This window comes from Rosa rugosa, chromosome 7 (assembly GCF_958449725.1).
Source record: "Rosa rugosa chromosome 7, drRosRugo1.1, whole genome shotgun sequence".
Taxonomy (NCBI): domain Eukaryota; kingdom Viridiplantae; phylum Streptophyta; class Magnoliopsida; order Rosales; family Rosaceae; genus Rosa; species Rosa rugosa.
Window position 1 is genome coordinate 1,878,606 of NC_084826.1, and position 129,262 is coordinate 2,007,867.

At 38.4% G+C, this 129,262-nt stretch overlaps 16 protein-coding genes, 3 long non-coding RNA genes, 1 other non-coding gene and 2 pseudogenes across 27 annotated transcripts; 9 read left to right on the plus strand and 13 right to left on the minus strand.

Annotated features, from left to right (window-relative positions):
- Positions 1-1,854: 1,854 nt before the first annotated feature.
- TRNAS-UGA (transfer RNA serine (anticodon UGA)) lies at positions 1,855-1,936 on the minus strand. The gene has a single exon. It is a non-coding gene; the product is annotated as a tRNA-Ser (tRNA).
- A 10,323-nt stretch (positions 1,937-12,259) lies between these two features.
- Positions 12,260-13,249, minus strand: LOC133721959 (ethylene-response factor C3-like). The gene has a single exon (XM_062148737.1). It carries the CDS (start codon positions 13,142-13,144, stop codon positions 12,440-12,442), a length of 705 nt encoding a protein of 234 aa, XP_062004721.1. The 5' UTR covers positions 13,145-13,249; the 3' UTR covers positions 12,260-12,439.
- Positions 13,250-22,081: 8,832 nt separating this feature from the next.
- LOC133720540 (rubisco accumulation factor 1.1, chloroplastic-like) lies at positions 22,082-23,801 on the plus strand. Its single transcript, XM_062146892.1, has one exon. It carries the CDS (start codon positions 22,157-22,159, stop codon positions 23,495-23,497), a length of 1,341 nt encoding a protein of 446 aa, XP_062002876.1. The 5' UTR covers positions 22,082-22,156; the 3' UTR covers positions 23,498-23,801.
- Positions 23,802-24,556: 755 nt separating this feature from the next.
- Positions 24,557-25,886, minus strand: LOC133720541 (peptidyl-prolyl cis-trans isomerase CYP19-3). Its single transcript, XM_062146893.1, has 2 exons — positions 25,770-25,886; positions 24,557-25,200 (listed from the first exon to the last, which is right to left on the minus strand). The coding sequence occupies exon 2, from the start codon at positions 25,179-25,181 to the stop codon at positions 24,657-24,659; it is 525 nt and encodes a 174-aa protein (XP_062002877.1). The 5' UTR covers positions 25,182-25,200; positions 25,770-25,886; the 3' UTR covers positions 24,557-24,656.
- LOC133720539 (pentatricopeptide repeat-containing protein At2g02980, chloroplastic-like) lies at positions 25,864-28,527 on the plus strand. The gene has a single exon (XM_062146891.1). It carries the CDS (start codon positions 25,984-25,986, stop codon positions 28,408-28,410), a length of 2,427 nt encoding a protein of 808 aa, XP_062002875.1. The 5' UTR covers positions 25,864-25,983; the 3' UTR covers positions 28,411-28,527.
- A 263-nt stretch (positions 28,528-28,790) lies between these two features.
- Positions 28,791-33,551, minus strand: LOC133720745 (uncharacterized). The gene is made up of 5 exons (XM_062147207.1): positions 33,072-33,551; positions 30,788-31,077; positions 30,619-30,708; positions 29,424-29,791; positions 28,791-29,296 (listed from the first exon to the last, which is right to left on the minus strand). The coding sequence occupies exons 1-5, from the start codon at positions 33,400-33,402 to the stop codon at positions 29,032-29,034; spliced, it is 1,344 nt and encodes a 447-aa protein (XP_062003191.1). The 5' UTR covers positions 33,403-33,551; the 3' UTR covers positions 28,791-29,031.
- Positions 33,552-33,844: 293 nt separating this feature from the next.
- On the plus strand, positions 33,845-37,423 carry LOC133721591 (uncharacterized). Of its 2 annotated transcripts, XR_009852236.1 has the most exons (4): positions 33,845-34,292; positions 34,427-34,902; positions 34,992-35,859; positions 37,194-37,423. It is a non-coding gene; the product is annotated as an uncharacterized LOC133721591 (long non-coding RNA). The 2 variants fall into 2 exon arrangements; XR_009852235.1 differs by lacking the exon at positions 33,845-34,292 and having other exon boundaries at positions 34,299-34,902.
- A 4,821-nt stretch (positions 37,424-42,244) lies between these two features.
- On the plus strand, positions 42,245-43,707 carry LOC133721487 (AT-hook motif nuclear-localized protein 20-like). Its single transcript, XM_062148116.1, has one exon. The coding sequence runs from the start codon at positions 42,548-42,550 to the stop codon at positions 43,460-43,462; it is 915 nt and encodes a 304-aa protein (XP_062004100.1). The 5' UTR covers positions 42,245-42,547; the 3' UTR covers positions 43,463-43,707.
- Positions 43,708-49,483: 5,776 nt separating this feature from the next.
- Positions 49,484-52,885, minus strand: LOC133719760 (uncharacterized). 2 transcript variants are annotated; one of them, XM_062145933.1, is made up of 7 exons: positions 52,386-52,885; positions 51,960-52,069; positions 51,616-51,812; positions 51,428-51,519; positions 50,471-50,543; positions 50,163-50,305; positions 49,484-49,940 (listed from the first exon to the last, which is right to left on the minus strand). In XM_062145933.1, the coding sequence occupies exons 1-7, from the start codon at positions 52,569-52,571 to the stop codon at positions 49,842-49,844; spliced, it is 900 nt and encodes a 299-aa protein (XP_062001917.1). In that variant the 5' UTR covers positions 52,572-52,885; the 3' UTR covers positions 49,484-49,841. The 2 variants fall into 2 exon arrangements, with proteins under 2 accessions (XP_062001917.1, XP_062001916.1); XM_062145932.1 differs by having other exon boundaries at positions 50,471-50,573.
- A 143-nt stretch (positions 52,886-53,028) lies between these two features.
- LOC133719758 (protein EIN4) lies at positions 53,029-57,381 on the minus strand. The gene is made up of 2 exons (XM_062145930.1): positions 54,880-57,381; positions 53,029-53,854 (listed from the first exon to the last, which is right to left on the minus strand). The coding sequence occupies exons 1-2, from the start codon at positions 56,656-56,658 to the stop codon at positions 53,312-53,314; spliced, it is 2,322 nt and encodes a 773-aa protein (XP_062001914.1). The 5' UTR covers positions 56,659-57,381; the 3' UTR covers positions 53,029-53,311.
- Positions 57,382-60,447: 3,066 nt separating this feature from the next.
- LOC133719759 (probable pectate lyase 8) lies at positions 60,448-61,910 on the plus strand. Its single transcript, XM_062145931.1, has one exon. It carries the CDS (start codon positions 60,459-60,461, stop codon positions 61,746-61,748), a length of 1,290 nt encoding a protein of 429 aa, XP_062001915.1. The 5' UTR covers positions 60,448-60,458; the 3' UTR covers positions 61,749-61,910.
- Positions 61,911-62,164: 254 nt separating this feature from the next.
- Positions 62,165-68,306, minus strand: LOC133722179 (AT-hook motif nuclear-localized protein 14). The gene is made up of 6 exons (XM_062149000.1): positions 67,810-68,306; positions 65,461-65,513; positions 64,169-64,300; positions 63,058-63,207; positions 62,532-62,799; positions 62,165-62,431 (listed from the first exon to the last, which is right to left on the minus strand). The coding sequence occupies exons 1-6, from the start codon at positions 68,231-68,233 to the stop codon at positions 62,367-62,369; spliced, it is 1,092 nt and encodes a 363-aa protein (XP_062004984.1). The 5' UTR covers positions 68,234-68,306; the 3' UTR covers positions 62,165-62,366.
- Positions 68,307-69,516: 1,210 nt separating this feature from the next.
- On the plus strand, positions 69,517-70,821 carry LOC133721624 (large ribosomal subunit protein eL20z-like). The gene is made up of 4 exons (XM_062148294.1): positions 69,517-69,758; positions 70,181-70,319; positions 70,418-70,532; positions 70,620-70,821. The coding sequence occupies exons 1-4, from the start codon at positions 69,683-69,685 to the stop codon at positions 70,671-70,673; spliced, it is 384 nt and encodes a 127-aa protein (XP_062004278.1). The 5' UTR covers positions 69,517-69,682; the 3' UTR covers positions 70,674-70,821.
- Positions 70,822-70,923: 102 nt separating this feature from the next.
- On the minus strand, positions 70,924-73,137 carry LOC133721625 (uncharacterized). Its single transcript, XM_062148295.1, has 5 exons — positions 72,978-73,137; positions 72,787-72,859; positions 72,578-72,626; positions 72,188-72,311; positions 70,924-71,315 (listed from the first exon to the last, which is right to left on the minus strand). Exons 1-5 carry the CDS (start codon positions 72,993-72,995, stop codon positions 71,214-71,216), a joined length of 366 nt encoding a protein of 121 aa, XP_062004279.1. The 5' UTR covers positions 72,996-73,137; the 3' UTR covers positions 70,924-71,213.
- Positions 73,138-73,440: 303 nt separating this feature from the next.
- LOC133721034 (uncharacterized) lies at positions 73,441-77,667 on the minus strand. 2 transcript variants are annotated; one of them, XM_062147542.1, is made up of 10 exons: positions 77,260-77,667; positions 76,554-76,595; positions 76,324-76,415; positions 75,987-76,216; positions 75,717-75,774; positions 75,344-75,421; positions 75,112-75,200; positions 74,585-74,666; positions 73,938-74,126; positions 73,441-73,848 (listed from the first exon to the last, which is right to left on the minus strand). In XM_062147542.1, the coding sequence occupies exons 1-10, from the start codon at positions 77,351-77,353 to the stop codon at positions 73,708-73,710; spliced, it is 1,095 nt and encodes a 364-aa protein (XP_062003526.1). In that variant the 5' UTR covers positions 77,354-77,667; the 3' UTR covers positions 73,441-73,707. The 2 variants fall into 2 exon arrangements, with proteins under 2 accessions (XP_062003526.1, XP_062003525.1); XM_062147541.1 differs by having other exon boundaries at positions 73,443-73,848; positions 76,324-76,468; positions 77,260-77,661.
- Positions 77,668-78,266: 599 nt separating this feature from the next.
- Positions 78,267-80,870, minus strand: LOC133719806 (PHD finger protein MALE MEIOCYTE DEATH 1-like). Its single transcript, XM_062145981.1, has 3 exons — positions 80,527-80,870; positions 79,513-79,756; positions 78,267-79,422 (listed from the first exon to the last, which is right to left on the minus strand). The coding sequence occupies exons 1-3, from the start codon at positions 80,855-80,857 to the stop codon at positions 78,426-78,428; spliced, it is 1,572 nt and encodes a 523-aa protein (XP_062001965.1). The 5' UTR covers positions 80,858-80,870; the 3' UTR covers positions 78,267-78,425.
- A 6,027-nt stretch (positions 80,871-86,897) lies between these two features.
- On the plus strand, positions 86,898-89,511 carry LOC133723552 (F-box protein At5g03970-like). 4 transcript variants are annotated; one of them, XM_062150403.1, is made up of 2 exons: positions 86,898-87,037; positions 87,838-89,511. In XM_062150403.1, the coding sequence occupies exon 2, from the start codon at positions 87,847-87,849 to the stop codon at positions 89,164-89,166; it is 1,320 nt and encodes a 439-aa protein (XP_062006387.1). In that variant the 5' UTR covers positions 86,898-87,037; positions 87,838-87,846; the 3' UTR covers positions 89,167-89,511. The 4 variants fall into 4 exon arrangements, with proteins under 4 accessions (XP_062006387.1, XP_062006388.1, XP_062006385.1 ...); XM_062150404.1 differs by having other exon boundaries at positions 86,904-87,037; positions 87,841-89,511; XM_062150401.1 differs by having other exon boundaries at positions 86,913-87,037; positions 87,803-89,511.
- A 506-nt stretch (positions 89,512-90,017) lies between these two features.
- On the plus strand, positions 90,018-101,521 carry LOC133723551 (myosin-11). 2 transcript variants are annotated; one of them, XR_009853107.1, is made up of 38 exons: positions 90,018-90,286; positions 91,030-91,158; positions 91,298-91,441; positions 91,519-91,664; positions 91,752-91,908; positions 92,040-92,098; positions 92,370-92,529; positions 92,630-92,779; positions 92,873-93,009; positions 93,104-93,250; positions 93,406-93,507; positions 93,627-93,684; positions 93,788-93,889; positions 94,135-94,172; positions 94,400-94,526; positions 94,613-94,783; positions 94,934-95,065; positions 95,198-95,307; positions 95,432-95,492; positions 95,727-95,904; positions 96,090-96,295; positions 96,430-96,549; positions 97,011-97,109; positions 97,249-97,473; positions 97,952-98,091; positions 98,386-98,497; positions 98,574-98,618; positions 98,721-98,972; positions 99,054-99,209; positions 99,337-99,543; positions 99,657-99,800; positions 100,043-100,113; positions 100,219-100,318; positions 100,385-100,441; positions 100,549-100,605; positions 100,699-100,811; positions 100,918-101,000; positions 101,127-101,521. XR_009853107.1 is itself a non-coding variant. In XM_062150400.1 (38 exons), the coding sequence occupies exons 1-38, from the start codon at positions 90,284-90,286 to the stop codon at positions 101,248-101,250; spliced, it is 4,590 nt and encodes a 1,529-aa protein (XP_062006384.1). In that variant the 5' UTR covers positions 90,018-90,283; the 3' UTR covers positions 101,251-101,521. The 2 variants fall into 2 exon arrangements, 1 of the variants encoding a protein (XP_062006384.1); XM_062150400.1 differs by having other exon boundaries at positions 100,699-100,779.
- Positions 101,522-101,700: 179 nt separating this feature from the next.
- On the minus strand, positions 101,701-102,545 carry LOC133723554 (uncharacterized). The gene is made up of 2 exons (XR_009853109.1): positions 102,198-102,545; positions 101,701-102,124 (listed from the first exon to the last, which is right to left on the minus strand). It is a non-coding gene; the product is annotated as an uncharacterized LOC133723554 (long non-coding RNA).
- Positions 102,546-105,622: 3,077 nt separating this feature from the next.
- Positions 105,623-107,572, plus strand: LOC133723553 (F-box protein At2g02240-like; annotated as a pseudogene).
- Positions 107,573-107,943: 371 nt separating this feature from the next.
- LOC133723958 (uncharacterized) lies at positions 107,944-109,969 on the minus strand. Its single transcript, XR_009853363.1, has 3 exons — positions 109,861-109,969; positions 109,111-109,186; positions 107,944-108,152 (listed from the first exon to the last, which is right to left on the minus strand). It is a non-coding gene; the product is annotated as an uncharacterized LOC133723958 (long non-coding RNA).
- Positions 109,970-124,116: 14,147 nt separating this feature from the next.
- LOC133720897 (aluminum-activated malate transporter 10-like) lies at positions 124,117-126,620 on the minus strand (annotated as a pseudogene).
- Between the last annotated feature and the right edge of the window lie 2,642 nt (positions 126,621-129,262).

Genomic DNA, 129,262 nt, shown 5'->3' on the forward strand with positions numbered 1-129,262 from the left:
GCCCTCCTGTGGGTTGGTTGAAGGTGAATTTTGATGGAGATTTTAGTCCGAGCTCTAGCAAAGCAGCAATTGGTTTCTTAGTCCGTGACTCTCAAGGGACTTTTTTGGGAGCAGTGGGGAAGGTAGTTACTCGAGTTCAGTCTGCTGAACATGTCGAGCTCTTGGCTTGTAAGGAAGCATTTGGTTATGTGATGGAACATGGTCTATGTCCAGTAATTTTGGAGACTGATTGTTTGGTTTTGAAGCAACAAGTGTGTCAGGAGGAGCTGCAAAATTATTCTATTCTTGGAAGGTTATATGAGGACCTCAGACAAGATTTGAAAGAGGTGAACCAAGTTAGAATTATTCATGCTAGAAGAGAGGCAAATATGGCTGCGCACAAATTGGCAGCTCATGCTGCATATTTTGATCAAGCTTTCTTTTAGTCTAATATTCCTTCATTCATTCAAGATGTAATAGAATCTGAGAAATGTATTCCTTAATCTGTTTATTAGTTATCAATAAAATCTAACACCATTCAACTCAAAAAAAAAAAAAAAACTACAGAGTTAATCGCCGTAATTGCAGGCCCAACAAAATTTGACCACTCCCACACGCGATCAAACGAGGCATTGTAGTAATATACCATGATCACCAGGCTGTTGTCATCCTTTGATTTAATTATTTTGGTAATATTTTTTTTTTTTTTTTTTTTTTGAAACAAAGGACGATTATTTTGGTAATGTTGATAATGAGTAGATGCTCTAGATTATAAAACAAAAGGAAAGTGCTAATCCAAAGCTGGACTTTATGCATCGGCACCGAACAAACATGATACCTTCTATAATTAATTACAATAAAGCTGTAGAACATTGGATTAAGAATTTTTTTAGTCAGTGGTCAACTTGTTAGTTTAAAAATAGAAGAAAAAGAATATTTATTGGCTATAAAACCGGCAATAGGATCTGATCTGATCATCGCTCACTCAAACTGAATCTCAGTACGTACCAAAACGATGAAGGCGTATCCAACTTTGCTATCTGTCTTGTTGATTTGTGGAATACTGCTACCGCAGTACTCTATTAATTACAAGGTTGAAGCGGCATCTGAAGGTTTTTCCGGCCATTCCATGAGTAAATTAAGAGTGGTGTCGAACAGGGTCAGCCGCAGGTCTCCACCACCGCCTCCGAAACCCAATCCTCCAGTTCACTTCTCTCCACCGCCGCCACGGTCGCCACCACCGGAGTAGCCACCACATCTATATGTTGTTATACGACCTTGGATATGTAGTATCATATCCCATCTCTGGTTCATGATATGTGTTATATATGGTCCATATAGTTCCCCATATTTCATCTCTATATGCTCGGATGTACTTTTCATTTAAGCTTCTTATAAGTTGAACAAGAAATAATCGGGCAATGTTGAAGATTTCAGATATATAATGTTAAACTTGATGGATATATGTGAGATTTTCTATGTGATTTGAAAGAGTTATCTGGGTTAATTGGCAACCACTGTTGACTTTCTTTAAAATCGAATGAACATGTCTTTATCGATCAACACCACACCCCTTTCGTCATTCAATGAATGAGTGCCAGAAACACACATTTGGTTCTATACAAGGATTGTTGTACCAACAACTTCGATGTACATACATGAACGAAAAAACAAAAATATAATTTCTTTTATCTTTCCTAAATTTCCCGTCATTCCATGACTATTCTCAGTTTCTTATGAATGCAAACCGCAAATTCGAGTGTGTTTAAGCACAAATGTTCCTCCTCTTCCTCTTCCTCATCGCCTTCTCTGCGCGCAATTCTTCTTCAACTAGAGAGAGACCCAAAAAGAAAAAAAGAAAAAGACTAAAAGGATCGTCGACAGCAGGGATCGAACCTGCGCGGGCGAAGCCCAACAGATTTCAAGTCTGTCTCCTTAACCACTCGGACATATCGACATCTTTGTTCTGCCTTCTCATCGACGCATATAAATTACTTAATATAAATGCATCAACAGCTCTCTCTCTCTCTCTTTTTTTTTTTTGAGAATATCAACGGCTGTTTATAATAGGTGCAGGTTGTGAAAAACATTTACTACATGTATTTGAATTTTTAAAGAGAAAGTTCACTTATTTATTTACTCAAGAACAATTCTTAAGTTCACCCCTAAGGTGAATGAGCATATTCATCATCTCTTGCAATTAACGCATAATAACTTTATAATTTTCTAATCCAACCATTCATGTTGTATAATGTAATACAAAGATTAGCTCTGTAAAAAATCAATCAAATTGAAGACCTTTTAGTTATTCATTTCTATGAAATACATGAACGGTTCATCATAGTAGTAGTAAGTGTTGTTAGAACCATCCATTTGTTTGATTCAATTTCCGATTCGATTGATTTTTTACAGAGATGATCTTTAAAGGATAATTTAGGATATAGACAATTGAATTATAAATTTATTAAGTAAAAATATGTTAATCGACAACGGGGGTGAACTTAAAAATTGTCCTTTACTCATCGTGTTATACATATTTATCAATTTATGGTATAATTTGAGCAATCAAAAGGAAAAATCAATTAGCAAGAAGTAGAATCGTAGAAGTTTAGAGGTTTTATATCTTAGATTTCGAATGTAGACCATTTATATTAATACACTCCCAATGAGGTGGGTTCTAAAGAGCTAAACTAAATGCATGGACATTTTATAGCAGTTGGTGAGGGAGCATGCGTTGCTAAGGTCTAACTTTAACATCAGAACACTTTAGCATTGAATTTACGAATCCATTCCAAAAAAATGAAAAATAAACTAAATAAATCGTAGAGAGATTTAATATCTTATGAGCTTTTCTCTGCAAATAAGTCTTTCAAATTTGATATGAAACGCTATTGTCAACAACATATTCAATAGCTAACACATTCAATCTAAAGTTAATTTTTGTGTAAAAATTATGGCTAAACGATAGAGTTCGATAAATAATCTAACATTACTCAATATCCCATCTTTCTATCCAAACTTGAGCTACTCGCGTCGTAAAGTTTATGTCTCTCCTTAAAGTACCCTCTAGTTCTTTAGTACAAGTAGCTAAGGAGGTACAATTTGCTTCAAACTTGTATCAGTTACTCAATATTACATCGAGAAAGAAAACAAAATATGTGTTACCAACTACTTATTACTCTAATAATGGAATAGGAGCCCAAAGGAACCAAGTCATCTATTACAAGACAATTAACAGCTAATTAACTTAGCCGGTGTGCTATAGAGTGAATTTACATATTCGATTCATTAATACTAAGGTTCCTCCCAAGTTAATATTTTATGTAGATATTCCGAGACAAATGAGAACAATTTGAAATCGTTCATCTATACATTTCATACCTGGCTAATTCAAAGCACTATATATAGAGATTAATAGAACTTCAACGATGAGCTGAGTTCAAGTAGTTGCTGCAAGTTATGGCTCCTTCATGCTTGTTTCTGATACTAATTGTTGGCCTACTTTGTATGTTACAAAATACGAGTCAAATAGTATTGGGCAAAAGCTATGTGTTAATACAAGATCTACATGATATCCATGACCTAGATACGGTTGAAGTTGAAACTGCTCATCATCAGATACAGGTAATGAAGTTAAGCCGGAGAATTAGAACTCCAACAAGACCCGCTCCGGCAGGCAACCGATCCACTCGTATGGGTTCCCCTCCTGCGCCTGAAAAACCTCGTGTTAGGCTTTTGCCCCGGCCACTACCACCGCTATCTAGCTAGCTAGCTAGTGGTTGATGTCTTATCTATTTCCATACTTCTGTGCTATCATGAGATATATATGTCATTTGTGGGTCTCATATATTTAATCCCACATGTCGGTCGGTACATTATGTTGAGAATGCGAATTGTATCAATATTAAAAAAATAATAATAATCACATTACCCAATTTTTTTTAAGAATTTAGGTCTCTCTACCGTAGAGAGAGTCTCTACCTATTAATTGTCAATAAATTTTTATTTTTTATTGATCGAGATACTCAAAGTCGTCATCAGTTATAAACATGATGGATCCATGTCTTTCTCAATTGTGAATGGATATAAATACATCGACTCCACTTTGTGGTATACACAAAAAAACTAATTTATAACATCTTTATCAACGCTAATCTTTTTCTCAAATTTAGCCAAAATAACTGCACCGTAGACTGAGGGTAGGGGAGGCACAAAGGTTAAAGCATCCTCTACTTTCAGTCGAGTAAGCAGAAGCTTATGTTCAGTGCTAAGAACGGTGGGCGACTGGGCGGTGGATGTGTGGGTAGTTAGTTCGAACTTTCCGCCTTTAAAATACCTTGCTTCGAGGAGCAGGCCGAATAGCTAGTACATTCTTTTTAAAATAACTAAGCAGCGAAAATAATAAGTTATCTATTTCAATATAGGGTGGGCATAAAGTTTGTAATTTGACTTCCCCTGTTCCATTGAAAAGAAAAGAAAGAAAAACATGGAATAGCAAAGGCCGAGTACATGAAAGTGCAAGGCCATGCACAAACAAGAACGAAGGGCGTAATCCCATACTCAAAATTAAGGAAACACATGCCTAATGATAGTTTAAATCATCAACCAACAACACTATATTATATGTTTCAGAAGCTCAAACAAAGATAACCCCTAAACTGCTCCTCATTGTGCAGAACCCAAATAAAGCCGTAGCTGCGCTGCTCGATCTCGACGACGATCTTCGCTAATCCACATATCCCTCTTTGCTTCTTTTCTCCAAGGACCTGTATCAAGGATGTCACCGCGAGTTTTGCAGCTTCTCTGGCCTTGGCCAGAGAGAACGACGTGGTGGACGTTTAGTGCTATTTCTGGTGGCGCGGTCATGCGTGTGAGGCTAGCAATTCTTCCTTCTAGGAATGAAGGATTCTGAGTCACGAAAAGGTTGAGGTGAGGGAACTGCAACGTCATTTTCGTCGGATTTGGATCTTGGAAAAAAAAAAAAAAAAAAAAAGCTTCCGGCTTCGAGAGAAGCCATGCCAAATGATATGCTAATGTTCTCATTTGATGAGCGTGGAGACAGGAACAACGTGGAGGACCATTATGCTAGGGTTCCAACGATGCTTCAGGAGTGTGATGGATGGACATCGATGGACAAGATTCCGCTCTTTGATCGATCTCTTTCATTGGGTAAGAAATACAAACATTCCTCCTGCATGCCTTTGAAGTCAAGCATACAATTTTCAATGTAGCTACTGTTTGCATGCAGGCCACTAGAATGAGATGAGAAACTCTTCAACAATAAGACGGAGATTATGATTAGGGTTGCCCATGCATGATTGCTAAACTAATTTTTAAGGGGAATGCTACATACACACGCAGCTGAGTGTGTGTTAGCCACACTCAGCCATCTGTCACTTTTTCATTTGATAAAGGAATAACTCAGTCAACACACTTCTCTCTCCTCATGTGCATTTTTTTGGGTCAGTTTTACCCTGCGTCTCACAGCCAACTCTGCCTCCTCCACCACTCCCTCCGACTTCCATTTTTTATCCAAAGAATTCCACCATGAATTCCGATCTGGGTATTGGATCTAACCACCCCAGATAACTCAACGACGAAAAGCACAAAACCTCCTCCTTCTCCACCGTCTCGCAGCCATCCAAACCCGCCTGGCAACCCAACAATATCTCATGGACCCACCATCCCGCTTCGGCGCCCCAGAAGCCTCTCAACGGCCCAACTTCCATGGTCGGAGAAGGGAGATGACCTCCGTGAGCGCCGTCGTCACCACCTGTATAGGGATCTGAAAATTCAAAGAGAGCATTGCAAAAACTGAAATTTGGGATTTAGGAAAGATGAAATACGATTGGGTTGTTCTTGCTTAAAGAGAAGGCACAAAATTAGAAGAGAGAAAGCAAGGAAAGATGAAACACAAATTGAAAATTTGCTGAGAATTTTGGTCTGGGTAGGAAGAGAGAGAGAGAAGAGGGAGGAATAGGCCGAAGAAATTTCAGCACATGAGGAGAGACAAAAGGGTAAAATTGACCCAAAACATATGGCACATGAGGAGAAAGAAATCTGTTGCCGCTTTATTTCTTTGACAAATGAAAATGTGACAGATGGCTGAGTGTGGCTAACACACACTCAGCTGCGTGTGTATATAGCATTCCCCAATTTTTAAAAGAAGGTACTGAAGATTGCTTCAAGAGTGGTGGAAGAGATCTTCTAATTTTTTGAAAACCTGGCAAGACGTTGCATGAACTATGGTATATATGGTATTACATGCATCTGGCTCCTGTACCTTGACCCTAGGGTTGAGAAGCCAACAATTTGGAAGATCAATTTTGCTGAAGGGCGCTTTGGCAGGCCTCCTTGCTCAACCTGAAAGGGTAAGGAGAAATTTATTGGCTAATTTAGGTTGTGTCTTGCCTACATAGTATAGGATTATTTTTTACACCTAATTAATGAAATTTGTGGAGCACGGCCGCAATTGAGCTCATTGGTGAAGGGAGTTTCAATCTATATTATCTTTGTATAAGGTGATTGTTATAGTTTGTAGGCTCATTGAATAAGTGAGTTTTGATGTACAAGTGAATTGCGCTATGATTTTCTAATTTTTGAGATGGTTATATGTGCCGTTCTGGCTTGAATCCTAATGAATTGTTATATTTTAATCAAAAAAAAATTTATGTACTGAAGAAAAATAAACCAGTTAATTCTTCTGATACGACATAGAATTTGTCAATGATGATGTCTCTGTATTTGTTTTGTCTGGAAGGTCCACACAAATACTAATGGAATGTGATTCAACTACGTATCGTTTTTCCCTTGATTTTGATCCTCTCTGTATATAAATGTAATGGGATCCAAAAGTTTCTCTTCTTTTATATATAGTTACTGGACCTCTCCCTACCCTAAACTTTGTCCATGATCAGTACTTTACTGTCTAAATTAGGTATACGTACGCGTAATAGTTGCCTTCATTATTCCAAACTGGCAAACTCCAAGAGGATATGCCATGAGTTACAAGACATGAAGACAAACAGCTTACCTGCGATATACTCGAAGGGATGACCATTGACCACTAGAGCTACTAATTATAAGACATGAGTACAGAATTAACATCCCCTCATCTATATATATTTCAAGCAGCAAGAGATCGAATACTTCAACTGATCAAGCTAGTTATATAGCACGCAGTGTCAGCAAGAGATCGAAAAATTATGGCTCCTTCTCCTTCTTGCTTGATTTTGATGATAATGCTGACTGTTGGCTTACTGTGTCTGTCACAAAGTAGCCATACGCTGATGCTGGGCAATAACAATATGTCATCATCACAAGCTTTACCTGATATGCATGATTCAGCTTTACCTGATATCCATGATTCAGATACGGTTTAAGTTGCAACTGCTCATCATCGGATACAAGACCAGAGAGTTGGAACAGGTACTCCAATAATTCCTTCTCCGATGCGCAACAGACCGGGGCATATGGTTGCCCCTCTCGCGCCTGAGAAACCTCGTGTTAAGCTTTATCCCCGGCCGCCACCGCCACCACCATCTAGCTAGCAGTAGACGGCATAATTAATTATCTGTCATCTATTTGGTGTAATTTTGGTGCAACTATCTGTCGTCTTCGGTCATTATGTATCTTATATATATTCCATGCCAACATCAAAACGTCCTATCTTTCTGTGCCTATAAATAATCACAAGTGATCTAACTGGTAATAGATTTAATTCACTGATTGGTACAATGGTACTGATCATATGAGGATTAGAGAATGAGAAGATCTGGACGATTTTTGAAAGACTACCCCATCATTTTGGTTTTTTATTCGGCATTCCAACAACACTTGTAGTCTAGATGTTGTACTAGCACCACATCGTCAATGGGCGTGTTGGCTTAGCGGCCTATGTGAGCAAATAGTAAATTCAGCTAGCACTTTTGAATGACATACTAGGCAGTCAACATGGTAATTTAAACTAGCGTCACTCACTGCGTTTTAGGATATGCTCAAGATGATAACTCAATATCAATAAGAAAACTTAAAGGGCTTCGCTTGTAATCCTATGGGGTAACAAGGATTTTTAGACGAATGAATTGTTCTTCCGCCCATGGAAAAATCGACAACAGCAGAAATATGTAGGACTTGAGCAAAATCTTAGCGTCCAACACTAACTTAAATTTAATTACTTTTCGATGAATATATCTTTCACTCATTACAAATAGAAAAGGGGAGTGAAATTTGCACCCAGCCTATTACAATCTGCACCCCTTGCCTAATTTTTTAATATTTTCTGATGCCCTCTTACATGTGTTTCCCATATTACCCTTCTTCTCCAACCATTTTTCTTCAGTCTCTCCTCTCTCTCTATCTCAAAACTCTCACTCCTCACTCCCTCTGTCCCTCTCTCTCTCTCTCTTACTCTAGTCTCCGGCGATGGACACCAAACCGAGTCTCTAAAGCTGGCCTGCGACAGAGAGATTCCTGCTCAGCTGCAGAAGACGGACGCTGCCGCGGCGGATCGTTGACCCGAGTGCTCCTACCGGCGACCCGATTCCATCTTCGCCATCCGGCCACGACACGACAGCGGACCACCATCAATCGAAGCGTCTCTTCATTGTCGACCTGTTGGTGGTCAATACTTCAATGCTGCTAGTAAACTAAAGGAAGCTCATAAATAGAGAAAATCATCTAAACAAGAAGAAGAAGAGGAAACAGAGCCTCTCTGTCCACAAATGGCCAAGTCAAAAAGCAACAAGAACAAGGTCTCTTACATTTCAGTCCCTTCTCAGATAATCAATTCTTTGTCTGCATCTTCTCTTCAATCCCTCCTTATCTCACCCAAGAAATCATGTTCAAGGAGCAAAGCAAGGTACTTGAGCTTGCTGACCAAGTACAGGAGCCCAAGTTTCTAGGTTTTCTTCCTCTTGCTCTTTGGAATTCTTGGTATGCTCAAGTTGGGAATTAATTTAAACACTCTGATCCCTTATTCTCCTTACCCATGCGCTACAAGCCAGTTCCACGCCTTAGTCTCCTCAAATGGGTATTTGAAATCACACATGAGTATTGCCTCAAACGAAAATGGTCAGAAAGCTGAGGTCTTTTATAGTTTCAGTCATTCGCTTCCCTTGATTCTAAAGGAGGAGGAGGAGGAGGAGGAGGAGGAGCCCAAATCAAAATCAAACAGTGACAAATCAGAATCAAACAGTGACCAGGCAATAACGAGGAAGGGTAATATGGGAAATAAATGTAAGAGGACATCAGAAAATATTAAAAAATTAGAAAAGGGGTGCAGATTGTAATATTGGGAGTGCAAATTTCACTCCCCATAGAAAAAACCCAAAATGGAGCAAAAAATAAGCAAAATGGTCAGAAGTACAAGTGTACAACTAGCTAGCAATCCACCCGAGGTAGTAGTAGTACGGAACCCCAACCTCCCAAATTGGGGCTTTGAGACAGTAAATCACTAAATTGGGAGGAAGGGAGGGACGGGGAAGTAATTTGATGAGCTATCAATACTTATTTAAGGTTGGATAATTCATGTATGGTGTTGCTTCAATCCAATTATCCAATATGGTTATGTTCACTGATTACACGGATTTATATACGTGTAATTATATATAAAACACTATAAATAAGCAAATGCTCATATAAATTACTATGTAATTAATTCATTTTTATTTATTTTGTAGGAAATAAACGGAATTGCGAAAACGAGAGAAAATTATGCGAAATTGGAGCAAATTGAAATTTCCAATAAAAAAGACGAAATAATCAATGCAAGTCAACCGTGGTCAACACCATCAAGGGAGCGGAATCCAATCACTTCTGATAATATGTGTGCAAGTGCATTGAGAAGAAAGAAGACGGAGAAGAAGAAAGATTAAAAGAAAAATGGAGAAGAAGAAAGAAAAAGGAAAAAAAAAGAAAAAGAAAATTAAAGTTTGCCGACGTCATGATAACATCAGCATGGCTGATCCCTCCTCTTCCCACGTGCAGCTTTCTTTCTTTTATTTTTCCTTCTCTTTTTCTTCCTTCCTCCCAGACCACGTGCCACCCTCATAGACCATTTCTTTTCTTCTTCAATCTCAGCCGTTCGTTTCTGATCCATCTCTATCTTCATGACCAGCCACCTCCTTTAATTAATCAATTCAATCATTCTCTCTTCTTGAATTCCGCCGCACTCACCTTTTATCAAATTGTGAGGCTAGCTTGTGTTCCATCTCTCATATATCATTTCTCTTAATTTTTTATGTATTTGATTATATATTTGATAATGGGTTGTGAGTAGTTCAATTTTGGGAGCTAGAGTTGTGAAACTCTAACTCATTGTATAAATATTGATGTTTTACTTTTAATAAATGCAATTTCTATTGTGTATGCTTTAAATCCGAATTTATTGGTCCTTAAAAGCATGTTTCTAGGCTTTGTCAACCTTTGAAATTATGTTATGGGCAATTGTGATGAATAGATTGATAAATTGACAACTTATTAGTCTTGTGGCATCTAGGATTTAAGTGTGGTGACCATTAGCTAGCTTAATTGTAGCTAAGCTTGCTTGAGTCTCTATTATCTTGCTATCTAGGCCTCTAATTTTAGATATTGTGGTCTTAACCGGCGTAATGCCCAAATAAGAGAGTTCATTGTGGCCTTAACAGGCATAGTCAATACACCGAAAGGATAATTAGTTTAGTAGCCTTGACCGGTACTAGATACGGGACTTGACACACATATAGGAAATGCATGCATTTGTAAAATTAGCATCGATGTTTACAAGATAATTAGTGTGAATCACCCGCACTCCCATGTTTCCATTAATTTGAAATCCGAATTTAATTTCTTGCTTGATAATTAGTTGTTTGCTTTTATTTTAGTTTGCATTTAATTTAGTTAATTCTCAATTCAAAACTCCCGAACAAAATTCTACCTTCCATTGTGCATAACTCATTTGGGCTACGAGTTAGTGGCTTTGATTAGGCTTAGTGTGAGCTAAGCCGAGCATTGCCGAGGCTTGGTGCCTTGTGAATATTATTTTACTTTATTTTATTTTTACTTTTCATTGTATGCATTTGAGTTGTCCTAGCGGCAATTATCTCGGTTAGGTCCAATACTTAATCCCCGAGGTACGATAAACTAAGGTCCAAATATTTCCCTTACTTGACACGATTCGTACGCTTGCGAGAGTATATGCATCAAGTCATCCACTTAACAGAAGCGATGGAAAATTTACCGATTTCCCTAATTACATTGCTTAATTAGGTTAGTTAGGTTAATTAGTTAATTAATTAGGTTTGGGTTGCATGATTAATTAGATAATGCCCTGCAGCTGTTTTACACTTGTCATTCATACGTGCAATCTAAAGCTGTGCTGCTCTCGTGTGTGTGACAGAATTCGCAAGCTGTTGTAATAGAAATCTTCCTTTCCTTCTCTAATTCTTAAGCCTTCATACTTTGATGCCCGACAATTAAAACAAGGCTTTGGTTTGGATTCAGAAAGACAAAAACAAAGCACTGTTTGCCTCCTGATTGAGATTGAATACGATGCACACACATCACTGTTTTCATGTTATTCGCTTTCCCATCCAACATCTTATTACCAGATCGTGTACAATAAGTCAATGACTATTAATTTCTTCACTATCTTCACGTAAAAGCACATTATCTTTTAGGCCATGTTTGGTTGGTGGAATCTGGACATTGGGAAAGGAAACTGGAATCTGGGCATTGGGAAATGAAACACTTTCCTTTTCTGTGTTTGGGACAGCCAAGGAAGGGAAAGTGGTTCCCAAAGAAAATGAAAAAGTGGAGGAAATTGGTTCCTCCCCCCTCAAGAATCACTTTCCCAAAGGAAATTTTCCACCAACCAAACATGGCCTTACTCTTTTAGACAAAAGACCCTCATCCAATCATCCAATTTAGTGACTCGGTCAACTTGGTACTAGTCATTTTTCCTTCTGACCACATAAATGCTATTATATAGAGATCAAAATAGATGTTCTGGCAACTATTGGCTTGTCTTTTGACTCTCTTTTCAAGAAGAAGGTATCAAGAGGAAGAAGATCGACCAACAACATCATGCACCAAATAAACTATGATTCATACGTATACGTATATCACAATTCACCTCTAAATTTATAGTTAGTTTGTGAGATATTTTGGATAATTTATGAGCTTTTAGACTGTAGCTCAAATTGGTTGCGATCAGTTACTAGCTACTACCCTATTAGCATAAAGAAAGAACTATACATACGTAATCCGATCTTGTCCTAGACTCCTAGCTAGAAGTTGACGAACTCATATTATTGATAAAGCTTAATCAATCCTTGTCTTGATAATAATTTACAGACAATTACAAAAGAGAGATCGATGAATATCTATGAAAAGCAAAACTAGTGGCCCTCGTAAACGTACCCAAAAATAGAAAAGAAAATAGAAAAACAAGGTCCAAAAGTGGATGGAGCAGTTCAGATATTTAAGAAGATATACTGAGAAGCTCTTCCAAATAGTCAGCACCAAGATCCTCAAAAACCACCACATTTTCCAACCTCAACTCCTCAACATCATCATCACACTTCTGAACGTCCTTCTTCTTTTTGTTCATCGATGACTTCCTCTTGATGGAGTGCCTTTTCTTCAAGGCCAAAACCGGAGATGAGCCCTCTTCGAACCCGTACTGCATGTCGACGAGCGACTGGTAAACAACGTCAGCCGGAAAATTAAGTACCGCCAGAGTCCCCCGCATTGCAAATGCTGCTTGGTCGTAAGCTAGAGCTGCATCCTCCGCCGTGTCAAAAGTTCCCAACCAAACCCGCACCCCATTTCGGGTTGAATCCCTTATCTCCGCCGCGTACTTCCCCCATGGCCGCCGGCGGACCCCTCTATATGCTATCTCGTCCTTCACAGGCTCCTCGTATTCCACGGCGGCGTTGGAGTTCACCTCTTCATGATCTTTAGAATGATGAGCAGTACTGGTTGCGTCGGAGGAGTCTCCGGCACCAGCCTGAGCAAGAACTCCGTAAAGAACCATTTCTTCAGAGTCGTTTTCGTTGAATGGTAGCTGAGCGGGTACTTGTACTTGATTGTAACTGTGATCAAAATTGAACATGTCCCAGGAAAGATCAGAACCCAGAGAGCTGAAGGAAGAACAAGACTCAAAAGAGAACTCCGAAGAGTCCATCTAGAAACTTGAACAGATGAACTTGTTCTTCTCTGGTAATTCGAAGTTGCTGGCTTGTGAGTGGTGTGGCCTGGTTTGGTATGTCTTATGGAAATGATCGTTTGAGACCATTAGGACTTTATATAGGCATATAAAGGAGGGAAGGACCCAGCAGGACCCATGTTTACACAAATATAAGGCTAAAGAAGTGAAAATAATGGTGAAAGGGATGGAAAGAAGGTTGGATTAGATGAATATATATTGAAGGGGGGGCGATGCAGAACTCTATGGTCGTTAATGGGTCCAAGAAGGAAGTCGATCCACGTGGGTCAAAGATGTCGTGGACATGGCGGCCTGGTCAGGTCAGGTCAGGTTTATAAAGAATTCAATTCAATGTCTGTGACATCAGCTTGATGATGGAGTTCATTAGGGCAACCCACTTGGTACATACCCAGAGTTGAGCCCCATTGTTGTGTCTTATATATATATATATATAGTTCATCGCCCATTGCTATGTCTTTTTCACACAACCTTTTTTTTTTTTTTGGTGGGTCGAGGACCAGCCAAAACTATATCCATCCACAATTAGATGGCATCCTCCTCCTCCAAATTTTGTCAAAATTAACTTTGATGGTTCTAAACTGCAGAGTTCCGCAGCAGGGGGATTCGTTATTAGAGATTGTACCGGGAGACCTCTTGTTGCAGCAGCTAAGGGATTTGGAACAACCAGTGTACCTTTAGCTGAAGCAATGGCTTTGAGAAACAGCTGGGATTCACACAAATTCAGGCTGAAGGATACTCAAAATTAGTTATTGATGCTGTGAAGGGCAGAAGCAGTCCCCCTTGGAGAATCAGCAAGATTATTAGGATATTTGGCAATTAGCTTCTAGTTTTACTTCTATTACTTTTGTTCATGTACTACGTGAAGCAAATTTTGTTGCTGATGCTCTAGCAAATCTATGTCATGTATAGCTCCTCAGATGGTCTTCAATGGACCACTTCTTTACCAAGAAGTGCCTCTTACGTACACACTTCACTTTGATGTTGTAAACTCTTGATGCCCTAAAGGCTTCTACTTTTAATCATAGTCTTTTCGCATAAAAAAGGAAGAAGATTTATTAGAAAAAAAAAAACAACAAAATTAAAAGGCAACAAAAAATATAATTAAGCAAGACTAAGCAGAGTTGATTGAATAAAATATCAAAACACACAATGGGCCCGATTGCGGGTTGGGTAAGAGTTTCGGAATCTCTTTTAGTTTTCAATTTTTATTATGAGATTTTGGGAGAGATTAAGAAGATTATCATATTCCAAAGTTGCTTCACCCTCATCAAATTAGGAAAACATATGACTTATCTCAGCTTGAGCATATGTATGATGACCAAGGGATTCTTCATTTTCCAAATCACCCCAACAGAACTTAGCTTGATGAACACTAAACTCTACCAAAGCAGAATCTATATTATTAGTACCAACCTAAGCGTCAATGCGCACTCACTTACCCGAAGATTGCAAGGAGTTCTAATATTATATCTGATTTTGAGCAAATACTTGAGTATGCTAATTTTCAGAGCCAAAATTGGATTTCAAGTTTTTAGAAATGTATTATAGCTAGGCTCTTTCATAATATATTTCCTCATTGTAGTCGTATTGGGATTTAGGATTAGGGTTTGCCACCTATATATATATATATAAATATATGTATATTCAGTTCTTTCTATCATTAATAAGATTTTAGAGACCTCTTCTTATTCTTTCGGTGAACTTAGTAGCATTAGTGAACTCCAACAAATCTTTAAGGTTTTTGCCAATTGTTAAATGCTCCTATCTATGCTTCTCGCAGTGCCATGTACTACTGCAACGTACAAATATAGACAGATCGATAAGTTGCTTGAATTCCACTTGATTTTCCACATAATTCGAGAACTAATTGTTTCTGGAGTTCTGGACGATACGTGCATCACTCGACATGCTCGAGTGGTCAATTAATTTTGTTAATGTTTGTCATTATTGAGACGTAGCAGGAGAGTTTGTCATGTAATTGATGTATGTTTCTAATAATAGTGTAGCATTCGATTTTGCATGGCGGGGGCATAATTAGTCCAATTTTTGACATTGTTCATGAAAGAGACGTTGCATGGAAAATAAGATTAGTATGAAACCGTGCTCGTCTGTACGTGACTGCGGATTAAGGGAAGGTTGAAATCGTGCAACGGAGAATAAGATCGAGTCTGAGATTTTACTACAAAACTAATTGTCATAATAGACGGCTTAATAACGTACGTCCATTTATAACCATATTAAGAGCCAACTTTTCAGACGGGACGGCTAGCCAAATGAGATTTAAGATATATAACCACTTTAGATCGATTTTGGTTTCCTTATTGGTTATATAAATTATATTATCCCAGAAAAATGAAACAATTGATATCAATCTCACGTCGGGTAGCAGACAAGTGGCCATGTTGGAAGAAATAGAATTATATTTTTTTTATAAATTTTCTGCTTTTGCTGGTGTTTGATTGCTCGAGTCCAAAACGGTATTAATAATTGCATCATCAAAAAGAAAATTGAAGAACAATGTATGTCATGCCAACGTATTTGTGGCAATCCATATATTAATCAAGGAAAATCACCAACAAACTGTTACAACTGCTTTTTCTGCAACCCAGTTATGCAAGTTTATGCAAGTTGACTTCATTCTTTTTCTACCATAACAGAGCGAGAAAGAGAAATAATGCAATGAATTTTTGTAGCTGAAATACTGTACTAGGATCAGGGATAAGGTTCAAAATCAATTAGCTTGAAGATAGGTCTTTCATTACTTCAACTACAACACTGCATAAAAAGCACATGGTGTGTTCAATGAGGTCATTGCCAGGAAACAACACTTGCCAATTGCCAAAAATCTACATCAAGTCATAACCAAAATAAGTATCATATTAAACATTTTCCCACTCATATTCATACATTTTGTATTATATAGTTGATCTGGTAGACTTTGAGCAAGGCCGGATAACTTTACACACAACTAAAAGATGGGTTTTTTTTTTATTTTTATTTAACCTACTTCAAAGAAGTACAGTAAAATTTTAACAAAAATTTAAATTGCATATTTTCTCCTGTTTCCCTACTATATACTTTAGGGTATTCTAATTTATCAGACTATGCTTGATTTTCATATAAGCGAAAGCTGAAATTTGAAAATATATGAATATATTTAATACATGCATATGAGTTGCGTACAATATATAAAACAGAAAATATAAAGGTTAATGTGTAAATGTCTAGATAACGGCCCATGCATGTCTCATCAATCATCCCAATCTGATTCAACATGTTGTCATAAACTTACAGAAACATCGATTTCCAATAATTTCCTTAACTCAAATAATCAATTGTCTCCGGCCCTGCCGACAATATATGAGAAAAACAACTTGGCTAGCTATATGTTGTGTTCTTCAATATTTTTAGCTCTTTTTAATGATAATGGCATGAACTTAGTTAAGCTGTACATATCATTCAATTAAAGTTTGAATATGGATTAGACAATATTAGCTCTTTGAAGGTAAATAATGTAGGACATAAGTCTCATTCTCGATTTCAAAAGAGAATGATTTGCCACACTCTGGAAACCCACTGCCTGTCCTCCTATTTTTATTTACGGTAAAAGTTAGAAATGATCCATGTGATTTGGGTTGATACTCAATATTAACCTTGTGGTTTCAAAATGTTTAATTTTACCTTTGTGATTTGCGAAATTGATGGTCCAAAAGCTAATTTTGACAAAAACTTTGCCATGTGCAAGTCATGTGTAAGGATAAGTTTGTCATCTCAATTAAAAAAATAAAATAAAATTTTTATAGGAAATGAAATTAAAAATAAATAAAAACCAGAATTCTACAACGTCTTATTTTTTTAGTTTCATTTTCCAAATATTATTTAATTTAATTTCTTCTACTATTTTAAATTGAAATGACAAATTTATCCTTGCACGCGAGGGATTTTTGTCAAAAATAGCATTTGGCCAAAATATCTGTTAGTTTCGCAAATCACAAGGGTAAAATTAAATATTTTTAAACCACAAGGTTAATTTTAAACATCACTCCAAACTACAAGAACTATTTATAACTTTTACATGATAAGTGCATGAACCTAGCTAAGCTATACGTATCATTCAATTAATTGAAGCCTGGCTAGACCTTCACAGCGATTGGTGATCAGATTTATACTTCCATTTTCATTTTCTCATGATCGATCATTAATATTGCAGGTGGATGGTTTCAGAGAGTCAATTTAGTCGTTCCTTGTCTTTCAAAAGGTCTATGACCAGATAACAGGGTATCTAGCTATCGTGATCAGGAACTTGGTTCATTTCCCTCGTGGGCATATATATATATATATATATATATATATATATATATATATATATATATATATACACACATCATCACCTGCATCGCCACCATATATAAAGTATATGATGCATATTTTGAAGAATGATAATAAACCAAGTCTACTTTTGGAATATTTGGGCTACTCAAAACTGTGTCCAAGATATGTTTTACGCAGGGAGAAAAAGTGTATTTTCCTTCAGCTTTGTGTTTCTTTACTTCCACCTCACCTAACATATAAACCCTCCATTTGTTTTTCTAGTTACTTTCAATGAGACTAGTAATGTCACACATCTTAAATTTAAGACTTTGATGGCTTATAAAAATATTAACACCTAAGTTTTTGTTCAATACTCAAATTTTATAATAACTATTCACGTGTTAATCTTAATGATCACATTATGCTTTTACGTAATTCAATATAAATTTATTACGTTTTGTGTTTCAAAAGTGTCGCCGTAAGCAGATATGTTGAGAGTAATTTCCAAATATCAAAATTGTAAATAAGAGTAATAAGAAATTTTAGATTAGAAGCTGAAGTTTCTATCATTTTTCAATACCAATACAAAGAAGCTCATATATATTGATTTACAATCGGCTAGTTTCATAATGAAAACATATAATTGGATATCACTCTTACTGCTTATGCCCCCAATTTTCGTAACACAGTGATTGTCTGATTGACCAAGCATTATACCGACAGTAAAGCGGCCTTTATTTATCAAATTACAAATAGCCCTCGTGCATGTAGTTGCGTTTTCAGGCATCACTTCCATACTCTAGAACATCTTCAGGTAGATTTAATTTATTTATTAGTTGATTGTGAAAAAAGTAGCTCTATATATATATATGAGGCAATCAGCAGACATGAATTCTCATTGAAAAGAAATATACTAATTAACTAGTTGAATTGGTAAGGATACACTCCACAGACATTGATGAAGATAGATCAAGCATGCGGTACATTGTATCAAGCCAAAGTGTCATGTTCAATATAACTACAATGGAAGCAGAAAACAAAACCCAAAAAGAAAGAAAGAAAGGGAAAAAAAAAAAAACAGACAACGAATATCAATTCAAATAATAGAGTTGAAGTTATATCTTACTGTTTCAATGCTATGGTAGCATTCAGATCTGAATCTTCATATTTGACTGAACTATAGCAAGGGTATTATAATCAGCTAGCTTTACCTATGTATGTCCCATGCTTATTACTTAATAGTAAACTACCACCTCATTAAACTCCCATGATTATTTAATCTCACTATATGGTGACTGTGTTTTCAAAAGCTTGGTCAGGCTAATATATTTTATAGTGTTGTATTAATGGGGAAAATAGCTATGATTGCTAAGGGAGTCTCCGCCTCCTTAAAAGGTTGGTCAATATCCAAACTTCGATCAAGCAAGAACTTCCAGAAGTATTTTGAAAAGTCATCCGAAGTTCAAACCTTCACTTTCAGATATGGAATTCTGGTCAAAAGATTCAAGGTGATGAAGTGAAAGAGTAATTTGGTGATGAATGTGCATACTAAAAATCCCAAATTTTGAAGTAGTTTAGAGACGGATATACTTACTTAAATTGGTCAAAAGATTTAAGGTGGTGAAGTGAAATAGCAATTTGGTGACGAATGCGCTTATTCAAAATTTCAAATTTTGAAGTAGTTTAGAGACAGATATACTTACTCAAATTAGTCGAAAGATTCAAGGTGATGAAGTGAAAGAGTAATTTGGTGACAAATGCACTTATTCAAAATCTCAAATTTTGAAGCAGTTCAGAGACAGATATACTTACTCAAATTGGTCACAGCTAGCTGAATTTTCTTGCTTTTGTTTATCAGAAGATTTCTAATGCTTTGATATATACAAAAAATCAAAAACCCATTACCACCTTTGTCAAAACACATGCTATATTCTTGTTTGTCAATAGATGTGAAAGACATTACTTGAATTAAGCTATTATTGGAGTTAAATTTTTTAAAAAACGCCCCGCTTGTTTACTGCACAGCGATTTTTAGAACATTAACAAAAACTCAATATCACTTTTGTCAAAACACATGCTATCTGGGCGTGGGCCTGAGCCTCCCAGCTAGGCTGGGTTCCAAACCCCTTTAAAAAAAAAAAAAAAACACATGCTATATTCTCCTTTGTCACATCCACATCCAGTAGATGTGAAAAGACATTACTTGTGAGTTAAACTATTATTGGAGTTAAATTTTTTTAATAAGCTATTAAAGAGTCTAAGAGCTTCATTTTCGATAATAGTTTCCCGATTGCAGTTCAAACCTTCCAGCACTTGCGTTTGGAACTTGGTCAAAAGTTTCACAGTACTGGTGAAGTAAGATAGAGTTATTTAGCACTAGGGTTATGATTAACCTATTGATCCAATTAGTGGAACCACATAATTGACCCCAAGAAAAGATTGAGATCCAATCCAAATACATAGTGTAGTTCACTGACAAAGCAATTACGGTACATAATTTGCACAAAGTAATAATAAACAACAATGAATTAATTGTGTAGTGCCGTGATGGATGGATGTGCTTTCTCAAATTGATCATCTTTCTTATATTAAAAATAATAACGGACGTGGGGCTGAGCTTTCCAATTAGGTTAGAGGATTTCTAATAATGCTCCAATTTTACTGCTATTCTCCTTAATTTTTCATTAGTCAATAATCTGTCCTTAAACAATATATCAGATGTGAAGCATGGGCAAATCGCAACTTTAAAAGATGGGTGTACAAACTCAAATTGATCACGGGAGTAGTATTTCTCTTGCTTCTGTTCATTAGAGGATTTCTAATAATGCTCTAATTTCACTGCTATTCTCCTTAATTTTTCATTAGTCAATAATCTCTCCTTAAACAGTATATCAGATGTGAAGCATGGGCAGATCGCAACTTTAAAATATGGGTGCACAAGAGGTATGCTGGTTTCTTATTATGCTTCTAGAATATGTTCTTAGGGTACTTTGTAAAGCGACTCCTTCTGACGGCCCCGGGGTATGTTGTTTTGGTACTACTTACTGAAATACAATACTGAGATGACATAAAAATAAAAATAAAAATTAAATAAAAAGAGCTTCACATTGCAAGGGTTTTTTTCTTTTCTTTTTTTGAAAATAAGCTTGTGTAGCTGCCCTCAAGCCTTGATTAATGAAATTGCAGAATACAAGGGGGGGGAGCCTAAACCTCATATTACAATAAGCATAAAGGGAATATCCTGAAATAATACCAAGACTCTCCACAAAATCTATGTATTCTAACAAGCATCAAATAGCAAAGAGTGCACGATTGGCTACTCTATTTGCTTTGACATAGCGGTGACGTACTGGAAAGATAACTTTATCATGAAGAAGCATTATTACAAATAACACAGATTTCCCACTATGTTGCCGCACAGAAATAAATCTGGCGACACTCAATTTCATCATGCCACTAGGAGATTGCGTCCATTTGATCAAGCAAATAGCTCGCCGCCTCACTAGGCCAAACAAGGCACACTGAGTGTGCATACCGGGACAACGCCCACGTCTCCCTAACACAAATCGGCAGGGACTTATTGCCGACAAAAAGCCACGTCTAATTAAAAAAAAAAATGGCATTAAATAAAAATAAAATAGGTCTAGAGCCCAGCAGGCCCAAGCCCAGACCCAAAACACAGCAGGCCCAGGCCCAAGTAACATGTTGTAGAAGCCACCGTGTCACCAACTCACATGCGCCTCCAATTCCGTCCTGCCGCCGGCAGCAGCAGCAGCACCACCTACCTCCCACCGGCTAGAGACGCCCCTCTCCATATTGGAACCCAACCTCGCAAACCAAATCAGACCAAACCTCCCAAGATCGGATCCAATCCTGCTAAACCAGGTCAGGTCACAACCACCCAAGATTGAACCCAAACCTCCAACTCCCGATCGGATTCAAGTCTCCCCAGATCAGCGTCAAACCTCCCAACCTAGAACTAATTCATCCACCCACCACGCCGTCGAAGCTCCTCTCTAGTGTAAAGCGACCCCGGCCCCTTCCTGCCATCTAACCGCCGCCGCCGCCCACAATCGTCAACTCCTCTAAGCGCCTTGGTCAGCGACACCATAACCCTGCAAACTCTACTCTGACCGAACCATCTATCACCGGACATTACCGACTTTACGTTTGCTCTCTTCGAGGAGGTTTTTTTAGAACCACATGATGTGTTTTTTGCTCATTGCAAGTGTTTTTCCAAATATAGAATGAAAAAAATGTTGGTAGAAGTATTCACCATGCTAGGCTAGACATAAATCACATAATGCAAACTGGCAAAGAATAAAGAGACTCGAGCTATGCTAGAATAACCATTTGAGCCTTACTCTTGTCTAACACACACACAAAGAGATGGAGCTGAGCTGAACACTCAGCTCGGGTTTAGTGAAAGGGTTGAAAATGAACTGGACTATACAACAGCCCAATGTTCCATAATTGGGCTTGGCCCAAACATATAAACTGGGCTTTCCAATGTCTAATACCAAACTCTTAATCCAGTCCACTAAACTAGTTCCAAACTATCCCAACTGAAAGTGAAACTCACTCTGAACAACCATCATCATCATCATCTTGGAGAGATAAGGGACCAAAGCTTCTTCCTTTCCACTTCCATCTTGCACCATGCTTTCCTTAACATCAACCACCTTCAAACCCTTCTTCTCTCCCTTCACCTCCACCACCACCACCACCTTAAACCCTCACCCACCTCATCTCCTCTACCCAAAACCTTCCCTTAAACCCATCTCAGCCTCCATCCAACACCTCCCCTCTTCCACCCCAAAACCAAAACCAAACCAACAAGTCTACCAACCTTTCCGGCCACCCCCTTCTCCCATCCCGGAGAAATTCCGCTCCTTGGACGCCAATGGCCGTCTCGAAATCCTCGCCAACCGTCTCGGCTTATGGTACGAGCTCGCCCCATTGATCCCTTCTCTACTTCAACAGGGCTTCACCCCTCCCACCATTGAAGAAATCACAGGGATTTCCTCGGTTGAGCAGAACCGACTAGTCGTGGCAGCTAAAGTCAGGGACTCTCTGATCCATTCCAAGACGGACCCAGAAATCGTGGCGGAGTTTGACACCGGGGGGTCGGAGTTGTTGTATGAAATAAGGCTGCTCAGTGTTGAGCAGCGGGCGGCGGCGGCGAGGTTCATTGTGGAGAAGAAGCTTGATGCAAAAGGAGCTGAGGACCTCGCACGTGCCAGTAAGGACTTCGCGAGGAGGCGTGGGGATAAGGGTTGGGAGAGCTTTGATTACACACAGCCTGGAGATTGTTTGGCGTTTATGTACTATAGGCAAGCTAGGGAGCATAAGAATCCTTCTGAGCCTAGGACTTCGGCTTTGGAGGAGGCATTGAAGGTTGTGGAGAGTGAGACGGCGAGAAATGTGATTCTTAAGGAGTTGGGAGGGGAGAGTGGGGAGAGTGAGGAGGAAGGGGATGTTGTGGCGGGGGTGAAGGTTCCGGTGGTGAGGATTAAGTTCGGGGAGGTGGCGGAGTCGAGTAGGGTGGTGATATTGCCGGTTTGTAAGGCGGAGGAGAAGGATAAGGAGGTAATGGAGGCGCCGTGGGAGTGTGAGAGTGAGGGGGAGTTTGGTGTTGTGGTGGCGGAGAAGGGGTGGAAGAGGTGGGTGGTGCTGCCGGGGTGGGAGCCGGTTGTTAGGTTAGGAAAGGGGGGAGTGGTGGTGTCGTTTAGCGATGCTAGGGTGTTGCCATGGAAGGTGAATAGGTGGTATAAGGAGGAGCCTATATTGGTGGTGGCTGATAGGAGTAAGAAGGATGTGGAAGCTGATGATGGGTTTTATTTGGCAGCCATGGATGGGGGTGATTTGGGGTTTAAGGTTGAGAGGGGATCGGCATTGAAGGAAGCTGGTGTGACGGAGAGTTTGGGGACTGTGGTGTTGATAGTGAGGCCACCAAAAGATGAGACAGAAAATGAATTGGCTGACGAAGATTGGGAGTGAAGGAATGTGAGGAACTGAGGATTTTGTTGTTGTATGTGAATCTTTGTAACAACTTACAATGGAGATTTATACAATTTATACAAGAACTTTCAGTAATGTTGGACACATGAGATGAGGTTTAGATCAATGCTCTAGAAGGGTTTTTTGCTCTCCTTACTTCTTTAGCCTTGATGGCCATGTTGTTGTAATTTTCAGTTTTGTTCTTTTGTAGGAGGGTTTACCCTTTGTTTGTTGATCTTACATGTTCAATATATGTAAAATGATCTATGAGTTCATAATGTACTGTGCTTTTAATTCGTGTTCATGATCGGTATCAGGGTATGTATGCTGTCTTCAATGAGTCAGAAACTAACAGAAGAATGGGGACATGAGAATTCTAGTCACAGGATATTTTGAACAGAGTTGTGTTTTATAAGAGCTGGAATGAACCTGCTTTCATTGATTTATTATATGGTTCTATTGCAAGAGAGAATGATCTGGTATGGTTTTCTAGCATAGGTTGGCGCATTTGGCATAATAGGAATCATTTTGTTCATGGCTATACTATTTTGTGAAGTGATGATCTCGTAAGGCAGACCTGGACATGGTTTCATGACTGTTTCTGCCATATCTGTTGGTCTTGGCAATAAAGATTCTCCAGAAAGAAGGCAAGTGTAAGTGCGGGTGTGCCATTTATAAGCTTTACTGATGTGGGGAATGGGAAGCATGGCACAGGTTTGGTTGTTCGTTATTCACAGGGACTGTTTATGGGGGTTTTAGCTCTCCTTTGAGCTGGAGTCCCAAAATGTCATCCATTATGTATCAGTCCATTGCATCCAAAGCTTTGTATACTCTAACGGAGGAATAAGTACTCAGTCTGAGGATAAGTTCAAGTGTAGGTTCACGTTCACTACATATTCCACTTCAAGTGTAGGTTATATCTTTAGAGTTTCTGAACTGTAACAGATCAGTAAGAAGTGACTAAGATGTCAAATGGCAGACTGTTTTGCTATGGAGTCAACGCAAAAAATTCAAATAGGATTATAAACAACACAACATCCATTAGCAGACCACACAAGATGATCCAAACTACATGTATTTATTCAAGTTAAATCAACAGATGTTCTACTTGCTTTACAAGAGCATTCTCATTTTAAACACTGATCCTGCTATTCAAACATCAGTTCTCTGTTATCTGACCACAATCTTCAATAACCACAGGTTCTGTAGTCGTCCCTGAATCTGAACCAACCTTTTCCATCTTTTGAACAACGCTATAACCATCAACCACTTTCCCAAACACAACATGTTTTCCATCAAGCCACGGGGTCCTCTCCGTGCAAATGAAGAACTGAGAACCATTAGTGTTCGGTCCAGCATTTGCCATGGACAGAATCCCGGGTCCTGTATGCTTCAGCTTGAAGTTCTCATCTGCAAATTTTGCACCATAGATGGACTCTCCTCCAGTCCCATTACCTCTTGTGAAATCTCCACCTTGACACATGAAATTTGGGATAATGCGGTGAAATACAGAGCCCTTGTAGTGCAGTGGCTTCCCAGACATTCCAATCCCCTTATCACCAGTGCAAAGGGCACGGAAGTTCTCAGCAGTTTTTGGTGTCACATCAGCAAATAACTCCATTACAATGCGACCCGCCTTCATCCTTCCAATCAGTACATCAAAGAAAACCTTTGGATTCGACATTGTTTTCAGATATAGAAACCTGTTTACATACACAGAACGTTAGCCCTCTCAATCTACTTAGACCAACCAAGTAGTACTAACTAATCACTACCACATTGAAATCAAACATGTTGGATCATGTTAATCAACACAACACTTCAATAACATGATACTAGTCTCAGACTTTCCTTGTACTAATACGCTAATCACACACAACATAAGAACACATGAAAAAGTAACAAGAAATTAAAACGAGACAAATCCATCAAAGAAAAGATTCAAACTTTAGCAAACCAGTTTCATCAATCTTCAAAGAAAAGATTCAAACTTTAGGAAATAAGTTGGGTCATGTTCATCATTCTCGCAAAGCATCCTCAAGACTGAAAATTTACACAAAATTTACCAAGAGGACATTCAACATGAAGAATGATACACAATTTTATTTTGCACAAGCATTGAGCGCATGGGTTTTCAATAAAATCACCCACAAGCCTTCGATATGTGCTTTCTGACACCACACAACACTCCCACAAACACAGAGAGGTTCACCACAGTCTATGAAGTACTAAACTGAATAGAGAAAAGAGATGGGTCACAGAAACAGCATACCTGAGATTGGAGATGCAAACTGAACTGAGATGAGTGACCAAGGCTATGGTTATGTTTATATAGGCTCAAGGGATTGGGGTTTAGGGTTTTGGATGATTATTTACAAAACCACCCTTGTTTTCTGATCTATTCTTCAAAACACTCCCATATCTTTTGGTTTTTCCTAGATGGCACATGGGTATATCTAACTGTAGTTCCACAGTTCTATACTTCAATGGACCAAATTATGGTCACAACCAGACCTCATCTCCTATCATCTTCCCTCCTTCCTCTCACAATTCAAAATCTCCAACAACCATTTCTTCCCTCCAAATCCAAATCCAAACTCAACCAAACCCCAAACCCAAACTCAGACCCATCTAAACACCAACCAAGCATTACTTATTCTTTCACTCCCAGCCTTGAACAAACCCAGCAAATCCATGCCCACATGATCAAAACCCAATTTGACCACACCCTTCAAATCCCACTCAATTCCCTCCAAACCCACATAAGCCCTTCAGCTCAACACAACTTCCTAATAACATCTTACATTAAAAACAACCACCCCAAAATTGCACTCAAATTATACACCCAAATGAGAAGAATGGGCACCCAAGTTGACAACTTTACTATCCCATCAGTCCTCAAGGCTTGTGGTCAAGCTTCTATGGAACTGTTAGGAAGAGAGACCCATGGTTTTGCATTGAAAAGCGGATTAGATAGCGATGTTTTCGTGTGTAATGCATTGATCCAAATGTATAGTGAATGTGGGAGCTTGGTGTTGGCACGCTTAGTATTTGATGAAATGATTGAAAGAGATGTGGTTTCTTGGAGTACCATGATTAATAGCTATGTGAGGAACAGAGTGTTTGGTGAGGCATTGGAACTTATAAGGGAGATGCATTGCTTGCAAGTGAAGCCTAGTGAGGTTGCTATGATGAGCATGGTTAGTCTATTTGCTGACATTGCTGATGCGAAAATGGGGAAAGCAATGCATGCTTATGTTGTGAGGAATAGCAGTAATGAGAGAATGGTGGTTCCTGTTACTACTGCTTTCGTAGATATGTATGTCAAGTGTGGGAAATTGGCTTATGGAAGGAGGCTGTTTGATGGGTTGGCTCAGAAAAGTGTTGTTTCCTGGACCGCGATGATCGCGGGGTGCATTCGTTGCAATGAGGTAGAAGAGGGGGTGAAACTTTTTAAGAGAATGCTGGAGGAGAGGAAGTTTCCTAATGAGATTACAATGTTGAGTTTGGTTATCGAGTCGGGGTCTGTTGGAGCTCTGGAATTGGGGAAGTGGCTGCATGCCTATGTTTTGAGAAATGGGTTTATCATGTCTTTGGCTTTGGCCACTGCTTTGGTTGATATGTATGGGAAGTGTGGTGAAGCCGAATATGCAAGGGCTGTGTTTGACATCATGGAGAAGAAAGATGTCATGATTTGGAGTGCTATGATCTCGGCTTATGCACGCTCCAATTGTACTAATCAGGCTTCGGAGCTCTTTTCCCGGATGAAGGATAGTGGAATAGGGCCAAATCAAGTTACAATGGTTAGCCTCATTTCACTATGTGCAGAAGTAGGAGCCCTTGATCTGGGAAAATGGGTTCATTCTTACATAAACCAGCAACGGATAGAAGTTGATGTGATACTAAGAACAGCTCTAGTGGACATGTATGCAAAATGTGGGGAGATAGATGCGGCTCTCAGGCTGTTTAGTGAAGCCAGATATCGAGACAGTCGAATGTGGAATGCTATGATCACTGGATTTTCCATGCATGGTTGTGGGAAACAAGCTTTAGAGCTCTTTGAAGAAATGCAGAGACAAGGTGTTGAGCCTAACGACATCACATTTATAGGGCTACTTCATGCTTGCAGCCATGCTGGGTTGGTGGCAGATGGAAAGAAGGTTTTTGAGAAAATGGTACTTGACTTTGGCTTAGCCCCAAAGGTTGAGCACTATGGATGCATGGTGGATTTGCTAGGCCGAGCAGGGAAGCTCGATGAGGCTCAAGAGTTGATCAAAACCATGCCCGTGGAGCCTAACGCAATTGTTTGGGGCTCCCTGCTTGCTGCCTGCAAAATTCATAAGAGGCCCAACTTGGCTGAAGTGGCAGCAAGACAACTGCTTGAGTTGGAACCTCAAAATTGCGGTTACAACGTTCTGATGTCAAACATCTATGCAGCATCAAACAGATGGATTGATGTTGCTGGGGTTAGAAAAGCTATGAAGGATAAAGGAACCAAGAAAGAACCAGGTCTCAGCTCAATTGAAGTAAATGGTGCAGTTCATGACTTCATGATGGGTGATAAAACACACCCGCAAACAAGAAAAATTTATGAAATGCTGGCTGAGATGATCAAGAAGCTAAAAGAGGCTGGATACACTCCTAATACATCTGTGGTTTTGCAGAACATAGATGAGGAAGAGAAAGAAACTGCGGTAAACTATCATAGTGAGAAACTGGCCATGGCATTTGGTCTAATCAGTACTGCTGCAGGTACCCCAATTCGGATTGTAAAAAATCTCCGAGTTTGTGATGACTGTCACACAGCAACAAAGCTGTTATCAAAGATTTATGGCAGAGTAATGATAGTAAGGGACCGTAATCGCTTTCACCACTTCATAGAAGGATCTTGTTCTTGTGGTGACTATTGGTAGCAATCCACTAACCATCTGTAAAATGTAACATAAATTAAGGCATTTGAGATAGTTTGTTTCCAATGGATTGCTTCAGAATCGGAGTTGCATCCTGTGTTAATTACTAGCTAGTCTGCTTATCTTGTTCTATGGAATCAGATCTGTAATTGCATGAGTCATTACTAGTAGACTAGATACTACAAAGGGTATCTTAAATCTACCAACTTTTACCAACAAAATGTCATCGGCAAATTTTTTTTTTTGAGTATAACAACTTTTGCCAACGAAATTTTGTCGGTTAACCAATGGTAGCAAACATCTGTAGATTATATCATGAATTCTAAATGTAATTACTTGGTTTCCAAGTGTGTTAGTTATGAGTCTTCTTATCTAACCTCAAGGACTGAAATTTATAATCACATTGAGATAAAGGTGAAGTTTTGGCCAGATATTCATCCATAACTACAAAATACAAGTTGCATATAACACAAAGTAATGGTGAAACATTCTACACTGCAAATGATACATAACGATATCAATTACAATATTTCTCGTCCTTTCTGTTTCCTTTAGAAGAATGACCAACATCCCTACCAAAAAGAGAATGACTGAATGAGCAATATTCCTACCAAAAGGATACTATCAACCAAGCCACATTTCAGTTTTACGATCCCCACTACCGCCAACAGAATGCCGAATGCTGATCTTCTCATTAGCATATTTTTGCTGCAGCCATTCGAAACCATTCACGTCAAGTTTCCCAGTAACTGTTTTCCCTTGTTTTCTACGATTATGCTGTTCCCGTATGGAAGCCCAAAGTTTCCCAATGGCATTCCTTTGTTCAGATGTGAACCTCCTTATGTTATCAAACGCATGCTTTGCTAATATGTCTATAACTGTCTGGCACCTGAAAAGTAAACCCAAATAAAAGAGTAAGAAAGTCTAGCTCTGCAGAAGATAAAGCTCATATGCTAATACAGTATGTTGGATATCACCAGAAAGCACAGGTAAGATTGAGCTTACAAGAATCTTACCATGGAGTTTTATAACGCCGAGCAGCTATCTCTAAACAAAGGACCAAGGCTTCTCTCTGTGACTTGAGGAATCTCTTGGTCTCTTCCTCCTCCTTGACTTTGGGAGTTACATCTTTCTTTCCCTTTACTTTATCACCTTTCTTCATAGAGCTTGGAGTTAAAAATGCATCTAGCCCAAATGGATCAGACTCTTTCTCGTTATTTTCTTCATCCGGTACATCCGAAGTCATGTCCTTCTTCATTAGATCATCCTCATCAGTTGTTTTAGTTTCAACTTCCAGGGCAGCTGCTTCCTCTCTGTCATCATCCTCAGTTGCAACTGGCAGATTAGATATTGCTTCTTTTAATTGTCCAGCTGTTTTTGAAAACTTCGTACAAGTTCACATAGTGAAAGCATGAAAATGAAAAAAGGAAAAAAAAAAAGGCAAGTCAGGCATGGTGAACATATCACAAAAACAAATGGAAGTTCCAAGCCAACATAACTATACATTTGGATAAAACTAAACCAATATTGTTTTAATATAAAATAATATTAAACAACCCCCATCAAAACTCCGCAAGGAGAAAAACAGTACATTAGCAAATGACTAATTATAACAAGACAGCAATCAATTTGTTGTCATACTCATAGAAATCGAAATGCTGATGTGCATATTAATTTCAAGTAAATACACTCACAACCTAAAAAGAATGTGCATAGTAATGTCAAATAAATTATATGCTACGAAACATTTAGTTTGACTATAAAGAGTAATAACAATGATCATTTAGGTACAGTCAAAGACACATACTGAAAAGGTAAGCATTATACTAAAAAGGTACAGTCAAAGACACATACTGAAAAGGTAAGCATTACACTAAAAAGGTACAGTTAAAATGATCATGCATTGTCCATGCTTGTCATCATATCATATCCAAAAAAGGTAAGCATTACATGATTCAGGAAGTCTGCTGACAAGCTATTCCATAAGAACAGTTTTTGTTTTTGTTTTTTTCTGAGACTAGGGTATCCGAGTCTTTGACCCGACTAATCCCTAGGTCCCCCCACCTGACCCCACAACATTTGGGGAACTGGAAACTCTAGCAATTGCTAGGTGGCTTTGGAGAGGATCGAACCCCAGACCACTTGGGAGCAAACCAAAGGCCTGACCGCTAGACCAACAACTCATTGGTATTCCATAAGAAAAGTTCTTACCAGGAAGCTGTCATCAGTGAGTAAATCATTTGCCATCACAGCTCTGATTGTCCATGTTGTTAACTGATTCTTTTGCTTCTTATTGAGACACTAAACATAAAAAATAAAAGGTTCTGTCAGTCAAGTCTTTTAATTACAAATTTTATGCTATATAGACTTATGAGCTTACCTCAGAGGCATCTTGTGCTGCTGAGAAGAGTGCATGGATATCTGCTCGTATGGAAGGATCTGTGCAAGAGGTAGATGATGTCATTGCAGCCTCTAGTATGGAAAAGAAGTAATCACTGGTTTCGACCTTGACACTTCCTGCCTGAATCAGCTGGATGGCAAGCTTTGAAGCCTTCCCAAACTTTGTAGGATTCTTTATATGTGAAGCTATCTTCTGCATGGCCTCTATAACCTGTTGCTCTGAGGCATCGGTCGTGGTTTTAAACCTCAACTTCTTTCCAGGCACAGTGGCTGTGAATCATTAGCAACAATAACACTTCAGAATGTTAACAACAGTTCCAGGCATCTTATCTTCTGTTATACGAACTGCAAAAACCAATTACTCAAAATGCCAACAGAATGTTGAGACTTGAGACCCATAATCCCATATTGGCAGCTGGAATATTGAGGGGGGGTGAATAATGTGAAAAGAGAAAAAAATAAAATAAAACACGCACACGCACATCAGCATTCTACAGTTGAAAGACATACTCTTTCAGCAAACACAATTTCTCTCCCCTATTGAGGGGTAACAAAACCCATTAAAAGAAATATGTTTCCAAACTTCAAAACTGTATAGTACAATGCAAAACAGATTGATAAATTTGAAGCCTACTTTTAGGAGGATCATCAAACACTTGGAGTCTAAGTCTTTCTGTTTTCTAGCTTTGGCTTCTTAAAATTGTACAAATCAGCTACACCCAAGTTCTTGTTTCTAATTCAATCTAGTCTGTAGACGAAATTCTTCTTCTTAGCATAGCCTATACGCCAAAGATTAAAAGCTTACTTTCTTTTCGTATATATTGTTATCTCACCTAAGTGACTCATGCAAACTAAACAATACCCTAAAGTTTATCTTGTGCATGGCCTCAGAACCTGTTGCCCTGAGGCATCAGCAGTGGATTTAAAGTCACCCTTTTTTTTTTTTTTCCTCCTGTACATGACAGAGAACCATTTACAAAACGTCCGTGAGATTTCAAAACATTGATTTATTTCATAGAGGTGCAGAAACGAACAACAAGAACAAAAAATCTATGTTAATTAGATTGTCAAGAGCCATACTCCCATTGGCAGCTGTAACTTGTACGGGAAAGAAACTGCATCAAGACAACACAAAGACCACATTCTCCGAAAGCTACACAGGCAAGATTGTTTTGAAACTCTTCAAAAAGCATACTATTGTGGGAGAACAATAATGCCTGTCCCTTATTCAGGTCTAACAAAACCCAGTAAAAGCAAAATGTTTCCTAAATTCCAAGTTGTTTAGCAGAACCAAAACAGAATGACATTTTTATTGTACTTTTTGAAAGGAGCACCAAACACTTGGAGTCCTAGTGTGCTGTTTTCTAGCTTCGGCCTCTTCAGATGATACCTATATCAACCTCTTGTTTCTAATTCAATTCACTCTGAGCGGAATTTTTCTTTCTTATCATGTCCTAAAGGCTAAAGATAAGCTCACAGCTTTTCTTTTCTAATGGTTTCTCACCAACCAAACGAGACCTAACTTATCCATGCAAACTAAACACTACCCTAAAGGTTATCTTCTGTATAAATTCTATAACCAGTTGCTGAGTCATCGGCTGTGGTTTTGAACCGCACCATTTTCTCAGGCACAGTGGGTAAGAACCATTTACAACACGTCAGCTTCATTTCAATCCACTGATATATTTCATACAAGATGCAAAAACTAAGAACCAAAAAAATCTAAATTAATTAGATTGTCAAGATCCATAATTCCATATTGGCAGCCAGAATTTGAAGGGGAAACAAACAACATCAAGAAAAACACAAAGATACACATTCTCCGCAAGCTGCATTCCTAAGATTATTTCGAACTCACACTATTATAGAAGAACATAATGCATGTCCCTTATTCAGGGTAACAGAACCCACTAAAAGCAATTTCTTTCTAACATTCCAAGTTCTTTGGCAGAACCAAACACCTGGAGTCTCAATTTTCTTGCTTTGCTCTTAAGTATTAAATCATCACCTGTTACATACCTAAAGTTTATATCTTAACTGATTGAGAGCTTTGTTTCTAATGGGTTTTCACCTCAATCACTAATGCTAAACAAGCAATAACTAAACCAATGCAACTCCTAAAACTAAATGCCAAGAAAGGGGAGAACTTTATCACAAAAAAACAACAATGTACATAAAAGATTGAACATTTATACTACACTTGCTAAGAGTAATAGGGTCTTGAATCCCTAGAATCAAAACCCAGAGAAAAAAGGTAGAATTACCTTCTGGGTTTGGTTCAGAGGGCTCCTTGGGCCGCTTGAGGGCGCTTTTGAGAACTGGGTTTGGCTCAGAGGGCTCCTTAGGCTTCTTCAACGCGCTTTTCAGAGCCGGTTTTGGAGCTTGAGAAGGAGAAGGTGAAGAAGAAGAAGAGTTGGTGCTGAAAGAAGCGAACTTTGGTTTGGGTTTGGGTTCTTTGGGCTGTTCTTGAGGCTCAGAAGAGGGAAGAGGGTTTGCAGAAGAAGGTGGAGGCAGACCTTCAAACAGGTCGTCGGCCATTCTCTCTCTCTCTCTCTCTCGACGAAGAAGAAGCCTCCGACCTTGAAATTTAACCATAGTGATTCTCCATTGGTGGGCTCACATTGAGAGAATATTGTAATTGATTATTACATTAACAAATCGCGAGGACGGTCTTCGGACTTAGGGCTAGTGGGTTCGACACTTTGTCCACGAGACTTAAAACCTGTTATCGGCCTCTGATTTCCTGTCTCCAATTGTTCGTCAAAAAATGATTTGTAGCCTGTGTAATTCACATTGTAGTAATACTACAATTATTTATATTTGTTATTTACAAATACAACTATTGTACTTATGCTACATATTACATAACAACACTTAGCCATTGGTGTCATTCCTAGGCTCTAAATTTTAAACATGTTGTTTAGGCTTTAATTAGTATAAATTAAAGAATCAGTGGTGTTCAGCTGGTCAGTTGCTGACCAAAGAATTTATGCTCAATAACAAAACACCTCAACTTGAGTATATTTGGAAACCGAAAGAGTTGTAGCCCAATCTGTTTGGGTGGAGGCTGAATTGTAGCCCTAAACCTCAACTTAAGGACAGAAGTGTCAGCTTGCAAAATTGGAGTATATAAGGTTGGAGAGGTGACGTTCAGTTAGAAGAAGTACGACTTCTCGCTCCTCTTTGCGAAGCACTCCTCTGCTGCGTGAACAGTACTCTCCTCACTCTCTTCCGCCGACCCGAGCCACCGTCAAAAGCATTAGCACCACTACCGTAATCACTCTACGCTATTATCCGACGTCGTGCGAGCTATAGTACGTTGACTAAGGGTTGAAGGAAAAGCTGAGTTTTCTCTCGTCTCTTTTGTTCAAAGCTTGGTCAGGGAAATGGGGGTTTTTATTGAAATCCTTTTAATTGAGGTTCAAATTGGAGGAGTGAAAGGAGACATGGGAAGCTTCTGGGTTTAAGTTGGAACCGAGGCAAAGGTAAGAAATTGGTTCACTTTCAGTTTTATCTTATCATTAAAAGTCTCTCCATCTTATTGGAAACATTGCTGTAGTGAAATTGGAAACTATTATCGTTGGCTGATAACGTTATTTATGTCGGATTTCGGCTCCAGTTACCCGATGAATGGAAGATTTGTGATTTCAGATAACGTGAAATAGTACACTTTTGGAATCCAAGTGGGGCGATTTCAGATAACATGAACTGATGAACATAGGGACGAGTGGGGGCTACTTCCCCCAGTCAGCTTTTGACATTTGGCAACTGAGATCCTTTTTTAATATTTTATGTCAGCTATGTTTATATAATATATAATAGATAATTGATTGTTGATATGTATGGACGTATGCTGCTGTTCTGTTTCACCAAACCAGTATCATATATAATTAAATATCTGTAAAGGCTGAAGCCTTTCCCAGAAACCCATACGACCCCATTTCCCATTCTTTTTGTTCCACTGAGAATCTCCATTCCCCTAACAACAAACTCAATACTTACAGACTTTCTTCGATTGAGTCCGACTTCGACTCTTTGAGTCTTCATGCAATCTCTGCCCTTATGCAACTCAGTCTTGGATTGATGGTCTTGAAGGTTAGTTCTTCATCTTCTAGTTTACTTTCCAAATCGATGACTTTGTTGATTAGATTAAATTAAATTACTCTTTTCTATTAAAATTGCAGCTGTGAAAGATTAAAGATAGAGAGATTCTTTAAACGAGCATCAGACGAGTTATCATCACCCCTCATGGAGAGTGAAAGATCAAAACAGATTCGTGTAGAAATTGATTTGGCTAATCTTCCTCCTGCAAGCTCTTTTTTGTTAAACCTTTTGTACTATTGAACATTATTTTTCCAAGTTGAAGGGCTGAGCATCATAGTCTATTAAATTCTGTTTCTTTGATTGCACTCCTCTGCTTCCCATTTGGTGCAAATATGTTAATAAATGAGTCTATTCCACCTTGCCCCTAAAGATATATATTCCTGCGTCCGCCATTGTATGTGATGCGTGATGAAAATATTGTTAATTGAAATTTACAATTGTTTTTAAGTTAAGGTGCTTATAATTTTGTTGATAGCTGTGTGTGAGAGCGGAAAGGCGGTCGATGACTTCTTTGGGATTAGCCAGTACCCCTAAATATTTTGTGGGTAAGCTACATCGGTGGGCCTGATGCTTTTGATCGCAATGACAATCCGGTTCCGTGTGTGTAAATTGTATGTTAAGTTTGACGCTCTATAACTGGTAAGGTCGGTTATTGGTTCTACGGAACTAGGCCATCAGGTAAACTGCGCGCGCGTAGTTTTTGAATCATGCATATGATTTTAAGAAGGAAAATATTTTAAGTTTGTCGTTCTTATAAATATTCGTTTTCGAATAAGGTTTTAGTTGGTTTTCGAACCTAGCCGGGGTATGTCATACAGAGCCGTGAGGATGAAAGCTCACCCTTACAACAGTGTGTATGTGTGTGCAGGTACTGTGCACTAGTGACGAGATTGGAGGACGAAGCTGAGTGTGTGGAGACTTTTCCGACAATTTATCATTTAATGGAAGGTCAGGTTCCTAATTTCTATTTTATTTTTCCTGTTTCGAATTATTATTCGGAACTTGTTGACTCTCGGTTCGTCTTTACATCGATAAATTGTTAAGTTGATAATCATTCGAAATCGTAATCGAACCATCTTTAGATGAACAAGTGAAAATCAATTGACTTATAAAATTTTCACCTCAAAAATTTTAATATGTTACCACTGTGCATTTTCAAAAAAAATTATTTAACAAATTGCCTTGCAGGTTCTAAAAATATAAGTTGAGCCTTCGGTTTATGTTTTAGAGATTTGCTGCAATGTGACGTGCTTAAGCTGGTGGGGTGCAGTTTAAGGCGTTATAAATATAATTTTACTAATTTGTTCTTAAGGTGAGAAAGAAACCCCATAATTTTCACCCAAAAGAAAATTCCATGAAATTACCCAAAACTGTGAGCTATAAGCACATGATTTTTGGCCAAAATTGTATGTTCTTATTTTCTCATCAAAATTTTCACCCTTAAATAATGAGTTTTAAACACTTCTATAACTCACAGTACTCAAAAATCATGATCCAATTTTTTTTTTAACTACTTTCCAAAGTAAAAATAATTTTTTTTTAAAAAAAAAATTGAGATTTTGGTGTTCCGTCAATTAAATTTAATTATGCTACAAGGATAGTTGGTTTATGATAAGAAAAATAGTGTTTAACAAAGTTTAACATATTTAGATATGTTATTGTTTTTCACGGGTGTTCCCGGCCATGGTACCTCCTAACGTGCAAACCATGCAAAGCTCTACTTTTATTCCAATTGTCATGTTTCTTAATCTATTCACTGGTGAAACATGATTTTTAGAATGTCTATGTTCCGCAAGTACAAGTATATTTCAAAAGTCATTCTCTACGAATACTTAGCGTATGACACATATAAATTTCGAATGACATTAGAATTCTAGAAGGTGACCCCCGGCCCTATGGCACTTCCAAACATGTCAAACCATCTCACTTCCTATTTTTATTCAAGTTCTTCCACGCAATGAAATGACTGTTGGTGTCAAAATGGTACTCCAATTGATGCAACTCAAAAATATCAATCTTTTTCTTTCCATGATTTTCTTAGTCTTCCGCCTTTTGAAAAAATATATATATATATATATATATATATATATATATATATATATATATATATATATTCTAGTGCAGAAAAAATTCCTGATTTTTTTTTTGTATGATAGATTAGATCATTATTAATGTTCATGCAAAGGAATCTCATATATTTTTTACCCAGTAATGATTATTTTATATTCTATTATAACTGCTCGGATAATTGATGTTTCTCCTGCCAAATAACAATTTGACAGATATGCAATAGACGTAAGGACCATAAAATCAAGGCTTGAGTCACCTTGGAGTAAAATCACACACTCAATAATGTCTTTGTAATTTGAACTGTTGAATCCATAAATCAAAAGTTCGAAACATACTAGAAGAATTTTTTGGCCGAGTTTACCATACCTCAGGCCCTTTATGTTACACAACTGTAATACTTTGTTATGTTTCACCACTGTTATGTGAGAAAAAAAAAATTTCACATGAGCTCTCCTTTTGCAGTGTGGCAACAAGACCAATAAGAGATTAGCTTTGAGTGTAGATTGGATAAAATCTACATAAGTCATGCAAATACATAGGCCCCTTCCCTTCCCAAATGAATGGGGTGGTTTAGGGGTGCTTTTTGGTTGAACAATTATATATATATAGAGGGCCCTTCCACTAAGGGATCCATTTTTTTGGTTTTTCTAGGGATAGAGCATTAGATCAACTTTTCGATCACATTTCGACATCTCAACCGTTCAGTTTTTAAGTCCTAATATGTAGATCATTTCTGCAAATTTTTAGCCAAATCGGTGATCGTTAAGGTATCAAACTAGATTAAATCAATGGACGAACCAAATCTGTCAAACTTGAACCGTTCATACTTATAATCTTAAATCGCCATTTTGAATGCTTTAACAATAATCAATTTGGTTGAAAATTTGTAGAAGTGATCTATACATTTGGACCTAAAAACTGAACGGTTGATATGCAAAAATATGATCGAAAAGTTGGTCTAATGCCCTATCCCTATAAAAGACCAAAGAAAGGGATCCCTCACTAGAAGGGCCCTATATATATATATATATTACATGTGTTTTTTCAATCAAGTAAGAATATGACAAAAATGTAAAGAGAAGTGAGAATAATGATAGTTACATTATTATTAGCTTTTTATCACATCAACAACTAGACTTCAGTGAATTGAACTCGCGATCTCTCACTTATGAAGGGGAGGTTTATGCCATTAGACTAAATGATATTATGCTATCATTTTTTTTTTAATAGGAATCACTATTATTAGTAATCAAGTCATAAAATAGCCAAGAGTCTAACATGCATTTCTATAAGAAATCCGGCAAAAAAAAAAAAACTAGAAAAACCTATCTAAACCAATATTAAACTCATTAAAGTCATGAAACCCTCGCACGAAGCAAACCTAACCAAGCAAGACAACTTCGTTTTCTAATAAAAAAAAAATGTGCGGCTATTGTCACCCTACCATCTACTTAGTTCACCCTACAAGAAAAAATAAAACTAAATATTTCAATTATACCCTTTTAAATTTTTTTTGAAAAGAATAATAAATCATAAGAAAATAAAATTCAAAAACGAGAATCACTAACATCTGCCATTGTTTTGCTGTCATCACTGCCTTGTTCTTTTTTCTTTTTTATTGTTTCTTTTTGTTGTTAGATGTGGTTTTTCATTCCACAACTGATTGATCTCTAGAGCTCTTCTACCTTTCTTCAATACTAATCGATTCCTCATTAGTTATCCATACTTATTATTCCTTCAATAAATTATGAAGAACAATTTGAAAATCTGGTATCTCTTATCTCTATAAATAGGCTTTGTATCAAGAGCTAGCTAGCTAAGCCTCTAATTGAACATTAATAATTAATTGCTTGTAATGTTTTTTTTTTTTTTTAATGGTCACAAACAATTTTGCAATTGTTTGTAATGCCGACTCTTGAGTTTTGCAAACCTGCAATATTAATTATGATCTTCTTCTCCATGTTATTATCATCATTAGAATTTAGGGGCCGTGACCACTTACCCAATTTCAGCTTCAAAATTGCCCGCTTACTCCACTAAGAGTTTTTTAACTCCATTTACCTAATTCAGTGTTAAATGACAATTTCAACCTTCAATTAATTAAAAAATTACAGGTTCACTCTCTCTCTACAGCTGCTGACCGATCTCTTTCTCTCTCTCTCTCTCTCTCTCTCTCTCTCTCTCTCTCTCTCTCTCTCTCTCTCTCTCTCTCTCTCTCTCTCTCTCTCTCTCTCTCTCTCTCTCTCTCTCTCTCCGGCGAGGAACATCCCCATCAATTTTTCCTGCGTAGGTTCGGATCCTGATGGCGACGGAGACGGCGGCAACACGGTGAGGCTGAGTGACGCCGACGACGCTGCTCTCAATGTGGATATGACCCGAAACCAAATCAGAATCCGAATCGGATAAATGCAGGTGAGAGTCTTCAACGTCCTCGAAGCTATGCGAGAGTGAAATCGAAGACGACGACGAGCTTTTCCTTTCCCGGACAGAGGCGATCTGGACAGACGACGCCAGTTTTGTTTGTCAGACGTCTGGGAAGCTTCGAAGCTCACGCTCCAAGTTCGGGTCTGGGCTTCGCTCGGACGACGTCACTCTGTTGGACGGCGTCGTTCTGTTTTTTTTTTTTTTGGTATTTGGCAGAAGGCTTATACATGTCTAAGGAAAGGAGAAAGAAAAATGAAAAAAAAATTGTTATTGAGGAGTTATGCATGTCTATTGCGGGTCAATAATATGATTATTGGGGGGCAATAAAATGTTTATTGGGGCAATAATAAGATTATTTATTTGGATAAACCTACAAAAACTTTCAAAATTATAAACATTTTCATTTTTCATTAATTATTGATCCCTAATAAACTTGTTACTGGGGGGCAATAATATGTTTATTGGGGGGCAATAATATGATTACTGGACATTATTAGGGGGCAATAAAATCAGACCCCGGAATCTGGTCACCAGTCCGGTAGTCGGATTCGGGATTCCGTTGACCAGTCACTGGAGTCGGCGGCGGCCACTGGTCACCGGAGTCCGGCAAGGTCTCCGATGACTTCTCTCTCTAAGTGAGAAAGAAGGAGAGGGCAAAAAAGTCCCAAAAATAAATAAAAAAGAATAAAAAAATAATTAATTGGGTATTAGGGAAATAATCTTTTAGAGTGTTTGGGTAAGTGGGCAAACTCTTAGAGTGTTTGGGCAAGTGGGGTTAATTAACTCTAAAATTGAATAATGATCATTTCCCCTAGAATTTATGCAGGTAGCACGGATTTTTTTTTTTCTTCCCTTTTTATGTTTTTGTTTTATAGGTCTAATTGTTTTTTCATTCTTATTTAAGGGTAAAATTGAAAAATTCAGTGTAAAATATTATATGTAGGGTGAACTAAATAGATTGAGAGTGGCAATAGCCGCACCAAAAAAAAAAAAACGTTCATCCAGTCTAATATGCCAACATGCAATTGTGGTATAGATAACAACTAGAAACATCTCAGAAAAGCATGTAGAAGTCACTCGCACTTAAAAAAAAGCTTGCATCCAAATTTCTAATAGCATAAAAAATTAAATTAGGGCCATCTCCTTCCCCTTTGGGTTAGAACCAGCTCCATCTTCAGTAGCTAACAACCTCGACAACATGTTGGTCTTCTTACTCTTACTTGCGGTCTTCTTACTCTTACTTGCAGTCTTCTTACCTGATTCAGTATCACTCTTTGCATTCTTTCCTTTCCCCGCCGTATATGCCATATGGCAGTTTATTCAGGCATCCCACAGGGCATCTGCTTTTCCTCTTTCGTAGTATCACTCTTTTAGCATTCTTTTCTTTTCCTCTAGACTCTAGCGTGTCTTCCTTTTTGCATTATTTTTATTATTGGTGAACAATCTTTAATTACAATTCATATCTACATATGGATTTTTCTTTTATCATTTATTTATTATTTATTCATTATAATTCAATTTAAATTTAAATTAGAGGTATAATGTGTAAGACACGCTAAAAATTTTATACATGGATGCATCAGAGCACTGAAATCGTTCTCATTAATTAATCACATGGTAAAATTTGAGCTTTCATTGTCTTAATTAGACGAAGTGGTGTTACTCAGTGGTTAGATCGAGCACCCACTACCTAAGATCGAGGTCATGGGTTCGAGTCACCATGGGAGTAGGAGTGAAATCATTTGATCCTCTTTTAACGAAAAAAAAATTAGACTTAATCTAACTAGATATAAGTTGTGTGCAGGGCCGTCCGTTGGCCAAGGTAACCAAGGCGATCACCGTAGGCCTCAGGTTTTGAGAGGCCTCATATTTTCTTAAGGCAATAGCTTAGGCTTTTCAAGATTGACAAATCTATTTTGTTATCCTAATATGAGATAAAGAGTTTAGAAAACCATCACATAGATTTGATTATCTAAAAAAGCTTAATGCTTTATTTAACAAAACTCAATTTTTTTGCCTTTTCTTTATCGGGTTATAGAAAATAATAAAAAAATGAATAGTTTTTTCTTCATATTATCCATTTACAAAAAAAATGTGACTTTAGTTCCTGAACAACTTGAAATTCCTTACTATTCTGCTCTAATACGTCTGTGCCTATCTCTTGTCTCTCAATTGGTAATATTTATTTTTTATTTTTTATATTTGAAATACAATGAATAGATCTCTTATGAAGAGTTAAAAATATCTTTTCTATTATTTCGCCTTAGATCTCATTTTATATTGGGACGGCCCTATTTGTGCATGTGAAATCCCAATTTTTAAGTATCTTCCTTCCATATACTCAATTACATGCATGGTTTGTACATAAATATATGGAGAGTCGAGAATACAAGAAATCAAATATGTTCTGCCGGATAAAACAGCAAATTGGCCGGAAAACAACCGTAGCTAGTACTTACATATATTGATCGGAGACTACATTATATGCATGTGAAAACTGAAAAACAGAAAGGCCACATACTCCAAATACAGAGAACTTTTGTGGTAAGTAAACATAATTATCAATTGAATAGGAAGAGTAGTTGATCATTTAATTTGAGCTTTGACCAATATATGAAAGCAGATGAAAATGGAAATTCAGAAACTCTGAGATGATTTCCAGGTCACCGGGGTCTTTTTCTCTTTGCAAAGAGAACCAGTCTATGTAGTGAAGGACGTGCAGGCCACCTTCTCAGTTGTCACGCGCATGCACGTGACCCTACGCCAAAAAAACAAAAACAAAAACAAAAAAAACAAAAACCCTAATTCCGAAGACCGACACATACCACCTTAATTCCCCCATTTTCATTTCCATCGATTCTATTTCACCTATTCTCACTCAAAGGAACAAGGTCTCTCTCACTCTAGCTAGAAAGAAAGAAACATACATAGGCCTTGACCTTCAGGTGCTTCTTTTAACAAAGCACACACCCACCTCCCTAAGTTAACCCTAAAACCAGAAGTCCAGAACCAACCCTTTTTCTGATCTGCCACCTCTCTCTCTCTCTCTCTCTCTTAATTAGTTGCTCACAAAAAGAGTGCTTTCTTCTTTGTATGTCTGTTCCTTCTTCTTCGACCTCCTAACTAGAGTATAGTTAAGACCATGGCATGGTGGGCTGGGCAGGTGGGTTTACCCGGAGGACTGAAACACGAAGGCTCAGCTGGCAGCAGCACTCCGATGAAGTTAATGAAACCAGATCTGGGAATCTCCATGAACAACAGTTCCACTAGCCACCTCCTTGGTGGTGGAGGTGGATCAGGATCAGCTGGCGACGATGATGATGAAAGGGACAACGTCAGCGGCGACGACCCCAAGGAGGGCGCCGTCGAAGTCTCAGGCAGCAACAGGCGCCCGAGAGGACGCCCTCCGGGATCTAAAAACAAGCCGAAACCACCCATCTTCGTGACAAGGGATAGCCCCAACGCCCTTCGGAGCCACGTCATGGAGATCGCCAACGGCGCTGACATAGCTGAAAGCGTGGCGCAGTTCGCTAGGGCGAGGCAGAGAGGCGTCTGCGTGATGAGTGGCAGCGGGACCGTCACCAACGTCACGCTCCGGCAGCCTTCAGCTCCCGGAGCGGTCATGGCCCTCCATGGAAGGTTCGAGATTCTCTCCCTGACCGGAGCGTTTTTGCCCGGGCCAGCACCACCAGGGGCGACTGGAATGACCATATACTTGGCGGGCGGGCAGGGACAGGTCGTCGGAGGAAGCGTGGTTGGCCCTCTTATAGCTTCTGGACCGGTCATGGTAATAGCAGCCACTTTCTCTAATGCTACTTATGAAAGACTGCCCTTGGATCAAGAGGAGGATGATCAGCCGCCTGCCCCGAATTCGGGGCAGACGGCTGGAGGTGGTGGATCTCCACCCGGTATTGGGGGGAGTTTGGGCGATGCGAATTCGTCTATGCCGCCCGGGGTTTACAATTTACCGCCTAGTTTGGTTCCGAACGGTGGAGGGCAGCTGAACCATGAGGCATATTCAAATTGGGCTCATGGTGGAGGTAGACCTCCATTTTAATCGAATCAACCAGAGAGTAATATATCCTCTACGCTTTAAAATTTTAATTTTGAGAGGTGAAGCAGAAGGAAATTAATTAGGATGAGCTAGCGCGCTGCATGTATTTCTAGCTGTATTCTGTGCTTGTACTTAATTATTTAGAGGTATTGAAGAAGATTATGATGATCATCATGAGAAGTACTATCATCTGTATATTTGCAATAACTATATATCAATGCTAGAAGCTCTCACTTTGAAATCAACAATCATCATCCTTATCATAATTCTTCTTTGATCTTCTTCTATTAGTACTAACTAGTACACTACTACTACTCCTCCTTCTCCTCCACTGCTTTATATCAACTGGTAATATTTGTTAAATTAACATTACCATATAATTTATGATTTATATGGTACATCTTTTCCTTGCTTGATCTGTGTGATGCATTTTAAAACTAGTTCCTTCTCAAAATATTTTGGGTTTGTATTTTATTCTTGCATGTTAATTGATTATATATTCTGGTGGGATCTGGTATCATATAAGATTTCATATATCGATCTAATTGGTCAATTTAGTTTGATAAATGGTTAATTTAATAATAACCAGAATAAACAAAACAATTCTGGCCAAGAAGGCAAGAAGTATAAGTGAAACAATTCATACAAAATGGGTTTGGAAGTCATTGATTGCTTTTTCTTTTGCTCTTCGATCACCTTATAGATTGGTCTTTGATCATCCCCTTTGTTTCTCCAGTTCTTTATTAAGTATATAGCTATTTTTCTATATTCTAATAGCTATGCAAACAACCTCTCTGGCTTGTATTATAGAACCAATACAATATTGCTGTCCAACTTTGGCTACCGTTGTCTAAAATATATGTATACACTTACAAGCACACCATATTATATATGTAAAATCCGAATTGAAAAACTTTGCTACATGTCTAATTGAAGAGCCACGGAGAAAAGCTAGCTTGCCTTATATTATAATAATTGAGTTGCTACAAGTTCTTTCTGACATCTCTCACATTTTCTAGTTCCATGAATGTGCGTAATGAGCAATGGTCTTTTTTTTTGCTCTGTAATGAGCAATGGTCATCCAATGAAACTATTAAACAGATTCCCAATTTATGAAATTTGTACTCTTTAGTACTTCCAAATCAGTCTTCAAATGCTACAAGGTACTGATAGTTATATCACTGGAGCAACAGCCTTGTCAATTATTAATCAAGCCCTTCTAGACTTTATACTTGAGATTCACTAATATCTCTATGCAGCAAATTACTGTTTAACACTGATGTTTTATTCACACTTGAGTATGGATGGACCTTTCTAATTGTACATATACAATTAGAAAAGTTCACGATAACATCAAGTTAGAGATGGTGAAAAACTCGGTTAGAATTACGTTAAGTTAGAATTTGCAACAAAAAATTAGAAAAAGTACAATTAGAAAAGTTCACAATAGCATCAAGTTAGAGATAGTGAAAAACTTAGTTAGAATTATGTTAGGTTGGAATTCCAATGACTAATTAAAAAATAAGTACTGCAAAAAGATGAAATGAAAGTATATGAAACCCTAAAAATTGTTTAAAACAAACAAATGTCAGGACCTTTGGGTATATAAAATAATTAACAAACCCTGAGCTAAAGAGTGTGTCTTAATTTTGATGGGACATGAAAAGAAGTGAGCAGGAGCACGACGAAATTTAAGATTAGATCATATGGTTTAGTCCATGGTTTAGTAGATATGTTTAAAAATTAAGGCTCATCTTAAATCTCAATTATTAACTAGAGCTTCCACAATGGATCATCGTTCCATTTTTTTTTTTTTGAAAAGGATGGATCATCGTTCCATGCTATATATGGTACTTGGCCACTTGGGTATAACCAAGTTAAACCATAAAAAGAGGCTAAACACTAAAAGTAATTTATACCAATTAAAACCCAATTAATATAATAATGTCTCTCCAAAAGGATGTTCTCTTGGTGGCATGGAGGACCCTCTTCACATGGATTCACATGGTCTTGTTTAATCTATGAACCCTAATTTGTTAATTAGTATATCACTAGTAATTTGCACACAACATTCGTATGGTAAAGCAGCTTTGTTTATGCTAATGCGCCTATGCAGACCCCACCTGCGTCGAGTTTAATATTGATTAAGTCCCCATTACCTTCGATTAAGATAATAATTAATCTCTGGACTAAGACCAACATTAACAAATACAGCCTCCTTTTTCTGCACCAGTAGTAGTTTTGTCTTTGCTGGTGTAGTTTTACCAACATTTTAAAAGCGTCCAGTCATGTTTGAAAGTCTTGGTAAATTAAACTATAATACTTTGAATTGGAGAATCCGTAAAACCTGGTGCATTAAGGAAATGAGGACAACACAATAAAGTTGAGCATCTGATTAATTTATTAATTAAGTTGATTAAACTAAAGTGAAGTTTAATCTCAGACCGAAAAAATAATGTGAAGTTTAATCGATATTGGGGAATCATATGCATCATCATCACCAGTGGAGAAGAGCATGTGTTGGTGATCACTTTCCAACTCTGAGAGAGATGAACATGAATGTGTATATGACAATGATGATGATGCAAACAAAAAGGATTAAAATTTTATAGTTGATGAAATGGTATTGGATACATGCACCTGCCGTGGAGTGCACGTCGTTTTTGGCCGTATTTTATATATGCAGGTGGATTGTACGTTGACCTAACTTTCATATAAGTGCCTCTTGGATGCTATAGGTTAGGACATCTTCAAGTTTTATTCGTTTGAGCTAGTTAATAATTAGTACTAGGTATGCTTTCTTCTTAATTTGACGTTCTAGCTTCTGGTTAATTTCAAGCCATGATCTCTATAGCATCTAGATATGAATATTTATAAGTAGTGAGTCCAGTGACTATCTGCTTTAAGGGTTTGTCTAAATTTTTGATAGTGAGTGGCTATTAAAAAGATGAATTTAGCTAATTGAGTTGTTGCTAAAGTTATCGTTATGATCCAAGCCAATGAATATATTCGTATGGGTTAGAGATTTTAGAGGCATATTTGGTTAGAAGTGGATCTAAACTTTTCTAATTAAGAAGCATATTTGGTTAGAAGTGGATCTAAACTTTTCTAATTAAGTGTACTGGAGAAATTGTTTGCACTATATTTCTCATATGTAGTTTCACTCTTCTCATATTACTCGCAAAGGCAACGAGTTGGAGATAATTTGGCAAATCACAACATCAGTTCATCGAGTATGATATGGTGATACTTGGCACTTGATTATGTTATCTCTTTTTTTAATCGTGTTTGGTTGGATCTTCGGATATTCCCAACTTATGTTTTAATTAGTTAGTTTCTTTCTTTCGGGTTGGTTTTGAGTTTTGGTGTTTTATTTCTTGTTCTTGGGGGTCTATGCCCGGCATATTTAGTTTGGTGGATATAGTTAAAAAAAAAAAAAATTTCATTTTCTTGCCGTAAAAATAACAGTTAACACATCATTTCATGCTCTCTTTATTGTTAATTATAACTTTTAGGGAATGTGAATGACAATAGTAAACACACAAACAACAAACAGAATGGTAAGGTGGTACGTACAATAAAACTAATTAATTAATTACCACTCGAGCAAAACCGGATAAGCCGTAACTATGCCCAAAACTCAAAGAGTGGAGATGCATATTCCCTTTAATCATTTCAACCTGTTAATCTTTATATAGAAAGCTGTATGCACATATCAAAATAACATATCATCTCTATTTTCAATTCAAATTACTTCTCTTTTCTATTGCTTTTCTAAAATGTAGACACACACACAATCCTTCAAATGATATCATATGCAATCTTAACCGTATTTGCTTTTCTATTGCATTAAAGATATATTACTCGAACTCCATAAATAGAAATATAAAATGAGGAACACTGGCTACTTGAGTCACCTATGATCGATTGATATATTATATATAAACAAAAATCTTGTACCATGCCAACCTTAACTTCTTTCAGATATATATTTTGATTGCATAGGGATCTATCATTGGAAAAATGTTATAAATATTGGATACTTGAAGTGGAAGGTTATAAAACTCAAAACAGAAACAACTTAGATTTTTTTTTTTTTTTTTTGTGGTCAATAAATTGTTCTTATTGTATCTTATTCCGAGAGGCCAACTCCGTGGTAGACAAGCTAGCAAATTTTAGTCATGATAGAAGATAAGTTTCAATTTGATTCAATTGTCTTCCACTATCTGTGTTCCTAACATTCTGGTTAGATCAGTTAGGAATGGACTGTGTTTGTGATTTTATTTTATTTCTTTAGTGTATCTAAAAAGGGGAAAGAAAAAGACGTACTACAGTTCATGGCCTTCAGGTTGATACTTTGGAAAAGACATGTATTTTTATAGATGTAAGAATAGTAGGATAAGATGGGAGTATGGGACAAACAGATCGTTTCAGATAATTGGTACCATTTCCAAAGGAACTGGGTATGGGTTCTCTTTTGACCAAAGAAAATGGACGTTGCAGTACGAAACCGTAGGCAGCTCGGAACCGTACACGTGGATGATGTGAGCATTGCTTTAGTAATAGTCTTAAATGTACGAGTTCTTAGCTCTTACTATGCATTCGCATTTCTGATACAAATGATGAAGGATTAAATACTTGTTACTCCTCAAACTTTTGTCTGAAAAACAGTTTAGTTCCTCGCCTTTCAAATTAAACTGGATAGTCCTTATTCTCTCTAATTCTCACACAACAGGTCCAAAAAAGGTCTAAAATGACTATAATACCCCCAAGATCCTTTTTTTATATTTTTTTTCTCTCTTTTCTTTTTCTCTTTTTTATCTTTTTATTTTTAATCATTTTTTTAATTTTTTTTTTTTTGCTTCTCTCTCTGCTCTCTGCTCTCTCTCTCTCTCTCTCTCTCTCTCCCCCCCCCCCCCCCCCCCAATTCCAGCTCCGATCCCATTTCCAACCAGGACCGAGCTCCAGAACCAGTCCACCACTTCAACCCCCAATCTCTCACCCTCATCTGCCTCTTCTGCTCCATCGAATCCCAACCACAAATCCCAACCCCCAAATCTCGAATTCAATCGAATCAATCCCTTAGTTGAACACTCATACCCAGCCTTCAATCCCATACAAATTTCGACGTCTTCGGCAGCTCCTCAATAAACACCACCGTCTTCGGCACCATGAAATTCGGCAGCTTTCCTCTGCAGTACTCTATCATCTCCTTCTCCGTCGGCCTCCGCCCCACGTCATCTTTCAGGCTCACAAACGGAAGCGTGGGATCCCGTACGGGTAGCTCCAGCCGTTGGCGTGGAACATCGGAAGCGTCCAGAGATAGACGGGCTGTCTGGGTACGGCCCAGTCGAGGAGAGAGTTGACGGTGATGATGAAGAGCCCTCTGTGGCAGTGGACCACTCCCTTGGGCGAGGAAGTCGTGTCGGAAGTGTAGTTCAGCGTCATCGGGTCCCACTCGTTCTCCGGCAGGGCCCACTGGAAGTCCGGGTCGCCGCTCTCCACCATTTCCTCGTACGTGGCGCAGAACGGGGATGAGTCGGAGGAGTTGGGATGGGGTGCGGGTGCATCGTCGTCGGCGATGAGGACGAGGAGGGGGGTGGGGAGAGAGAGAGAGAGAGAGAGCAGAGAGCAGAGACAGAAGCAAAAAAAAAAAAATTAAAAAAATGATTAAAAATAAAAAGATAAAAAAGAGAAAAAGAAAAGAGAGAAAAAAAATATAAAAAAAGGATCTTGGGGGTATTATAGTCATTTTAGACCTTTTTTGGACCTGTTGTGTGAGAATTAGAGAGAATAAGGACTATCCAGTTTAATTTGAAAGGCGAGGGACTAAACTGTTTTTCAGGCAAAAGTTTGAGGAGTAACAAGTATTTAATCCAATGATGAAATAACAAACTGTTGCTTGACATATAAGTAGAGGATTTAAGGCTTATCTTCTAGATTAGCCGCATAGTGTTCCATGATTATTATGTTGATGGAATCATAAAATCTATATTATCATCGGTGATATGCAACTATGTGTCATTGTACACCACTTTCGTATAGGATTCTATTCATTGAGATGTTAGGTCCGACAAACGGTTCATTAGAAACCACAGCTTAAACCCTTGGAGCATTATTACAGTCCATTGTATGGACATTTAACATAGAGATCACTCAACAATGATTTCATTAGGCAAAAGATTCTGATCTTTTACATTAAATTCTAGCCTTTGATCTAACAGCTTCTGCTCAGATAATTAATCGAGAACCAAGTCTATGCGCCTTTACCAATTACCATATGCAGATCCATGAAATTGTTATCCACAGGAAAGTACATTTTAGACCAAGCATCAAGCATGCATAATTCTTCCAGGGGCATCTCAGCAATACATTTAACAGTTCACACAGGCTTTTGGAACTTTCCGTGAACCCACACCCTTCGCATGCTCTTCCCATTTCGACGATTCAGCGACTTAACACAGCAGTATTCAAGCTCAAGCTGATAAAAGCATGATGATAGAACATTAGCTAGTTGAAAAATGCAGCAATCAGGTGCATATTTATCTATCGGCTTTGCCTCCCTTAATCCTAAATTTAACCTCAACCACCAGTTGAAAATATGAAAAATTAGATTAGACGAGATATAAGAATCCTACTCCCAGTTAATTGGAGAAATAGGTGTAATGGCAATAACAGAAAACTTTTAACCCCTCTCTAGTACCTCAATAAAGCCTGCTCCCATAAATAGATCCCTTACAGTATCCAATGAGAAGAAATAAGATCGAGTTCCATCTGATCGCATATACTCCCTGAATCCCACTCTTTTGTCCATCTCAAACCGAAGCATGCTCATGTCATAAAGGCCTGAATTTCATCACACTGAACTTCTGTCAGCAGGAAAAACATTAGAAAGAAACATTTTCCAAAAAAAAAAAAGGAAAAAAAAAGAAAAGAAAAGAAAGAAGTGTAAGAGCTCTTTATGAACTTTTACAACTCCAAGTCCAAACCAGGTTTAAATTGATCAATTACCATAATCCCTAAATAGAAGCATGCCTCCAGGTCTCATAACAGAAAAACACTCCTTGATGGACTTTGGCATCCTCTGAAGTGATAATGCCGACAGTGTGAATATCTGACATTCAACATTATAAAAAGGAACTGAAATCACCAAATAATTTGATTTTTTTTATTTTTTATTACAGTATCACAACTCAAATCACAAGTCAAAACAGGGGAGCACCATGTCCATTCTGAAACAGAAAAGATTCCAAAGTCATGAGTGTACTTAAGATTTACATAGTAGTCGAAAAAGCGAAACACATAAATTTTAAAGAAGTCTAATTGGGGTCCAGCAAATTCCCAGGTCTGTTTCAATTTGATAAAGCTATGTAATTTTACCCACTAAGCTTTATCTTTAGTAACTTCAAAGGAAAACTTTATGATAGATGTAAGCATTCAAAAAGTTCTAAGGGACAACCAAGGTTATTGACCACAAAAGATGAGTGAGTTAAGAGCTGTGAGCTGTCCCAGATAAGTGGAGAATTTTCTCTACTGTCCAAACCACCAAATTTCACCACTTCAAACGATCATATCAGAAACAAAAGAAAATCTTAGAGCAAAGCAAGAGGAATATATGCGTACTTGATTTAAAAGCAAAGGAAATGATAAAGCCAATACACACGTGAAAAATGGCAATTAAAAACCTAATCCAAGTTAGAATTATGATGTAATACGCCACATATTAATATGTATAACCAATGCACCTTGTAATATATATAGCCTTCAAACACAAAAGTTGGCAGGCAGATAAATCATCAAAATTTATCAACTGAATATGGTAATGTTGAACTATGAAATGCCAAACCATCAGAGGCTACAAGTTTCAAAGGACAAGGAGACTGATATCAGATAGCATGTTGTTCTTTTAGGTTCTATATTATCAAAGGTTAATCTAAAATATCCCAGTTTAATGTAATGGATGCTTACCAAGGTAACAAAATCAACCCCACCAATGCAACATCTGCTTTCTTTCAATGAACTTGAATCATCAAGACAGGTTTCACTATTCCCTCTACCATCTGGAGAAACATACAGAAGTGTGAATTTTATACTGCATATGGGACTGATTAGACTTCACATATAAGAATATAAACAGTGAAACGATTGGAACTAACCTGAAGTTTGTTCAAAATTTGCTTGACAAGGATTGTAGGTCAACCATGTTGGAAACCCAGAGGTAGAGAAATCACAACAAAACGTATGGAAACGATGCTCAATAGAAACAATGTTAGAAGCATAAATCGTCTCCTTAGCCTTCTCAAGGGCCTCAGTGCTACAATCACATGCATAAACCGTGACTTTCTCGTTGCCCCTGCAAAGGAAATAGTACTTTCTAAAGATAAATATGTCATAAAGAAAGCTCACAGTTCACACATTCCCTTTGAATGTCCCAATTAAGCGTTTAGGCGCTTATCGATAACAACACCTGCATAATTTCGTCTCTACTTTGAAACATTACCTCAATATTGGAAGAACAGTGCTGCCATTGCCACACCCCACCTCCAAAACCCTAGAATTCTCCTCACAGCTAACTAGTTCAGGGAATTCTTGCAACAAATATCGCCTTTCCTGCATCGGAAATCACATACCCTTGAAAAAACAAAACAAGAGAACACCCAAATCGAACCCGAAAAACTATCCAAAACAAAAACTGATTCAAAGGGGTAACTTCTAAATTATATTACAACTTCAAACCCAAGTCACAAGTTACACTCACACACAAAGATGCAAACTTTACATTATTTCCTCAAACCTATAATAAATTCAAACTTCTCTATCACATTTTTGGGTATACAGAAATAGAACAACCTCATGAACTTGATCACATAAACCCTCATTACCCAAAAAGATTGAAACTTTACGAAAAGGGTAAAGAGATAGAGACCTTGAAGAACTTCCCAGATGAATGGCGGTGATGAAAGTCATTCCACGGTTGAGATTCAGCTTCTTCTGCAACTGAAAGAGAGGGCTGGAATGGGAGCAAATGGTAGCTAAACGACGGGTCGTTTTCTACCTCGACTCTCAGCTCGTCCCACTCGAAGTCCTTGCTGAAGTACTCTGCTTTCTTCATCTTCTCGTCTTCACCGATTTGAGAACACAGAGCCCGCGCTTTTGCGCCGGTAGAGGTTAGGGTTTGGCGCGAAACGGCGTCGCTTTCTCTCCCCTCACATTCTTTAACAAATTGAGGTTTAAGAGCAGAAACGGGAGAAGGGTATAAATGACCTTTCACCAACAATATAAGTTCATCGACAATGCATTAAATGTACTAAACTACCGATACATCTAAACTACCGATTGAGATCAAGTCAAGCTAGTCTTCTTACACAGAGTTAGCATACCGATTGAGATCAAGTCAAGCTAGTCTACTTATACATAGAGTTAGCATGCCTTTGTATCAGATATAGTCTACTTAATGCATTAGTACGTTAATATACAGTAAAGTTTCTTTATATAGTTGGTAATTTCAATTTCATCTGTATACAAGCTCGAGTGAACTGAATCTCATAGAGCAAGACAATCGATTTGAATCGAGCGCAAGAGTAAACATATCTCAGTAGATCAATTATAACATTGTTGTCACTTTTACATGAATATATGAGTATGCTAGCTTGGCTTTAGCATCATATAAAACTATCATATGTAAGACTATCATACTTATTTGGTATTGAAAACATGTAATATGAAGCACATGGTTAGCAAAATCTAAAGTGGAAATCAAGTTTAATATATCTAAGGTGGAGAAGTTCCTGCTCATTGGAGAACTCCAAAGAATAAGTTGAGAGGATCTGCAGTTTATGACTTGGAAACTAGTCACAGACCTTCACCGGCTCGTTGCAGTACTCTCCGAAGCTCATCCGACATCCCTTTCAAAATAACAGGTTTTCGGATCAGTCCGTTCATTCCCATCTGTAGACATTTCTCCCACACAGATTCCTCCGCACTTGCTGTCAGGGCTATGATCAGTGGCCAGTTAGGGTTGTGGAATTTCCTGATTCGCATTGCCACTTCAAACCCATCCATTTCAGGCATGTGAAGATCCAAAACAACAACCTGGAATGGATTTTCTGCACTGCCAAGGGTACTCAGGCATTCAAACCCCGAAGAAACAGTACTGACTTGACAGCCAAGTTTCTGGAGCAGTTTAGCGGTCACAGTCCTATTTACATTATCATCATCCACTACTACAACCCGGAGTCCTCTGAACTCTGAGTTGGAATTTGGTTGCTCCAAGAGATTTCCAGCGACATACATAGCTCTCCCAACAGAATGAAGGACTTGAAACCTGAGAACAAGGTTCATGCTTTCTGCAAGATTGATTGGATTCATGGACATCCAGATATTTCCTTGCATCATCTGCAGAAATTTTGTTACAAAAGCTTCATAAGTTGTCAACATACTGAGATGATATATTCTGTTCTTTCATTGTATTCTCACATCAATTCAAATTCCATAAATAAGGCACACAGGGGACAGAGTACTGGACAGATGGGGACAAACTTATCAAGTTGAAAAAAAAAAAAAAAAAGGGTATTCATCTGACAAAGATGCAGTAGGGGCTAACGTTCATATTTTCAAAAACCTTTCTGAAATTTGTTGTAGAAAGATATGATGCAATATGTTTTCCAACAGCTTCAAATGCAAAGAGCATACTGATTTATGAAATGTAATGCTCATTACACATAATAAATTAAAATAACGTCAATCGTCGATTACTAGCTCCTATGATTCGAATACACATCAATTTAATCTCTTGCCTAACTGGTAAACTGTGAGTCTAAGTATCATACTTTCCACTAGAAATGAAGTGCATATGATGTTTTACAAGCAAATAGTCAAGAATTGACTTATTTGTGCCTTAGAGATATATAACATGTCCCCCTTTCCCAGGACTTAAGATAGTATCTACTGCACATGCCTTATGCCCTTATCAGAGTTTAGACAGTTTAAGGCTTAATTGTATAAAGAAGGCAATGACGAAAGACTATATGGAAGTCTATTGAAAGTAGAACCAATTCCATGGATTTGAATTAATGTAGAAATGAATTGGATTTAATGATAATATGTAGGAAGTGTAGTAAAGCGAATGTTATTATGGTTGTAACTGTAGCTCCAATATCATTTTGCTTAGCAAAAGCAAATACATATATTTTCTTCAGACCTCTAAAAGATAGAAGCTTCTTATATGTAAAACAGTTTACTTGCACTAAAAACTGGCATTACAATGATTTCTGCTATGATGCTACCACCTAGTTCATCTAGTCATTAAGGAAAAAAAAAAAAAGGCAAATATCGTGGTCTGACTGCTGAGCAACAAATACAATACAACTCAAGATCTCACAAAAGTAAACAAACGTTAGATGTTTATCTGCAGTACTTACCTGGACAATCTTTTTGCAAATGCTGAAGCTCAGGCCCTTCTTAATTTCATTGCTGTTGTTCCTCCTACCATCATAATCAATCATCGATAATACTCCACTGGAATGAGAGGTTCCGTCACTAATCTCAAATTCGAACCTCACAGATACATACTTATCTGGCGTACCTGTTCTCCACATTTGTTGCAATTTATCATCCTGGCTCTCGGAACCACTCTCTAGAACAGCCCGAAAGATGACAGTTCCCTCTCCATTATAGGTGCTCAGAAGTGATCCAACCATATGCAAGATTACTTGGAAAGCCCTTCTTTCATCCCCCATCACCTGATTAGGCAATGAGCTCTGAACATCAACTTCAAACCTAAAGCCTTTGTACACACACAAGCACTTGGCAAGGCAAGAAGCTTCTTTGATCATAGAGTGAAGCTGAAAAGGCCTCATCTCTAGTGGGAACCTTCCATTATCTTTAGCTGACATCTCCATGACATCAGTTATCAAAGTGGAGAGAACATAGCTAGTTTTTACCATCGTGTCTACAATAATCCTTTGTTTCAAACTCATATTCTCAAATGTTGACAGCAAACCCAAAATGGAATGCATCGGCCTTCTCATTCCATTACTCATTACCTTCTGAAATGAGTACCTTGCTTGGCTGGCCATCATTGCATTCTTCTGAGCCTGTTGTAGTGCACGATTTTGTTCTCTCAGTTTCTCTCTCATTAGTTGAGACTCTTCAAGCACTGCAGCGTGGGATAGAGCCACCGCAACCTGGTCAGCCACGACTTCCACTATCTCCATTTCATGATAGCTCCAAACTCTAGATTCTGACATTGGAAGAACCAACACCAATATAGCATAAGGAGTATCAACTAACTGTGGTGTACCCCCTTTAAAATTCGAAACTCTAAGCATTGGCATCCGAATTGCTGCTACAGCACCACATTCGCTAGACTCACCACTACTTGCAGTTCCAAGTGCGGAATCAGGCCTCAGGATTCTTACCCTCTTGCTTTCTCTTATCTCCAACACATTTGGATCATTAATTGGGATAGTACGACTATAATTTCTCGAAGAACTCCCTTTCAACTCATGAGTCAGGTTCATCTCTGTCCTGTTCTCATTCGGCATCCAAACTGCACAGTTATGCAAGTCCAATGTCTTTGAAAGCTCAACGAGAGTTGTATACAATATGTTATGCTTATCAAGTGACTTTCTAATTTCCTGGGTCAGCATACGGACATGCCAACTCGCTTCCTTCTTTATCTTCATCATCCCAACCTCTTGGTCTAATTCCAACACATTCTGCCTCAAGAACAACTCTCTTACTTTAACTTTCAGAATAAGAGGGAAAAGAGTTAAAAGGGTTATTGCAGTTGCACACGAGACCAAGGCCGTGAGGAATTTGGAAATGGTGAGGGCAAGCATTAATTGGAAAGAGTGAGCACTATGAGGGCCATAATAAGTCCAAGCATTGAGCAAATGGGTCAATCCACAAAGGACTATAAACGCGATGAACTGAAGGAGGACCCATTTGAATGGAAAGTTTGAGCAGCTGACAAAATAAAGGAGCTCTATAGGGATCGAAAAATACGCTATTGCAATCAAGAAATCACTCACTCTTTGACACTCTAAAATGCTCTGAATGCTCCAAGAACCCTCATCATCACAATTACAATTCACAAAATCATTATCACTGGCTGAAACAGATACAGCCAAACAGGAAACTAACAACCCAAGAGCTACTGCTCTCAACATTGCAGCCAAGTGACTACTATTCACCATTTTTCAAAACTGATGAACTCAAATTCACTTGGAAAACAAAAACAAAAAAAGATAGAGAAAGGAACAGAAACCCACCAAGTATTTTGAAAACTCAATGCCATATTCTAAGATCTAAAAAAACCCACCTGGGTTTTCCAACAAAAACAGACATACCCACCTGCAAAAATTTCAAAATCAAACCTACCCATCTCCCACAAAGGAAAACTCCAATTTCCTATCACTTTTCTCAATCTAAATTGCTCTCTAAGCTTTCCCTACACTATTTTCCAGCTACTTTTTTTCTGGGTTCTATCAACCCTTCAACAGAAACTAAAACAAGTGAAGAAATCCCAGATGATAACTTCAACCACAAAACACAAACAACAACTGTGAAAAAACCAAAGCTTGCTTCTTTTGCTTATCAAAAACCCAAAATGATTGAACCAAAAAAAAAGAAGTAAAACAAAGTCAGAGAAAAAGTGAATAGAAGAAGAAGAAACACACCTCGTGCCTCCTGTGGCCAAAGCCCAGCTGCCCCAGCTCAAGTTTTTCAGTATCAAACAAATCAAAAACAAAACTTTAAAGTGTTTAAAGCAAAACCAGTCACTTCAAAACAAAAAAGACTCAAACTTTGAGTCCCAGACTCTCTCAATCTGAACTAGCTACCACAAACCCAAGAGACCAAATAGACCTCTTATTAGAGAAGAAAAAGCAAATCAAAACCCAACTACAGGGGAGAGCTGACTCAGAAAGAGAGGGGGGTTTAACTTTTTAAAGGGGGAGAGTGGGACCCACTCGCGTCCGTGAAGAGAACCTAGACACTTTACTGTAATCAAATAATCTTCTTTCCCAAAAGGGTTTGGGCTTTCTCCACCGTCGGATGGTTTTGTTTGATCGTGCGGCGGGAAGCATAGGACTACGTGGCAAATTTGGCCGTTATACGGCGGTTAAGTACTGAGTCAACTCGGATGGAATGGTGTGTGGTGGGAAAATAAAACTTTGGGCAGGATCTATTCTTGGTTAAGGTTCAAGATCTTCAATCTCGGTTTTTGAGGGTGGCAATGGCATGGAGTCCATGGACTTTTGTGATGCTGTTCAGGACATGTCAATATTAATCTTGGATTTTGTTTGTTCTGTACTAAATTGTCAAAATCGAACACAAAATATCAAACTTATTTTTTACATATCTCTCGTTATTTGGAATGAGACTATTCGACTCATCTTATTTTTTGGCTTCTATTAGATTGAGAAATCAATAATTGATGAATATGAATACTCTAACACTCAATCTTATTATATATATTCCATACATCGCACTGGATAGATATTATATTCATGAAATTAACTTCACTTTCAAGATGTTTTGGTTAAGTATTCTTCATATTTTCAAGTCATTAATTAACGAAGTTGGAAATCTGCTGTGATGCATGTGATCGATATTGTTCATTGGGAAGAAATCTGCTGTCCCTAATACCCTGTGCCAAACCTGTCCCCATGCATTCATTGGTCCATAAAGATTAAGAAAATATTTTCTTAATCTTTTGTTCCATATTTTATTCTTTGTGGACCAATGAATGCATGGGGACTGGTTTGGCACAGTATTTTTGGGGACAGCAGATTTCATCCCTCATTGTTCATTATTCAAAAGTACATTGTAATAGAGAATTAGGTCCAAGTGACCAATTAGCGTTAGAAATTGGTCCATTCATACAAGGACTTGACTTTTCAGGAAGGTTGTAACCATTCAACTTACCTACTGGCTACTGCCAATCATTAACCTAATTCAATTGTAGTTATTATTTATAACAAGTGGACATTAAGAAGACAACATCAGAAAACATACAAGAGGGAACTTAGAAGAAGAACACTTCTAACATGTCAAGTTGGACTGACAAAGATTATTGTACTAGCTAGATTTGTTACAATCTGTACCTATGCTTCCATAAATCTCGGACAAAGTTGGAGTTTATTGCTCAATATGCAAACACTAAAATCAATTACTTTGTTAACCTAGCTATATCTCCAGTCGAATTTAATCAAATGACTTCACAGATGTTACAGGAACAAAATTGAAATCCATGACTTGCAGACAATGTCCAGCAAATCGTGAAGGAGAATGTTATTTCTTGTTGCTCGAATGATTAAGAATTCGCGTGCTTCGTGATACTTTTGTAAGGACACATTATTGAAGAGGGGATGAACTGGTTCCAACAGATTGGTCATGGGCTTCATCTGATTAGTATAATGTTGACAACTTGACATAGAGAAAGACCACTTAGACAATAACGACTCACACTATTCATCCCGGGTTTGTCTTTAATTCCACCCTCCTTGTCCTGCAAGCACAATAGTATGTATAGCTGCAACCCAAGTCCATGACAGAGCGGCTCCATTCTCACATTCTTCTTCACAAAATTTGAGCCGATATAATTGATATTCACTTCCTGCTTGGATTCACTAGGCTCATCACTTTCGCCCACGCGAGATATACTAGACGTTGTACAACTATGTTTAATTGCTATCCATAGTGCAGTGTCTTTCAAAATCCGGGAGCACGAGTTGTTCATCAATAATTGGACTTGCTCCGAAACACCTTAAGAAGAAACCCTAATTTTTCACGTTCCAACGAAGTACCCTACTCATGGGCACCTCTCAGGAGTGCTAACAGCTACCATCTGACCCTTGATCACATCCATGCTCTCCACAAAGTCTGGAGATTCCTTGACCGCCGTATTGAACGCGCGCTTTTTTCTTGGCTTAGGCTCAACAGACATCTTGAGCTTCTTACGCTTCAAGTCTTTTGATTTGGGATTGTTCTTCCTGCCGAGGGGATGTCCAACCTTGAACTTCTTAGCTGGGGAAACCTGAATCTCCTCAATGCTAGAGAGGGTTAAGCGTTTATGGGTTTTTGAGGAGGGGTTTAATTAAGGATGAGAGAAGAGTAAAAGGAGCAGAGCATGGTTATGATTTTGGGGAGGTTTTGGAGGAAGAGTGTTACACGACAAAGATTTTGGTCTGAAAATGTTTTATCTAGTAAATTGTGTAAGTGTGCAATTGTCAAATTGCCACAAAATATAAGGAACCATTAGTTTTGGATATTTTAGATCGAAATTATATACTTTTCTTTTAATTACAGAGAGATAATATATTAAATTTCGTCCAATTAAAGTTATGTAAATCTGATGAATTAGATTTATGACTATAACTTTGACTATAAAATAGATGGTTATTGATCCGCCTCCTAGGCGAAAAAATCTCATTTGGCGTTAAGATAGCATGTAGAAAGGGGCTGCTTCTAACTGGATTTCCGTTTTGATTTACTGCACCATAAAAGAATATTTGTCGATCATGAGGAAGATCAAACTCTTCTTCGCCTGGGTGTGTGTGTTTGGTGGGGTGGTAAGGCTTTGGTCTCATATATAAGAGGTCAAGAGTTCGAGCCCCATCAAGGGTGGTGGGAATGGGGTGGGGTTTTTAAAAAAAAAAAAAAAAAACTCTTCTTCGCCTACCGAAAATAAAATAGCTTCTTCCGGGGAGTTCGTCCCCTTACTAATAAAATCAAGCTCATCTATTTGTTCGACTTTCGGAACAAGAAATAATTTCATTTCTATAGACTCACTTATGTCTTTGCATGGCTTATAAGGAAATCGAATAAGTTAAAACGTTATGGTAAATACTAATGGGATTCTAGGACTTTTGATCCAATTAGGAAAGAAACGCCCGCACTTACCTCAATTTGTTATGGTAAACTAGCCTCCATTTTAGCTGCCACGTAGAAACAAGTGCTATTGAAATTTTGAGAAAGAGAACTAGCTTTGAGAATGAGAGCAACAATGGCAGTGTTTGAGTGCATTAAGAGAATGATTTATATGTGTATATTGGTTCTCTTCCTGTTCGGCTTCATTGCCGAAACACGAACTGCCCCAACAACAGTCGATGACGACCCCGAGGAAGTTGCTTCCATGGTCTCCTTGAGCATCGAAAAAAAGCTCAGGCAACTCCAGGGATCATCCTCATTATCATGTGCTACCGGGAATTCCATCGACGACTGTTGGCGATGTGACTCCAATTGGTACAACAATCGGAAACGCCTCGCGGATTGCGCTATTGGTTTCGGCAGGAACACAATTGGAGGCCGCGACGGGCGCTTCTACATCGTCACTGACTCTAGTGACGACGATGCCGTCAACCTTAAAGTCGGGACCCTTCGCCACGCTGTTATACAATCCGAGCCTCTATGGATTGTGTTCCAGCGTGACATGGTGATCCAGCTCAAGCAGGAGCTTATCATGAACAGCTATAAAACCATTGACGGCCGCGGAGCCAATGTTCACATTGCAAATGAAGCATGCATTACAATCCAAAACGTCACGAACATCATAATACATGGCCTCCACATCCATGACTGCAAGCCTACGGGGAATGCCATGGTGAGGAGCTCACCGTCACACTTTGGTTGGAGAGGAATGGCAGACGGTGATGCTGTGTCGATTTTCGGCTCCAGCAACGTGTGGATTGATCACAACTCACTCACCAACTGCGCCGACGGCCTCGTGGATGTTGTCATGGCCTCAACTGCAGTTACAATCTCTAACAATTACTTCTCGCACCATAATGATGTCATGTTGTTTGGTCACAGCGACTCTTATACTGGAGACAAGGACATGCAAGTGACGGTTGCTTACAACCACTTTGGGGAAGGACTGATGCAAAGGTTGCCGCATTGTAGGCACGGTTATTGTCATGTGGTGAACAATGACTACAGCCACGGTTGGGGGATATACGCCATCGGTGGAGGTGCAAACCCTACCATCAACAGTGAAGGCAACCGATTTGTTGCTGATCTGAAAAGGTACCCGGATTCGAGTGAGGTTACCAAGAGGACTTCGGGGGACAAGTTGGAGTGGAAGAACTGGAATTGGATTTCTCAGGGAGATTTGTTCTTGAATGGTGCCTACTTTGTTCCGTCTGGAGCAACCGGAGCTAACTCGGAGGCCTATGCTAAGGCCTCGAGCTATGCAAAAGCTAAGAAATCTTCCATGGTTGGAGCCATAACTTCTGCTGCTGGTGCACTCACCTGCCGCAAAGACCATATGTGCACTAGTAACTAGCTAATACCTCACACTAAATGTTGCTTCTTTTCTTCTTTCTTTGTTAGGTCAGGTCATGTGTTCAATAGTTTTAGTTCTGAACTAGTATTAGGAGCAGATCAATAGAGCCTAAAATGATAGTCAAGTGTCGTCAATTATCTTTTAATGCATTTCATCTCCTGCTTTTCCAATCTGTTTTGAATTGCTTTACTCATACCATCAGAACATGAGTACGGAGTAGAAAATAACAAGCAAAAAGATCTCTCCTATTCCTTCCCCGGAGGCTCACTGGCCTACTGGGGTAGACAGCACTAGCCTCTACCAACTCCCAACACTTTTAGACGGTGTGAACCTCAACAAAAATCAGGTTATAGTAGAGTTCTAAAGCATATGCAATTCCATGATAATTTCAGAATGGACAAACTTTAACTACCACATTCAGCATAAAACACACAATGAGCAATATTGAAGGCAGAAAAATATCTCAATCACCAGTGTCACATGTATGGAACTTTTATAAGCCATCATCTCTAATGTATGGTGCACGCTACAGGCAGCATAGGCTGACAAAAAGTGCAGATATGTATTATACATCTCTCTATCTAAGACAAAACAGCTTTCAAATCTCAAAAACAATCCCTAATCTGGAATTTGATCATAGTCCCCATTTTCTGGAGATTGGTGGGCTGCACGACCACCTCTTCCTGCAAAACAGAAGCTTGTTTCAGTAAATTGGCATACATGCTTTATATGTACGAATCATTGCGAAGGTACAGAAGGACAAGTGCTCTACATGCTTTATACCTGCCAATTCATAAGCACCAGTGCTTCTGGCATCTGGACCAGTCCTCCAATCTGTGGATCCATGCATGCCCTGGATCATGAAATGACTTCCGCCAATAGCTTGCTGTTGTTCATCATTTGCCCTGACCATATTTCTTCCAGAAGAGTCCACCGTTGAGCGGAAACCTACATTCATCATAGATGCTCCACCACCTGGCGATGGCATCCTGGGCATAGAAGCCTCGACTTTTTCCTTTTTGTTATCAATCAGAAAAGTACCAACAATAACCTGTACATGGAACAAATACAGTAGAACCAACTTAAAAGAGCAGAAATTACAGTTAAGAAAAGGGTTACTAAACACGTCCCAGTGCCCACTAAAATGGAAAACAAAACAAAAAACAAAAAAAAAACAAAAAAATTTTGGACATCAGATGAAAGCACCAAGTGAACTGTGCTCTGACATAAGACTAGCACAGAAGTGACTACTCTTTTGTCATAGTTGTGCACTAGAGAATATCAGAAATTTATTCAACTATGACAGTACCTGAACAGGGCCTGCAGCCTTCAGTGGTCCACCAACTCCACCCCCAATGATTTGCCCATTTGTATTGGAGAGACACACACTGAGCCCACCAGTCTTTCCAGCTTGGTCAGTTACATAAGATCCAGACAGTGAAATGATCTCAAAGCGACCCTAACATCAGATTAAAAAATATCATTATACCTTGATGAACTGAACATGAAGCAGAGATAAGCCATAACTTAATCTGTGAATCTGTGAAATTGTCCGGCAGTATGAAGAATTCAACCAAACATAAATAGAATCTTTGGACGAAGAAATAGCTTCTTAGTAAGATATGCATATTTAAAAGCTTTTATATATGTGTATATACATATATTTGAATATATCTTTTCACACCTCTTCCACAGTTTCTGGATAGAAAAAGGCTTACACCAGCTTCAACTTCTCAATTAATATACATAGGTTCGAGAAAACAAAAATAAAAATAGAAAGAGCCAAACTAAGATGTTTATAAATTCATTGCCATGTACCCCTTTTATACTGCCTAACCGCGCACAAACAGAGGAGAGGCCTTAAGAACCCCTGAATAACTGGGGCGCTATCAAAATCAACATACAATCATCCAGTTTGATACTTTATCATCAATCATATGCTGTATGTGGGTATGAATTTCAAGGCACTGTGGTGCATTCAAATCCAGTATTTTACAGCCAAAAAGATCTGAGCGACTGTTTTTGAATAACGTAAACTCTCTGCTTTGCGCTCTTGACATGGTCATTAACTAAATTTTACATTTACCAAAACTCATTTACCTTTCTGCCAAATCCCTCCTAAGACATAATTTAGTTAACTGAGTAAATGAATACACGAACAGCCAACAACTCCCAACATGTTGTGAGGAAAAAAAAAAGAGAGAGAACCAAAATCTTATGTTGTGATGTTGTCTAAGCTTGATTTTCCTCCGGCTGTAAAGAAACAAAATCTAATGAAACTTTTCTAATCCAGTATGATTATTGGTTGATAATATTTAAGACCAGGCCTTTAAAGGTGCAAAATGTAACATAGTGCAGCTCAGCAGTTCCCACATGAATGGACCAGAAGATAAAACATCAAACTCAGAAAAGGTTTTTACCTCATATGTAATGTTGCCTCCTGAAGTAGCTGGCTGGCGAATAGATGCATTTGAGATTGAACCAGAAGCGGACAGAATGCATATGTCACGCTTATTCTGTTGCATAAAAACCATGATTTTCTGGCCCACATCCTGCTCAAGAAGTTCATAAACTTTGTGAGTTGGTAGCAAATAGATGAAAGACAACCAAAAAGAAAATCATATATGCAGGTGGAACATCAACAAGGTGAAATCAGGTAATACGCCAATACAATTGGATAGTAGCTAGCAAAGCTCAGGTGAATGTGATTTTCCAAGGAACACCATGTGAAAAAATGTGACACCCGTATTTGACTTTCGAGAGAACAGGGGCTAGATTACATGTAATAAGTGAAGCTTGAATCAAAAACTGAAAAATACTTCCTAACAGGGTTGAACTTCACCCTCTTTCTCAGGTGTTAAAAGAAAAAGAAAAACTAAACTACAAATGTCAAAATAACTATATCAGGTCTACATTTCAGAGAAGAATGAAGTATCCAATGCACAGTTATTTTCGCCAACCTCAACAATCACATTTGATTATCCTGTGAAATACCCAAACTCTAACAGATTAATTGCCTAAACAAAAACATCAGACAGTATCTACAACTTTCAAGGTAATTCTCTTTCTTCCTTCTCAGAAGAGCTAATCATCATCTTCAAAACAAAAATTATGCTCAACCTGTCTCCAGAGGACTTCCAACTAAAGCCGCACTAAAAGGGCTTGGAAGAAGCATGATGTAGAAGAGAATGAAGAAAAGATGAATAGGGAGAAAGAGAAGAAGGGTAATCTCAAGACTGTAACCTAGAAAGATATGTCAAAAACTGTAATGATATAATTCAACTTTAGAAAGGAGTTTTTATATATACATTTACCAAGATAATGTAAAAAAGCTAAAGCATTAATTTCTAGTAAATAATAACAAGATAAAATCGGGTTGGGTAACACCTTGTACCTAGGTGACTAAAGTCAGTATGAAGGCCATCAGACCCAATCCCCACCAAAGTATTAAATACATGCCAAATTCATAGTCAATCAAATCACGCCAGTAAAAGGATACCAACAAAATTATCAGGAAGATATATTGATTGCCTAATTTTCAAACAGATCAACAGTAAGAACAATGTATACAGAGATGGAATTATTTCAAACAGAAAACAGTCATTCTCAAAACCAGAATGAGAAGACAGATATTAACTCCTCCAATCTTAAAGATCATCTTAGCCCCTCATACAAAGATTATTTTACTCCTCTAATAAGAATACATGCATACCTCTCCTGCAGCCACAGTTAGAACATGTGGTGTAAAACCTTGCCCTGAATTGCCTGCATCAACCAATGAAGAGAACAAGCACATCATGAGTACTAATATATAGTTATACCTCATTTTGTCAAAAAGTAATGAAACTTAAACAATATCTGAAACCAACCAGCATACAAGGAGAAGAATAAAGTATAACAAAAGACCTAGGTTTATATTCATATTTATCAATCATGTTCTCTAAACTTACATGACATTGCAAAAATGATTAAGCCATTCCTAAAACAGAGTATTAATATTTCTTCTATGGCCAATAAAACAGAGCATTGTTCCATCACCAATAGAAATGAAAGTCTGTTGTTGAGTTATTATCACCATTTTGCATGTTACTCAACAAGCCTACTACCAAAAGTAGAAACAATGAAACATTGCAATCATCAGAGTTCTCGGTATAGCAGAAAAATGAAAGTTCTAATATACTAAACAACAAAACAAACAGAATGGAAAACCACAAAAACATGTGTCATCTACAGGCTAAAATGTAGTGTCCGGCCCAGTTCCGTATCTCATTGAACTATTGAGAGAACTTGCACACATCATGATTCTCTTCCATTGCCACAACATGCTACTTTGAACTACAATATTGTTTCACACATCACCTCACAAGTATTAATAAGGGACAAAAATTCTGTATGCAGACACTTGGAAAACTTAAACCAAGAATGTTTCCAAAACCAAACATTCACTAATAGCCGAGGTAAGTATCCTTCACATACATAAGCACGGAAGCTTGTAAAACAGATAGCGGATAGGGAATATTCAATAAGTCAATGAGAATTTCCATTTAGAATTATCCCAATAATCCTAAATGAAAATATTTCCTGAGAAACAATATAAATTATTAAACCTTTGGATCTAACAAATATGCAGCCAGTTAACAAAAGAATCCACCTCATGAGAAACTATAAAACGTCGGGACTATACCTCGATTTTCCCTTGCACCACTAAATTGCTTTTATTAATATGTCCTTTTTAGGCTTTACACCCAACCTTCCACCCCACACCAAACACAGATAAGAAAGAAAACCCACACACACACAATTATATTCATGATTCAAGAAAACCATACACGTCAAGACTTATCCTTTGCCAATATGTAATGCAGATGAAAATAAATGATACATGCATAATTCAATTTGTCTATCTTTGTGGGGTGACTTCTTCACACTATAACTAACAAAAGAAACCCTTTGGCAAATAACTAACAAAAGAGACCTTGAATAGTTCATAACCAAGAATACATTGTTTTGGCAACTGGTGTGTAAAGGTATCTCAAAACCTTTCTTAGTTTTTCTTTCCCTTTACATTGCATGGCTTTTCCATCTTTGAAAATTGAAATGCAGGTGTATCCTAATGTTTATGTATCATAAATGAATCAAAAAGAAAAATATATTCAAAACCATCGATTTTACTTTCACAATGTAAACAGGATGCACTACTGTCTTGTATATAATACAAAGTTAAAGCAAGAATTATCAGTATTTGAAATGAATATAGTTTTCATGTAGGGGGCATTCAAGCAACTTCATTGCCATATCATACTCACCTTCTAACACTATGGTTTTCATTGGAGAAAGAAAAATGGGAAGAAAAATGACTTAATATTTTCCTCTAAGTCCCACCAAAGTGTTTGTTTTAAAAGTCGATTGAAGAGAAAATTGATTCAAATAAACAAAAGGTCCAAAATCATATCTCCCCCCCTCCCCATCTTCTCTAAATAATCAAATACCAGTAAACAAAATAAACATTCTTTTCAATTCCTCTCTTCTATTTGCTCCTTTTCTTATCCCAAAAGCTTTTTCATTCAAACAGATGCAATCTACACTCAGCCCCATTCGAAAATTAACTTTCCAATTATCCCCTCTGAAACGGCAATAGTAAAACTGAATTATGTTAAGACCTATTCAACAAAAACAGAACAGGAGCACCAAAAGCTTACTACTATCATTTAAACACAAAACAATGAGCTACTGAGGTCTGAGGAGTCACACCACCAATGCAAGCACAGTACACATTTCGAGCAATTGCAGCAAAACTCTCAAGAATTCAACCAATAACCAATGAAAAAGTAAAAAACAGAAAGAGCTGAGCTAAACCAATAACCAATCCAAAACCAAAACCCAGAAACCAAAAAAAAAAAAAAAAAAAAACAGTAAATTTCACAACCAAAGTCTCAATCTTTACAACACAATGCTAAAACCCAATTCAGAAATTGAAGCAATAAGCAAGAAAGCCCAAAACTTTGACAACTAAACCACACAATAAGCAAAAGGGTATCTCCAAAATCAAACAAAAACCCACCAAGAGCAGAGAGCTGAGATTTCTTGGTGGACCCAGAATAAGACGGCGAGGCTGAGCCGCCGCCGTGTTGCTGCTGCTGCTGCTGCTGCTCCTTCTTCTCCTTAGAAGACGAGGAGTGAGACGACGTCGTCGCGGCCTTCTTGGCCGCCAAGGCCTGCTCGGGCGTGCCGTACTTCCTGGGCCTCCCGCGCTTCCTCTTCGCCGGCTCCAGCGGTGACGTCACGGCTGACGAGGGCGGAGGCACGGCGGCGGCGGAGGAGGAGTGAGGAGTGTAGACCATGTTGTTGTTGTTGTCGGCGGAGGAGAGCTGTTGTTGGTGGGTGTTTGGGCCGCCGGCGAGGCCATTGGTCGGAGACAAGGCGGCGGCGGCGGTGGTGGTGGAGGGGTTAAAGTAGGAGCTGAGTTGGTGTTCGTTTGGTTCCATTGTTGTTGTCGTTTGAGGTTTGTGTTTTAGACCGCCTCTGTCTGGAGAGAATTTGCACAAAAAAATTAATTAAATTTTATTTTTTTCATTTTATTTTAAAATTTTTGGGGTTTTTTGTTTCCTTTTTGTGGAATTTTGTTTTTTGTTTTGGATTTTTTTTTGTTGGTGTGGTGTGGCTTTTATATGAGTGGAGGAGGGTTTGAGCCGTTGGATTGGGTTTGATTTGACATCTTGCCTTCCCACAATTGTTAGGTATTTTTTGTCAATTTATTTTCCATTTACGTTTCTATTCATTTCTTTCAAAATGAAATAAAAATTCAAAATCTATTTCTTAGTCATTTTTCCTTTTTTGTTGGCTCTCCGATTGTTTGACCGGTGGGTCACAAGGTCACGCTCGTTGTATTAATTTGGCGGATAACTATGACACATCAGTTTTTCTTTTTAAAATCCAACATTCAGTAAGAAATTAATAAAACAATTATTGTTACTCATTGACATGACTAATATCTTGTTAAATTGATTAATACAGCTTAATGTTACCTATTGTCTCGACAGAAGTAAGCGATAATAATAAACTAAAATCTTACCTAAATAAAAATTTTCCAATCCAAAAACAATAGGAGTAGCGAAATACGTCTTCTTACTCCTCCATGCGATCCAAAAGAGTAACTCTAACCCATCACGTTTCAACTACACCAATGCCGACCCTAGCAGAACTCGAATCTTGAGCACCAATGGCGGGGGGAATTGTCACTGCCATGCTCTTGACTAAGACACCCAAGAAGAGCTCATTTATGACGCCAACTAATTGCCTATTTGTTACTACAAGTCTTACAACAATAGACATGTGGGGTGCTTTTGTCTAGGTTGGTCAAGTTTTATTAATGTGGTAGCTCACCAAGAAGCATCATCCACAAATACACATACCTAAAGGCAACATATACTTATTATGTGGGTTTAAAATCCCAAAATCAATAGGAATAATATGAATGTAAGTATGTAACCATGTAAGTATTGTTTATTTATTTTTTGGATCAAATAAACCATGTAAGTATTGTTGAGAAGGATTTAAATTGTTTTATGAAGAATTTACATAATGTTTTCTCAAAAAAGGTTTGATAAAGATAAATCTCTATTGGCATTTGGTGATAAGGTTGTTCCATAAGTCCAAACATTAAGAGGCAGTCGGTTCGGTTAAATTGAGGTAACCGTTGAATTTTCTACACGAAACAAAAAGTGGTAAGTTACAGGAAGTTGTCATCTTTCTCCTTCCTGGTTTTTGAGATCCTTTTCTTTCTTGCAGTTTATGAACATAGATCACATAATGGCATGGCTTTCTTCAACCTTCAAATTTTGTTCATTTAATCACAGAAGTGTGTAATCAATCAAACAGTGCAGATGTTTCTTATGTTACAGATTTGGTCATCTTGATTAACCAGCAGCACAGGAATGACAGAAGCACCATTACCTCCTCTCATATCCAACAACAACAACACCACTGGGATCACATTACAGGATCATCATGGTCAGTATTTACCATTGAGTATCTTTGTTTGGTTCAAATGTGTGTGTTTCTTTAAGTAGGGTATCCGTTTGGCTAAGGTGTTAAACCCGAAATTCAAAATCTAAGAACAAATGTCTTAAGTTTGTAGAAGTTTGTAGTTCGATTTTTTAATGTTTTACTTAAGTTTTCCGGAATAAAGAAAAAATGACAACTAATTTTCTCTATCATACATTGAGATGGGAAAAAGTAGCCCAACATGTACTCGCAAATCACGATCAATCTACAATTTTCTCTTTCCCTAAAGGGGGAAGGAAAAGAAGTTGATGGTCGTAGATATCCAACAGGCAATTTCTACCCAACAGGCAATTTTGCCATATGATTGACTGTGGATCACATCATATAGTTGCATCATGAACTCATGAAGTACCATGTGACTGTTCTAGGTGGAGACCATGATAAGAAAGAAATGGTGAAACTCGAAGTTGATGGAGCAGGAGACTCGGCTTTGGTAGAGGCTAGATTCTCTGATGGGGTGTATGATAAGCCTCTATCATGCTTTGGTTGTGGCATTGGATGGTTCTCGTAAGTTTTAATCCAAATGTGTTTCACTTTTCCCTTTCATTTAAGGAACAAAGGGCCAGAGATTTGATGAGTTTGAAAAGTGCTTTTTTTCCTAGCAGATTTCTATTGGGATTTGCTTTTCCTCCACTCTGGTACTATGCAACAGTGCTTTACTTTGGGAATTATCTTAAAGACCCTAGAGAGAGACCTGGCCTTGCAGCATCTGCAATTGCAGTAAGAATGATACAAGAATTACTACTGCAATCTAATTACTGAGGCAATGTTCTAAATCAAACTCTAATTTTTGTGTAATTACTGCAGGCTTTAATTTGCTCAGTCGTCTTGGTTGTCCTGCTTTTCTCACTTTTCTCTTAGCCTAGTACCGAGTTTCTTCAAGAAATGCAGAGAATGTCAGTCGCAAATTGTTGAGTTAGGAATGAAATTGAAAATGTTTGTAGTCAGGAATGTGAATGACAAAGATGATTTTGATATTTATCTAATTGTAACATTTCCAGGGTGGTTTCTAATGGCTTTCCCTGCCCATGTTCTAGTAATTGGGGGTTTTTGTTTACCTCTCTCTACAAGATATGATGATGAACTTTAGAATAAGACATAAGCACGAGAATAATTGAAGCTACATCTTCAAATAGCAACACAGTATCTTGCCAAATAGCCAAGTTCAAGGAAAGAACAACACTAGAGGATCTTAAATTAGCAGACTGACTCACTACAGATCAGTTAACAAAACCACCAACTCTTCTCTCCAAAGGCATACAACCACCACATGCGAGTGCAAACACAATGTGAACTCCTGGCGTTACTATGAGTACTACAGCCAGGGAACAATGCCGTTATATTTACCAGAAATAAAGGTTTCACTTTGCTTAACAATATACCAAATTCTCCACCACACTTCTACAACTTTTCCTTTTGGGCCTCCTCAGCAGTGGTCTCCTGGGTAGAACCTGGTGCCTCATTATGTGTTGTATGCGCTTGTGAGCTCTTAAGTTCCTCCAACTGCAATACAGTGCATATTGTGCGCTCTTAGATGTATAACAAAAGGGGAGTTTTGGGCATACACAACTCAAATGAAGATCAAATATCAGATGTAGGCTATTAGGCAGATACTACCATATATTAGTTCAGAGGAGAACAGCCAGGAGACAACCTTTCAACCTTATATACACAGATATGCAGCATCTTAACCTAGCAGACTGACCTATTCCACATATCTCAAATATGCTCCCACAACGAGAGTCATCCTTAAACAAATCTATAGACAAATTACGTCTTCATAGTCATCTAACAAGCTGTGTAGTAAATATACTTTCAGCACACATCAAAAAACAGAAATGTCTAAAGTTCACATTGGTAACAGTCATTGACAGATTACATAAGCAAATAAGGAGGTGTATCATTCTGCATTACTGATCAAGAAGGATACATGCACGACAGCTTATGCTTTCTATCTGTGGCCAATTTTAACAGACAACTATTCATTTTCTGGTGATTCCAATTCAAATTTATATCTTCAAGATACTTTCATTACTCGGTATAAATTTGATTACTCAAACAACAGAAACAGTGAGAGTATGTGGTTAGAAGTTAGAACCATGGATAATACCTTAGGACGGTTCTTTTTATGTCTGAACTCTTGCCCTTCTCCTATTTAAGTGTGCAAGTGTAATATGCATACTAAACGTCTAAACCCTATCATATTCAGTAGTTGCCTTTACATGAGATTTCACAAATCTCCTCTCATCATCTCCATTTGATACATGGTTAACATTTATTATCATTCTACATACTTACAAAACTACACAGATCAATCCAAAACAACGCTCTTGGCCACTGCCTACACCAAACTCAAAGTACAAGGAGAAAAGTACCTCTGCACTGGTCTCTTGGTAAGCTGTGAAAAGTTGGTTATACTTCATCTGCAGATCTGATAATTCAGCCTGTAGCTTTTCATACTCGGACAAAGATGGACCTCCTAACTTTTGTTGAACAAACCTGCCATATCGAAACTGATCACATACACAGGTTTAAGATTGAGCAACAATGTGGAATGAGATAATAGGAAGAGAACCCAAAACTGTGAATGAAATTAAAAGCTAAACATCTTTCTTTCAACAACTGAACAAAGCGATAAGATTGAATAACCAACAATGACATATTTGGGCAATTAGTCATTCACATTGATTATCATTGGAATAATTGGCAATTATTTAATAAAAATTATAAAATTTGATCAAAGGGTCAAAGACTAATCAACTCACTCGAGCGCAGAGGAAGGCTTGTCATTCTGCTCGTACAATGCAACCAAAACTGTCCCACAAAATTTTTTTTACAGGAAAAGACAGATTGAATGAGAATGCATATCGATTAATCACAAAAATCCAATCTTTTCACACAAAAAAAAAAAAAACAAAAGGAAAGCACTTGATTAAGCTTCACATCGATAAAGAGACAAAAGAGAGGAACAAACCTTTGGTGAGGGCATCAAGAACTCCACTGGATTCCAAGTACTTCCTGAAAGCTTCTTTCTTTGCCTCTTTTTCCTGCCAATACATTCATCACCAGATGGTCATTTTGAATTACAAGATTTGCTATACAGTGATTGAAGATTTTTCATGAAAAACCCAAGAAAGGAAAATGAAAATGGTAAAAGGAAACAACCTCCTTGTAGTGCATCATGGTGATCTCCTTCTCCTCCTCCTTCTTCTTCTTCTTCTTCTTCTTGTTGTTTTCTCTGTGTTGCTGCTAATCTGCTTTGCTTCGGTTGGGGAGTTTTGTTTGTTTTATTAGTCTGGGCCCTACCTTATTTTTTATTGGCAATAGTGAGGAATAATGAGACTACAGTACTACACCTGCTGGCTGCTGCTATAAGTCCAGAGAGGATCAGTAGGTCAAACCATTATTGACCATATGGGATTTTTGTTCAATTCAGATGAGGGTTTTCTAAAAATTATATTTTATGGGATTTTTGTGTTTTTACTTTGTACCCAAATTTTGGACATGTCCAAAAAAGAGAAACATGGTCTATACATTGTTTCCAAGTTCAATTTGCAAAATGTGAAAACGCCAAGTGATTTTAGTACAAATCTAACAAGCTTCCAGTGTCCAGTGCATTGAGAAGACATATTGAGGTGTCTATGAATCCCATATCAGATCACATTATCACTGTTTTTAATAAGAACACAATGTTACATTGAAAGGGATCGAGCTCGTGGACCTATCCTAATTTAACCTCATTTTTCCATTATCCAGTCACCTTGCACCGGATGGCTTGAAGCGAAAAAATTAACAGTAAAGATAAGCAAAAAATACATCACCATTTAACTTATCAACAAATACTCTCTCTCCGCTTCTCAAAGTGGGAACAGTAATTGTAAATACATCCAAACTTTCACCGCGATAACCATGTGGGAAGTAGCAATAGTGGAACCATGGCTAGCAAACCGTACTGCACAAATGAATCCACATCTTCAATTTTTCCGACCTTGTCATTCAACGTGTTCCACAAATGTCTGAAAGCACCTTGTTGATCCTGCAGCATTCATTCATTCCCATAAGCAGAAGTGCTGCAAAGAAACGAAGGTTCATACATATTAACATGAAGGGTTATAGAAATGTTACCTCTTTTTTCAGGTCACTGAATTGATCCTGACCATTTGAATCTGCCAAAGTTCTTTTATCGGCATTGGCTGACTGATCAAAGGGCGTATTGATTTCAGCTTTGCTGTTACTTTTCCTTGAAAGGGCTTTATAAGCTGAATCAGTATGTATTGTTTCCATGACTGATCCAAAGAAGTTTGTCACAGGTACCTAAAAGCAAGTATCAATGTCAATAAAAGTACCTCAACCACCTAGATCGCTATACTGTCCCAATGTGTTTCAAGTGGAAATTCACATATGCAAGAGCAAGTAGAAATTATCTCAATAAAATTCATTAAGGAAATAGCTGTTGCTGAACATTAAGCCTGAATTATAGCTCAGTCAATAGCCATGGAAACAAAGATTTTGAGAAACCAATTTCGTTACCATGAAAAAGCCATGGAACTTCAAGAAGCAACATAAAATAAAACCAAATAATATGATATTTATCTTAGGATATAACATGCCAACCATTTAATGTTGCAACTAGATTCATGAGAAGCTAGAATCTTCTTACAGGTAATAAGTGCTCCAAGTCAAAACAGTATACAATTACCATACGACATATTTCCCACCACACAAGCACCTTCTATAGCTCAGATTGAGAAGTTAAGTCTATATTTCAATACCTCTTCAAGGCGACGCTGGTATAGATCTGTTCGGTAATATGCAGTTGACATCAACAAGCTTGGGTGATACGAATTAAATAGACTGCAAAGAAAAAACAAAAGGCCGCAGTTGATATATACTATTTCCATAATGATATTAAGGTATGAATTTGTTCAACGAGATGAACAACTAAAGTGGAAGAACAGCCAAAAATACATGTGCAAGTTTCAAATAGGCTATTTTTCCCTGTTATAATTCTATATGGTCTGATCTGAGTCACAATTATATCAAGCTGGCATAGGCAAAACATTTTATATAATAGAGACACATTCAGCTAGAATATTTTGGGGGAATGATTTCGAACTGCAAATAAGATGGGATCCATAAATCAAGACCTCTATACTAAAGCAGATGTAGTGCATATAGGTGCAAGAGGAGAAAGGGAATGTATCAAGATGTGGAAAGAAGATAAAAACATCCCATATAAGTAGAGTGAAACATGAAATCAGTCTATCGTATCAGTAGACAAAGGCTAACTCCAATATACCTGCTCACGGAAGCATTGTCATACATATTTAGCCTCTCAAAGAATGCAAGAGTGTAAAATGTAAAACGATCCACAACAGAGACACCAACCTGTATCAATCAAACAGTACAACAAGAATTAGATGATACACACTAAATTGTATCTAATACCTGGATTTGAGTTTAACTAAAAACATGGTTTAGCATTCTCAGCCAAATGAGTTTAAAGGTTGTACGATAGTAAAATGCTATACATCAGAGTCCAAGTGATGCGAGTATGAATTTTCTCCTTTCATGCTACTTCCAATGGCCAAAACACCCGGTGATTGAAGCTGCAATCAGAAAGGGAACTTTAATTTAGTAACGAAGTCATTCTCATGTAGGCCAGATTAAAGCATAATACAAAAATTGGTCATATGAAAACACAATTTCAACGTGCAACAATGACTTTGCCAATTGGTTAGCAATGAATAGATGATATTGAGAAGGGATCTTCCAAATGCAAAAGAACAGAGATTGTATATAAACACCGATACCCCTAACAGATCTCCCAAGAAAATATAACTCTCAGCCTCTTACAGTAAAAAGTATCTAGGATTCATGCTTTGGTAGGAGCAGATCACAAACCTGAGAGAAGAGGGTGGCAGCCTGGCACGTGTCCACCATTATCAGCAGCTCCTTGAACCTGAAATTTCAACCATATTATCAAAGTTAGATGAGTTCATTATCCAGTAGTGATGATCAATATGACACTCATCAGAGCTAGACATCCTAACAATTATATGTAAAATAGAAATGATAATGTAGCAAACTAGATTTCATATAGATAATATGATAAGAAATGCAAACTATTGTATCTATGTCTAGCAACAGTTACAAGAGGTAAAATTTTCTAACCTACGCTTTTCTTTCATTTGTTTTACAGCATCAGCTAAATCATGACTCTGGAGCTCTTCTGAGTCTTGAAATTTTAAAAACTCATCTCCTCCATGTCCAGTCATATACAAAAGAATGTGGCTTCCTTCATCACTTAAAAGACGCTTAGATCTTGGAACAGCAGTCTCATGGCGCCCAGTTAATACACGTAAAAAATTTTCAACCGTCACTTCATAACCTCGATAATCTACCTGGTAGATGCAGTTTCATTAATCGGTCAAGTTTGGAATTCAAAAATGTAATCGGAAAACTGATCAGGAGTAAAAGTAACGACCTAACCAGAGACAAGAAAGCTCACCTCAACATTATCTCCATACAAGTTGAGTCTGTGGTTTTCATTATTAAAAACTTGGGCAGGGTACTTGTTTCTAGCATTACAGGCCATGTCATCTGCCAGCATAAGTATTATCCTCTCATCAGGTATTCCAAGTCGCTTAACCGTCCTTTAAATCAAAAGAAAACATACTTAACTATCTACGTGAGAAAAGAAAAGAAGATCATCTAGGAGGAGAAGACCTGTGTACTTACCTGTACAGGGATAAAGTATTGGCCATGTGTCGATAATTAAACCTGACGAGAAAAAAAAATTGAAATAGAAAAGTCAAATTGCCATTCGATAGTACTGTGAAAGCTTGAAATAGATTACAACTCAACATTTCTGCACTCCCTCAGTTTGACTCTTAAAGAATATAGTAGTGGCATAGAATGAACCCTTACGATGTAACTAATTGTCTTATTACCCTTTTGATTGCTAAAGTAATGTTTAACCTAAAGTACTGATGCAAAAAAAGTCATGAGGCAGAACAAAAGATGAAACGTCTGTGGTTTCTTACTTCCATCAACACTAAATTATGTGGATACAGAAGCTTTATTCAGCGCTTCCCAGCCGCGAAGTAGCTGGCTATTACTACTTTGCTTCCAAAACCAGAAAATGGTTATGGTCACATGAAGCATATCTTCCAACTTCTCTTCTTTTGCATTGTTGATGGTGCACAACTTAAGCAACAAAACATGAATTTGAATACAAACAAGTACGTCCAAGAACTCAAAATTAAGACCTTATAAGTTTCATATGAACCAAAATTTACATCTTCTCAGAGAAGATCAACAATTAAAGCAAGCAACTTTTCACAAGGGTATCATTCATAACCAAAATTTACAACATGGGTATTAACATTTTCACACAAAAAACAGTAAATACGATTGATCAAACTAAAACGAAGCTTTGAATTACCAGAAGCGAGAGGTGCAGACCAGAACGGCCCAATTGTTAGTGTGCATGGTGGTCTCCGAAGAAGAAGAAGAAGGAGAACCAAATGCGTAGACATTGATCGAACCCAGAACCAAAAACGCAGCCACAATCACTACCCAATTGAACAAATTGCACATCTTGAACCGCATCGTTAGGAAGTTTGGGTGCCCAATTTGATAGAGAAAGTGAGAAAAGCAAGAAGCTTTGGGTTAAGTTGATATGGAATTAGGGAACCCAGAAGTGTTAATGGCTCAATGAGCCAATCCAATTGGTCATTGATTGAATCTGAAGAGCTGGTTATTTGTGACTGTTGCTATTGTGTTCCTTTTTCTGGGAATTTATATATGAAGCACCAAAACGACACCGTAAAGCGCATGTACAGTTGTTCCTCTTTTAAATTTGAATAGTGAGAAAAGGGGTTAGGAATCGAATTAGAAACTTAGAATCGAGGTTTTTGGTCGGACCAATCGAGTAGTCATGTAAATAAATAACCGATTCCTATAAGATAGTTAAATGAGATGAAGACCGATCTGTAACGAATACTTTTATAACGTTGAAGACTAATATAAGTACATGAATATTTTTGCAACGGATGCTTTCATAACAAAACATTACAAAAGTACTAAAATTTCAATAAGAAAATGCCGTTTTTGTTGACCAAATAATGCATTTTTGGTGATTTCTCCGACTTAAAATATGTGTTAGTTTTAAGACGATGAAACTAGGATGATAAATGATGAGCAATCAACCATGTTGCTACATCCTTCTCCTCTCCAAAGACAGTTTAGCGATAGTCATTTGACATGAGGTGTTCAAATGAAAGGACGCATAAGAACAACAGTGAATGTCTGTGTTCAAGAGAATATATAAAGCTTTTTACTCCAAAGAAAAAGAAGACAGAATCAGCTTTAACATGACATGTATCTATACTAGTGAAAACAAAATCTCTATGTAGACTCATGTTTATACCAGCACATAACATGCATATCAGTCAGTTTGCAACAATTTGCAATAGTACTCCAACAATGCAGATCAAAATGCAGTAAAGTAGAACAGTCGAATATCTAAGAGCAGTTTCAGTTTTACGCGAAGTTCATCAGCATCCTCCATTCCACTGCAGTGTTTATGTTGCGATACCTTGTGCACTCTTAGATTCCTGATTCAGCAGGATTAGCACTATCAGTCATACTTGGCAAAGGAATGTCAAGGCACTGCTCTTGCTCATCCTTATCCCCAAATCGATATTCCTTTACAAAGTACTTGGTGTTCAACACCACTTGAGTAGCCAATTGTACCAACTTGGATTCTGGATATCCCAACAGTACATTCTTGTACAAGTAAAGAACATCACTGTAAACATCAGGAACTAGAGCTTGTGATGGAAGAAGTAACTCTTTCTCAGGTTCCAAGGACTTGATTCCATCGAGAAGATCATGAACGGTATATTTCCTAATTCCAGTCTTAATTCCAGGCATCGCATGCAGCTTGCGGCAGACAATGTGATTCCCAATAATCACATTGTCCAGCTTGCTCAGCACATTATCCAACAAACCTATATCTCTGATAGGCAACCCTCTTCTTCTACTATGCAACAGAGCTGCATCTCTTACATCTTGCCTGGCCATCTCACCATTCACAAAGCCTTTCTTTTCATTTTCTCTCAATACATGCACAATCGCATCTGCGGCCATCTTTAGTCTTCTTGCAGGATGTCTGCCGGGGTCGTGAGAAATAACATCAGCAAACAGCTTGGACTTGATCCGGAGGGATGAAAGAGTAGTAGTAGTAGGCGGTTTCGGTTTTCTGACTTTTCTTTTCACAGGACAGCCAGCCTTGACAGTGAGCATAAATTTGAGAAGATCTTTGATTGTAACCAAGCTTGATTCGCTCCAATGTTTGTAGCAATGAATGACTCTCTTAAGCTCTTCACACTCTTCCATGTCACTAAAATCTTGGATGATCTTTTCAAGCTCTATTGAGCTGAGAATATCAAGTGCTCTTTCATATGTTTCTTCTGCAACCCCAAAGCTTCCATGGCAAAACCTGTATCCCCATCTACCGAACCAAGGATGTCCATAAGCAATCCCATGAAGCAGTCGAAGTTCCATGGACCGCTTCTTTGAGAAATCTTCAACTGTGATTTTCCTGCAAAAGAGAAGAAAACATCAGAACTAGTACATTGTTTTTCAATTATGTAATGTAGTCCCAAGAGAAGAAAAAAAGTGTTTCCATTACCTGGTTCTAAGATTTGTGCAAATCCGATCCCAAAGATCCATGATCTCCCTGCCACAAAGATGCTTAGAACCCCCTTTAAGTCCATTAATGCATAGCAAATGCCCAATCCCATCACAGTGAATCATACCATGTAACAGATGCGTTGTGCCTTCCAAGACACTATCATCTAGAGGCTTAGTCCAACAATCATCCTTGGGAATTATCATGTGGTACTTTCTCTTCGACACAAAATGGTTACTCCAATCTAAACAACAATAACAACATGTCATGCCACAACCACAGAAAAAGCTAAGAAACAAAGCCAAAGATTGCAGAACATAAGCTTCAATGATAGTGGCATAGTACAAAGAATCAAACAGCAAGTTACATAAGCTTGAATGACAGTGGCATAGTACAAAGAATCAAGCTGCAAGTTGCTAGTACAGTCAGTATACTCAATTATAGTTATATTAGTTGTGAATAACTTGTGATTAGCCTCTGCAAGTTCAGTTGCTTTTCCTATATAATAGACCAAGGTAAAGCTGTTTGATAACTATAGAAAGACACTAAGAACATTAGTGCTATCAAAACCTCAAATTTCCGGACTTATTCGCTACGAATAATGTACTCCATAGTGGTTGTCTTTAGTTAAACATAAATGGAATGAAAGAATTAAAAATGTTCCTAAGGTTTTGGATTACAAACTTTCCTTAATTCCTAGACAGAAAAGTGCAAACTTCAGAACCAAAACTACTATGTCTTAGCAAGCAACCTAGTATTCAAGTACCCCAATTCGAATACCTTAACTTCGATCGAAGCACATTCCACAACAACAAGTAAGAAATAGACAAATTAATTGCACGCGCTAGAAGTATATAGCAGAAACGATACAAATCAAAGGCACACAAACCCCAAATCCCCAACCACTAACGAAATCCTCGAAACCCAAAACCAGAATCCACCAGAGTACCGAAACAGCGAAACAAAACTTTTCGGAACACAAAAAGAGAGAAAAGTTTGGAGTACGTGTCTAACCAGTTGACAAGCAGTGATCACAGAACTCGGTTTTAGAGGTGTTCACGTTCTCTTCAATAGTAAAAAGAGGAACCAAACACTCACGGCTACGAAGAAGAGTGAACCAAACACTCATGCCTTGAACTGTGAAGTCGGTGAGCTCCGCACATTGTTGAAGAAACACGAAAACGTTGTCCCGGAATGGGCCGGTTGGACTAATCGGGCGACCCGGTTCGCAAAACGTGGTGAGCTCATAGCTGTGGTTGGTGCAAGCTCGGAGCCTCTTCCTGGGGGTTCGTTTCTTGGTTGGGATGGAGTTGGGGTTTGGGGTTTGGTCCATTTGGGTCGACATGGACACAGCTGGAGTTGGCTTGCTTCTGCAAGAAAGCTAATGCTGCGCGCTCGAAATGTTGGAAGGGAAGCACTACCATTCATATGCAATTTTTTACAAGCATGCATTTACCATGTGGTTAATTGTGAATTTTACGAGACTGGGGCAATTTTTTTTACTTGTTTGGGATTTACCAAAATCGGCACCAATTTGTGGGTAAGAAGTATCCGAATGTGTGGGTACACAATTAGGCGGCAACAAAGATTAGTGCTATGTGATGCCATTAATAGCGAGTCACAAGGATTCCGGTGCTAAACAAAACTCAGCGTTGAAGTACTAAAGTTTTGCAATGTAGACAATTTATGAGCCAATAATGTCAATTAGCCAACTTGAAAACACAAATACCAAGTTACACATGCATACACCAAACGGGACATGTAATAATCCAAGAATTAACACATCGGATACATAAGCTGATAAAAATATAACAATTACTGCTCACAGCTAGGATTGAACGAGTACCAAGCTAGTAGTCCTTCTTGAATCAGGAAAACACAAACTTTTTTTTTTTTTTTGATCGGGTTAGTTGTTAGTAACTCACACACCCATACAGTGGTATCCCAGCGCCAGGACACCTGCACCAACATTGCGGCGAAAGCCTGGCAAAGCTAGACTAATCCACTGCACCGCAGACGCACGAACCCAAAGGGTCCCTCAAATCTGCTGGCCACGGGATGGAGCTGGGATTCGAACGCTAGACCTGAGGGTTCCAGACTAGGCCATTCGACCAACACACCACACCACACCACGTGGTTAGGAAAACACAAACTTAATTAGTTCGTCAAATTGAGCCTTTTAACAAAAGTCTTGTCTTCATTGACCAACCCTATGCGATTTCATGCTAGAAGCTAAGAATTAAATTACCTACAACTTTGTTTTAATGAATACGTACCAAACATTTCACATTGTGCCCTCTCTTCCATATTGGTCGAGAGTACGATACGGCGTCGTTGTAGCTGTGTGGAGCACTGAAGCTGAACCCTTTGCCTAGAAAAATGACCTTAATGCCCTTCTGGTACAGAAGCATAATGTCGTTCTTCTTCTTGTTTTTCCTACATAAAAAATCGACTCTGCTAAAATACTAGTTCTTCGAAAAAGAGCGTTGCTGCTTCAATTTCTTTCGGCCGAGGGTTGGTGATCGTGGACCGGAGTTTTGTGAGAGATAAGACTGTCGCCGAAGATCGGAGCCGGATTATGGGGTCCAAGCCCGGAGTTACGACACCGAAATCGAAGAATGCTAGTAAAGTTCACAATTCCTACTTTCTTTGGGAGGCTAAATTCAAAGAATGAATTTTTTTTTTTTTTCATTGATGTTAAAGTTTTCATTTTTGGTAATTTAACACATGCTAGATCACTAACAAGTGGAGATCAACTGGTGCAACTAATTGTCAAAATCATTTTCTTTTTCTTTGAAATCTTTTACCATTCTGTTTATTTCTTGCCTTCATGTGCTACTTCCACATCGATCTGTTCTACATTTCTTTTTGGCACAATTGAGTTGCTATACAATTCATGATTTGGTGTTTATTTGTTTGTTGTTGGAAATAGAGGCACCCGAAATCTTCAAAAGAGAGTTAATAATCTCCAGATTATCCACTAATAAAACTATTAGTTATCACTTGATAAAAATATAGTATAGAAGGATGTGTCCGATAGTAACATGATCTACAATGTACGCCTATGATTATCTACTTTAGGAAAGTAAGACTTATAAATGTCAATGCCAATTGCAGAGCTTATAACTATATAAATTTATCCTGCAATAGCATTTTACCCTCTTCTCAGACCTCAATAGCTTGTCATTTACTGTTATGTTATCTCACTTTTTTCTATTTCTTTTTTCAAACAAAGACTACATGGCCACCTGTGATGGATCAGAGAGCTCAAGCTGTTCGGGAAAACAACCAAGGATGATGTCAGCTGATGACACAAATAAGGATGAGCCTTTGGTTAGAGAGACAACAGCTGACCTTTTAGATCAAGTCTGGATTTCTTATTTTGAAGAACGAGTGCAGAAGTTTGTTCACGATGAAATGACACAATAGGATGAGCAGCACACTTCTGTTTTGAAATCAAGGACGCACGTGGAAGAGAGTCGCAAAGCGTTTGCGGGGGCTTTTAAAAATATAGTTGAGAGGGTCCTAAGAAACTCCAGGTCTCAGAATGTTCAAGCTAAAAGTATACGTGAGGTGGTTACGGGCAGTGTACCTGTAGCAATAGGTTTTGCTAAGGTTTACACTCCGAAGCAAACCTATCTGGAGTCTTACAAAAGGGCTTTGGTTGAAAAAAACAAGTCTGGTTGCATACTGACATTGGAAGAGAAAGTATACTAGTTTTATGATGACTCAGAATTGAACGAACTAGCACATCTGCTGAAAGGTATTCGCATTGGAAAAAGGTGCATATAATTGGAGGTTCTCAAACAGGATGGCAATGCTATTGAGTTGGGGGATATAAAGCAGCAAATCACACAGCTTGGCAGGAGGTTATCTGTCATGACTTCAGAGGGGGATGTTGTGATGGAACCAAAGTGTGCATCCATTGAATAAACTTTCTTATGTGCGTTCATTAAGTGTTTTGATATCGCATGCATTAGAATGATTTTAGCTTATGTGCGTTCAATAAGTTAAACAAGTTCAGGGAAATAATAAGGACTTTGTATGCGTTCATCTCTATTCTTGATTGGTTTTTTTTGTATGACATATTTTGATTCGTGATTTGTGTTTGATAATCTGCTTAACGTGTTAATGATAGTTAATTATATCTCTACTTCTTCCATTCATCTATCTCTATCTTGATTCTTGGTTTGATTGATCATTAGGTTGAAATATAGTACAAACTCTTTAAACCCCCTTATCTCATTATTTTCGTAAATAATATGTTCATATATAAATTTTGACATTCTTTTGTGATACTAATATTTGAAGTGATTTACAGGAGTATCCTCAATATCCAGCTTAAAACAATCCCTACTAATCATATAGTATAATTGTCTACATGGTTTAAGTTGGACACTCATTTTAAGCGTATCAACCACAGACCCCAAAAGAACGAGCACCACAAACCCCTCCTATAGAACCTACAGTTTCCAACCTTTTATGCAGCATTCCAAGAAAGTAAGACTCTAGATGGTCTAATCTCTTATTCACCATTTGAATTTCATGTGAAAATGTCTAATATTGGTTTGATAATAAATATATCTCTCTCACCATTTGATTTTCATGTGAAAATGAATCCTTTGTCTATATGTATGGGATCCTAAGAAGCCTCTTCTTGACTATATGATATACAATCCTGCTACAAGTGAGTCTCCAATACTTCCCTACAGCTCAATGGAGCTTGAAGTTACAATGCATGGTTTTGGGTATGTTGAAGGACTTTATAAAGTTGCTGTGTTTTCTGAGAGCCAGCAATCCATACTGACCATTGGGACTAATAGTTGGAGGACATCTAAGACATGAAAAACCAACACCAGCAGAAAAGTATGGGATGATATTCCTCGTGATGGAGCATATCTTAATGGATGTTTACATTGGATAGGCAGGAACAGTAATACTATTTTAGTCTTTCACTTGGATGAGGAGTATTTTGAGAAGTTTGGCATTCCTCACAATGTTGCAGTGCAGCAAGATCAAGATATGGTGTATCCAGATAGGGTTGTTGCTCTTGGAACTTTAGCCAACTGTCTCACTGTATTGGTTAAGTGTCGATTTACTACTGAGGTCTACACCATGTCCCATTATGGTGTGAATGAATCATGGGAGAAAAAGAAAGTTATCTGGACTGATGCCACTCTGTCTACAAGAATTTTAAGGTGTGAAATATATGGTCATGCAGAGCATCTGATAATTCTACACAGAGGCCGATTAGGGATCATTCGAGATGGTTCAACCCAGGTCAGTTGGTCTAAGATCACTGAACCTCCAGATAAAGCTTATGTGGCTATCGAAAGTGCTTTTGTTTTCCAGCCCACCTTGCTCTCTCTGGATCAATTAGGGATTTTTTTGTTGGAACCTGCACTTAATGAAGCAGTACCTTTGCTTGAAGCTGATGAAGCAGTACCTGATGAAACAACTGATGGTGACTCTGGAGATGAAGATGTAGAGATCGAGTGCAGTGACGATGCTGCAAATGATGATGAGTACAATGAGTACATTGATACTGAAGCCGATGATGATTTCAATTTTTGATCCAAGATGGAATTTCAATTTTTGATTGAAGATCTTATCTGGATGTATTCATAGATATTGCTGAGACTAGGATTCGAAATGTATAGAAGTAGTTATATGAGATCATGATTCTTTTTTTTTTTTTGGGACAAGAAATAGAGATCAGGATGTTATAGTGAGATCAGGATTCTTTTTTTTTTTGGCATTACTGTAAAAAACGTTAAACAAATAAGTATTATTCACAAAGTATAAAACAAAATAAAGACAAAAATAAAACAAAGTATGTATGTATATATAAATTTACAAAAATTACAAGATAATGGGGGATTTAACATGATTCGCAACAAAAACAAAAAACTAGGGAGGACCTCCGCGCTTTCCGAGGTGATCTCGAGAGGCGAAACCCACCTAGGGTTTCGTGTAGTGGCAGCGGCGATCTAGGGGTCCCCTGACCAGGCTGTAGGGACGACTACGACGAGGACGGGGTCTTCTTGTTCGGTGACGTCGTTGTTTGGGTGGAGTGCTCGACGGAAAACAGGTTGAGGCCGGAGGCTCTTAGCGAGGCGGCTCTCGGCTACTACGGTTGAGTTTGTGTTGCGGCGGATCGTGCTTGTAGGGGCGGCAATCTGATCGTGTTTAGCTGAGCGGTCGGGGCTCGAACAGTGGGCAGCTTTCCGATCGCTGCTGAGGGATCCATTGCATGGTAGCAGGCGGAGCTTTTGGTGGTGTTTGCCGCGATGGTAAGGCACGGATGGAGAAGCCGACCGCCAGAGGTATGGTGCGTCGCCGGACAGATCGGCGGTGGCGACAAAGGAACAGTGAGTAGGGATGCTCCTCCCTCGTTGGCTCGGGTTTGGGCCTGGGTTTCTGGGCCTGGGCTCAACCTTGAGCTGATGGGGCAGGGGCCTATTCCTGCTAGGCAAGGTTTGATTTGGGCTTGGGCCTCCGGGCTTGGGCTCAGATCAAGGCAAGCTGGGCCCTAATTGTATTAGGGTATGAGCCTGTTTGAGGGTGGATTAACTTCTATGAGTCTTCTATGACGTTTCTAGTTTATTGTTTGTACCACAATTGCGTGATTGGCAAGTGAGGGCTAGTTGAATGATTTCTTTCCGTAGGAGGCGAGGTTTTTTCATTCTTGTATAGGCTCGCTTAAATGTGAGCGTCCCAGTGATCTTTAAAGGTTTACTTTAGCTTAGATAGGTACTCCGGATTTTCTTGCCGGACCTCTTATGTAAGTTTTGGTAGACTTCAGCCTTTTTGCTGTTGATCTAATGAATTCAACTTCTATTTCAAAAAAAAAAAAAAGATAATGGGGGATTTAAAAGAGTTTGTATTTACATCTAACTATATAACCTAAGTGATCGATCAAACCATGAATCAAGATAGAATAAGGTGAATGGAGATAGTAGAGATGAAGTTAACAATCATTAACACGAAAACAAGTAATGTTCAAATTAATCACGGATCAAAACATGTAGATGAAATAAATCAATCAAAAACAGCGATGAACGCATATAAAGTTTTTTTTACGAACGCACCATAGTTAACCATATTAAACATGCAAATGCTAGTCAAAGAACGCTATTCACTACCAAATGTAGTTAAAAAAAAATGGTAAGATTATAAATAATTCCCATAATTTGGGATAATGACTACATTTGTCTATGTGATTTAAAAATATCTAATTTTGATCATAGCCATCAACTATCTTAGTCCAACTATATTATTTTCATCCAACAAATTTCGTGAGATTAGTGTGAATATTGAAAAGAATAAAAAAAAAAGGCCCAAAACAACATCACTCGACACGTTTAAAAAGGCGATAGAGCCACATAGTTCGACATCAACGATGTGAATTCCTTCACTTTCCCAAACCTTAAAAGCTCCTACTGCAAAACCTTACTATGCCCAAGCTCATCAGTCAACACTGGTTCACTTTCTTCTAGTCTCCACATTCTCTCAGGGCTGACAGGTTCTCTCTCTGATGCTTTCTTCTTTGTATCTGTAAATGCTTTAGTCTTCTGTACTGTACCCTCGTTTTCTTTGGCTTAATCTGATGAAATGGTGAAAGATGGTAGATGGGTTTGCAATTACAGTTTTTCCTTTGCATGTGTTGAATCAGACAATAAAATTACATTGTGGGTCTTATATTATCTGTTGTGCTGGGATCAGGCAACTTGTTAAAGTTGCAAAATTTAAGGTGTCAAAGGTATCTAGGTTGGGTTTTGCTGAGGAAAGTTTTGGTCTTTTCTTATTACGGACTTTGTACAATGTCAATGGTTGGCCAGATTATGAACAATTAATGGGTTTCATGTTAATAAGCTGTTCAGTTTAGAAAAAGTTTGGAACTTGGATTTGTTTCTTTAGAGATTGTGAAGGGTATATCAAATTGATTCATGGTGTTGATTTCTTGAGAATCCTTATTGTATTTTGAGACTGCAATTTATTTCCATAGAGTTGAAACTTCAAAAACACAAAATGTACATCTAAATATAGAGTTGAGAATGCTTTTTGTCATACATTGCTTACCAGATTATGAAAAAAGATTGCTTGAGCAAGACGATTGCAGCGTGTATAATTTATGCTGTTATGGTGATATTTAAACACTTTGCTTACCAGTATGAAGTGAACATGAGTTATTTTGAATCCTTTTGAACCATGGACAACTGGTGGATTTGTGTCTTTTTTGTCGATTGAGGAGATTTACTAAACTAGTTGATTTTCTACATATCATAAGTAGAACTGTACTTATACAGTGGAGTATGCCCTCAGCAGGGTGATATGAGTCGACAAGAGAAAAAGAAGGAAAAGATGTTGGAAAGTGATGTTCATGCTGCATTGACCTGCGATGACATCCTAAATGAGATACTTCTTCGGCTGCCAGAGAAATTTGTATTCAGATTGATACTTGTGTCAAAGAGGTGGCTTCGTGTGATATGTAGTTCTTCTTTTCGATCTGATTATCATGTTAGATGGAGAGTGAACTTTCATCTTCTGGGTTTCTTTGTCTGCAACCAGCTGTACCTTTGCAGACCTAAAGATGGGATGCGCCGACCCAAATCTGAGCCTGCACTTCAGTTATTGACAGCTTGTGAGGAAGGTGATGATGTATGCAATGATTTGATGTCTTCTGGGAACTGCAAACAGCTTGGTTATTTCATTGACTCTGCCAATGGGCTTCTTCTTTGTGGCCGCCACCCATTGACTTATTCTGTCTGGAACCCAATCAGCAAAGTGCTATTCCAACTTCCTGAACCTCAGCGTTTCTACAAACGCTTGTGTATGGCATTCATCGCTGAGGACTATTTCAATGACATTCTTCACTACAAGGTTATTCGTGCGAATTGTGAATGCAAACGTGAGGTTAACACTGTCTCCATCGAGACTTTCTCTTCAGTGACTGGTACATGGAAGCATTTCACGCTCACTTGCTCTTCAAATTTTTCCTTGCGCCCCTGGACAGTGGCTACTGTGATCAATGGTGTAGTATACTGGTATGCAACACAGGGAAAGATAGCCATTAAGGAAAGTTTAGCCATTTATGACCCACGTGTTGGAAACACGCGTATAGTTTTGCTTAAATTACCTGATGGGAAGATTTCGCAGGATTATGATGAGTTTGTTCTTGGGGAGTCCTCAGATGGGCTATTGCAGTATGGTCAGAGCAGCAAGTCAGGCATGGAGATATGGGTTCTTGAGAAGGAACAAGATAGTATCTCATCTATTACCACAAGCAATGCGCAATCAAATCGCAAGTGGAAGTTTAGATACAGACTAAGTTTCAAATCAATGTGGAAGAAAAATCCAAGCTTTTGCAGGCAGACTAAAGAAGTGCAAATATTGTCATTCCTTCCTCAGAATTCTGAATATGTCTTCATAAGATCTGGACAAAACATACTTCTCTTGCACATTGAAAGCCAAATGTTGAAGGTGATTCGATATCACGGTCCTAGCTCTCTTATCCAATGGGATTTCAGCAAAGTGGTGCCTTACTTTCGACCTTCTTGGCCACGATCTTCTTTATGCCATGAAAAGGCGGCAACTTCTGCTTGGCCTTCTTCAGGCCATGAAACTGCGGCACCAGCTTGGCCTTCCTGGTGAATATGTAAACATCTTAGCTAACTCATGTGATCCCTAACTGTGACCTGGCTTTAGTTTAGCTTGTTTCATGAAACCATGAATCTGTGGAGAATTTGTAAACTTCTCTAGTCATGTGATCCCATGTGATCTACGTTTCGTTTAGTTTTGTGTCATGAGAACATGAATGTTGCTAGTATGCTGAGATGGAATTCTCTTTCAGCTCTGATCTGTCTGTAAAGTTTTCTCGTATTTTCTAGGGCACTGGGGTTTCAGTCTTTCAACAGATATTCAGTAAACTGCACACTTATATTTGGTCTCTTAGCCATCATTTTAACCATGGAAGTATAAAATGCTTGTTAATCTTTACACCAATGTTGTACCTAGTTCTTGTTTCTTCAGTTAGCCTCCCCTGTTTTTCAACTCAGAAACTGCACCACCAAAAAATAAGGCAGTTGTTATTCGCATTCTCAAATAATCATCCTGCACTCCTTCCAGAACCCCGAAATTTATTAACGCTTCATCGTTGCAAAATCTAAAATAAACCAAAAATGTATCGAAATATCAAAATGACCAAGTTTCTCTAGCAGAAGAAAAATAATATGTGGACCATGATCACAACACTCCTACAGTGAAAACGACGAGTTGCACAGTCTTACAATAGACTCACCCACACAAGATCAGGACATCCCTCTAGAACCATAACACTATGACATCACAGACATATACCGTTAAGAAAAGACAGAGAAGACTTGGTTAGTAGCCACTAATTGGCGCGAAACGAGAGGGAAGACAACCGAGAACACAGGGCCTTGTGAAGAATGTCACTCCCACAAGCCATTCGATCCACATTCACTTCCCACACACAAAAAACACACAAACAAAACTTCCCTAACTCACCAATCAACCAAAATCTCTGTTTCTCTTTCTACCCCAAAACCAGTTTTCGTCTTCACTTTGATGCCAAGTTTCAACCTTTCTGGCACCCCATTAATGGTTTGATCCAAAGTTCGATGCTTTTGCTCAAAAAAGTGTGTTTCCTGTTATGGTGGGTCTGTGGTGGAGAGGAGCTCTTCTCAGCAGACCGAGTGCATGAAGAAAGCCCTCAGTGAATTGATGAGCTTTTGATTCCCAGCTTAAAATGGTATGTGCATGTTTTGGTTGGATGTGTTATAATTTGACCCAATTTGTAGATTCAACTATGTTCCCCAAATTCCCATTTCGAAATGAGTTTCGGGGTCCAAGTGGCTGTTAGAGTTGATGAAGCCCTCTATCAAATTTGAACTTGTTATCAATGTAGAATCAAGTTTTGTTTTCTGATCGAGCCTTTGATTAAGTTAGAGTTTGTGATGCAAAAATGGGGAGCGATTGTTTGGCAGAGTTTAGGACGAAGGCTATTCATGTCCCTTGCACACAATTGGTTTTGTTAGGAAATGTTTTTCAGATGTTACTTTAGGATTGCTGAAGCACCAACATTTGTGAATTAGAATTTTCCTGAATAATTTAGTTGGAGAAGAAACACTAGTGTTTTTTTCGCCCTAGGCAAGGCACAAGGTTGTGGCAGCTCAAACTAAGCATTGAGCAAGCCAGACGAGTACGTTTGCGATGACAGTGGTGAAGTTATCACTTGTTGATCATTGACATAGATTTATAGATGGAGGAGGAAAAGGTACTGTTGGAGGAATCAGCCACTTAAGTTAGTTTAGGTGACCAATTGCACTTCAAAACTTAAATGTGCAATTCTTTTCATTCCAAAATCCATATAAAAGAACGCGAAAGTAGTTTTCAAAAAGAGCTGCGAAAGAAGTTTGTGTTATATATAAATTTTTTTTTTATATAATGTTCTGTATAAACTATAAAGTCCTTGTGCCGTATCTTTATCAACAGGGAACAGCAGTGAATATCATTGTAGGCTCTCATGTTTGGGTCGAAGACCCAGAATTGGCTTGGACAGATGGACAAGTCACAAAGATTAATGGAAAGGAAGTTGAGATCCAGGGTAGCAACGGGAAGAAGGTGCATTGCTCTTGCCTCTTTTATCAGTTAGCTGCAACTGAACTATTTCTGTAGAAATTTAATTTTAGTATTTGTTCTATGAGACTTATATTCTTGGATTATTGTAGTCTAATTAGTTTCAATTTTTGGTGCTATTAAGATGGTTGCCAACTTATCAAAAATATATCCAAAAGACACGGAAGCTCCTGCTGGCGGAGTTGATGACATGACAAAGCTATCTTATCTGCATGAGCCTGGAGTTTTGGAGAATTTGAAAACTAGATACGAACTTAATGAAATCTATGTACGTTCTCGTTCCCTTCATTTCAATAGAATTACTAAGTTTCAATGTAATATAATATAGCATTGGTATCATGACAGACGTATACTGGAAATATCCTTATTGCCATTAACCCATTCCAAAGACTGCCCCATATCTATGATAGTCACATGATGCAACAATACAAGGGAGCACCATTTGGAGAACTAAGTCCTCATGTTTTTGCAGTTGCTGATGTTGCATACAGGTTACTTTTATTCCTATTTAACATGGTACATATTGTTCAATGTATATATACCAAACTTTTATAATTTAATGCTTTCAACAAAACCAGGGCAATGATTAATGAGGGAAAAAGCAATTCAATTCTGGTCAGTGGTGAAAGTGGAGCAGGTAAAACTGAGACCACAAAAATGCTCATGCGGTACCTTGCATTTCTGGGTGGCCGGGCTGCAACTGAAGGACGGACAGTTGAACAGCAAGTTCTTGAAGTATGATTTCTACCCTAGCTTTCATTTGGCAATTAGAATAAGCAACAATTTTCTCAATATCATTTTCTATTTATCAAGTTCCATCAACTTCTTATACAAATTCTATATTTTTTTTTCTCTCGTGAGTGCAGTCAAATCCAGTTCTTGAAGCATTTGGCAATGCTAAAACTGTTAGAAATAACAATTCTAGGTAAGATACTTTTCCATTTGGGGATTGAAGTTGGTTGTTTATTCTCTCTGCCTGTGACATCTAATGTATCAATTAACTTTGGCTTGAGATTCTGTCTTGTGGAGTCTCCCTATTTACTAATAGCCAAGTCATAATAAAGTAGACTATATCAAGCGATTACATATTAGTTCCAGATTGGTCCTAGATTCAGCCATCGTTTTGCTGAAATAAATTACTTGTGTTAATTATTATCTTCTGCTGATATGATCTTTTTGAATTAATACTGTTACAGTCGGTTTGGTAAGTTTGTTGAAATCCAGTTTGATAAGCAAGGAAGAATCTCTGGAGCAGCCATCAGAACTTACCTTCTGGAACGGTCTCGTGTTTGCCAAATTTCTGATCCTGAGCGCAACTACCACTGCTTCTACCTTCTTTGTGCTGCACCACAAGAGGTAAATTCCTGCTACAATGATGACTTCAATTACACTATCAAAGTATCACTTCCTATTTCTCTTCTTACAACTTCTGCCTAACATTTTTTAATGTTGACAGGAAATTGAGAAATACAAATTGGGAAATCCTAAATCATTTCACTATCTTAACCAGTCACGTTGCTATGAGCTAGTCGGGGTAAGTGATGCCCATGACTATCTTGCCACAAGGAGAGCTATGGATATTGTTGGAATAAGTGCAAAGGAGCAGGTATAACCTCTTCTTAAACGCTTTTGGAAATGGAACCAAGAAAGAGGACTATCTCATTCTCTCTCTCTCTCTCTCTCTCTCTCTCTCTCTCAGGAAGCAATTTTTAGAGTAGTTGCCGCAATTCTTCATCTTGGAAATGTTGTATTCGCTAAGGGAAAGGAAGTTGATTCATCCATTCCAAAAGATGATCAAGCCAAATTCCATCTCAAGATGGTCGCAGAGCTTCTCATGTATCTACTCTTTCATGATATTGGGCTCCTAATTGGTATTTCAGATTGTTTCCCTTTCATGTTCTGATAATTTTCTATATCTACATCATCTCAGGTGTGATGCTGCTGCATTAGAAGATGCATTATGTAAGCGTGTCATGATAACGCCTGAAGAAGTTATCAAGAGAAGTCTTGATCCTCAAAGTGCATTAATTAGCCGTGATGGTTTAGCAAAGACAATATATTCTCGACTGTTTGACTGGTTAGTCACTTGTATTCAACATATAATCAGATTAACATCTTTCACCAAAAAAACAAAAAATCAGATCAACATCTGGTTGTCTCTGGCAAGCAAAATTTAGACACAGAAATTTGATATTAATGTGAAGCTAACGTCTATTTCTTTCTCCTATACAGGTTGGTGGACAAAATTAATGTTTCAATTGGACAAGATGCTAACTCAAAATCTTTGATTGGGGTTCTTGACATCTACGGTTTTGAAAGTTTTAAGCACAACAGGTAACAGCTGATATACATAGTACAACTCATACAGTCCATGCATAAAATGCAGAACTCAACTCCCCCCTTATGTGTCGGCAGTATTTTGCAACTTACTTTCAGCTTATCATGCTGTGCAGTTTCGAGCAGTTCTGTATTAACTTCACAAATGAGAAATTGCAGCAACATTTCAATCAGGTATTGGGATGATCTAAACCTCTTCTGCTTTCTCAATTTTATATTTAATTGAGAAATTTTGCTCTATGTTATAAACTTAAGTTCCTGCCGGTGATGTTTTCAGCACGTTTTCAAAATGGAACAAGAAGAGTACACAAAAGAGGAGATTGATTGGAGCTACATTGAATTTGTCGATAATCAAGATGTCTTGGATCTTATTGAAAAGGTAATACCTAGTTCTTCTGTTTAGTTCATTAACAGAACTAAAATGAACTAATTTGTAAAGGTCAATTTGAACTGCCTGGTAGACAAACATGATTTGATGATAAATGACTTTTATAGGGAACACATTGGTTTTCAATTTTCTTATGCAGTTTATATATAAGGATATTCGTATTTAATTATATGAAATAGATGATCAACATATTTTTTCTGACAAGTGTTGTTTACATATAATGTTTCCTTTCACAGAAACCTGGAGGAATAGTTGCTCTCCTCGATGAAGCTTGGTAAGCTACTATTCCTATGGGTGAAATTTTGTCATTATTTCTTAAAAGGAACCCCGTAATTGTTTTGTTGAAGTTTAATTCTTCCATTGTTATTTCTTTTGTTTGGAAATGCTGAAGTGTTAAATTTTGGGAACCTCCTTGTGAAGGTTTTAGCTAGATGGGCAGATATTACTGAACTTTTTCTTTTTCTATTCTTCATTCTAACTTAGCACACTTTTGCATTGCAGCATGTTTCCAAAGTCAACCCATGAAACATTTGCAAACAAGCTATATCAGACATTTAAAGCTCATAAGCGCTTCATAAAGCCGAAACTTTCTCGAACAGATTTTACCATCGCCCATTATGCTGGAGAGGTAAAGTTAATCACGAAAGAAGGAACTTCTCAAAATTTGAGATACTTGTTCATTTGGTAATTTACATTCCAAAAACTTCACTACAGGTGCTCTATCAGTCTGACCAATTTTTGGACAAAAACAAGGACTATGTAGTTCCTGAACATCAAGACTTGTTGGGTGCTTCCAAATGTACTTTTGTGGCAGGCCTTTTCCCTCCACTTCCAGAAGAGACAGCTAAATCTTCCAAGTTTTCGTCAATTGGCTCTCGTTTTAAGGTACTTTTGCTACTGTCTTGATGGGTATAAGTCAAACATAACCTTTGATAATCAACTTCAGTAAGCTTATGTGGCTCCTTTCTGTATCCTGCAATGCCATCTTCTGCAACAAGAAGTTGACTCATATTCTTTATGTTCTACCTGGTGCAGCTGCAACTACAGAGCCTAATGGAAACCCTAAACTCTACAGAGCCTCACTATATCAGATGTGTAAAGCCAAACAACCTTCTAAAACCGGCCGTATTTGAGAACGTAAACATTATGCAGCAACTGCGCTGTGGTGTAAGTAAACAATGTTTCTTTTCTTTTTTCCATTTCATACTTTAAGCCTAACATAATGCATCCAGTTTTATTTTCTTTTTCTATATTTATTATTATTATTATTCTTTCAACCACTGACACTTTTCCTTGTAGGGTGTTTTAGAGGCAATTCGAATTAGCTGTGCTGGTTACCCTACTCGAAAACCTTTTTTTGAATTCATCAACCGATTTGGACTTCTTGCCCCAGAGGTCTTGGAACCAAAGTAAGTATAATATCTCTGGATTTTTAAGTTCAAGTCGGGGAAGAAAAGTTGTGGACTCATAATTTCAACTTTGTAATTGAACTTGCTGGATCTGCTTTCTGAGGCTTGTTATACTTATGAGCAGCGTTGATGAAAAAGTTGCGTGCAAAAAGATTCTGGAAAAGAAGGGTCTTGAAGGGTTTCAGGTAAAGTGAGGTGTTTTCTTTGCAGCTTTGAAGCATGCTGTTATATTGTAGAATTATTTCTACACCTAGTTCGATTCCAACTGCCATTTGCTTTACCCAAACTTATGACTGCTCATGTACATGGCAGCATGGATTATACGGAAATGGAATTAATCATAATGGACACGGACTTGCATAGATGAATGATATACGTGTATCAAAGACTTAACATTTCTTTTTAATTTTATATTGCAGATAGGTAAAACAAAGGTATTCTTAAGAGCTGGTCAGATGGCAGAGTTAGATGCACGGAGAACCGAAGTACTTAGTGGTGCAGCAAAAACTATCCAGCGACGTGTGCGAACTCATTATGCACGGAAACGGTTTATTGCATTGCGTGAGGCAACCATAGTTATGCAATCAATATGTAGAGGTGAGCCATATGAAAAATGTATTACCAAAAATCAGGTCTATTACTACACAGTGATTTTTAGTTCTTATAGAGTATATATTAGCAGAAGGACAAGAACCTATTCCCTTTACTTTCCTAGCACGTATTTCTGGACCTCTAGGAACTGGCTAATTAGTTTCTTTTAATATATTTGGTATAACTTGTAGGAAGACTCTCTTGCAAACTCTTCGATACCATGAAAAGAGAGGCAGCTGCTAAGAAGATTCAGAAGCACATACGTAGATATCGCGCCAGAACAAATTATAAAAAACTCCATCTCTCAGGGCTTGTCTTGCAAACAGGTTTAAGAGCAATGGCTGCTCGTAATCAATTCAGATTTAGGAAGCAAGCTAAAGCAGCAACCATTCTTCAGGTTGTATATAGAATCTTGCAACTTGCATGAGTTTTATTTTTTCAGCATGAAATTTGAGTGATCAACAACTTGGGTGGTAATTACTAAGTTTCCTTTCATGCAAAAAGAAAATTATACTAAATGAAAACTTGCAGGCTGTGTGGCGATGTCATAAAGCTGCCTCATACTTTAAGAGGCTCAAGAAGGGTTCAGTGGTCGCACAGTGCCGAATGAGGTCAAAAATTGCAAGGAAGGAACTTAGGAAGCTCAAAATGGTCAGTTTAAACTTATTGCTCTACATGTCTATTTTTGTGAAATAATCATCAGTTCATAGTTCAGTAGCCAAATGGAGAAGAATATATCAATTTCAGTGCCTACGTACAGTATTGGGATATGCTACATAATTGAAGAAGAATATCAACATTACATGCTTTGATTTAAAGACAATGGGTATTTACAAAATGGTGATAGCATTATACAGGCCTTTTAAGAAGCAGAAATTTGAACAAGACAGTATATATTACAGTGAATTAGATTAGCCCTTTTACTTCTACATAGATATATATGTCTAGTTCAACTGATGATTCAAACGGATGTACTGATCATTGTCATGAGTATATATTTTTTTGCATATTTTCTCTATCTAGATAGAATTTGTAATATGCTTCTTGCTCATGTCCCTTTTCTTCATTTGTGATATTCGCATTATCTCCAAAATTTCTGCAACTTTCTGCAGGAAGCAAGGGAAACAGGTGCTCTTAAAGAAGCAAAAGACAAGTTAACAAAACAAGTGGAGGAACTAACTTGGCGTCTACAGTTGGAAAAACGTTTGAGGGTATTATTATTATTTTTTTTTCTTGTCTTGCAGTGTGTGTGATTTCCACCTGTACCTTCACCGCTGATGAGTCTCATAGATTCTAATTTGTGGTTTTCATGAAGAGTTCATTATGCTGAAGTACATTTCCTTCCTGCAGACTGACCTAGAAGAAGCAAAAGCACAAGAGATAGCAAAATTGCAGAACTCATTGCAAGAAATGCAGAATAAAGTTGAAGAAGCAAATGCAAAAATTGTCAAGGAACGGGAGGAGGCTGCAAAGAAAGCTATTGAAGAGGCAACTCCTGTTATTCAAGAAACCCAAGTTGTCGTTGAGGACACCAAAAAAATTGATTCTCTAACAGCAGAAGTGGAGAATTTAAAGGTATGAAGCTCAACCCAATAAGAAGCGCTTGCAATTCTGTCTCACATGATATGCATAATATCTCTCCTCTCTAATGGCCATAATATTATGTATAACTTGTGATAAGAGTCAGTTTTCACTAGTCACTATTGTGAACATGAAAACAAAGAGAAGAGAGAGAGAAACAGAGGCAGTGGTTGAATTCTAATAAAATCAATAATCCAGGTTTGCATTGTTTTCATACTTACAGACACAAACCTAAATGAAACACCTAAACTAACCCCAACTCCTAATAATACTAAACGAACATAACAGCTACTTGGCATATTGGAACAAGGATGTTGAAGAATTTTATAAAAGTGCTTACGAAATAATTCTGAATCAAATTGGAGGATAGAATATGCTAGAATGTAGTCATTTATTGTTCATATGCATGGCATTAGATCATGATCATTATAGTAATCTTTATCTTGGTTCTCTGCTACTTGCACCTCCCCAGGCTTCGTTGGATTCAGAGAAACAAAGAGCTGATGACTGTGAAAGAAAATACAATGAAGCTCAAACATCTGGTGAAGAACGACGTAAGAAATTAGAAGAAACTGAGAAAAAAGTTAGTCAGCTCCAGGAAAATATGACCAGGTAATATAACATCTTGAGGCATGGTAAACTATATGCTCATTTCTTGGCTGAATGTCAGTAGAGTAGGTCTCATGAACCTTCTATCAAAGAAATCTTCTGTTATGCTCTTAATAACGATGAACCCATCAACTAGTTTCAATGCTTCACTATGAACCAGTTAACTGAATTTCTTAGTGCTTATATAATGGGAAGCTAGGGAAGCCTATTGTTTAGAATTATTTATTTGAGAGAAATGAATTATCATTTCTAGTTTGCAGTACATGGTTGACTGAAAATCTAAACTTCATTCATTAGGCTAGAGGAGAAGCTTACCAATTTAGAATCAGAAAATCAAGTATTGCGCCAACAAGCCGTGTCCATGGCACCAAATAAGTTCCTTTCTGGACGGTCCAGATCAATTATTCAGGTACTTTCACATGTGAACGATGAAATACTGTAGTTTTTAGATGGTTAAGGTTTCCTTCTTATTTGATGATTGACAGAGGGCAGCTGAAAGTGGTATTCCGACTGACGCAAAGGCAGCTATGGTATGTTTCTCTTCTACTTCAAGTATAGAAAAGGGGCACTATGATGTCGTGCACACTATGTCTTAACATTTCTGTCGTGCTAATTTGGATTAAATTGATCAGGATCTGCATAGTGCTTCGATAAACCACAGGGAGTCTGAATTGGAGGATAAGCCACAGAAATCACTAAATGAAAAACAGCAGGAGAATCAAGAGCTGCTCATTCGATGCATTGCACAACACCTAGGCTTTGCAGGGAACAGGCCTATTGCTGCCTGCATCATATATAAATGCCTTTTGCAGTGGAGATCATTTGAAGTTGAGCGGACTAGCATTTTTGATAGGATTATTCAGACCATAGGCAATGCCATTGAGGTTTGGAATTCGCATCCTTAATTTTTCTGTTTATTCTTTTTAAAGAAAGAAACTTTTTAACTTAAATCACTTGGATTTCAGACCCAGGATAACAATGATATCTTGGCCTATTGGTTATCCAATGCCTCAACACTTCTATTACTACTCCAGCGTACACTGAAAGCAAGTGGTGCTGCAGGAATGGCACCGCAACGACGTCGATCATCATCAGCTACTTTATTTGGAAGGATGACACAAGTAATTCCTAGTCTCTCATCAAAATTCAATACTTCAATTCATAAATTTTCATTTCCTCATTTGTTTCACACTTTTCCTTTTCTTTTCTTCTTCTTCTTTATTTATTTATTTTATTTTTTTGCTCTAGAGTTTCCGTGGAACCCCACAAGGTGTCAATCTTTCCTTAATCAATGGTGGAGCGAGTACTGGAGTGGACACTTTACGGCAAGTTGAAGCAAAGTACCCAGCTTTGCTATTCAAACAGCAACTCACAGCATATGTAGAAAAGATTTATGGGATGATTCGAGATAATTTGAAGAAAGAAATTTCGCCATTGCTTGGATTGTGCATCCAGGTGCCATTAAAATGTTCATTTATGGACTAGAATAATGAATTGAAAAAGTACAATGCTGCTTCCACTTCTTCAGTTCTTTCTCAAGACTATTGCTGAAGTTGTGACTTTAACAGGCACCAAGAACATCAAGGGCGAGCTTGGTTAAAGGATCATCCCGATCAGTTGCAAATACCGAGGCCCAGAAAGCTTTAATTGCTCACTGGCAAGGGATTGTTAAGAGTCTTGGAAACTTCTTAAATACTTTAAAAGCAAATCATGTCAGTACTCTTCTTTTTTCCCCTCTGCTACATAACATAAATTGTGATTAGTTTTATCTTTGCTGACGGTTCCCTTTGTGGGTTGAATTAACATCAAAAAGGAGATTATTCTTATTATTGTTCAGGACTCATACTCACTTGATTTTTCTAAAATCATTTCAAAGGTGCATAGTTTGTGAAATGTTTAACCAGTGGACCTTCTCTTACACAGTCTCACACACAATTTTTGTTCCTTTTTCCAGGTACCTCCATTTTTAGTTCGCAAGGTGTTCACACAGATATTCTCCTTCATCAATGTTCAGTTATTCAACAGGTATCAAGTCTATACTCATACTTGAGGTTGATTTTGATTGGTATACTGTTTAATACAAATACTATTATTTGTTATTATCCTTCATATATTTATATTTCTCTGCAGCCTTCTATTACGACGAGAGTGCTGTTCGTTTAGTAATGGGGAATATGTAAAAGCTGGTTTGGCTGAGTTGGAGCATTGGTGCTATAAAGCAACAGATGAGGTACCTTGAAATTATTTCTGCCTTGCCTTATTGTATTATAAACTTATTGAATAAACGGAAATGCAGTATGCAGGTTCAGCCTGGGATGAACTCAAACATATTAGGCAAGCCATTGGATTCCTGGTATCTTTTCAATCTTATGTTCTAGAACACTTCTTTCTACTTCCAGTAACAATGGTAAAATGCACTAAATGGTAAAGTAGTCCCGAAATCTTACATTTTCTTTTCAGGTCATACATCAAAAACCCAAAAAGACACTTGATGAAATAAGCCATGACCTTTGCCCAGTAAGTAATGTGTAAGCAAGGAAGAAGTAGATACATTCAAATCCATTAACCTCCTCTTCAATTCTCAGACAATGGATCTTTATTTATTAACAGGTCCTCAGTATACAGCAGCTATATCGTATCAGTACAATGTACTGGGATGACAAATATGGCACACATAGCGTGTCCTCGGATGTAAGTTTCTATGGATGCCATTACTCAACTAGGTTCGAGTCATCTTCGTCACATGGCAGTAATATAAATTACAATCTAATGATAAACCCTTACACACAGACTTAATAATCTTTCCTTTTTCACTGTATTTGGCTGTAGGTTATATCCAATATGAGAGTGTTGATGACAGAAGATTCTAACAATGCTGTCAGTAATTCTTTCCTCTTGGATGACGATTCCAGGTTATGACAACACTTGAATATGCTACATACTGTGACTTAGCCTTTCTACTATCCTATTTCAGTTAGTTTTCTTTGTTGTTACTTAAGCAACTGACACCAACCTTTGATAATCATTTTATACCGCAGCATTCCATTTTCAGTTGATGACTTATCAAAGTCGATGGAACAAATAGACATTTCCGACATTGAACCGCCGCCACTTATTCGTGAAAACTCAGGCTTTAGTTTCTTGTTGCCGCGTGCAGATTGATAGCTTTATTATCAATATCTCCCTATGTTTGCTGTCAAGTAATAGATTCAACTGCTTCTTTCATGGATATTATGGGGTTGTATATTGTTCATCATGCCTTACCCCAAAATTTCTTCTTTGACTCTACAATGGAGATACATAGTAGGAATGTCGTTTCTCCCCAGCAGAATAGGTTGAATATTCTTCTGTCTTGTGTTGTACAAGTAGCTAATTTTAGTGATCGATCAGGGAAAGAAATTAAAAACATAGCTCAATTTTTTGGTTTCAATAATTATGCACTCTATACGGCTCTCTCACTCGATTGTAGTTCTCAGTCTGGGAGATATTTGTATTTCCCAATACCACAGAAATGTTTGCAACAAGCCAGACTTTCACCACAGTAGTCTAGTAACATATTCCACTAAAAACTCAGCTTAGCAGAAGATCCTCTCCCTTACTGCAATACAAGGCTGAACTAAGGGGCTGTTTACATTGGATATTCAATTAGCCTCGTACAATTCCCCCGTTTAGGGCAATCAATCATTTTAGTTGCTTTTTTTGTGTAACAGATAATCACTTCCATCAGGAATCCCGTTCCATTGCACCGCAGTCCTGGAAATTTCCCTCCATAATTTTTTTCGTCATTCATATATCTGATAGCAGAGACTTGGCGATTGCTGGTGAATGAATCATACAAATGTTGTACGTTATCACTGCGATACAAGTCATCTGCTTTTCTAAAGTAAGCCTCCAGTCTTTGGAATCTCCAGTAGGCGCAGCTGCCGTGCTTGTTGTATTGGTATTTCCAGAAGGACCAAACTGCATTCGGATTGTTTGGAGTCACTACATTGGGCCAAGACTGAAGGAGTTCATCTGGGAGATCGGTTCGCCGCAGCTAATAACAAAAAATGGAAGAAATTAATTAGTTAAAAAAATGCATCAATTAATAGGAAAAAAAATAAACTCACCTTTTTGCGAAGATCAGCAGCTGCATAATTTCGAGTATTACAATATGTAATCGCAGTATTGTATTTGCTCGTAGGTCATAGCCCATGAATGGTGAATCTCTGGTTAAGTGTTGAGCGTGGATTCACAGTTCTGGGAACTTGGAGTACAAATTGCAGGTACTTATCATTCCAGCGTCTCCGGCGTCTGCCCCGCAGTCCACTCCGCTATCCGTGTGGGCAGATATCCGGGCGGACATGCGTTCACAAATCCGGTCAGACGTCAATTCAAATATTCGGGCAGATATCAGTCCAACCATTGGTTCAGAAATGCGGGCGGACAGCGGGGCAGACAGTGGGGCATAATTTCGAGTATTACAATATGTAATCGCAATATTGTATTTGCTCGTAGGCCATAGTCCAACCATTCATGGGCTATGGCCTACGAGCAAATACAATACTGCGATTACATATTGTAATACTCGAAATTATGCCCCACTGTCTGCCCCGCTGTCCGCCCGCATTTCTGAACCAATGGTTGGACTGATATCTGCCCGAATATTTGAATTGACGTCCGACCGGATTTGTGAACGCATGTCCGCCCGGATATCTGCCCACACCAGGTAAAAGGCCAAATAGCTCAATGACTAATGCCAGTATCACTGCCACTATCACTGCAGCCATAAGTGCAGGGATTATGTTGCGGGGTATGCGCGGCTGTCTGCCCTGCTGTCTGACCGGACCTTTGATCACATCAAGTTGACGGATAAATTGCTCACTGAATGATGTTAGTCCAGACATAATTGCAGCGAGTACGCAGTGGAGATTGACTCAGTGCGGGGTGTGGAAGCTCAAACTGGGAAAAAAAAATGAAATGAAACAAACTCCCCAACTAAATCAGAAAGCTAATAAGTTGAGATCAGTAAACCCTAACTATGAGATCAGAAAGCTCTAAAGCTAAACTATTAAATCAGAAAGCCCCAAATGGTTTATGAAAACCCTAAATCAATTCTGAAAGAGAGAAGCCCCAAACCAGCAAAACCAGAACACCCATCAAAATCAAACTATCAGAAAGCTAATAAGTTGAGATCAGTAAACCCTAACTATGAGATCAGAAAGCTCTAAAGCTAAACTATTAAATCAGAAAGCCCCAAATGGTTTATGAAAACCCTAAATCAATTCTGAAAGAGAGAAGCCCCAAACCACCAAAACCAGAACACCCATCAAATATCAAACTATCACACCAATTTGGACTCCCATCAAACGATAATCTAAAATTCTAAATGATTTGAACTACGGCTATACTAGATGTTCGTCTTCATAAACGATTCAACTTGATTTAAAATGAAAAAAAAAAAAAAAAAAAAAAAAACCGAGAGAACAGATTAATCGTACAGGCGATGAGTCTGGCCGACAATAGAAGAAGAGAGAGGTGAGAGAGAACGGCGGCCGGCAGTCAGAGTCGTCGTGGTAGAGAGGAGAGAGTGAGGCAGTCAAGGAAGGAAAGAAACTCTATACAATGCGTCAATGCGAAGCGCTGCTCTTTGACCAAACAAATTTTCGAACTTCCGGTATTGCCCTTGATATTTCCCATGATTTACAGAGAAAATTAGAAAGAGGCGGATGGTTCTGGGTTTTGCCGACACAGAGAAAAGAGAGGAGACGTGGCTATCGATGAGGAGACAAGAAGAAATTCAGATGAAGAAAGAAAATGGGAGAAAGGAAGAAACAGAAGAAAAGAAAAGAAGAAGAAGAGGGAGACGGTGTTAGGATCACAATTAGTGAGATTGGGCTTGTATGGTTTATATCTATTTGGGCCTGATAATTGTGTGGGGTATTGGGTCGGGTTGTTATGCATACGGATCTTTAAGGATCGTTAACTGTTCTGTTATATAAGTTCATAGCCGCATTGTAAGAAACCTATCAATGAAAAATAAGTTTTTATCTTCTTACTTTATTTAGCTTTCTTTAAATTCCTTTCCTTTGCGATGTCGTTCCTTGGCTACGATCCCGGGGATCATAACAGACGGGAAGGAAAGAAAAGGCAGAAAAGAGAAAGGTACAATTTTTACAATGAAGGATACATATAATCCCGTCATTGATTCATGATCTATGGAATTGATGCTTAATGCTAATTATACGAATTATATTGCCTGAGACCAAGTCGAAGAGTTGGCATTTACACCCATTGGGTAATACTCACTGGGTAATACCCACCCAATAATAGTTTGTGGGTAATACCCATCAAATAATTCGCGGGTATGGGTATTTACCCAACCCATATCTAAACGGGTAAACCCATACCCACCCATTTACCCGTTTTGAATATGGGCAGGTTTTTTTTTTTTTTTTCTTTCCTATTTTCAATCTTTTCAGTTTTTTTTTCCTTTCCTTTTTTGACAAAAATAAATTTTTTTATTCTTTTTATTTTCATAGTCAATTGAGTATTTCAAATACTTGAGACATTGTTTAAGAAAGAAATTTTTGGTTTAGTCACGAGGAAGCAATAAGTTTAAAACAAATATTTATTTCCGTAAAACAATTTTCACAACTTGGCGATTAAATGTAAAATAATACAATTTGGTTCGTAAATAAACCATGTGAGATTTACTCACCTCTAAATCCCGCTGCTCTTCTCTAACAGCCAAAATCACAAATGATCGTTCAATGCAATTCAGTCAAGCACCTACTTGCATTAAGTGGAGGTTTTTTGGCTACATCCTCAATTTTGTATGTGCGAAGTAGTAGTACTCCAGTTTCTATATAAACAACCCTTTAAAATGAACACTTACTGTCTCTAACCCATCTTCTGTCTAATATACAATATTCATAAGAGCAACGGCAATGAAGGGAGATTTTACCAAACATATACCCAAATCAAACACACACCTCTTCCAAAGCCCAGCAACCTCTTCGACCAAATTCTTCAACCTCTCCACTTCCTTCTCCTACCCCAACAATCTACCATCAAAATCAAAAACCTTACATCAAATCGAAAGGAATAGACCCTACAACTTGGAATCAAATTCAATCAACCATGAAAACCCCAATTCAATCAACCGAGAAAACCCCCAACAAAAGTATCATCCCCCTCAAAAACATCTAAGAAAAGAAGAAAAAATCCAACAACAAACACCACAGAACGATTCAAACCACAAATCCAATACCTTGCAACCGACCTTTTCTTTCTTCTCTCTTCTTTCCAGAGCTCATAGATCTTCTGCTTTCGTCTCTTCTATTCCTCTCTTCTTTCGCTTTTGTTCATCTTGATGGTCTTTTCTTTCTTCTCTCTTCTTTCCACAACTCACAGACCTTCTGATTTCGTCTCTTCTATTCCTCCTCTCTCTGCTCTCTTCTTTCGGTTTTGATCCCAACCCCGATCAAGGACAGAAATGACTTTTCCACCAACTTGATATTGTCCTGGAACAGTGAGGACAAAAAGGGCTTTTCCGCCTCTTCTTAGGAACAGTAAAACAGTGTTATTCTCCCTTTATATATAGTATAATTTAATTTTTGTCTTCCGATCCAGTACTACTGATACGAAGGAAAACAAACACGACCACAAATTGTGAAGGAGAAAGAGGCACAGTGATGGATCTGCAGCAGTTGCCGGAGGTTTGCGTAGCCAACATCGTATCGTTGACGACTCCCGAAGATGCCTTCCGCCTGTCGTTGCTCTCTAAGATGTTCAAGTCAGCGGCGGAATCCGACGCCGTTTGGGACAGGTTCATTCCGCCTGAGACACCCGAGATCCTGTCCGAGTCCGGCGAATCTGGATTATTGGCCGCCAAATCCAAGAAGGAGCTTTACCTCGCTCTCTGCAACAAACGTTTCCTCATCGACGACGGTAAATTGGTAAGTCCAAGGGATTATGAAACTTTGATACTCTTTTTTTTTTTTTTTTGGTCAATAGAAACTTTGATACTCTTTCCTCATCGTCTCTTCTATTCAAGAAAAAAGACGTTAGAGAAATAAGCATGACCATATACTTATAAGAGGATTGGCGATGGTCAAGGATCAAATGCTTAATGAAAATCGTTAAGAATATTGACCAAATCATGATGATCCTGTTATTTCAGCCAGTTGGGCTTTGGAATTTTAAGACCATATATGCTTTAACTGAATGTTTTTGTTAATTGCAATTTGAAATCATGCAGAGCTTTTCACTGGACAAACGGAGTGGGAAAAAATGTTACATGATATCTGCAAGAGAGCTTGGTATTATCTGGGGCGATACTCCCCGGTATTGGACATGGACTTCTCATCCTGAATCCAGGTCTGTAAATTTTGTTTTGATTGTTTGTTATATATTATGATATATAGTTGGTCGTTGGTTATAGACGTAATAGTCTTATGGGTTAGGTAATGTGTGTGTGTAACGACGCGAACAGGTTTCAGGAGGTGGCTGAGCTTCTTGATGTTTGCTGGCTTGAAATCAATGGGAAACTTGAAACACGCGTGCTGTCCCCATCGACTCTGTAGCTTACCTTTCGTTCAAGTTTACTCCAAAGGCTTATGGATTTGCACATCTACCTGTGGAGGTCACTATAGGTCTGGAGGGAGGAGAACATAGTAAACAGATTGTGTTTTTTCCCAACGAAGGAGAGATGGACTACTCAGAAGGAGAGATGGACTACTCAGAAGACTCAGAAGGAGAGATGGACTTCTCAGAAGGAGAGAGCGATGACTCTAAAGGACTGAGTGAAGATGCGGAAGGAGATAGCGATGACTTTAAAGGACTGAGTGAAGATGCGGAAGGAGAGAGCGATGACTCTAAAGGACTGAGTGAAGATGCGGAAGGAGAGAGCAAAGACACCGAAGGAGAAAGTGACGGTGCCAAAGGGGAGACCTGTGACGCCGAAGTGCCTAAAGTAGTGTTCAATGACGACCGATACCAGAGGGAGGATCGATACCAGAGGGAGAGATCCGGGTGGTCAGAGATGGAGCTGTGTGATCGATCCCAGTGGGACCGATACCAGAGGGAGAGATCCGGGTGGTCGGAGATGGAGCTGTGTGATCGATCCCAGTGGGACCAATACCAGAGGGAAGATCGATACCAGATGGAGGGACCCGGGTGGTCGGAGATTGAGCTGGGTGAGTTTTTTTGTGAAGGGGTAGAAGATGGGCTGTTCAAAATGCATTGTTTGGCGAATGGCAATGGTCATTGGAAGAGAGGTCTTATTGTTCAAGGCATTGAGGTCAGACCTAAGAGGAAGTAGTAGAATTCATCTCGTCTATGAAGGGGGTTTTGATTCTCGTTTTGTTTTATATTAATTGTCTGCAACTTAAGAAACGAAACACCCTTATACATTGCAATTTTCTGCAATTGACATTAATGGATCATGTGAATTGCTTTATTGTGTGAACTGTGAAGTATGAAGTCCGTACTCGGTATTTAAAGAAATGGTACTTATATAATTTTAGTCATTGGCCAATATGGTAGATTCATATGTCATTGTTTCTGTTAAAATTGAACTTGTGATGCGTCACTCATCAGGGCGGAACAAGAATTTAGACTTTCAGAGGGAATACATAGACGGGTGCGCTTGAAATGCTCAAGGCTTCTAGTCCACATATTCGGATCAGACAACGTGTGTGTCCGATTCTTTGTCCAATTCCTTTCAAGTTCCTTCAACAGAGCGTGAAGGGGATCAGGTGGAGAAAGATTGTTGCAGATTTCTAGTGAAGAAGGATGTCACGCCCCGGATTTTGAATAACAAATTCAAATCCGAAATATGAATTAATACAACTCACATAAATACAACCTGAATTTTTTTCTCAAAACAACCACACCTCACATCGCTCGATATTACATAAACCAAATCTCAAATTTGTTTATTACAGCACACTCTCACCAAATTATAAATGTAGCTCAATGAGCATAACACACCTCACAAAAGAAAGTCAGATTCACACAAATGCAGCTACTCTACGCAGCTCGATCACCTTCCTGATTTTCCTGACCTGTAGGATTACCCGCTACACCGTTTGAATAGTGTACCGGGATTGCAACAATACAAACCCGGTAAGTTTTTTTCAAAGCTCGTATGAGTAAATGAAAGGATTGCACGATTTAAAGTAACCAAATCAACTCAAGCATAAATTCAACTCAAGTATTTTCTTTGCATAATAATTGAAGTGTACAACGTCACTTCAAGCATCAATCAACTCACATCTCACAATGACCACCACAACACAACTACACTTTCTCTCTCTAATACACAAATGTATACTCATGGGCATACGATTCTTATTTTAATCCCCCATGCAGTATATTATACTCCAAGGCATACGATAACTCACGTTATCCCCCTAGCAGTATAGTGTACTCAAGGGCATACGATAACTCAAGGTTATCCCCCTAGCAGTATAGTGTACTCAAGGGCATACGATAACTCAAGGTTATCCCCCAAGCAATACAAAGGCAGACAGACTAGAGCTCTAACTGAATCGTAGAGTGTCACCTTGGCTAAGGTTCACCCTTACGAAAATATTTGTCTCAAATCACTCGACTCCTCATTTAACTCATCTCAACGACTCAACTATAGCACTTTACTCAATTACTCTTTATCACACTCAACTCAACCTATAAGATAAATTATATCTTCTAGAGAGTAATGCTCGAATTGTAAATCAATCGCATCAATTCCACACTTCACCAAATACCACACATCCAATATATATTCCACGTAAATATATATATACGTAGTCACCCACACAAGAATGACCACTAATACCAACTATAGTTCACATGCATTAAAATCAGGAAATTCATTTTTATAGTTTAAATACATTTTACTTACCTATGGACCGTAGTTGAGCAAGTCCATATAATTTAAAACAAATATTTATTTTCATAAAACAATTTCCACAATTTCCCAATTAAATAAAATCACCGAATTTCGGTTCGTGAATGAACCATGTGCGATTTACTCACCTCGATATTCCCGCTGCGTCTTCAATTAAACACAATACACACCGAAACCGCTCACCCAAGGAAGACCGTCAATCACCTAATCAAACATGACCTTAACTTAGCCAACAACTTAAAAACATACTCAAACGACAATCCAACGGTCGGATCGAAATTAAATGATGATCCAACGGTCGGATCCTCACGGATCGCCTTTAGGATCACCCTACAAAAATCATCACGAAGATCCAACGGTCGGATCTTCCGGAATCGTCCTTACTAACATCTTCACAAATTTATACGAAAATCCGACGGACGGATTCTCACGAATCGCCTCCCTAATCACTGTTTTGCATTTCTACGAAGATCCAACGGTCGGATCTTCGCCCATGACTACACAAAGCCACTGGGACAGTCATAAGATCATCATATCAAAACTACAAGTCCATCTGACGGTCCTAACTTCACAGATCACAAATCTAACGATCGAAATCGATCGAAACTTAAAAATTCATAACTTAATCATACGATATCCAAAAATTGCGTATAATATATCAAAATGATCGTATTGAAATATAGAATCTAAAAATGCACAGAAACTATATTTTTGACCCCCGGAGGTGGCCGGAAAAGGGCCGCCGGAGTTAGTGGCAGAGCCGCCGCTGACCACCGCCAATGGTGTCGGGGCCAGGCTGCTCTTCTTCCTCTCATCATGCTTAACAACTTTCATAACTACCATGTAAGCTGAAAATGACCGGAAGTGGTCGAAATTACCTAACACAGTCAGGGTGGCCGGATTTTTTTCCAGAAATCGGTGAGAAACTGCAGAAACCGGCGAAGCTCCGATCAACGTACAAATGTCCTCCTTTCGCTTAGATTCTTTCAGGAGACTTGTTGAGAACTTAAAGACGAACTCACTGGTTCAAGAATCACTCAAAACGAAGCTCTACAGCTCGAGATATCTTGATCGAAAGTTTCGGTGGCCGGAAAAATTCCAGAATCCGGTGAGCTTGAGTTCCGACGTAAAAACTTCAACTTCTCGCTTCGATCCCTTCATGAAAGTTGTTCAGAACTTCAATCTGAGTTCACCAGCTCAAGAATCACAAGAAATGATGGTCTGTAGCTCGAGATATCCGGATCGATTCGCTCGTTTTTTTCGATTTTGATAGGGGCTGGCTTCCAGCTGCCACCACGCGCAGCGCCGCCGTGCAAGGACACTTCTGGGAGTTTCAGGAGGTTGAGGCGAGCTCGAGGATGAAGTTTGGTGAGGATTGGTGACCGGTAGCTTGAGATATCAAGCTTGGAACCAAAACGAGCTCAAACCGGGCGGAGCTTCCCGCCGCCGCTGGTGGCCGTTTCGCGGTTCAAGGCTGCCACCTGCAGCTGCGCAAGGTCGAGGCGAAGCTATAGGAAGTGTTCTGGTCTTGATTGGTGGCCGGTGGAGTGAGAGAGAGTTTGGAGAAGTTTTGCTCTGTTTTGGGTGGTTTCGGACGAGAGAGAGAGAGTGTGAGAACTGCAGTTCCTTCCACCGACACTCCTCACTATAGCAGCACCCAGCTTTTTTCCTTTGTTGCTCAAAATCCGGAACCCACTACTCTTTGTTACACTTTAACAAAAAGGTGGTTATTACAAAGGAAATGAACATAATGCAAGTTTAGTTTTGAATGACGCTCAACCTGGCATACAAATTGAGAACTCAAATGTGATTAATGGAGTGATGGGCTATCTAAACGAAACATCCTTATGACAACACTTTGAATATGCTACATGCTGTGACTTGGCCTTTCTCCTATCCTATTTCAGTTAGTTTTCTTTGTTGTTACTTAAGTAACTGACACCAACCTTTGATAATCATTTTATACTGCAGCATTCCATTTTCAATTGATGACTTATCAAAGTCGATGGAACAAATAGACATTTCCAACGTTGAACGACCACCACTTATTCGTGAGAACTCTGGCTTTAGTTTCTGGTTGCCGCGTGCAGATTGATAGCTTTATAACCAAATGCTTGTCTCCCTATGTTTGCTGTCAAGTAATAGCTTCAACCGCTTCTTTCGTGGATATTATGGGGTTGTATATTGTTCATCATGCTCTACCCCAAAATTTCTTCTTTGACACTGCAATGGATATACATAGTAGGGATGTCGTTTCTCCCAGACAGTATAGGTTGAATATTCTTCTGTCTTGTGTTGTACAAGTAGCTAATTATAGTGATCGATCAGGGAAAGAAATTAAAAACACAGGTTTTTTTTTTCTTTTTTTTTTCTCAAGAATTATGCACTCTATACGGCTCTCGAGCTCACTCGATTGTAGTTCTCAGTTTGGGAGATAATTGTATTTTCCCAAAACCACAGAAATGTTTGCAACAAGCTAGACTTTCACCACAGTAGCCTAGTAACATTATTATACGTGTTAATGAGCTACAATACAATCACTGATAGAGATTTCAATGCACGTACAATTCAAATGTTTTCATACAAACACACTTCTAAGCTTCTTTTTTTATTTAGGGTAATTAAAACAGGATTGGAAAGAGCAAAGCCTCCCCAACCCAGTTTACCACATACATATCAAGCTAGCTTAGATTTAACATAGCTTGGACCATATTTATAGATAATTAGCCCCAAGGCTAAACTAAACAACAATACGATGGATACCATATAGCTTGGACCCCTTCTGGCTGCTTCTGCTTCCACACTTCTCTGCCCCAAGGCTATTCCTGTTGGATATGATATGTTCCCCCGACAATTCTGCGTCCCTACTTTTGAACGACAATCAGTCACATTAGGTTTTTTTTTTTCGACAATCAGTCACATTAGTTGCAGTTTTATTGTAACAAATAACTACTTCCTGCAGTAGGGTTCCATTGGTTTGACTGCACCTCAGTCGTGGAATCCCTCCAATCGCCTTTTTTACGCGGTTCTTAAATGTTCGCGTGTCGACTAGCTCTCCCGCGGGGATGCTGATGAATAAATTATCCAAAGGTGGTGTGCGATACAAGTCATCTGCTTTTTTAAAGTAAGCCTGCGGCTCCGTGAATATGAGTTTGGTGCAGGTGACGTGCTTATTGTATTCGTAGCTCCAAAACCAGTCCGAATTGTTTGGAGTCTCTACATTGGGCCAAGAGTGAAGGTGTCACGCCCCGGATTTTGAATAACAAATCCAAATCCGAAACATGAATTAATACAACTCACATAAATACAACCTGAATTTTTTCTCAAAACAACCACACCTCACATCGCTCGATATTACATAAACCAAATCTCAAATTTGTTTATTACAGCACACTCTCACCAAATTATATTGTAAGGCTCAAATGAGCATAACTCACCTCACAATTACAATTGCTGTAAAACTAAAACAAATTCTCTAACCCGCACGATCACCGTCCTGATTCTCCTGACCTGCAGGATTACCCGCTACACCGTTTGAATAGTGTACCGGGATTGCAACAATACAAACCCGGTAAGCTTTTTGCAAAGCTCGTATGAGTAAATGAAAGGATTGCACGATTTAAAGTAACACAATCAACTCAAGCACATTTTAATTTTGTTTTGCATAAGAATTGAAGTGTACAACATCACTTCAAGCATCAATCAACTCACATCTCATCATGACTACTCAATAATAAACAACTTCTTACTCAATATATACTCACAGGCTTATGATTTATTTATATAAATCATCCCATGCAGTATATTATACTTACAGGCTTATGATTAATTATATTAATCACCCCATTCAGTATATCATACTTACAGGCTTATGATTAATTATATTAATCACCCCATTCAGTATGTCATGTCATACCCAAGGGCATATGATAACTCGTTTATCCCCCAAGCAGTATGACGGCAGACAGACTAGAGCTCTAACTGTATCGTAAAGTGTCACCTGGGCCAAGGTTCACCTTACGAATGACTGCTTTCCTCAATTCACTCGACTCCTCATTTAATTCATCTCAACGACTCAACTATCGCACTTTACTCAATTACCCATTATCATAGACAACACAACATCTAAGATAAATCACATATTCCAAAGGGTAATGCTCAAAATATAACTCAGTAAATCACATCAATACTTCACCCGATGTCACACCATCCAATATATATTCCACGTAAATAGATATATACGTAGTCACCCACACAAGAGTGACCACTAATACCAACTATAGTTCACATGCAATAAAATCTAGAAATTCATTTTTATAGTTTAAATACATTTTACTTACCTATGGACCGTAGTCGATCAAGTCCATATAATTTAAAACAAATATTTATTTTCATAAAACAATTTCCACAATTTCCCAATTAAATAAAATCACCGAATTTCGGTTCGTGAATGAACCATGTGCGATTTACTCACCTCGATATTCCCGCTGCGTCTTCAATTTAACACAATACACACCGAAATCGTTCACCCAAGGGAGACCGTCAATCACCTAATCACACATGACCTTATTTTAGCCAATAACTCAAAAACATACTTAAACGACAATCCAACGGTCGGATCGAAATTAAATGATGATCCAACGGTCGGATCCTCACGGATCGCCTTTAGGATCACCCTCCAAAAATCATCACGAAGATCCAACGGTCGGATCTTCCTGAATTGTCCTTACTAACATCTTCACAAATTTATACAAAAATCCGACGGACGGATTCTCACGAATCGCCTCCCTAATCACTGTTTCTCAATTATACGAAGATCCAACGGTCGGATCTTCGCCCGTGACCTCACAAAGTCACCGGGACAGTCATACGATCAACATATCCAAAATTGAAGCAAAACCGATGGTCAGATCTTCACAGATCGTAAACCGAAGATAAACGTAAAAACGTTAAATAGTAACGTCAAAACGTAAATCCACTATTTATCAACTTTTTCTAACATGACCATGTTATATATCAAAACGCTCGTATGGATGCATAGATCATCGCCTAGATAATGAAAACTCGAAATATGGTCTGATGCGCCGCCACAAGCGGTGGTCAGTGGGCGGTCAACGCCAGTCAACCACCTCCGATGGCAAAGTGACCAACTACAAACTGGTTCAAAATGAAAGGGTGATCGACTTCCATACCTGGAGCTAAGCCTGGTTCGGCCTAGATCGTCCTAGATCAAGCGTTGAAGTTGGATTAATCTGGTGCGTCTGATCAGATTCCAGATTGAATCAGGGACGTCGAAATCTTCAACTCGTGATCTTTCACTCCACACTCCAAATCGTCAAGCAAGGAGGATATGAGGATGATCAGGGGAAGGAGGAGATCACAAAAATGGGGAGGATCGGCCCGTGCAACACCGGCACGGCCAAGATCCGATCGGGTCAAAAGCTTGGCTCTGGGGGGCTTCGATCCAGGGATAGAGACAGCGGCGGGGCAAGGAGACACCAGAGGGAGGCTGTGCGTGCGACGGCGAGCTCAAGGAAGGCCGGGTCCGGGGCCAGAGGAGGCTGGAGGACCACCGTTTGGCCGGGTCGGGTCGGTCGGAACCCGAGGGTTCTGAAGGTTTTCGATCGAGAGAGAGAGAGAATCCGGGGGACTATTCCGCAAAAACAGAAAAGTTTCGTCCTTAATGAAAAATAAAATCAGAAAATTCCCTATTTATAGAAAATTCTCAATTTTCAAAAATTCATAACTTAATCATACGAACTCCGAATAATGCGTTCCACATGTCCACGAACTCGTATCGACGAGCTCTACAACTTTCATGAAGGAAGTTTTCCCAAATTTTGAACGTATAAAAAGTCAACTTTGTTGACCCCCTAAAAACGTTCGTTTTCGAAAATAAAATCGTTCGAACTAAGTCCACAACTTCTCCAAGCTTCGTACTCGCTCCTACTATCGTGAAATCATTTCTAAAAATCCATGGAATTTAATTTGGATTTTTCGGGGTATTACAGAAGGAGTTCATCTCGAAGGCCGCTTTTGTTCAGCTAATAACAAAGAATGGAAGAAATTAATTAGTTAAAAAAAAAAATGCATCAATTAAGGTTACGGAAATATCAATATTTTTTTTGTACTAATTTTTTTATTTTTAAATTACATATTTTATTAATCAAACTTATAATTTTTAGATTTTAAACAATTTTTTTATAATAAAAATTGTTTAAGTATATTGGTATTGAGAGAGATTGATGAGAGAAGTGTATTTCATTATAGAGAATAGGAGCCCTATATATAGGGATTACAAAGTGCATAATCTAAGAGTACAAGGATTCCTTATCTAACTTGGAGTAGGAAACCTCTCCTATTACAGCTATAGAACTTATCCTAGTTTGACTAGGCACACTAAGTGTCAATATCCTTCAACACTCCCCCTTGTGCCGCTCAAACTTGGTGGTGACGCTTCATCCGTTGCCTCGTTAAAAACCTTGCTCAAGTGAAAAACCCTGTGGGATAAAAATGAACTCGAGGAGGAGAAAAGAGTGCAACACGTCCTTGATCCTTCGAGACTGAGTAACTCCCCCTGATGTCGAAATCTCCCCCTGATTGCTACAATCATGGGAGTTCGGATAACCTTCTTAATCCGGTACTCTTCACATGTTTCTCGAAGGTGGATTTAGGTAACGACTTAGTGAATAAGTCCGCTACATTATCCTCTGATCGGATTTGATTCACTTCAATCTTTAGAAGTGATTGTTGTTGCTGATTATAAAAGAACTTAGGCGATATATGCTTGGTGTTGTCGCCCTTGATGAAACCTAACTTCATTTGTTCAATACAAGCTGCATTATCCTCATAAATGCATGTAGGTTCATCTGTGGTAGACTTCAAACCACAACTTCCTTGAATGTGTCTAATTATAGACCTTAGCCATATACATTCACGTACGGCTTCATATAGAGCAATAATCTCTGCATGATTCGAGGAAGTAGCAACAAGGGTCTGTTTTGTAGACCTCCAAGATATCGCGATGCTTCCCATGGTAAAGACATAACCTGTTTGGGAGCGACCTTTGTGAGGGTCAGAGAGGTACCCTGCATCAGCAAAACCCATCAAGACATCATTGTCGTTTTGATGGAGGGGGGATAGGGTGAGGCCGGCCACCCTTGATGGTGGTGGCGGCGTTGGCAGCAACATGGCCGGCCACTATGTTGTGGTGGACGGCGGCTTCATGCCTAATGGGGTCCGATCCCATTCTTCCGTCATTCCTTTTCTCTCTGTAGGGATAAAATAGGCCCATATCAATCGTACCTCCTGGGTATCGAAAGATTGTCTTTTCACCAATCCAATGGCGGCGTGTTGGCGCAGAGCTATGTCGAGCTAACAAGTTCACTGCGAATGAGATATCCGGTCTTGTGCACTGAGTTAAGTACAATAATGCGCCTATTGCACTTAAATAGGGCACTTCGGCCTCTAATGCTTCTTCGTCCTCATCCTTTGGACGAAACGGATCTTTTCCGGGCTCAAGACTACGACCGATCATGGGAGTACTCACAGGCTTTGCTTTATCTTCATTAAAGCGCCTTAGAATTTTCTGAGTATATGCAGACTGATGGATCAAAATCCCATCACTACGGTGCTCGAGTTCTAAACCGAGACAAAACCGTGTCTTCCCAAGATCTTTCATCTCAAATTCGGATTTCAAGTATTTAGCAGTTTCCTTCAACTCATCTAGAGTTCCAATTAGGTTCATGTCATCGACATAAACTGCTATGATTGCAAATCCGGAACTTGTTCTTTTAATGAACACGCATGGGCATATTTCATTGTTAATATATCCCTTCCCAATCAAGTAGTCACTTAGACGGTTATACCACATCCGTCCAGATTGTTTTAATCCATATAGTGAGCGTTTTAATCTTATTGAAAACGCGCTCCGTGGTTTAGAGCCACTTGATTTGGGTAATTGAAGTCCGTCTGGAACCTTCATATATATCTCTGAATCTAGATCCCCATAGAGATATGCTGTAACCACATCCATAAGCTGCATGTCAAGTTTTTCGGAAACTACCAAACTGACAAGGTAGCGGAACGTTATAACGTCCATTACAGGAGAATATGTCTCCTCGTAGTCGATTCCAGGGCGTTGTGAGAAACCTTGCGCCACAAGGCGGGCTTTATATCTTACCACCTCATTTTTCTCATTACGCTTTCTAACAAAGACCCATTTATGGCCAACAGGCTTTACACTTGGGGGTGTCTGCGTTACAGGCCCAAATACCTGTCTCTTTGTTAGTGAATCCAATTCAACCTGGATCGCATCTTTCCATTTAGGCCAATCTGCTCTTCGTTGACATTCTTCAACAGAGCGAGGTTCGATATCATCATATTCTATAATCCCTTTCGCAATATGATATGCAAATGCATCATCAATCGCCATAGAATTTCTATCCATCATCTCATGTACACTAGTGTAATTTATGGAGATCTCTCTATTCTCTGGAGTTGGTTCTGACATTGGAGCGTCCCCCAATGATGTCTCTTGGACATAACCATAATCCGGAATATTCTCATGAGATGGATTATTTATATCGATGATTAATGGATTATTCTGTGCCAAACTCGCTTTCTTTCTTGGGCGAGAATCCATCGAACCTATGGGCCTCCCGCGCTTCCTGGCAGGAGCCGTGGGCCTAGCCATAACGTCACCATCATTGAGAGATGGGACGTTGGCGCCATGCTCATGCATTCTTGAGTTGGCGTCATGTCCTCTACTTTTAGGGACATCAATCTTTGCAGGCACGTTTGCAGCAGGTATGTGTGATCTCGTCACTTTAGCGATATCAGAAAACGCATCAGGCATCGATTCTGCTACGTTCTGAAGATCGAGAATTCTCCGCACTTCAATTTCGGACTGTGCGGTTCGGGGATCAAGATGAGACAGAGTGGGGACAGACCACAACAATTCCGGTCGTTCCTGTTGAACATTGATGTTCTTATCTCCCCCTAACGATGGGAAGACTGTCTCATCGAAGTGACAATCCGCAAATCTTGCGGTAAAGAGATCGCCTGTCAAGGGTTCTATGTAGCGGATAATCGTTGGAGAATCATAACCAACGTAAACGCCTAATCGTCGTTGAGGACCCATTTTGGTGCGCTGTGGAGGCGCAATTGGCACATAAACTGCGCACCCAAATATGCGGAAGTGTGAGACATTGGGCTCATACCCAGTCACCATCTGGGACGCAGAAAAGGGTTGAGTGGCAGTAGGCCTCAGACGAATAAGCACAGCTGCATGCAATATTGCACAGCCCCAAGCAGAAATAGGGAGATTGGTGCGCATCACTAATGCTCGAGCAACCATTTGTAGTCGTTTAATGGTGGCTTCTGCGAGACCATTTTGGGTATGAACATGAGGAACAGGATGTTCAACATCAATCCCAATGGACATGCAATAATCATCAAAAACCTTTGATGTAAACTCTCCAGCATTGTCTAATCTTATAGACTTAATAGGATGATCAGGGTGGTGAGCCCTTAACTTAATTATTTGTGCTAGGAGTTTAGCAAATGCAGCGTTCCTTGTGGACAATAACATGACATGTGACCAGCGTGTCGATGCATCAACCAATACCATAAAATATCGAAATGGTCCGCATGATGGTTGAATAGGTCCACAAATATCACCTTGGATTCTTTGCAAGAATGGTATATTTTCTTTGGTGTCCTTTGCATAGGATGGTCTCGATCCTAACTTTGCTAAAGAGCAGGCTTTGCAGAACGAATGATGGGCTTTATAAACAACCAATGAGGATTTTGGTTGAGCCACAAAGGCACAAGTGACTTTAGAAGTAAAAGTTGGAGACAAAGGAGCCTTGGTGGCGTCAATGCCACCCTGAGGCCGCAGGGGGAAGGCGGCGCCGGCCAAGGATGGTCGGATTTGGGGGTGAACGGCGCCGTGAGGCGCAGGGGCTCCTTCGGTGTCCAAAAACCGAGTTTTACTTCTTTTCGTTCTGAAAAAAGGATGTCCGTGTGAAGTCTTTAATATACGGATCATCATGTCACGACTTGGGTGTCCCAAACGGTCGTGCCAAAGCCTATATGTGTCGGAATCCCATAAATCATCTCTCATGACATGGTTGGATTCAATGACTCGAATAGTGGTTGCATACAACCCACTAGAGCGACACATAAGTTTCTCTAATACTCGGTTATTTCCGTAGTCATTAGAGGTGATGCAAAGGAACTCTTGTCCATTCTCACAATGCGTTTCCGCATGAAAACCATTGGCTCTTACATCTTGTAAGTAATAAAGTTCGAGAAGTATGTCCATGACATGAGATCAAATAAATCGATACTTTATTAATAATAGCCAATGATTACATCAAAGTTTCTTGACCAAAATCTAATCCAATATAAAAATCAAACCGTAGACAAATCGTAGTCACTCAATCCTTTCGGTAATTTCAATTTAGTTGTGACCAGGTAAGGTAAGGCGAGATTTTGGTGGAGCGTTGCTCACTTTTAAAACCGTTCTCTCATATCAAACCTTGCCTAGACATCACAAGTACTCTTGAGTACGCCTAGAGGGAAAGAGTTAATACAATAAGTCATTTTATTGATTTAAGGCATAATAGCCATTACATAATTCTTGGAAAAATAAAAGACTATAAATAAAAATCTGCGGCATTTTGTCTTCATCGCCAGATTTAAAGTCTTTGTGAACTCGAAGTCTTGATCACCATGATGCGACTACCTCCGTAGGTACATTGCAAATTCAGGTCCATTGATCAGACGTTCCATATCAGAAATAGACACCATAAAGAGGATTCTCCCTTGATTGAGGCGCATTGGCGCAATATGCATAGTCCTTAGGACTGGTGGCGTTGGAAAGTGGTGCCCATGGCCAACGTTGGCTCCATGGTTTCCAACCCTATTTCCCTCAAAATCACGCCTCCTACGGTCGTGAGATTGTCGCCTTGAGCGATTACCTTCTTGAGCATTTCGATCGTATGGATCATGACGTCGATGGCGACTTTCTCTAGCCATAGAACGATGCTCTTGATAGCTATCTTGAAGCCTATCAAATCTTCTTTGCACAAGTTCATTGCCATGTCTTTCAGCAGTGGCCATAGCTTCAATAAGCTGTTGGAAACTTGTGATCCGTCTTGCATTTACATGAGTCCGGAATAAGTCAGAGGACCTCATAGCACAGACGGGGAAGGTATTGAGGGTTTTCTCAATCAACTGGTCTTCTGTGATCATCTTTCCACAGAGACGCATCATTACTCTGATGCTGAGAGCTTCCGAATAAAATTACATGACAGTGTCAAATTTAGAGAAGCGAAGATCTTTCCATTCTGCTTCTGTATTCGGAAGTATGGAGTCACGAACATTGCCATATCGTTCGCGAAGCACATGCCAAAGCTTTATGGCGCTTTCCTCATTTATGAACTCAAACTGTAGGTCACTATCCATGTGACGTTTCATGAAGGCAAGTGCCTTGGAATTATCTTTCTCAGTTTGAGGGTCTGGAGCTGTTTCTATAGGACAAAGCTCTTGGATAGTATGCAATAAATCACGGGCAATAAGGTGGATCTCGATATCAATGACCCAAATTAAGTACCTTTTGCCTGCATAATCCAATGGAACAAAATCGAGTTTGTTCATGTTTGACATCCTGAAAGATGAAACAAGAACAAGTTAGTTTCGGAGTCAATGCTTCCACGAAAACTAATATAAATAAGATTTCCGAGCTATGCTACCAAGAAATCGATTTCCAAGAATAATTGGATTAGACCGAAACAATGATGTTTGAATGGTCAAAATAGATGCTCACGAACGCTCTTAGTCCGTAGCATACGAACGCTCTTAGTTCGTTAAATCGATGCTTACGGACGCTCTTAGTCCGAAGTCTTACGAACGCTCTTAGTTCGTTAATTGCGTGAATCCCCACGATTCCGCTTTTCAAGAATCGAACCCACGTTATAAGAAAGGTGGGATGTAGAAGAAGGGAGGTTTTCAAGTCCCCGAGAAAAGAAGAAATATTTGAATTATAGGAACTTCAAAACTTACTCTTGAATACTTACTTGGTGAAAATTCGGAGCAGATTCTGTTCTGAACAGCTTGTACCTCGATTGGTGTACAGATCTCAATATGACTCCGATAAGACTGAAATTCGGAGGTTAGATGGAAGAGACAGAGACGAACAACTTTGATGAAGAAAGTGTTTCGATCTGAGCTTCCGAACTAGACGTTTCGAGGCTTGCAAGAAGACGGATGTGCACAGGAACGATAAAAAAATGCAGTGGGTGTGCGTTGGCTTGTTTGCGCAGCAGGGATGCTTCGGTGGCAGCAGGCTGGAACGCAGGGCTGCAGGAAGGGGGCAGCAGGGGCTGCTGTGCAAGGTTGCAAGCACACGGGCGCTCGGGCTGCAGCGAAGGCTCGGCTAGCTCGGGCTAGGGGCTGCTTTGTGAATGAGTTTTGGTTTTCTGTTTTTGTGGTTAGAGTCGTGCTGATAACGTGTTTAAGTATATTGGTATTGAGAGAGATTGATGAGAGAAGTGTATTTCATTATAGAGAATAGGAGCCCTATATATAGGGATTACAAAGTGCATAATCTAAGAGTACAAGGATTCCTTATCTAACTTGGAGTAGGAAACCTCTCCTATTACAGCTATAGAACTTATCCTAGTTTGACTAGGCACACTAAGTGTCAATATCCTTCAACAAAAATATAATTTATCTTTGAATTTTAAAACTATAAGAAAGAATAGTGTTAAGGGTTTTTTTGTTGAGAATTAGAAAGGACAGTATTAGTGTTAAACGAACTAACGAAGTGTAGATGTCACCATTATCATTTCATAATAATAGGCGCCTCTCTTGCCGCACTAAACCCTAGAAAACCCTAGATCCAACTCCGGCCTCCGGCGTTGGTACTGTGGTCTATCAGTGATAGTTTTGTCTATCTCTTTGTCATCATGTCCACCATCGACTCTGTAACCAAAAGTTTTGCCACCTCGCTTGCCATTGCAAGCAATGAAGTTGTTGATATCTCCCGCATGTCTGAGGGAGGAGCGCGCCGCAATTCCCAGTCCTACCTTCTGGCATGGCCTTTGGCTATGAAGGCGACCTCGGCTGTTGATCTGCAGCGGCATTTTCGCAGAATCTGGATTCTGAAGCAGGGTTTTAGCGTTCAACAGCGAGCACCAGACCGCTTTCTGTTCTCATTTGATCTCAAAATGGATCGTAACAAGGTCTTGATGGGGGGACCTTGGAGTTTTGGGAGGGCAATGGTGGTGGTTCAGCCCTATGATGGAGTTGCTCCGATGCAGGCGGTACCGATGCGTGATCTTCTCTGCTGGGTACGCATCTCCAATATGCCACCGGCGTATGAAGAAAAAGAAACAATTGTCAATGTAGCATCGGTGGTGGAGAATTTCCTTGATCTGGACCGAAAGTTGTTTGATACAATGAGGGAGATTAGGGTTCGAGTGTCTCACCCTATCTCGAAACCATTCTTCAAGGAGAAAACCCTAAAGTTTGCGCAGGATGTGGAACAAGAAGTCCATTTCTTCTTTGAGAAGCTAGTGGGACTGTGCAACACCTGCGGGCGGGTGTTTCATGAAGGTGGAACATGTGATGTTGTCTCTCCACCTTTGACAAAGAAGAAGGCTGTTGAAAACCCGGTGGCCCGGAAGCTTGACCTCACTGGATCTTTTCTAGGGTTGAATCCCAATCAGTTCAAGGATGGAACCTTCCATTTTCAAGGCATTACCACGCCTATCCTACCTCCTGTGGGACGAACCCTATTTGGTGGCCCTGAATCAAGCAAGTCGCGCCGCCCAGTGGTCATTCGAAGTGTAGACGCTAAGCAGGTCTGTGAGGATAATGCTTTAGCTCTTGTTCCAGTCGAAACTGATCCATGCTCCAAGCGGGTGAGATCTTTTCCTTCACCAAAAAAGCTTAAATTCTTAATGTCTGACTTGTTGGAAGGGAAAACTAGCCCGATTGCTCCTACAAAGAAGGTAAAACTGCCTGAGTTTCCTACTAAGTTCAGTGCCAAATCCTTGGGTCTTGTTGAGACTCCAGGTGGAATGTTGGTGCCCTCTGAAGTCATGCAACCAAGGCCTGCAATTGAGTTTCCGGTGGCAAAGAAGAAGAAGGGCAGACCATTAGGGTCCAAAAACAAGAATCCCAAGTCGAAGAAGGTGTCTGCTGAAGAGGTTTTGACTGTTCTGTACTCAGGCAAGCCTCCTAGCCCTACTCTGAAGGGCAAAGAAAAGATCTAGGTTGAAAGTGGTAGGGGCCTATATCCTATGTACCATTTCATCCATAGTTTATAGGCTTACTGAAATAAGTGAGCGATTAGTTCGAATATAGGTGGTCTGTTTCTATGTATCACAGTAGTTTACTACATCTTTTTGATCTGTCTAGTTGAAGGCAGCAGAAGGAAATGTATTGGCCATCTTGGCATGCGTTAATGAAATCCACTTTACCCCTTCAAAAAAAAAAATTATCATTTCATAATTCCCTCCATCAATGTTAGGTCACAAAGTTATGTATATGGTTCTAATTAATTAATATATATTATAAAGGAAGTGAAATTCACCCTTTTTTTTTTTTATCACATAAACAACTCATATACAACAACTAGTTTATTTTAAGTTGAACTCACGGCCTCCCACTTATAAAGGGGAGACTTATGCCACTACACCGAATTATACTGGAGCATTATTATTATTATTTTTATCGAAATTTTTATATAAAGACAAAATTAAGTTAAAATCCACACTCTATTCGAATACCATGAACATGACTCTGTGCCATAGAAATCGTACAGGTGGACTGAAGGGCAAAAATGCCAGCACATTATTCATAAGGAAAACACTCATTCAGTCTATACTAGAAAAATGAAATTGATTGAAGCACATTTCTTCAAATTAGAAAAGGGACCAACAACATATAAGGCATTAATGCCTAACTTAACAGCTATTTCACTAGTGAGAGTGACATTGCCAAGAATAGACAGATTTAAACTGTGATCCAAGTTGTTAGATTTGGTAATTTACAGCACATCTTTAGTAATATGACAATCTACCAATCAACATTATGCACGACCCTCACACCACTTCCTTATGCTAATCTGCAGGAACATTAGTTCTACTAACAGGCTGGTTTTGATTCTTCTCATCTGCAACAGACTTGTACTCACCCATCTCAGCTAGTTCTTCAACTGCATTAACCATGCCTTCAATCCTTGTAGCAATCTCAATCAGTAAAGAAGCTAAAGTCACAAGTGGCATGATATCCATGAGAGCAACTGCTCCTGGGTTCCTTTTTTCAGGACAGTCAGCTCCCTGTAGTGGCTGCGGATTAATAAATAAAGTAGGAAGAGATTTTAAGTCCTCTTGGAGCTCCAAGACTGCATTGTTCATTTCTCCAACTAAATAATCTATAGTAGATGATTTCTTCATTGTCTTCATAGTCCTTGCAAGCTCTTTTATGACTCTTGAAGACTCAGAGCTTACTTTCAAAGCAATGTTGCTCATATGCTTCTTTATCAACTCAGGAACCTGCTGACCAGATGAAGTAGCTAGTTGAAGATAAGCATTGGTGATATCTTTCTATTTTCAAGAACTAATATAAGATGACATATCTTTAGTTACCTCATTTTCGGAATTCACACAACCATCAAGGGCGTCAATGCAATAAGCACAAGCACGCATTGATGCGCCGATTTTGAGGTATTGTTTCCATAGATGTCTGGAGTTGAAGCGGCCATGTGCAGGCTCCCATCTTGCAAAATTAGCCTATAATATATATATATATATATATATATATATATATATAGGATTTTTCTCAGGTAAGGATATCCTTAGTTTTTCTTATGGAACGGATTTACTGTTTTCACTCACTTTCCGATCACATTTTCACATCTTAACCGTTCAGTTTTTAGGTCCTAATGTATGGATCACCTCTACAAAATTTCAGCCAATTTGGTGATTGTTAAGGCGTCCAAAACTGCAATTTACACGAACGAACCGAATCTGTCGAACCGGAACCGTTCGTTTACATTGTTGTAATTTGCAGTTTTGGATGCCTTAATGATCACCAATTTGGCTGAAATTTTGTAGAGGTGATCTATACATTAGGACCTAAAAACTGAACGGTTAAGATGTGAAAATTTGATCAGAAAGTGGGTGAAAATTGGAAATTCGTACCTAAGAAAAACTAAGGACATCCTTAGTGTAGCCGGACTGTATATATATATATATATATATATATATATATATATATATATATATATATATATATATATATACAATGCCAATATCAGAAAGTGATTACTTATTACTTAAAGTAACTTGATGAAACTATGCAATTATGTTGTTAAATACCATGGTTTCTTCTGTTGCTTTTGAGGTTAAAACACATTTGTAGCCAAGCAATTTCTTATCAGATTCCTTGTCACCATCAGAAGAGCTTCCGCTATCATTGAAATACTCTCCAACACAACCTGAAATATAATGCAACGCTTATAAAGTGAGTGATATTGTCCTAAACATGATTGACCATAAATTTGGTTTTTATGTGATTAGAGTATGTAAGTACCATCTAACGAATAGGCAAGTTTGTCCATGTTTCGAGTGATGAGCATATAGAGTCCCTCCCCAGCCCAAATGGGGCAAATAATCATGGTTATCATAATGCACAATGAAGTCCCAATGATGATGGTGTATACTAGCTCTATCGTTGGCCATTTCCAATAATTTATCCACCCGGTAACCCGACAGTGTAACTAAACTGAATGTGAGGACGAAGATCATTGCACCATAATCAAATCGCTTTTTCACCGATGGTATAAATTTTGAGAAGGTAACTGCAGAAGCTGAAATAATAAAGAAATGCATTAGTAGTCTTATTTTGGGGCAAAAGTAACATTAGTAGGACTAAATAGTAAATACCTAACAAAAATACTGAAATCCCATTGATGAAAGGCTCGAATTCTTTTCCTGATTGACTCACTATCCAATGGATGCCAATGGCAAGAGAGCCAGCCACAAAAGTTCCGCAAATTCTGTTTAAACTTTTACATATTGTTGCACCTGCATTTAGAGAGAGTGAAATATTTAGCTTCAGGCAATGAAATAGTTACATTTTCAGCCATACTAAACATCAGATAGTCCCATACAAATAAGGAAAACTCAAATACCTCATTTTACCTTACCTCCTAAGTCCTAATAAAAGGTACATATTTATCCTGCAGAAAATTATGTAATCTAGGACAAGCTAGGAACTCACCCACTGTGTTTTCAAAGACAACCACAACAGTAATAACTGCCCACATAGCATTTCCTCCCATACCTTCGTACAAAGGTCTCATGTAGTAAAACAGTGAAACAACAGTGAGTGCCATACCTACTTTCAAACAATGAATCACTTTTTTAGGCTCATTTCGTCCCAAATCCCAAGCTTTCCTGAAGAAATTGCACACTTTCAAAACCAACCCCATAATCAGACCCTTCAGAGCAAGCCAAGCTCGGCAGGCAAGCCCTGCTTCTGGAGCCAAAGCTTCAGATGAACCATCTGCCATTCTTATTCTCCACTCAGTCACCCTGCTCATTTCCTTCTCTTGAGCCATTTTTGGCAATAAGAAAACAAGCTAAGTGATTGCCAACTTCTAAGTTGAATTGGAACTCAAAGCAATGGTTAAGCTTTGGTGAGGAAAGCTGAGTGACTATTGAAATATATATAGTGGATATCTGATGTCTCATAGTGGTTTGTTTACCTCCAATGGAAAGGCAATGTCATAGGCTAGAGGCCAATGCCCTCCTTTGCTGGACACGTGTAATCTAGAAGTTTCATTAAAATCTCCTCTGCTCATCAAAACTTGCATGTTTAAAGTTTAACCCTCAAAACTGGTAAATATATGCATTTCATCTCACAGTTCTTTACAAACTAAACCATCATTATCAATCAGTCCCTTTCACTTCAGAAACCAAAGAGCCAAACTTGCAGTCTTAAATAATATAATTATGGGGTTGTATATTGTTCATCATGCTTTACCCCAAAATTTCTTCTTTCACACTAAAATGGAGATACATAGTAGGGATGTCGTTTCTCCCCAGCAGTGTAGGTTGAATATTCTTCTGTCTTGTGTTGTACAAGTAGCTAATTTTAGTGATCGATCAGGCTAGGGACAGAAATTAAAAACATAGCTCTCTCTTTTTTTTCAAGAATTATGCACTCTATACGGCTCTCTCACTCGATTGTAGTTCTCAGTTTGGGAGATAATTGTATTTCGCAATACCACAGAAATGATTGCAACAAGCTAGACCTTCACCACAGTAGTCTATATAGTAACATTATTGTACGTGTTAATGAGCTACAATATAATTTAGTCCGAGATTTCAAGGCACGTACAATTCAGTGTTTTCATACAAACACCTTTCAATATATTTTGTCTTTAGTAACTTTTTTTTTTTATTAGAAATTGAACTTTATTAAACTCAACCAATTCATCATTCTGGGCAAAATCCCAAACAAGGTTAATCTCCTACATCAATAATCTCATGGAGCCAAGGAGGCCCTACTTCTTCACAGTACATATCTTGCACCATAGACAAAGCTTGCCTTGCCAGTTTGTGAGCTATCCGATTATGCCGTTTACGAACATGCTTCCAAGACACCATAGCAAATTCACCAATCATAGTTCGGACACCTTCAAGCACTCCACCAATATTACTGAGATCCAACCCTTTCCAGTCTAATGCTTTAATAATAGTCAGAGCATCATCTGCTAGCTTTAATCTTTCAATTCCCAGCTGTTTACAAAAACACAGACCCTTCCATAACGCCAAGACCTCAGTTGACGCTGGACTAAGTGGGCAGTCAATAGGAATGGTTAGACCTCAGTTGTCTTTAGTAACTTAAGTTTATCTTTTTATAAGAAATTCAATCCAAAAAGAAAATAACGAGTGTGGATTTCATTTCCTATTATAAATTATCCACCATTCATAAATACAAGGTCAAGTGAGCAGATAGTTTTGATTAATGCATATCATGAAGGAAAATGATTGTTGGCCTCAATGAGGCCTAAGATTTGTGGTTTCAATCCTAGGTGATGTAATACTTGATAAAAAAAAGACTATCTTATCCTTCCAAAATGTAATGGATCTAAATTATTTTGACTCTTTTTTTTGAAAAAAAAAAAATATTTTGCTTTTTTTTTTCTTTTCAACACACTCATGCTTCGATTTAAACAATAATTTTTTTTTTCTTCAATCAAGAATAGAAAATATTTCATGTAATTCGATCAATAGATTTGCATAGACATATATATGAATTCAAAATTTGTTGGGTTCCTACAAATTATGAAAATATAATGTGAAAAATACATATGAATATGAATATGAATATATATATATATATATTTTCCTTATATTTAGACTGCTACTACTATAGAATATTTTCTTACCTCTTAATTCTTACACGTATTTTCCAAATTCAATTTATTAATACTATTTTTTTTTGACGAAATTATTTAATATTTGGAAAGAAAGGTTGATGCATATTTTCAATCAAAAAAAAAAAAAAAGTTGATGCCTATTTTTTGTCACCTAATTCGATATATTAATATTATTTGGAAAGAAAATTCATAGGAAATAATTTAATTAAATGAAGAAAAAATTGGTAAAAGAATCTGTAGACATATCTCTTAAATTATTACATAATTAATGGCTGCTATTAATACACAATAATTTTTTATCACCTAACTAAATTTATTAATGTCATTGATTCACCCCTTAAAATCTAAAAGGAAATATGAAAGGGTAAAAATGGTGTTGCAAGATTATGATTTGGCAAGATATATTATGTGAAATTAAAAATAAAAATTTGTATTTGCTTACATGACATGACACATAGAATTGAGACCACAAATCTTAGGCCTCATTGATAGGAGCCCTATCATGAATTAGCCATAGAAAAGTGAAGTGTGCTCATGACCATTTGATCTACTGGTATAAATTTTTTCTTTCATACATACGAGGTCAAGTGAGCGTATAGTTCTAATTAATGCATATCATGAATATTTATAATAATATAATCACCAAAAAATCAAGTGATGTCTATGATAATGGTCTACTCACTCTACTAGTATTAGCTTTTCTTTCATAAATGAAATGTCACACCTTTCAAAAAAAAAAAAAAATGTCACAAAATTAAGCAGTTGTCCACAAACCATTTGGTCAATGGGTGTCATTAAAATTTCTCTTCAGTCTT

Excerpts from the sequence above, each read along its gene's own strand:
- LOC133721487 (XM_062148116.1), top strand. The coding sequence starts at position 42,548 with ATGGCATGGTGGGCTGGGCAGGTGGGTTTACCCGGAGGACTGAAACAC.
- LOC133720541 (XM_062146893.1), bottom strand. The coding sequence starts at position 25,181 with ATGTCGAATCCAAAGGTTTTCTTTGATGTACTGATTGGAAGGATGAAG.
- LOC133721625 (XM_062148295.1), bottom strand. Across the intron at positions 72,627-72,786 it reads TCTTGATGCCCTCACCAAAG|TTTTGGTTGCATTGTACGAG; the intron begins GTTTGTTCCTCT and ends TTTGTGGGACAG. Across the intron at positions 71,316-72,187 it reads ACCAAGAGACCAGTGCAGAG|TTGGAGGAACTTAAGAGCTC; the intron begins GTACTTTTCTCC and ends ACTGTATTGCAG.
- LOC133721959 (XM_062148737.1), bottom strand. The coding sequence starts at position 13,144 with ATGGACTCTTCGGAGTTCTCTTTTGAGTCTTGTTCTTCCTTCAGCTCT.
- LOC133720745 (XM_062147207.1), bottom strand. The coding sequence starts at position 33,402 with ATGGTTAAATTTCAAGGTCGGAGGCTTCTTCTTCGTCGAGAGAGAGAG. Across the intron at positions 29,792-30,618 it reads TCACTGATGACAGCTTCCTG|TTTTCAAAAACAGCTGGACA; the intron begins GTAAGAACTTTT and ends ACTTGTACGAAG. Across the intron at positions 29,297-29,423 it reads CGGCGTTATAAAACTCCATG|GTGCCAGACAGTTATAGACA; the intron begins GTAAGATTCTTG and ends TTTACTTTTCAG.
- LOC133719806 (XM_062145981.1), bottom strand. The coding sequence starts at position 80,857 with ATGTCGACCCAAATGGACCAAACCCCAAACCCCAACTCCATCCCAACC. Across the intron at positions 79,757-80,526 it reads TGATCACTGCTTGTCAACTG|ATTGGAGTAACCATTTTGTG; the intron begins GTTAGACACGTA and ends ATTGTTGTTTAG. Across the intron at positions 79,423-79,512 it reads TGCACAAATCTTAGAACCAG|GAAAATCACAGTTGAAGATT; the intron begins GTAATGGAAACA and ends TCTCTTTTGCAG.
- LOC133721034 (XM_062147541.1), bottom strand. The coding sequence starts at position 77,426 with ATGCGGTTCAAGATGTGCAATTTGTTCAATTGGGTAGTGATTGTGGCT. Across the intron at positions 76,217-76,323 it reads TGTATGGAGATAATGTTGAG|GTAGATTATCGAGGTTATGA; the intron begins GTGAGCTTTCTT and ends TGCATCTACCAG. Across the intron at positions 75,201-75,343 it reads CGCATCACTTGGACTCTGAT|GTTGGTGTCTCTGTTGTGGA; the intron begins GTATAGCATTTT and ends TGATTGATACAG.
- LOC133719759 (XM_062145931.1), top strand. The coding sequence starts at position 60,459 with ATGAGAGCAACAATGGCAGTGTTTGAGTGCATTAAGAGAATGATTTAT.
- LOC133719760 (XM_062145932.1), bottom strand. The coding sequence starts at position 52,571 with ATGAAGAAAGCAGAGTACTTCAGCAAGGACTTCGAGTGGGACGAGCTG. Across the intron at positions 52,070-52,385 it reads CATCTGGGAAGTTCTTCAAG|GAAAGGCGATATTTGTTGCA; the intron begins GTCTCTATCTCT and ends TTTCCGATGCAG. Across the intron at positions 49,941-50,162 it reads TGGGAGCAGGCTTTATTGAG|CTTGAGCTTGAATACTGCTG; the intron begins GTACTAGAGAGG and ends TGCTTTTATCAG.
- LOC133720539 (XM_062146891.1), top strand. The coding sequence starts at position 25,984 with ATGGACCAAATTATGGTCACAACCAGACCTCATCTCCTATCATCTTCC.
- LOC133719758 (XM_062145930.1), bottom strand. The coding sequence starts at position 56,658 with ATGGTGAATAGTAGTCACTTGGCTGCAATGTTGAGAGCAGTAGCTCTT. Across the intron at positions 53,855-54,879 it reads TTTGCAAAAAGATTGTCCAG|ATGATGCAAGGAAATATCTG; the intron begins GTAAGTACTGCA and ends AAATTTCTGCAG.
- LOC133722179 (XM_062149000.1), bottom strand. The coding sequence starts at position 68,233 with ATGGAACCAAACGAACACCAACTCAGCTCCTACTTTAACCCCTCCACC. Across the intron at positions 65,514-67,809 it reads ATCTCAGCTCTCTGCTCTTG|GCAATTCAGGGCAAGGTTTT; the intron begins GTGGGTTTTTGT and ends TGGTTGATGCAG. Across the intron at positions 62,432-62,531 it reads TGGTGCTTATGAATTGGCAG|GAAGAGGTGGTCGTGCAGCC; the intron begins GTATAAAGCATG and ends TCTGTTTTGCAG.
- LOC133723552 (XM_062150403.1), top strand. The coding sequence starts at position 87,847 with ATGAGTCGACAAGAGAAAAAGAAGGAAAAGATGTTGGAAAGTGATGTT.
- LOC133720540 (XM_062146892.1), top strand. The coding sequence starts at position 22,157 with ATGCTTTCCTTAACATCAACCACCTTCAAACCCTTCTTCTCTCCCTTC.
- LOC133723551 (XM_062150400.1), top strand. Across the intron at positions 95,066-95,197 it reads TGCAGCAACTGCGCTGTGGT|GGTGTTTTAGAGGCAATTCG; the intron begins GTAAGTAAACAA and ends TTTTCCTTGTAG. Across the intron at positions 100,319-100,384 it reads GCTATAAAGCAACAGATGAG|TATGCAGGTTCAGCCTGGGA; the intron begins GTACCTTGAAAT and ends ACGGAAATGCAG.
- LOC133721624 (XM_062148294.1), top strand. The coding sequence starts at position 69,683 with ATGACAGAAGCACCATTACCTCCTCTCATATCCAACAACAACAACACC. Across the intron at positions 69,759-70,180 it reads CACATTACAGGATCATCATG|GTGGAGACCATGATAAGAAA; the intron begins GTCAGTATTTAC and ends TGACTGTTCTAG. Across the intron at positions 70,533-70,619 it reads TTGCAGCATCTGCAATTGCA|GCTTTAATTTGCTCAGTCGT; the intron begins GTAAGAATGATA and ends TAATTACTGCAG.